Source organism: Rhipicephalus sanguineus, chromosome 4 (genome assembly GCF_013339695.2).
Source record: "Rhipicephalus sanguineus isolate Rsan-2018 chromosome 4, BIME_Rsan_1.4, whole genome shotgun sequence".
NCBI classification, from domain to species: Eukaryota; Metazoa; Arthropoda; class Arachnida; order Ixodida; family Ixodidae; genus Rhipicephalus; species Rhipicephalus sanguineus.
Genome location: NC_051179.1, coordinates 87,291,481 through 87,435,659, shown reverse-complemented (window position 1 = coordinate 87,435,659; position 144,179 = coordinate 87,291,481). Strand labels below are relative to the sequence as shown.

Genomic DNA, 144,179 nt, shown 5'->3' with positions numbered 1-144,179 from the left:
CATTATCGGTGTTTACCGCCTCCCGAATCGACTGCCGCAAAAATTTCTCGAATCTGTCAAGACCGAGCCGAGTTACGGGGGTTTGGCGCACCCTCTCAGCGCTTTCTCCCTTTTCTCGTCCCGACGAGTGCACTGGAAGCTACACAGGGAGGGATGGCACGGGGAAAAGAAGTTACGGCAGCTCGCGTCATGAAACGCGATTGCTCTGCCGCTGTTATTCGCGCGCGTGAGCATGGCTACCTGTAAAGTTAGTAAACTGAGGAGTGCGGCGCTGGCAAGTGGCAACAACCCGTGGCAAGAAGCGCATCTGATCCGAACGCCGCTCTCGAGTTATGTCGGCTATCGGCCAATGAGGATGCTATGTCTTTTTGCGACGCGGAGAAACAGATACGCGACGACGACTGACAGGCGCCCCGCCCACCGACGAGAGTGAGAACCGGCCTCTGTTTGAAAAGAGACGCCTGAAAAAACAGCAACTTCGTGCTCCGCTTGTCGCCTTTACGCGGCGCACACGACTGCAATATTTGGCTGGGCAGTTAATAGCCAGCTTTCCGCAGGATGTGTTTTTTCAACAACCCCAAAGGGTGCTTCATGACCCCTTTAAGGGCAGATTAGATAACATAAGCACCTCGGTACCTGTTGCTCTGCTCTCTGAGGCCGAGTAGGTTTCGGGCGTGCAAATTTTTGACGTCCTTGACATTAAAGATCAGTTTACGATGTTTAATTTTCAACATTTCTTGTTTGTTTCAACGTGAAAAGTTGATATCGTAATTCTGATTCTAGCGCTGTGTCCTGTGTGCTCTTCGTGCCGGTTTCTGTACTGTTCTGCCACAATGATCATGAACCAAATGGCCCACGTAAATACCCTTCTGCATTTCAAAATTACCACTTCCGAAATCTCGGGAAATGGTTCGGCTATGGTTAGCGAGAACGTTTAACGCTGGAAGGATATTTGCCTGCCTAATAGCAGATACATTTCTCGCACTTAAAAAGAGCGCCTTCGTCTTTTTCAGGGCACGTCCAGGAGGGAATGGGACACAGTTAGTGTCCGCGAGATTTGGAATGGACGGCTATATATGTCCTACAACCCACGTTAGTACTCCTTTCCTTTTCTGTATCCCGCTATATTTTTTCCTGTGTCAACATTGGTACTTCGATATTGCTTGATTTTAAATTGTGATTGCGCATATCCTTTGCTCTGTTATTGAAGTGAGAAAACAAGAGTAACTGACTAGTTATGCCCGCATTATAGGCATATAACAGAATCCATCCCTGCCATGTTGTGTACAATATTACACAAAATTTTTAAATCGGGCACAAGTGTTTCACGAGGAAGTGGGACTAGCAAAGCTGGCATTATGCAGTTTTTGTCCCAACATCCTCATTGTTTATTTGTGTTGCGTACTTGTGGTAATAGTAAGTTCAATTCAAATCATTTAAACACTACAGGAGCAGAACGACTACCCGCAATGTTCTTATCTTTCTCGAATACAGATTATGAATAGCTTTCGCAAACATACTTCTTACGAAACTTACATCAGTGCTGTTTATATATTAATACATTCCATGACTTATTATCCGGTTCACATTGTCGCAAATCGTCCTTATTAGACCTTGTACATATCCGCGCCCAATCCCTGAAACATGGGCAAGCTTTTTGCAGGCATCGGGCTGCAAAAAGTAGATGCTCGAATTCTCGATCCAGCTTGTTATTTGAGGAAAGTCAGCTAGATTCTTGGCAATTTACCGATCCACTTCTGATGACCAACTTACCGATGGCGGGTTTTACACGTTTCTTTTCAATTCGTACGAGCTTATTCGGTCCCAAAGACCGGATTCATGTGCACGTAGTTGATGTAAGCGAAGTCGCATTGCAACCAACAGTTCAGGGACACTTGTACAATGAAAACGTGATCTAAGACCACATTGACGGACCCTTCCTCGTACATTGTTGTATTGCGTAGTATAATGTCTGAAATGCCGCCAGGAACGTCTCAACTCTCAGGCTCTGCGTGGACTGCAAATGTTCTCACTCAAAGCCATACGGCATTCTACGATTACTCAGTGGTTAATACGCTCAATTCCCAAATGCCTATGGCCACACCGGCTCCGCGGTGAAGTTTCAGTGTCAACCGTTGAGAAGGCTGCGTTCCCTCATGTTCACTTCCTGTATTACCTTGGCAGGTAAAGTGTAACGCTGCAGATCCTAATAACGCTGGTTCCGCTCCGTGCCACGACAACCGCGTTTCTATGGGGGCGAAATACAAAAACATTCGAGTGCTTAAATGTGGATGCACTTTAATGAACCGCAGGAGGTCTAAATTAATGCGGAGTCTCCCACTATTGTGTGCCTAACAGTCATATTGCAGCTCTCGCGTGTAAAACTCCAGCATTCATATTTTGCTGTAGTAGTGGAGAAGGTCGGGATGAAAAGCTATAGTGGCGTTGAAAAAAATATCGTTGTGAGTCGTCATGGTCGAGTCCATGAACGGCGGAAGAGCCAACATGCAAGAAAGCCCAGTTTCGAGAACTGAACTGCTCTCACAATACACTGTGAGTGATACTGTGCATGATATTAACGTTTCCAAAAGCATGGCTATCAAGCAAGCCGTGTAAATCTAAGCTACGTTTGTTGTTTATTCATAACTGTCCGTAAACTTGTGACATATATTCAAAAAAGCAGCAGCACCTATAAACGCCTTTGCATTATGCTATAGCAAGGGCATCGGAAGGGGAATGCAAAGATGGTGTTTGCTCACCCCCCCTCCCCAAGCCACACCGCACAAGCCCCTCAAGCCGAACAAGCGGCCCCGCCGCGATGCAACACGGATTTTCACCCCCAATGACAAAATCCCGCTAACGCTCATGTGCCATAGTGGCACTCGTCCTCGTGAATATATGACAGAACTGTCACAATAATATTGAGTGTTCCTGCTACCCCAGTGCAACATTTGCAATAGCTGACTTGACTTCATCAGTTGCGTTTAAATTCCTGGGACAGATTCACTAAGAATACTGATGAAGAATGGGCTTTTAAAAGACTGTTACGTACAAACTCAATGATCAAGCTAAATTTTTTATTCCCTAACGCCTTCCAAAGTTTAACTGTAAAAATAGGTGGTGTATAGTCACCAACACACGCGTACATAACATGATGTGCACGTCTATCCATAAAGAATAAGCGGTCATCACAGTTACTGATTTAAGAAAAAAACTTTTCGACGATAAATGAATAGACGTCATAAGTCATCTAAGATATAAAGGGGTTTATTCACAAAAACAACAACCTGGCTTGAGTGGCGTCAATCACTGTCACGCGTTCTCTCGACTCTTTGTCTTAGTCTTCTTCTCCCACTCGATGCTGTCTCTCTTCCGCACTACAAGGAAATTGTGACAAACAAGTTCGTAGCGCCGGTGCTAATGTCGAGAGTAGCGAACGCCAACTCGAGGCTCTTGCGACGTTGGAAGGTTTGGGAGGGTGTAAACAAAACTGGCAACTCGGACACATCGGCACAGGATACGGGGAAAACGGCTCGATATTGGGTGGTATATCGATATCGTCGGTGACAAACAGCGTGTTCAACGCGCCTTCAGGTGACGAAGAACACAACGCAAAGAACACAGAGTCGGCATGAGCATAGGCGATAACCGTATGATTACGTGAAAGAAAACCCCACCCAAGGATCACATGATGGGAACACGCAGGTAACACAAGAAATGCAGCAGTATACAACGCACCTTCGATTAGAACGCGGGCTGTGGAGGCAGCTGGTGACCGAATACGGCGATCGCTGGTGGTACGGAAGTACAATCCGGTTGACGTCGTGGTAACCTTTCAAAGTAAGCGGCAAAGATTTATATCTCTCACCGAAACAGCAGCATAACTGTCCACAAGCGCAAGAGTACGAAAGCCATCCACAAAAACTTCGATGAGGTTTGCCGGGGAAATGCGAGGATTTGGTCCTTTCGACGACGGCATAGTTCGTACCTCGGAAACAGCGGCACTTAGGTTTCGTCCTTCCTTGTCACCTATATGACAGGAAGCGACGTCGGGGAGATGGAAATCGGCGGCTAACTGAGGGCAGGTGGTCGCGTGAAGAAGATTCTAGTTGCCGTGCCATGCCGCTGAAGCGTCGAGGGTCGTACGAAGATCGTGGCATGGTTTCTGTGTCGACGGGAAGACGGTGGCGGAAGAAACGCGCCACATGTCCTGCATAACCGCAAGAATAACTGATAGGGCGGTTTTCCGCAGTGCGCCGCGGATTAGGAAACGTAGCAACTGGTCGGCCGAACGGAACTAGTGACGACAGAACGGGCTCTGGCGAGGGAGAATAAGAAGGTCGACGAGGCGCTCTGGATGCGACGACCTGCGCGTACGTCAAAGGCGCACCCTCCAGAGGTGGTGAACGAGCGAAAGGAAAATCGTCACTTACCTCTTCTTGGATAACTTGACGTATTGCTGGGGCCAGATGATGCGACTGCTGGTTCGGGCGTACTCGATAAAATGGGAAGCTGCCGAGCGACCTCCCCACGCTCAAACTGCTTTATCTAAACCAACATGGGATTCTGTTCACTGAGTGTCAAATCCGCGATCGAGTCAGTTGTTCCAGAGAACGTCGTGTTCGGGCGCGTTGCTTGCGCACCTTGTCGCAGCTCTGGCACAAACGAACCACTTCGGCTTGAGATTGTGGGTCCTTGGCTAACAACATTTGAAATGCGTCATCAGCTATTCTCTTGAGTATCTGCTTGATCTTGTCTGGTTCGAGCATCGAAGGGTTTGCACGCATGCACAAGTCAACAACGTCATCAATGTAGCTGGTGAAGTTCTCTCCTGGCTCGTGAGCGCGCTCGCGAAGTCACTGTTCTACGAGGAGTTTTCGTGCAGCGGGGCGGTCGAAGACTTCAGAAAAGGCCGTCTTGAACTAAGCGCAGTTGGTAATATCGACTTCATGATTCCGCAACCAGAGACTGGCGATGCCGGCAAAGTAAAAGCTCACGTAAATCAGCTTAGCTGCATCCTCCTGCTTGTTCGCAGCACTCACCTTGCGGTTATTACAGCGAAAGCTGTTATGAGATCATTTCACCGGCCGTTCTTGGCGCCGTAGTTGTCCGCCGCCGCCGCCGCTGCCGCTACCGCCGCCGCCGCCGGTGTCCGTAACCAGTATCGCTCGAAATAAGAAAAAAACGAAATAAGAAAAAAATTCCAGGATGGAACGAGGTTCAAACCTGGGTCCGCTGCCTGGGAGCCCAGTGTTCAACCTCTGAGCCATGCCTTTTTTTTATTTCTGGTTCCATGTCGGTTCTTGAAACTGCTTTGCAAAAAGGTCCTATACAGGCTTTATGTCGGGAAGGAACCACATTAGCATATGCTATATAGCGTGGTAGAAGAGTAAGATAAGCACCAAGCGTCACACAACGCGAATTCTGTAACCAGGCGTCACACAATGCGAGTTGTGCAACGAGTAGGTTGTTGAATGCTTCCAACCCATTACAAAGGGATCTGCCATAATTCTTCGTCGTCATCAGGCACAGCATCAACAAAGTGCGCATAATGCGTTTAGCAGGTACCACGGCTCTCCGTAGAATGACGAAAAATGACACAGTGCCTGCTGCCCTACTTCTCAAAAATTACAATGATTTATAGCCTAGTGGGTTCCTCGCAAGCGCTTTTGTATTGTTTGCCAAGGAAGCCCATAAGCGCATGATCCATTTACTCGGGGTCTCAGTAAAATTACAATGATTTAGAGCGTAGTGGTTTCCTCGCAAGTGCACTTGTATTGGTTGCCAAGGAAGCCCATAAGCGCATGATCCATTTCCTCGGGGTCTCAGTAAAATTACAATTTATAGCTTAGTGGGTTCCTCGCAAGTGCACTTGTAATGGTTGCCAAGGAAGCCCATAAGTGCATGATACATTTCCTCGGGGTCTCAGTAATGTTCTTCGCCTCCCCCCCACCCCCGTCTCTCTCCCACGTCAACGTATGTTATACAGAATGACGGCAGAGGGAAATAGCGACCGGGCGTCACCCAATGCAAATTACATTACTGGTGGGCCGTTTAAAACTTCTAACCCATCACAAAGGGCTGAGCCATAATTCTTCATCGTTGTCAGTCGTCGCGTCAACAAAGTGCACATAATGCCTTACAGACGTGTAGCTGGTGCCTCGCTTCTCCGCAGAATGACGAATAATGGCTTAGTAGGTGCTTCCCAACTTCACAAAAATTGCGATTTATGGCTAAGTGGGTACCTTTCTAGTGTACTTGTATTGTAGCCCCAAGAGAGCTTACAATGGGATCTAGAAACGCCGCTCTTCCAGCTTTCGCTGTGACTGTGCTGCGGTTTCAGCGAAGGCCTGGCGTTTTTGTTGTTGTTGCTGTTGTCCTCTGTGCATGGCTCATACCGAATGCAGGCGATTGGCCGAGTAGAGGGTGAACTTTGCTAATATTATCTTAAGGGGGTCGTTCGTCAGTCCTCCACGTCTTCGTCGTCAGTGCTGCTGAAGATCGCTGGGTGAAGCAATGGCAACACCCTGGAAAATAAAGTGGCCGGAATCCGCGAGGTACCTCGGGTGGAGGATTCTTCCGGCATTGCTGACGCTGGAAGTCAGGTGCGGCTTTATAGATGCAGCTTCGAGAACTACTCAGCGTCTCCACCAAATTATACGGGGGTTTATTCACAAAACCAATAGCCTGGATTCAGGGATGTCAATCACTGTCACGAGCTCTCTCGGCTCTTCGTCTTAGCCTTCTTCTGCTCCTACTCGATGCTGTCTCTCTTCCCCGATAAAAAAGGAGTTGAGACGCTCTTTTTATTGCGATAGCAATTATACTGACATTCTTGGCTGGTTTTTGTCTGTCCCCGTCGCCGCCGCCGTTATTCACCGTATATGTATAAGCATATATATATATATATATATATATATATATATATATATATATATATATATATATATATATATATATATATATATTATATATATATATATATATATGTGTGTGTGTGTATGTGTGTGTGTGTGTGTGTGTGTGGTGTGTGTGTGTGTGTGTGTCTAAACGTCCCAAAGAAAAAAAACGCCAGGCCTGCGCGGAAAGCGCAGCACAGTCACAGCGACAGCTGGAAGAGCGGCATTTCTAAAGCCCGTTATAAACTCTCTTCTGGCTACTAATACAAGTACATTAACAACGTACCCACTACGCCGCAAATCATCGTTTTTGGGAAGTTGGGAAGCACCCACCACGACATTATTCATTATTCGAGAAGCGAGGTACCATCTGTAAGGCATTATGTGCATTTTGTTGTGCGACGGTTGATGACAATGAAGAATTATGGCTGAGCCCTTTGTAATGGGTTGGAAGCTTTAAACGACCCACTAGTTACGTAATTCATATTGTGTGACGCCCGGTCGTTGTTTACCTGTTGCATAACGCTTTATAACATACGTTAACAGGAGAAACGGAGAGCACGAGAGAGAAGGAATTAACTTTATTGAGAGCCTGAGGAAATGGATCATGGGAGCCTTATGGGCTTCCTTGGCAACCAATGGAAGTGCACTTGCGAGGAACTCACTACGCTATAAATCATCATAATTTTTGTGAAGTAGGGAAGCAGGAAGCAACCACTATGCAATTTTTCATAATTCTGCGGAGATCCGTGGTAACCGCTAAACTCCTATAAGGCATTATATGCACTTTGTTGATGCTGTGGCTGGTGACGATGAAGAATTATCGCAGAGGCCTTTGTAATGGGTTGGAAGCACTCAACAACCCACTCGTTGTGCAATTTGCATTGTGTGACGCCCGGTTAAAGAATTCGCGTTTGTGTGACGCCTGGTTGCTGTTTTGCTCTTCTACCACACTACATTACATATGTTAATGTGGTTCGTTCCCGACATGAAGCCTGTATAGGGTCTTTTTGCAACGCAGTTTCAAGCACCGGCATGGCCCTGAGGTAGAACACTGGGATCCCACGCAGAGGGCCCAGGTTCGAACTTCGTTCCATCCTTGAAATTTTTTCCTATTTCCTTTTTTTTAGGAGCAAAGCTTCTTATAGCATCACCTGGTCGCTTGTCGCTCCGCCCGGCGTTCCCCCGCCGTCACGTCTCCTGTATCATTCAATAGAAGGAGCTGTCCCATAGAGATGCATGCAAACTGCAGTTGGGTGACGATATACTAGACGGCGCTGTCCCATAAAGATAGACAAAAATTAAAATAAAAAAATAATGAGAAAAGATCAATGAAAAATAAAAAAGAAAGGAGACCATGATTGCTTCAGGAGCTTCGCCCAAGCTCTTCATCATTCACCCGAGGATATGCTGTAATTTTTCTTATTCTGTGCCATAGTGGTTAGGGACACCGGCGGCGGCGGCGCCAGTGGCGGCGGAGAACTACGGCGCTAAACACGGCCGGTGAAATGATCTCGTAACAGCTTCTGCTGTAATCATTCAGGAAATGCTTCCGAAGCGCGGAATCGAACCAGGGACCACTGGCGCCGCAGCCCGTGGCGCTAGCCACTACGCCACGAAACGCCGACCCTCTACTGAGCTAACGGCGAGCGTTATATACACATCCTTTACCGCTGGCCGGACTCGGAGACGGCAGGCGCTTATAAGCATTTCTTCATTGCCAGCGAGGTGGCGCGAGGAGCGCAACGAAGCCCACTTCGCTCGCTACAGCGGCTGCGTTTGCGAAAGCTCCGGAGCGCGCTGTTCAAACAGGAATAAGTAACAACTACGACATTTAGTTCGCGCTCGTCCTGTGTGTACCTGTTCGTTCGTTTCGTGCTTCCTGCTTTATGTTTCAGCAGAGCACTTCAGGTATCGAGTTGTGACGCATGATAATTTTCGCTCGTCCTGTGTGCGTTCTTTTCGTGCGTCATTTGGGCTCGAGCGACGCGCTGGCAATTTCGAGCTGCTTTCCGTTGTTCGCGTACCATTCCAATTTGTTGCTATCGCATTCATTGCTTCGCCGTTGCGGCGAAACTGTGACTTTTGTTTAATCACGCTGTTTCCAGTAAGAAAGTGAACGCGTGGTTTTAGAGGCTGTCTGGCACGCAAATCTTCTTCTTGGGATTGAACAAGTGAAGACATGCTTCTTTGTGTGCCTTAGTGCTAGCAATATAAAATTGGTCTCCGCAGTTTAAGGTGTAACTGACGTAGGCGCGCACTCCTAAGGAAGAAAGCTTTATGACTGTTATGCTGAGGGAAATACAACGACAAGCTTCGCAGTTGCTGTCAGACGAAGCATCACTTTTTAATTATGTCGTTTTAATTCGAATTTGATATTTTACTCGAATGTGGGCTAGGCCGCTATGATATGCTGGATAACGTTTGTGTGGTGGGCGTTAAAACGGCTCAGCGTACATCACTTCTCTGTGACGCTATTACTGCAAACATGTACTGAAAATTTCTGCAGCACGATAACTGCAAACTACTTCTGGAAGCGCTATATTCAATGTGTTCAAAAGTCTTTTGCAATTGCAGAAACATAATCCTAAAACTTAATGCTCGAAATATTGTTCTTTTTTCTTTCAGTGTTCTCACGAGGGCGACCCATCCTGCGGCCCATGCACTTGTGTGCAGAGAACCGACAATAACCGCTTTATGTGTGTCGACATGAGTAGTTTCGGCCGCCGCTAAGTTGAAATTCTCATGTTATATATATTACTAATAACGGCCTTCGATAAATAAAGCTTTCTATTTCCGAATCAGAAATTAAAACGCATCCAAGACACCCTTCTAAAATCTACATGCAGCAAAACACTTTCACATCTTTGTTCCTCGTCCAATGCTCCTATGCGCATAATGTAACATGTCTTCCTCGGCCTCCTGTATCCATATGCTGTACCGTGGTATGGCGTCCACGATGTCGACGATCATCTAAGTTCCTTTCAATTAAGCCTATTTACCTTAAGGGCCACCCGAAGTAGCCATTACGCAAGAGGTGGGTTTCAATATTCCACATGATTTACACTATAGTTAGTACCAAAATGATCAATTACATGTTTTTGAAACAACGACGGGCAGGCAATGGTTCCAGCCCCTGATAATTAGTGAGATGAATGAGTTGTGTCTCACCCAACTCGTCTCAGAGGTCTGCTTCGTTGCTTAGGAATTACCAAGAGTGAATTAGGATACCGTAAGCAGAAACCGGAACTAAATTAGGAGACTTTAAATGGAAAAACGAAGTGAAATAGAAATCCGGTACGTATTACGTATCCGGAACAAGCTTGGACGACTACAAGCGGCAGAAGGGAAGGTAATGAGAACTATCGGACAATAAAGCCAAGGGAAGACCATTAATTGCGTACATCTGCGCATTTAAACCTGGGAGTCAGCGCCGCTGGTAGGCATGACGGCGAATGTGAAACACTTTTTTTTGCCTGCTGGCGCCATCTAGCACGTGATCTGTTTTAAGAGATACCCTATACTATACATACCCTAAAGTTTCCATGGCTTGATTGTCTCTTAGTTCTCACTAACGTTGTGTCTAACAAAGAAAAACAAGCCCTTAAATTCCCCTTCCTTCGTTCATAACGAAAGATAAGTATGATCCATCTGTAAAATCCGAATAATTCGTTCTACAAGAAACCAGGCTTCAATGACAATACGCCTGAAGAGAACAGAGCAGCGCGCCCTAACGCTGTCGTTTCTTCCAAATATAGAACCCAAGATCCTCGTGCCACATGCCATCCTTCGTTTTTCTTTTCTTCTGGTGCGCGCAATGTTTGCTGTTCTTAACACCGTCATACCGATCACTGTACACAGTCAATACCGTGGCTGCGTGACCAATTAAATAAACCAAAGCAGCAGGCGAAGCAAACACGATAACGCAAACCAAGGCAGACTCACCAACAAAGCGCTACCTTAAAATTACTGCGCAATTATTTTACCTAGTATATACACCATATGCCCCATACAGATTCTTTTTCATTATCCACAACTGCGCTTCCTTGCGCTGCATATTGGCCCAACTAAAGACGGTATCTGTCGTGCTTCAAGTGGAGACGATGTTAGAGTTGCACTGGCTGGGATACGTCTATTATGCGTGTTTATATCAAGACAGCTTATTCGTACACTTTCCGCGTCATAGAGCAAGAAAACTGCTTTTGAAAGCGCTGTTTGCAGAAGTGACTAACTGTCATTAGTTGGTCTAACTGCTTCGCAAAAAAGCTATGTTTACAATTATGGAAAGGGTCTACAGCGTATTGTTTTCCTTAGTAAATAACGAAAATAGCAAAGCGATACCAACTTTTCTGCCTTGGACTATGCGATCAGAGCAAGCTCTCGCCGCTGATTTGAAACAAGAATATAGCACTAACAAGGATAATGTCTTATATCTTCAGATATCGGTCTTTATTTGGCAAGAAGCTTCTTACGATCTCTTTTTGGCTCTAGTCACCTTCCGCGCTGTGTAATGTGCATTACTCTCAACAGCGGTAGGTAAAATATGTCAGCAAGAAACGACCTAGCATTGTGAAAGGCGCAGTCTATGAGTTCGCGATCCCCGTATTTACTAATGCTTGGTCCGCATCAAAACAGCTTACAGCTTTATGAATCTATATTTACAAGAGATGCAATGTTCTGCATATATATACAGGAGTACTTAAAAGCACTTCAATAACATTCCTTGATTACCATCCGTGAGCAGAAACCTAATTGTTCAGGTTATGAGCGCATAATATGCAGTTTAACCCTTTCGGCCCTGGCGTCGTCAAGTGACGACACCGCACAAAAGTTCGCCTAACACCTCGGGAACGAAACCAAAACTGCTAATTCTTGGGGTAGTAATTCTTCAATGATCCCCACTGCGATCGACACCAGAAGCGTGGCATTGTTGTGGGGCTGGGAGCCACAAAGAAGAAGAAGCTTGACCGAAGTAATGAATAAATAAGAAAAAAAATCAATAAAAAAGAAGACGTTCGGTACCACAGTAATTTCAATATTCTAATTTTTAGTTAGGTTGAGAAGTCTGGGCTAAATGTAGAAATAATTATTGCACTAGTTCTTTTTATGTGTGCGTGTCTTTTGTGTTAACTTAGTAGTTTTAAATCTTCATATCTACAATTCTTGGCCAATCCCCCAGAGTGGGTGTGAGCCATGAGTAGAGGATCATCATCATCATCATCATCGTCGTGGATGACGCCGAGGCGGGTAAGCGCCATTTTCGGGTCGACGTACCGAAGCTGTTTCAATCAGTATAACTGTGAACAGTAGCGCAAAAGTTCACAAAGATGACGACAGAGCAAGACGGGACACAGCGCTAAACTAACAACTCAGTGTTTATTGCAGGTGATTGCATATATATGCACATGACCCGTTGCATGTGTTGACCGCAGTAGCAGGTAGCATGCTGAAAAAAAGCAAAGGAAGTCGACTGTAATACCGTTGAGCAGGGGACGCATGAACAAAGAAGGTTGTTGTCTTGCCCTACCTTCACAATGTTAGTCACAATCTGATGAAAATTGCGAAGCGTGTAGGTGTTGATGTTGCGCTATCTGCTCCTTTGAAGCTGTCGAGCTTATGCGCTAGAGTGAACGCGGGTGTGCGCAAGCAACGCGGATGCAATAATAAGCACCGCGAACCGTTTGTCTCCTGTGTAGAGGGAGTAGTATATTCTATTCGCCTCACATGCAACAAAGAATACGTGGTCCAGACAGGCAGATGCATGAATGATCATCTGCGGGAACGTAGGTACAATGTGGGAAATCTCGCCTTGTCAGGCCACCTCGCTGCGCATTGTGCGCGTTGTGGTTGCAAGCCACTATTCAACCGTGCGCATTCATTAGCTAGAAATTCGGACCAACTAACGCGGGAAATTATTGAAGCGGCAGAGATAAAACACAGAGATGCGGTAAGTTTCCCTTCAATCCGTCTATCAGAAAAGGAAATGCTATTTCTGTCGCGTCAGCCGCTTGTGTGATATGCTTGGTTGATTGCCTTGTGTGTTCCTTCGCCCCCCTCGCCCCCTTCTTTTTCCTTGCGCGCAGTGTCATGTGCATATATATGCAATCACCTGCAATAAACCCCGAGTTGTTAGTTCCGCGCTGTGTCCCGTCTTGCTCTGTCGTCGTCTGTGTGAATTTTTGCGCTACTGTTCACAGTTATGCATTACCAACTAGCCCGCCAGTCTGTCCTTTTAAACTTCAATCTGCATCACACTCAAAAACTAGACGTGGTTCACATATTGTGTACTCTATTGAGCAGCTGGAAAAAAAGAGGCTATTTTTCTTATTTCACAACTGCTGAGCTCTGATGACCTAATTTGATGCAAGTGTCTGTAAATCCATTAATACTTGCACCTACTGGCTCAATTTTTCGTTTTTGGTCTTCTGAGATCCTAACTATTAAGAAAACACGCACAAAAAAAGTCTCCGACGAAAATAAAAAATCCAGAGCTGAAAGGGTTAAATGGAGCAGGGCCATCCGAATAAGGCAAGAAGAGGTTGGCATATTTACGGAAATTAATTAAGCATGAACGTGTCTTACGTGGCCATCGCCACTTCATCCTGTTTTCTTTCAGCCAGTACTACGCCTTTCTTTGCTTGACTGATTTAACTAGGCTTACTTGCATTTCAGACGCATTTCAGACGCATTTACAGGGGCATCCGGCCATCTACTAAATTTTACGTGCAGTTGGACCTGCTCTCTAATTTTCCCACACCATTGTTGCTACGTATTTCCCTCAGCCACCTCACGCGCAATGTCTGCTACATAAATTCAGTACGCTCATGCCTGTTCTTTTGGTAATAGCCCGTGAGGATATCGCGGATCATTACACCCACTGTTCGCTCGAACGGTCGCTTTTAATGAAGTTTTTAGTGTTGAAATGTGGTCGCTATAGTCATTTGCAACAAATCTGGCAGCTTTGCTTTGAACACGCTGTAAGCCTAGAACGTAAGCTGCCCTGAAGAGGGTCCAAGGCTAAGCAAGGACGTCCTTGTATGTGTCCAGCGTTAGCATAACGGGGTATTTCTTGCACTTTGGGGTGCTATGCGTAAGATGTCTAATAAAGTTCAACATTCCACGTGCCTTCAAAAAAAAACCTCAATTGCTTGTTCTAGCTAAGGTTGCAAGAAAGAAAGTCAGTCATGCACTATGCATATGCTATGCTGTATACTGCGCGTATGGAAACATTCGGAAATTGAATACATGAGCAGTGCATAACCGCAGCCCAATGCACGACCTAAACACTCATCTCCCAAGCATAGGTAAGCACTACAAGAGCACTACAAGGGGAGGGGCGAAGCATGTAGGGACGGGTGTTTCAGCTCCACCAGCGTGAAACGTGTGGAGGGGCGAAGCATGCAGTCTGCGCAGCTGTTTCACACAGCAAAATCACTGCTAATGGGCAATAAGACACAAGAGAGATTAAACACAGAGACCCGCAGTCCCGTTTTACTTAACGTGCACGCTGCGAATCGTTATTTTTCAACTACGCACAAGACAAATCCCCCAGCGGCCCTACATTGCAGGTCATGATCCAGTGCCTATATATACGCGGTGGCCGGACAGCGGTTGTGCAGCGCGAGCAGTCGGTTTTTAAAGACGATAGTCTTTCTTGGGGAACTTAAACGCAGAAATTTTGGTCTGTCTTTCTGTTTGTCGGCACGTCACCCGATTCAGCCACCCGGCCAAACTTGAACCACTTGCTTACCGCCCACCCATCTTGAACTGGTACGGCTGTTCATACTTGTGAACGTTGTCGATCAAAAAATATAAATATTACGCATATCTGAGGCGCACCATCATTAGGTAAGTATTGGGTGGTGTGTTCCTTTACTAGAAAATACATAGATACGCAATTTTAAAGACCCTAGTTTCTTAAAGGGGTCATGAACCACTTTTCCAAGTAATGATCTAATGACCTCAGTATCGGAGTTTACTGCCTCCCGAATCGATTGCCGCAAAGATTTCTCGAATCTGTCAAGAATGAGCGGAGTTACGGGGGTTTGGCGCACGCTCTCAGCGCTTTCTCTCTTTTCTCGTGCCGACGAGCGCACTGGAAGCTAGACAGGGAGGGATGGCACGGGGGAAAGAAGTTACGTCAGCGCGCGTCATGAAACGCGATCGCTCTCCCGCTGTGCGCAAGTGCGGCTACCGTGTAAATTTAGCAGACTGAGGAGTGCGGCGCGGGCAAGTGGCGGCACCCCGTTGCAAGAAGTGCATCTCATCCGGCTATCGGTCAATAAGCATGCTATATCTCTTGCGACGTAAACTGGCAGATCCGTGACGTCAACGTGCAGACGCCCCGCCCACCGACGAGAGTGAGAACCGGCCTCTGTTTGAAAAGAGGGCGCCTGAAGAAACGGCAACTTCGCGCTCCGCTTGTGGCCTTTACGCGGCGCGCACGACTGTAATATTTTGCAGAGCAGTTCATAGCCGTGTCAGCTTTCCGCAGGATGTGTTTTTTCAACAAGCCCAAGAAGTGCTTCATGACCCCTTTAAGCTGCGCTGAAAATGCGACTGCGCTGAAACTTGTCTTGCTCCGTGCCCTCTGCACAAGCTCATGTTGTGTTTCGGTTTCGGTTCAGTATTGCATTATACGAATGACAGGGGGCGCCGCTCTGGCATTCCTGTTTTACCCAGGCGACGTTTAAATAAGAGAGATTGTGGAGAGTACTCGTTGAGTGCGGACGTTTCTTCTTCTTCGGCGCATCGCGCCAAACAGCGTGTTCGGGCTGGCCGGCATCCCCACCGGTCGCGTTGGTCACCGCCGGTCTTCGCCTGCCGCTGCACCGGGACTACCAGCCCGCAACACAGCACTCATGTTTCCCGACGTATTGCCAGATGGCGTCCATATCTCACGCAGCGCCTCTTCTATCGTCTTTAGACGACATTTGCAGCGAAGCACGCAGATACGCGGCCATTTTTTTTATCAAGAAACTCGCAAGCAGACGCTGCTTGTGTCGGCGTTGTTTGTCTCGGGCGAAGGCGTTTTCTCATTCTTTGCGAGGTGGTAGTTCAGCGTTCATCGCAGAAAGAGCGTTTCCATAGTCAACGCGTGCCGTTCGCTCTCTCTCTCACCACATGGTGAGCACTGAGGCGGTGGCGCCCTCTCTCACGCTGAAGCAAATGGACCGTCATGACAAGACAGGACGCCGACACGCCGAGACCCTAAGGTGCTTCGCCCCTAAAATACGCAAGAAGATTTATACGATCATGTCTCAGAATTGCATTAGAGAACTGATAAATGTCATTCAAGGAGCACATCATAAGTGTCCTGTCAAAGCTTCTGCCAAATCGTCATCTTAAAGTTAGGTTTTACTCTTTTTTGGCACCAATGTCGTTAATTAATATTGATAAAAAATGAAGCCGAGAAAACAGTGTTTGACGACCCTTGATGACACGAACATGCGATTGCTCTTACCGACACTTCAAGCAGTGATTTAGCCCGGCTATGCCATGATATACGTAGCGTTTGCTAAGGTTGAGCTGAATATTCTTAGCTTTCCTGGTTGTGAAGCTTCTCCGCTTTTCTGCGCCGCTTAGCCGCATTTTCGCTCTCCTGCTGGATGGCTATACCACACTGGCAAACACCAGCCAGACGGTCTGACAACTGGCTAACCTCCCTATCCTTCCGTTTTTCTTTTCCTCCTCCTCCTCCCCGCTATATGCCCGCGGAATGAGAGGCGCTATCATGCAGGAAGGAATAAATAAGGAGAGGCCCTGACGTCACATTCCTGAAGCCTCCACATCGCAAACACTCGCATCGCCTCCTAGCGAAGGAGCCTCGAAACATTTCGCGATTTCCGTCGTGTCGTTTGCAAGCGCATGCGCGATTCGAACCTTTTTTTTTTTTTTTCGCCGTGCCAGCGGCGCCACGGCGCAGTCGATTCACGCATGCTGCTCCTTGGGGGCGATCGGAGATCTGTTCGTTCCGCTTGTTCGTTCTCCTGGGGAAGAACGAGCGCGCTGATTGGCTGAAGCGGGAGATGCCACTCAAGGCCGGGGGGTGTCGCCATTTCTTTTTTTTAAATGCGAAGCATTTCTTAGCGAACTTCTGCGACTTTGAGCGTATCTATCTATCTATCTATCTATCTATCTATCTATCTATCTATCTATCTATCTATCTATCTATCTATCTATCTATCTATCTATCTATCTATCTATCTAGCCGCCTACGACTTTGTGCTCTCCTGGTCGCTTGGTTAATCGAATGTACACCAAAATCGGTATGACGTAACAAGACTGTATGACGAACATAAATGACAAGTCATAACATGAAAATCATGACACGCATGTCATGTACAGCATGATTTACATGGCACGCTCATGGTGCGCTGGCGGCCGTTTCGCTAGCTCTATATACACCAAAATTGGTATCTTGCGACTTGACTGTGTGACGAACATAAATGACACGAGTTAACATGAAAATCCTGACACACATGTCATGTACAGCATGACTTACGTGCCACGCTAATGGTGCGCTGGCGGCCGTTTCGCTAGTTTGATCTACCCCGAAATTGGTGTTGCGTGACGTGACCGTGAGACGAACATAAATAACACACGATTTAACATGAAAATCATGACACGCATGTCATGTACAGCATGACTTACGTGCCACGCTCATAGTGCGCTGGTGGCCGTTTCGCTAGCTTTATATACACCAAAATTGGTATCTTGCGACGTGACTGTGTGAGGAATATAAATAACAAGAGTTAACATGAAAATCATGACACGCATGTCATGTACACCATGACTTACGTGCCACGCTCATGGGGCGCTGGCGGCCTTTTCGCTAGCTTGATCAATCCCGAAATTGGTATTGTGTGACGTGACTGTGTGACAAACATAAAAACACGACTTAACATGAAAATCATGACACGCATGTCATGTACAGCATGACTTACGTGCCACGCTCATGGTGCGCTGGCGGCCGTTTCGCTAGCTTGATCTACCCCGGAATTAGTATTGCGCGACGTGACTGTGTGACGAACATAAAAACACGAGCTAACATGAAAATCATGACACGCATGTCATGTACAGCATGACATGCGTGTCATGCTCATGGTGCGCTGGCGGCCGTTTCGCTAGCTTGATATACACCAAAATTGGTATTTTCCGACGTGACTGTGTGAGGAATATAAATAACAGGAGTTAACATGAAAATCATGACACGCATGTCATGTACAGCATGACTTACGTGCCATGCTCATGGTGCGCTGGCGGCCGTTTCGCTAGCTTTATATACACCAAAATTGGTATCCTGCGATGTGACTGTGTGACGAACATAAATAACACAAGTTAACATGAAAATTACGACACGCATGTCATGTACAGCATGACTTACGTGCCACGCTCATGGGGCGCTGATGGCCGTTTCGCTAGCTTGATATACACCAAAATTGGTATCTTGCGACGTGACTGTGTGGCGAACATAAATAACACGACTTAACATGAAAATGATGACACGCATTTTCCTCAATGACAGAAAAGACGACGTATGAAGCTCTTTGCTGGCTGCTTCGCATTACATCGATTCCCACAATGCGTGGGATCTGCCGGCTTTTTCTTTTTGCTTGATCTTTCTTTTTTGGTGACGTCATATCGCGGCATAACGAGTGGGGTGATCGGAGATCTCTGTTCTGCGCCGTTCGTTCTGTACCCATTCTGGCGGCGTACGCGATTGGCCGAAGCCGGAAAAAACCACGTCTCTGAGGGGCGTAGCCATTTTTCTTTTTGCTTGATCTTTTATTTTTTGGTTACCTCATACCACGTCATAACGAGCATCTCGTCTGCTACAAACGAACGGAGCGCAAGACCGTTCGCACGCGTTCTCTCGAGCGAACAAACGGCTTCGCACGGCATGTTGCGGCGGTTGCGGCTGCCGCAACAGCTGATTTTGAGAAAATGGCGCTTGCGACGTGTGCTTCTCTTGCGGTTGGAGGTGCGACATGCATTTGAAGACATGAACGAGTGCGGCGTCGCTTTCTGTTCTCGAAACGAACAGTGCGAACAAAATGAACGAGCCTGCCACTGAGCTGTGGTCTTACGCGCAGGGACTTCCTAGTTCGAAAGCGCTACCAGCTACTGCCACGTGTCGCCCGGTCCTCACTCGTGAACGACGGCCCCAGTGGGCACGACGGCGTAGGTCTCTGTGGGTGCTCTTTTATAAAAGCCAGCAGAAGCTCCTTTTGACGATTCGACACCCGGGAGCCAAGACAGACATTCCGGTGGGACGACATATTGAAAAACTGCGCCAACCGCTACTTTTCTCTTTTTTTTCGCGTGCGTGACCTCACATAGCGAGCACGTTAGAAAAACTAACACCAATAAATATCAGCGCTCAAACCTATTGCTGTTTGAGAAACTGTTTGAGCTTGAAAAGAAAAACAATATATTTTCGTATAACAACTGTATTTATTAGAAGGCGAGAAACACTTCGTTTTGAAATATACGGTCCCCTTGCCGAGGACAAACGATGCGCGTCTACTTCCGGAAAGCTCGCCGCTCACTGCTTGACGATTGGCTGTCCTCTTCCTCTCGGCGGAAGAGAGCTGCGGACCGCCCACTTTTGTGACGTAACACCGCCAGAACGAACGCGGAACGAACAGAGATCTCCGATCCCTCCCCCCCCCCCCCCTTGTGTGTCTTCTTTAGGAAAGCTACGCAATGCCCAGCTGTTGCGTATACCCAGTGCAAATCGCGTGCACTGCGGACAGTACCGGGTGTCACTTTTCATGTGTACGCACACGTTCGCTTCATTGCTGATCACTAATGCATGGTATTTGCATGCGAAGCTCTCGGATGTGCGCTCTGTTGATTTTTACTCATTGTGTCAACTCAGAACACACGTGAACTTTTGTTTTTGGCGTCTAAAGTGCCGTACATAACATGCGCCGAAGGCATCGTACGTTTATAGACGCTGTGTCGTTCAAAGAAAGGGCAATAAACTTTTGTTGTTATCGGACTACGTGATGTATGTATTGTGCGGTGTGCGCTCGCTGCGTGCTTGTTGTTGTGTGCGTACTGGAATTACAAACTTTACGTGCACGATCGCGTATACAATACAGCGGTGTCCTCTTTTCGACGTGAAGTTACGTCAACTATAGGTTGGCGTTGCGCCGAATAGCTACTACGCTCACTCCATATACACGAACAAAGAACCGCTAATCCGGCAACAGATCGGGAAATCGGGCTACGAGAAAGGGAAAGCCTAACGCCCAGCAGAACGCGTAAGTCACTGCGAGGTGAGTACGAATACGATGATGCAGGGGCTGAACGTATTTGATCACGGCACGTACCGGTACTCTGTACTGTAAAAACGCTCCACGAAGAATTTCAGCACGCAGCGCTCGGGCCTGCCATGCACGTACAGCCTGGTAAACGTCTGCTTGCAACATTTTACTGCGTGCGAACCGCACAATACGCGCTAAGTTTACGCCGGGACTAGCGGAAGCTAACCACCACGGAGAGCACGCCGCGGGGCGTCTGCTGTTTTGTTTGCCCCATACCGGTTTGTTTGCCCCACGGAAGATCTGACGTCACTTCCGCCACACTTTTCGCAATGCATTGAAATACGATAGAGCCTCTCCTTAGTATTCCTTCCTCCGTGGGGCGCTATCAAGCCCCTCCGGCGCAGCGTCAGACGGCCACTCCACATCGGAGGCGCACAGCTGGGCGTGCGCCGGCGCCAATGCGTCTGCCGCGGCTATGACGTCACTCCTCTGGGATGCGCAGACCGGTGAGGCGCGCGCGGCGGTGGCGGCTCCGGTGCGCCAACTGTGCACCGTGTGACATCACTGCTCCTCGCGCATGTGTAGCACGGCTCTCTATTTGCCGCGCGAACCTGCTCCGCCTCGGCCAGTGTAGGTAACGCTACAAAACACGGTTTTCAATTCTCAACCACATCTCACACTTAACCTTACAGCTATATGTGAGGCAACGCTGTCATGGTCCGACTCAAGAAATCAAAAATCAACTCGAACTTGTCTACTGAGCGAGAAATGCAGTATATGTTATTGGGCTCCTCGACCGAGTGGACCACCCAGTGCAGAGTGAAGAAGCTAATCGTGCTGGATTTCCTCACGCGCTGCTATGTACAATGTTAATTTTCTCTTTCTGGCTGTGCAACTGCGTGGTAACAGAAGTAATCCCAGATCCAGAAAAAATAATTTAATCGATGAATACCTGATACGCCAATAGAGGACTACATGATAACTAGGTAGACTGTGGAGGACACCCCGAAAGCGGACCCGGACGCGTGTTTGTAATAGCCAGAGCGCCCAACGCATGGCAACGGCAGCGGCGCGCTATTGGCTGCGCGCACACAGGGCCGCCGCCGTGGTCTTCCGCCTAGCAACGGCCGCCACGACGCGACGACGCACTCTCCTTCTCGGGGTGCCTTTCGAGGGAACTTTAAACGGTTTCGTCACCGCCTGTGCTTGTGAAATGCTACTGCTCTCGCGTTGACCGAAGACGTCGCTGTCGCCGTAGGGTTCGACTGTGCTTTGTGCACTTTGTTTTGTTATAACGATGAACACGTTCGCCCATGAACGTTTGTGTTGTCGCCACTGTCTTTTGTACCTTGGCGCTGCAGCAAGACGCGGTCGGCCGTTGTGTTCTACTGTGCGTTTCTTTTTTTTTTTCTTTTTTTAACAGTGAACACGCTCGCCCTTGAATATCTGTGCTGTCTGCTGTGTCTTTTGAGCCCTCGCGTTGTCGCAAGACATAATCGTTGTTGCGTTGGACTGATTGCTTTTATTTATTTTGTAACGCTGAATACGTTTTCACTTGAATATGTGTGTATTCGCCAGTGTTTTTTGTGACTTCGCGTTGTCGCAAGACGTGATCGCCGTGGGTTCGAGTGTGCGTTGTGTTTTTTTTTTTTTTCTTTTCGTGGCTGTTCTTGCCAACGCATTTCGCAGCCCTGCAACGCCGGTGTTGTACGGCTATGACCACTGAAAACAGCGCATGTGAGACGTCGGCGCACCGCGCGATCGAATGTGTTAAAGACAATGACAGTTCATCGCCTGACGTTGACGTGCTTCGGGTGAACATCACTGATGAACAAGACGCCTGCAGCTCGGTAGAAGATTGAGGCTTGAAGACAAACACATCGTGGGTTGTAAACTTCGTAAAGTCAACAGCAAGGTGTGAAAGGTAATAGAGAAATGATGTTTCATAACTTCAAAACTACCTTGCAGCCTCTTCTGTGGTGATTTAACTTCATGCTTTGGGGATAATGTCCAATGATGAGCCGCCTCAATTAGGTCGTAAAATGTGTGCACTTGGCCCCCCTTATACGTGGCGTAAGCAGTTGGCGAAACAAAATCAAAAAAGTGCCGTAGCCACATAAGTAATTGTGTTCTAGTTATTTTCGTATGTTATGGCGTATGTACCATAGGATGGGAAAATAATGGGAGCAATCAGAGCGCAATGTGAACCAGAGCTACATTATGGTTGGATCTCACGAAAGTATTCCACAAGCCTGCACATTTGGCCATACTTACTTAGGTCACCAACTTAAACCTCGGAGAAAGATCGTACAATTATATTCGATACTTCCTAACGAATAGGAATGTTACCTTTAACATGGGGAAACTCGAGTTTGAGGTGAGGGGCATGAACAGTTTTGTTACACCTCAGGGCCCCATCATATCGATCATGCTCTTATTCTCATTATGACAGCATTGTCAGAAAAACGTGAAGAGATCGAATGAACCAATCGCTCCGTATACACGGATGATGTTGATATATGGATCTCGCAAGGCAGTGACGCGTAAATAGAACAGAAATTACAGGAAGTGGTAGATAAATGGGATGTCTACCTCACAGGCACAAGGCTGGAATTTTCACCAGAAAAATCAGAAATCCTTTACAGACCCATCCTTAACAGCACGTGGCCCAAGAGATACATCAAGGAGAGAGAGTGCGAGGAGATACGATGTTAAAAAGTAAATACATGCTCTCGTTCAGAGTTGCGCACATTTTCGCCGTACAAAATAATTCAACTATTTTTTTCAAGTCCCTTTCGTTTTTGAGTGACATTTTTATTATAAATAAAATATTTTCAAGAACAGGAAAATTTATTAAATTTCCGCTTATTTTAGGATTCTTCGCCAAAGTTGCGCCGCTTTTTGGGGGCTTCTTTTGTTGTGAATATTTGCTTGTTAGCTCGGTAGCACCTGGCAACTCTGTTCACGCCGTCTTTGAGGTACACAGGCACGGATCTGTCCGAACGTTTAAGTTCTTTATTTTGCGAATATTAATTGAATGAATGAATGTGACCTTTATTGAAATAAAAGGACGACTCTTGGCCGCTGTTGAGAATAAGGTGGGAAATAGAAAGGGGATTAAAGGCTGATGACCATCTCCATGTCACTCCTTCGCACGAGTCAGTCGGCCTCTCCTACACAACTCGAAACAGGCCACTTTGACTGCCGTATATTGCGAAAGCTTTTTGGACTTCATGGTGAGACTTTATTAAGTTACGTAGAGCTGTCATGTCGGCGCGCAGCATATGTTGAATGTGCCGTCTGCCTTTTCAGAAAGCTGCGCATGCGCAAATGAGATGTTCTAAATCTGCTCCGCACAGCGTCTGACAGTGTGTGCATCGCGTATAAGTATTTTCACTCGAAAGTCGGTTAGTTTGCTACCATTTGTCTGGTATGTGTGGTGCATTGCAGAGTTGGCCATAACTTTGTTTGTTAAAAATTCTTGTTGACGAGTAAACTCACCCTTGGTCATTTAGCATGCGCGTTGTTGTAGCTTCCAATAGTCGGTTTTTTTTTGTCTGCTTTTTATTTAAGTGCGAATCTAATCCATCAGTGCTCTGCTAGCAGAGCCTTCTGTCCAGATCTTTAGATAGGGATTTTGGTCTTCCGGGTGTGGCGAGGAAGTGGGGTGTGGGGAATTGAAAATGTGATAAAATCCACCCGCTTGAGCGGAGACCGTATGAGCGGCTGCCTTTCCCCCGTCCGTGCCAGTGTGCCCCGGTATCCAGAGAAAGTTTCAACATTTGTCCCGATGTCTTCCCTTACAAAAATAGATTCAGACAGTCTACACGCTGTCTAGCAATAGGTTTAGACAGTCTATAGACTGTACAAATCTATTTTTTTAAAGGTTGAATTCTTTTTAGCTTTCTTCTAGTGTCGTTGGCTACAGCATCTTCAGTCGTTGGCGCCGTTAGTTCACTTACCGCTTCGTACGAATCTGTGAGGATGCGATAGTGAATGTTTTTACTATTGATGCTGTAGCGACGCGTTCCCACTCAGTAATGGGTCGTCCTCTCGAGAGCCTTCCAGTGGGTCGTTCTCTTCTCTGAGAGCACGCCCTTCGTGCAGAGAGTCGGCCCCGCTTTGACTGTCGCTGCCGTGCGCCGTCGCCGAGTGCCCGTTAATAAACGTCTTGATATTTTGGTGGAGAGTGCTGTGCCCTTTAAACAACTACGGTCCGCATTCGATGCCCTTGGAGCTTCGATAACGTACCGTGCCTGCTACCATGACTCAAGACGCCGCCCAGCAAACGCCTCCTCTTGCACCGACGCCATGTCCGGGTGTCCCCCGCATCCGCGACCCTCCTATCTTCACCGGCGCGGATGGCACCGACGTCAAGGACTGGCTCGCGATCTACGAGCGTGTGAGCGTCCCCAATAAATGGGACGAGGCAGGCAAACTGAGCAACCTCCTTTTCTACCTCGCGGATGTGGCAAGTGTATGGTACAACAAGCACGCATTCGATTTCGCTACGTGGTCCGCTTTCAAGACCGCCATCATCGACGTGTTTGGCCGCCCTGCCGTTCGCAAGCTGCAAGCCGAACAGTGTTTACGTGAACGAGCCCAGCAGTCCGGCGAGTCTTTCACGAGCTACATTGAAGACGTGCTCGACTTGTGCAAGAAAGCCAACGCAACCATGTCTGAAGCCGACAAGATCCGGAACGTCATGAAAGGCATCGACGACGATGCATTCACCATGCTCGCCAAAAACCCTCGCATTCTGGCAGAGGTCATCACGTTGTGCCAAAGCTACGAGGAGCAACGCCGGCAGCGGCTGATGACGCGTCGACCTCCATCACGTGACGCCGATCTCGCTGGCTTGTCGGCCGTGTCGGACCACTCCGTCTTACTCGCCGAGATCAAGTCATTGGTGCACGAGGAAATTGCCCGCCAGTTCTCCCTACTGGCCTTTTCTCACCCGCAGGATGTTACACAGCCGTCGACCACACTGCTGCCTCCCCTAGGCCGGGCTATTGAGCAGGAAATCGCGGAGGTCATGCCGGAATACCACCAGCCCCCTCCGGCTTCTGCGCCGCTCTGTTACGCGCAAGTTGCAGCCAGGCCGGCCCCCAGCGCTCCCTGTGGTGTCCCCGCAAACATACGCCGCAGCCGTCGCCAGCCCTCAGGCCTTCGAAGCGAATGTGCCGGCTGCGTACGCCGACATCATCCATACGCCCCGACTGCAGCCCACCATGCACTCGTCATATCAGCAGCCACCCCGTCCCTCGCGTCCTACCACGTGGATGGGATCTAGCCCGGCAAACCGATGGCGCACTTCCGACAACCACCCGATCTGCTTTGCGTGCGGTTGCGCCGGTCACGTCGCCCGCTATTGCAACCGCGTGCAGCCGCCTCGAGTCGAATCAGCCGTCACCAACCAGTCCAGCCGCCCGTATTACGACCCGCTGCCGCCTATGTCACCGACGTCACACCCAGGTCCATCTACCCGTCGTTCACCGTCCCCACGACGCCGCTCACTGTCACCGATGCGGCCTCGTCCGGTCGCACGAGACCAGGGAAGCTAGTCGTCGAACTCCAAGAGGCAAGGACTGCGACGCTATCGAACAGCCAAAGCCCTCAGCAAAGCCCATCAAACGTAGTAGACGTGTTTGTAGATGGTATGCGCACATCGGCCTTTGTAGACACTGGACAATGCCTTCAAAATTGAGGGGAATAGTATTCGCAGCCCCCCATATTGCCACTAACTCGGCGTGCGGAGTTGCACCCCCGGGAAGCTCACAACTGTGATAGTCATTGTGTTGTGGTGCTGATGTGCAAACCCAGGCCATGCTGCCTTTTTCATCGCTGATTGTGGCGCCAGTGTACACGGACGACCTCCGAACACCTTTGGGAGCATTAAAACTGAAAACTAGACATTGTCAGATTGAGAGACAGTAACGGACGCTAACTTTCATCTACCTTTGTTAAGGCTCCGCCAGCAAATATTTACGGAGAAAAAACATACGCAGCAAGTCAAACGCACCGTCACGTAACACCAAATCACTTCGGAAAGACCGTTCAAGACACTCTGGCTTTGCCTTTCAAAGCTCTACACATGTACTGCTATCCCACATATGTCCACTCTTCGTGATATTGTCACCAGGCTAACTGATTGATGGGAGAAGACACAGGGCAAAGATGCAAAAAAATTGGCCGCGTATCTGCGTGCTTCGCTGCAAATGTCGTCTAAAGACGATAGAAGAGGCGCTGCGTGAGATATGGACGCCATCTGGCAATACGTCGGGAAACACGAGTGCTGTGTTGCGGGCTGGTAGTCCCGGCGCAGCGGCAGGCGAAGACCGGCGGTGACCAACGCGACCGGTGGGGACACCGGCCAGCCCGAACACGCTGTTTGGCGCGATGCGCCGAAGGCTCAACTTCGTTGTTCTCTTTCAAGGGGCTGGCCACTACGGTTGCCAGCCTACCTCGCGTCAATTCCCCCCTCTCAAGAGCGACCGTCCCGGTCGATGGGTTCAGGGTGCAAGAAGAAGGCACTAGGGAGAAAGGTGGTTCCGTGAAGAAAAAAAACCAAGGTAACCTACTACAATATTCAAACGGAATTCGCAGTGTCGGTTATCACTCGCGGGCGTGGTACGGCTTCATCCGTACGACGTGAACAACCTCAGCACGTGGACGTCGTCGGCTCAAACTCGGGTCAGAGCTTCGGGGCACCACCTCGTAATTCACATCACTGATGCAGCGCACAACTTCGTAAGGGCCAAAATAGCGTCGTAACAACTTCTCCGAGAGCCCACAATGTCGGATAGGTCTCCACACCCACACGTAGTCACCCGGTTGGTATAGAACGTTCCGTCGGCCCATGTTGTAACGGCGCGCGTCGTTGTCCTGCTGCGTGCGAATGCGGTTCCGAGCAAGCTGGCGAGCTTCCTCGGCTTTCTGAATGAAGTCGTCAACGCTGTCATTTCTGCTGGTGTCGTGTTCTATTGGGAGCATGGCGTCTAACGGTGTTGTGACGCGACGTCCGTAAACAAGCTCGAATGGTGTAAGCTCGGTGGTCTCTTGCACAGCTGTATTATAAGCAAACGTCACATACGGCAAAATTTGATCCCACGTTTTGTGCTCCACATCCACGTACATAGACAGCATGTCAGCCAGTGTTCTGTTTAATCGCTCCGTCAAACCGTTGGTTTGGGGATGATAGGCTGTGGTCTTCCGGTGGTTGGTGTGCGTTAGCTTGGCGACCTGTTGCAATAACTCCGCAGTAAATGCTGCACCGCGATCAGTGATGAGAACAGTAGGTGCACCAATATAAGCGCCGTGCGTCTCGGGCCGTCTCACCTCTGAAGAAGAAGCCGGTCAGGCTTCGAAACGTCCAGTATCTAAAATAAATTTCTGGTTGGAGTTTTCTCTTTTTCGCCGTTAGTCTATTACCCAACCAGACAGATTTCTGCCGAATGTTTACCTTTAAGCCTGCACCAACAATTGTTTGTCAGTGTGTTCATGTCCCCAAAATATGTCAAAGTTATATGTCAGTTGAAACATCTAACCTTCTATCGTCGGTATTCAGGAGTGAAATTTGGACTTCGCTCTTATGGATATGTAACACAGTAATCGGCTCACTTTTATTGAACATGGTATTTTTGCTTGCATTGGCTGCGCGAAAAATGTCTAAATGGGAGCGCATAAGGTTGCTGTATTATTTGCTACAAAGATATCGTCATTGTTCTTTCTTCGATAGCGTCCTCTTTCACATGGGAGTAATGGCGGTGACAAGATATGTATAAGGGGTGATTCGTCCTGCAAACAGGTGCGCTCTTCTGGACAATAGTTAACGTTTTCTCGTACGTGGCATCAATCGAGTGCCTCTAAAAAATGCTACTGCTAATGATGATTTCCTTTTGACGTGGCTCACACCTGTAGTGAGAGATTGGCCAAGAATTGGACATAAATTATTAAAATTCCTTTGAAATATTAATAAAAATGCTTCAGCCCATATTAGCTAATTTTATGCACTCCCTTTGGGATCCTTTCTACCAATTCGTCGGTGCCTAACATGTTCACTTCCATCGTCTACCACTTCAAGTATTGCGTCTCTTGCGAAAGAACTGTTACAAAGCAACTATGTGGCACGTGAAACAGTTTAAACGTCGTCAAGCTCGTTGGTTTAGTCATGAGGTGTTGACAAAGCACTGGTTTATTAGACATGACTCATGTTGCTTTTTTGAGTTTCTGTTAAAGTAATAAATTGACCCATATTTATTACAAACTATTAGAGCGCAGCTATTAGGCCTCCGTTTCTGCGCTGAGCGGCATCGCTGTCGCCATTTCTGTCGCCGTCGGTGGCGTAACCGATAGACATGAAAAAGTAGCTGGTAGACATGAAAAAGTACCATAACTAAAATTGCCAGAATTGAATGGCATTTGAAACCAGGCCCTCTGCCTGGCAGCCGAGAATTAAACCACACAGCCGCGCTGCTGCTTGAAACTCATTTGGAAAAATAACCTATACAGGCGTCATGCCTGGAAGGAATCGCGTTAACCTGTGTAATGAAGCGTGGTAGAAGGGTAAAATAACAACTCTTCATCACACAATGCTAATTGCGAAAGCAGTCTGTGGTTGAATGCTTCCCACCCACTGCAAAGTGCTAAGCCATAATTCTTCATCGTCATCTGCCACATGCAGCATCAACAAAGTGCACATAATACTTTACAGATGTGCATCGGGTACCTCGCTTATCTGCAGAAAGACGAATAATGGTATAGTGGGTGCTGCCCGACTTCACAAAAGTTATGATTTACGGTGTAGCCGATGCCTTGCGGAAAACCTAAACTACAAACACCATTTAACTTGCCCCAACACGAACCTGTGCTCAGAATTCACATAAGGTAGTATCGTAATCGCCAGTATTTCTTTTTTTTACAGCGATAGCTGTTATGAGATCACAAGGGCCGTTTTTGGCGCCGTAGTTGTCCGCGCCGCCGCCGGTGTCTGTAACCACCATCGCTAAAGATAAGAAAAAAAAACGAAATAAACAAATTCCAGGATGAACGAGGTTCGAACCTGGGCCTTCTGCGTGGGAGCCCAGTGTTCCACCTCAGGGCCACGCCGGTGCTTGAAACCGCTCTGCAAAAGGACCCTATACAGGCTTCATGTCGAGAAGGAGCCACATCAACATATGTAATGCAGCGTGGTAGAACAGTAAAATAACAACCAAGCGTCACGCAACGTGAATTCTGTAACCAGGCGTCACACAATGCGAACTGCGCAACGAGTGGCTTGTTGAATGCTTCCAACCCATTACATAGGCCTCTTCCATAATTCTTCATCGTCATCAACCACAGAATCAACAAATGCCCTGCAGGTGTTTAGCAGGTACCACGGTTCTCCGTAGAACCCTCTACAAAGGGCTCTACCGTTATTTTTCATCGTCAACTGCCACAACATCAACAAAGTGCACACAATGTCGTACAGGTATTTAGCGCGTACCAGGAATTCCCGCAGAATGACGAAAAATTGTATAGTGGCTGCTTCCCTACTTCACAAAAATTATGATGATTTATAGCGTAGTGGGTTGGTCGCAAGTGCACTTCTATTGGTTGCCAAGGAAGTCCGTAAGTCTCCCATGATCCATTTCCTCAAGGTCTCAATAAAGTTAATTTCCTTTCTCTCTCTTTTTCTCACGTTAACGTGTATTATAAAGCGTGGTGGGAGAGTGAAATAGCGACCGGCGTCACAAAATGCGAATTACGCAACTAGTGGGTCCTCTAAAGCTTCCAACCCATTACAAAAGGCTCAGTCATAATTCTTCATCGTCATCAGCCGTCGCATCAAGAAACTGCACATTTGGCACCTCGCTTCTCCGCAGAATGACGCGTAATGTCGTGGTGGGTGCTTCCCAACTTCACAAAAATTATGATTTGTGGCGAAGTGGGTACGTTGCTAGTGCACTTGTAGCCTATTAGTAGCCACAACAGAGATTTTAACGGGCTCTAGAAATGAGGCTCTTCGAGCTGACGCTGTGTCTGTGCTGCGCTTTCCACGCGGGCCTGGCGTTTTTTTAATAAAAAACGCCTAGGCGGGTTTTGTGTTCCCGTAAAGCTTAGCCCCCTTTTGGCTTCTGGATTCGGCTATGTAAAAAAAAACCTCACTTGCTAAGGCGGAAAGTTGGGCTACTCGGTATCGGACATAATCGTACCTTGTCGTCATTGTCTTATTTTACGCTAGTAATGAAGTCCTATTATGATCACTTGTGTTTTCAGCATGCGGACTCGCAGGTACCAGGCATCATCTTTACCAAATTCTAACTTCGATGGGAAGGCGCACCTATGGTCGTGGTTTTGGTAACCTAGACAGAACATTCGTGCATTCGGCACCTCTTGTGCTAGCACCTGCCACGGCGGTCTAGTGGTTATGGTGCTCCACTTCTGACAAGAAGGTCGCAGGATTGAATCCCGGCTGTGGCGGCAGCATTTTGTGGAGGCGGGATGCTGGAGGCCCCTGTACTTAAATTATGGTGCGCCTTAAAGAAGAGCAGATGATCACAATTTCCGGAGCCCTCCACTGCAGCGTTTTATAAACATGTCGTGGTTGTGGGACGTAAAACCCAATAAATTATTATTCTTTTATTACTCGAGCTACCCACTTTACTATGAATGCAGTCTTTACTTTACTGGCAATGTTTATTGCTATAATCAATAGGATAAATAATTTTCCCAGGTTCAAAATATTCTATCAAAATATCGAAAGAAAGTGTGTGTGTTTCCTACCAACAATTTCTCGGCACACTCGAAAGCGAGAATCTTGGTGGTAATGAAATTCGTCCTTCCCAGGCTCAAATTTGTACGTTTGCTGGCCATCGGATTCCTGGCGCACAAAGTGAGACCTACTAAAGAATTCCTAACCGTTAGCATGAAACAGTGCGTTCACTACGAGTACCACGTCAAATGGCACGCGATGATAGATAGCAGCAACGCGATCAACCAACCACGCACGCCATAGAAGACCTTTTGAAATCCAACCAGAAATGTCACGATATGTTCGCGTATGCCTAGAAAATTAGGAAACAGCCTCGTCCGCTCTGCCTTTTAAGCTGCCAATATATTTCACTCGAGCTTTCACGCTGTAAGCATGTTTTCTCGCTTCCACCTGTGTGTAACTTTTGACGTATAGATTCGCTCGCAGCCGTCGTTGGTTTTCTCAGCCGTCACAACCTTTGACGGCATAAAATCAAGAATCCCTTTACTTTCTCTTGCGGAGTCTACAGAAATGCCCGTTTCCTCGGAAATTTCATTAACATCTTGCACATTAAAATCTTGTAGCGATCACTTGGTGCTAGTTGACGTCAGACAGACCTGAATAAAGTTTTTTTTCATTCATGACCTTCCTCCTGATGTTTGCGCGCTAAACTTTACTTTACTTCTGTTTCTTTAGTGCGCGGCTTCAAGAAGTTGGGTATTCAAAGCGTAGGTTTTCACCGCGAAACAACAGTACCCTCTGAACATGTTCCCGTCTTAGAAAGCCGCTGACGTGACTGGTATTTAGCTTGGTTAGAGCCATGCAACAGGTGCCAATACCTCGAATCATTTGATTGTCATACTGCAAAAATTTGTATTTCGCTGCCATCAACTCAGTGCTCACATACGTCATAAATAGGGCCGGTTAGGATCACTCGGATAGAAAACTCGGTGTTCGTCTTTGGGCTTGTGTAATTGCGCATTGTAGTTTTACGAAGGCGATCTAAATTTTCATACATAAGTGGATTTCGCATGCAAGTCTGGAACAACTACAAGATCCCCAGTGATTAAATTTGGGAGTATTGGCGAAACATATGTAATATCTGTATGTGAAGATCAATACTTGGGAAAAAAATGTGCGCAGCTTGTATTAGTGGCGCAAGGCTAGTAGTACTAAGTTTTTTGCTAGTAGTACTAGGTATGGCTATGCTTGGCTATTATCCGGTTTCGGTCCGTTCCCCACGCTACGCACCTGTTACGTGGTTTTTGGTGGGAACGTATCACGGGAATAGCTGTTACGAGGTTCTTGGCGGGAATGTGTCACTTGACTAGTTGATACGTGATGCTAATAGGCATAGTGGGGGGGGAAGGTCAAGGGGGGCGCTAGCCCCCCACTGAGAATAGTTAGGGGGGGGCGGAGCCCCGACACTTTCGACAGAGGTGACTGTCGCCTGCGGACTACTGCGAAAAGAACCTCTGTGACGCAGTGTTCCTTCAACACCGCAATCACGCCATTATATAAAGAACTTTGTCCTACGCTTCTGCTGTGAAAATTGTCTTGCGCGTCTTACGACCACGCACTCCACATATAGGCTCTCTGTGGTGCAGGCCGCCTATGCGACGCTTTCGCGCCTTGCGCTCCAGCATTCTAAAGGAGGCTACCGCTGAGCAGGCGCACTACAAAGATAGAACACTCTGTCATTCTTTTTATTCTGCTTTACCTGAAATTTACGTTATGGACGACTCAAATACGGGGCGGGGGCCAGTAAACGCTTTATGAACAGCTGAAATTCTCTTCCTGGGGTGCTATGCAGGATGGCCCGAGCTTCTCTGGCACACGAGTTTGCTCCGCGCTTGCTATACGGCGGTCATGACAGGAGGACAGTGCGGAGCACGCGATAGCAGCGTTGATAAAAAGGCTGCAAGAACGAGCATGGCATCACGTACACATGTGCGCCATTTGCGGCGGTTTTCAAAGGAACACCGCGAGCGAACGCGTCAGCGCCGCCACTAAGTCAACATTTTGACAGTGCAGCGACGTCAGCGTGATTGTCGCGCTATCTTTTTGCCAACTGATCATCGCGCCTCCCATGGGCGTGTTCGTGGGCGTTTGTCCTCTTTCGGATAATTCTTTCGTTCCACCTGCAGCATGGAAATTTCCACTCTCGAAGTCAACGAAGGCGCACGCGCAGCACTCTGGTGCAGCTCGTTTCGCTTCTCTGGAATATTACAGATAAATAAACGGACAGGTTACTGCTATACTTACATAACACGTGCGAAGATTTTACTGTAGTAGCGAATTGGTAGAAACAATGCCTCCACAAACAAGTAAATAGTAAACAAGTAAACAGTTCTCGCCGAAAATCCCACCAGGACGCTTGCTTCATAGCTGTGAGTGGTACGTCATGAGAGCGGTGAAAGTGAATGCGAGACATCGTACCCACGCGATGATATAACCTTTAGTTCTTCGTGCCTGCGTGCATAGTCTGTGCGATTAGGCTCATAGATTAATCGTGCCGCTCGCTGGCGTTGCGTCGGGAGCACTGTTTCTCTGCAAGAGGAAACGCGGTGGGCGGACCCGCTCTTCGCCGCGGGCGTCTGTCAATCAAATTGATTAACGCGCGAACTCGGGCACAAACTCGTTGATTCTGAAAAGGCCCCAGTTCAACTCGTAACTGTCATAGTGCCGGTATGCTTGTCAAGTGTTTTATGTGGTGGACGCTACTCAGCAGCTTCTTTGCATATAAAATATTTTAGTCAGCTTGCACAACTTGTGCAAGGCTGGAGCCATCGGAGGAGCTTGTGGTCACCTAGCTTCTTCCAGGTTTTTACGTGGCTCGTCTACTCGGTATGCTTGGTCTGCTTCGGAGTAATGACCATGTCAGTTCCGTTTCAATATTGGTGCTATTGATTAGGAAGGTCTTAACTAACATGATATTGAATGTCCTTTCTTAATTGTTAATGTTTTAATTACCACGACATTAATTACCTAGGTTTAATTCCCAAGGTCCTGAATATCACAGAGGTAATTATCATAATACTAATTAGCACGATCCTAATTAACACGACTTCAGTGAGTAAGGTGTTCACTATATTGGTTTTGAGTACACGCTCCTAATTAGCGTCGTGTTATTAGCACTAATTGTTGATGTTTTAATTACAGCGGCATTAATGACTCAGCTTTATTTCGCAAGGTGCTGAATAGTACAGAGGTAATTAGCATAATTCTAATGAGCACGATCCTGATCAACACGTTCCTAATTAGCGTCGTGTTAGTTAACATTCATTTATAGTGTCTTAATTACCACGGTATTAATTACTCAGGTTTAATTCGCAAGGTCCTGAATAGTGCAGATGTAATTAGCAACATCCTAATTAGAACGACCGTAATTAACACGATCTCGGTGAGTAAGGTCTTGATTATCTTAGCTTTAATTACATGCTCCTAACTAGCAGCGTGTTAGATAGCATGATCTTAATTATCGTGTTCCTAGCTTTACACGACTTCATTAGCATGGTCTTAGTAAGACGTGGCTTAGTTAGCTCGGCCTTCCCATGATTTGGCCTAATCAGCTTCGTCATAGCACGTCCTGACTTAGCTAGGTATACCACCCAGCCAATTAGCTAGTCAGCCGGGCGCACGTGCTCTGGGAGCGAGCAGACGATGAAGAAGAGAACGACGAGGGCGCGCGCCAACCGAGCAACGCGCTAGAATGTACAGGCCGACCATGGTTTTTATACACGTGGCCTCGGCGATTAGCTCTAGACGCCGTGTTATAAGGCGCTCGGTCGGAACTTATCTCAAAGGTCACGGTGCTGATTATCCTAAAGGATACTTAGTGCAGACATTAAACGCTTGAAAATGAATTCAAACGGCCCGCGCACACATAAAAAATATAGATAGTAGAGCTTTCTGCCACTTTCCTTGCATGGGTGCACTTCCACACTCAGTGGAACGACAAACATATGAAAGAAGTTTGACGACACCACCCAAGCTATCCAATACGGCCACCCCCATCCAAATCACCCAGTGGAATTGTCGGGGCTTTAAGGCTCACACCAAGCGGGCCAACCTCCGGCTTTTCCTCGCAGCATTTCAAAACCTTCCTGCTGTGGTAGCCCTCCAGGAGCCAGGGAGTGCTGCCACACTCACAAACTATGCTACGTTTCAGCAGGACCCTTTATCCTGCATCTGCGTTCACAAAAGTTATACGGCCAATTTAGTTGATCTTGACCTTAAGCCAGATTTCTCGTACGTGATGGTGACACTCCTTCCGCTGCGTAAACAGGACCCGCCACTGCACGTGCTAAACATTTATTGTTCACCGAGAGTAACCAACATCACATTCGCAGACCTTTTTAGCCGCGCCTTAAAGGCTGCAGGCAGGGACCCTCTGGTGATCGTGGATGATTTTAATGCCCCCAGCACACTTTGGGGGTATGCGCGTGAGGAGAGACGTGGACGTAAGCTGGCGGAACTTATGTCCACGCTGGGCCTAACTCTTCACACCGACCCTGCCTACCCAACTCGCGTGGGTAACTCCGTGACCCGGGACACCTGTCCGGACCTTACCCTCACAAAAAACATCAAGTATGCGGATTGGGTCAACACCGAGGAGACCCTCGGCAGCGACCACTGCATACTCAACACCACCATTCGCACCCATCCTTTAGCAAAACCCTACGGAGAGGCAAAATTACCCGATTACACGAAGTTTCGGCAAATATACGCCAATTCGACACCCATTGAGGAGCAAGGATACCATGCTTGGTCCCAGCAACTGGTTTCCACTCTTCGCTCCACAGAAACACAGATTAAACTCTCGGAGGCGACTCCGGCGGTAGATAACCACCTCCTTCACCTCTGGGCGGCCCGGCGCAGCCTCGTCCGCCGATGGCGCCGGCAAAAACACAATCGGCAGCTCAAAATTCGCATCGCGGAGCTCACCCAGCGAGCAGCAGAGTACGCGGCCCAGCTCGCTGACTCTAACTGGGTGGAGCGTTGCAACACGGCCGCTCGACAAATGTCCAGCCGGAGTACCTGGCGCCTCTTCCGCGCCTTAATTGATCCGACCCAAACTCGAACAGAGACACAAAAGCATCTGCAACGAGCGTTTCACAGCTTCGACGGAGACACGGCAAAATTGGCATGTAAACTCCGAGACCAATATCTATGCACACAGCAAGACTCGCGAGGGCCGGCGTACTCGTATGCAGGTACCGAGAACGCGGAGCTGGATCAACTGTTCCAGTTACACGACCTGAAGGCGGCCCTAGCAAAAATGAGGCGAGGTACGGCACCGGGACGGGATAAAATTACCGTGAAATTACTTGCCAATCTTCCTGACTCGGCCTACACCATGCTCCTTGCCTATATCAACTCCATTTGGATCGGGGAAACAACCCTACCAATTGAGTGGAAGACCGCCCTGGTCACCTTCATACCCAAAGCGGGCAAAGCCATTAACACGGACAACCTCCGCCCCATCTCCCTTACTTCTTGTGTGGGAAATTAATGGAGACGATGGTGCGCGACAGGTTGTCCGCGTTCCTGGAGACCAAAAATGCATTTGCAGACACCATGTTCGGGTTCCGCCCACAAAGGTCCGCTCAGGATGTCTTGCTTCAACTCGATCATGAGATCATCGATCCAGTCGAGTATCCCCTGAATGACAAAGTTGTGCTCGCTTTGGATCTGAACGGGGCCTTTGATAACGTGACCCACGAAATTATTCTGACGCATCTCTCACAAGTGGATTGCGGCCACAACACCTTCAACTATATTAAACAATTCCTCACTGACCGACAATCATACATTCGGATTCAGGACACTGAACACGGCCCTTACCGATTAGGCACGAGAGGGACCCCGCAGGGAGCGGTCCTCTCGCCCCTCCTATTCAATCTAGCAATGATGAGACTCCCCGCTCTGCTGGCGAAAGTCGAAGGCATACAGCATGCGCTCTATGCCGACGACATCACCATATGGGCGTCACACGGCTCGGCAGGAGACATGGAGGCAAGCCTGCAGCAAGCGGCGGACATCGTGGATGACTATGCCCGTCGCTGCGGCCTTCAGTGCTCCCCGTCCAAATCGGAATTTGTGCACATACGCCCATCGCCAAAGTGCACCACAAAAATTGACCTCTCCCTTCACAGCGGACCCATACCCGAACGCGACGAGATTACAGTACTGGGGCTCTTTATACATAAAAATCGCAGAGCAGATACAGCATTGACCAAATTGCGTAAGGTGGGGGACCAGGTGGGCCGGATAGTCCGCCGGGTTTCCAACAAGCGCGGGGGGTTACGATGCAAAGACGCCTTGCGGCTGGCGCATGCATTCGTAACCAGCTGAGTCCTGTACTCGGCTCCATACCTCCACCTACGCAAATTCGACGAGAATGCACTCGAAGTCATTCTCCGCAAAATCTACAAGCGCGCCCTCGACCTTCCTGTCAGCACCTCTAACCAGCGCCTTCTGGGCCTGGGAATGGTGAACACCTTCAAGGAGCTTCGAGAGGCGCACTTGACTAACCAATATACTAGACTCTCTAAAACACCGTCGGGTCGCCGCCTCCTTGCCCGACTACACATCAATCATTCAATACATACGGAAGAGCGCGTACAGATTCCAGAAATTTGTCGATACTCCCTGCACGTGCGCTCTCTTCCGGCTAACATGACCCGAGACGACCATAGTGGCCGACGCCTCGCGCGGGCAGAAGCCTTGGCTCGACACTACGGCCACAAATTCGGAGTATTCTACGTGGACGCCTCCGGCCCGCACCACGGGGGTTGGTACACGGCTGCGGTCGTCCACCAAAACACCGCTGTAAACGGACTCACCTTCCGTGCACATAACATTACGCACGTGGAGGAGATCGCCATCACACTAGCCGCCGCAGATCAGGACTCAAGGGTCATCATCACCGACTCAAGGGGTGCCTGTCGCAATATAGAACAGGGATACATTCCGTACCTTGCCTATAAAATTTTGCAGAACAGCAGCTACCTAGGTGCCCCCGCGCACCGAACGATCATATGGGCTCCGGCTCACACGGGCCTCGATGGTAATGAGACGGCCGATGCCGCTGCCCGCGCGCTCACTCTCCGGGCACCATCCTCGTCCCCTACCGATCCGGACCTCGAACCCAATCCCGCCTACACCTTTAAGGAGGTCACACAATTTTATCAATCCGGCCATAATATCTATCCAAAACCCTGTAAAGGCCTCACGAAGGCGGAGGAGCGAATCCTCCTTCGCCTTTATACCAAAACTTTATTGTGCCCGGCAATTATAAAACACTTTGACCCCGCTTGCACGGGGAAGTGCCCGCATTGTGAGGAAAATTCCTGTGACATTTTCCACATGGTGTGGGCATGCCAAAAAACCCCAAACCTTATTCCACTACCCAACCCTTCGCGGGAGGACTGGGAGGCAGCCCTGCTCGGCTGCTCTGACCTGACGGCCCAACGGGCCTTGGTCGAGCGGGCCCGGGCCGCGGCCATCGCCAATGGGCTCCCGTAAGAGGGAGCCCACCTAGTGTTTGTACGGGGCGGCCCCTTAAGGACCGCTCCCACCCTCCCTGTAAATAACATCTGTAAATAAATGTTTTCCAGCAGCAGCACCCAAGCTTCTCGACCGCCCTTGACGTGACGCCGCGTTCCATCGTAACCAATAGAACGGAGTGCGCGCTGAGGGATGGATTTCACCTTCTCGTACTATTAGCTCGCTCAAAAGGGGGTGTCGCCAGAGCTCGGAATGATCCCGAGTTTCTCCAAACTCGGGCCATCCTGCATAGCACCCCTGATTCAGAATATTCATTTTCTTTCATCGAAAAGGAAAAGCATCACCGCTGCTTTATACGCAAGCTGCTGTGGGTCAATGAGAGGGCAGAAGTGTTAAGTGTTTTATATGGGTCGGAATGGGAGGGCTAAAAAAGGTTTACGCTTTAGTCCCAATCTGATTTGCCTTGCTCATCATATGGTAGCCTTCAGCGATCTCGGTGGCTTGCAAAAATGCGACGAATAAGGCAGTGAACTTCAGCACATTTGGAAGCGCAGCTGTCAAGATTGCCCCGCAACTTGTTCTACCGGACCAGGAACATCGTCAAGGTCCAAGCTTTTCTGGACTAAGGAGCATGAATTGACAGCCGGACTAGTTGGTCTTGATTCATCTTGAATTGACTTGTACAACGCAAAATATAACAGGGTTGGCAAAGAAGCACACACGGCCAGCGTTCTTTATTTCTCTTTCTCCCCCTCTCTTAGCAAACCTGCGTTCGCAGAATTGTATAAGCGCAGTAATAGCTCAACATCGTTATACTGCAACTGAAAAAATGTATTATACTCTTATGAATTCATCTCGCCCACTGCTATAATTCGCCTCTGCCTGGGTGAGCAGCGGGCAGCCTCCCTGATTTCTGTTCAAAATGAGACATTTTCCGGCTATTCCTATGCGATGCTTAATGTGCATACGTCATTTTAACGCCGTGATATTTCAGAATTGTGACGTCCAGTAAGAAGCACACAATTTTAAAGCTGACCAAAAAATGTTAGGCGAATGGCAAAGAACCAATGGTAAAAAATATGCTGCATTGAATATAGTGTGTTCTGTCATTTTTTTACGCAGTCGCGCATGAGTGGTCACTACGCGACTTATCATTTTCGCGTCATTTGTTGCATCGCGTTAAGAGCAAGTATTGTGTGTATGAGCCAGAAAATTTTGACCGATCATAAACTGCTAACGACCAATGCGGAAGCAACCGTTATAATCGCCCACATATTTCAAAAAAAGGTTCGCACTTGCACTGTTAGCATAGGCGCCTTTACTTGGACGGACCGGAAGGCCCTCCAAGCAACAGAAACTACTACTATTATATTACTATATTACCATTGTTGTTAACTCGTCAACCACCAGTTTACCTTAAAGTGTAAGATTTTGGCGTATAAGAAGCGTATTACCTTCTTTATACTCAACGTAATAACATTTGCGACGTTGCTTGGAGGGCCTTCCGGTCCGTCCAAGTAAAGACGCCTGTGCTAACAGTGCAAGCGCGAACCTTCTTTGAAAAAATGTGGGCGATTATAACGTTAATGATTGGTCAAAATTTTCTGGCTCATACACACAACACCTGCTCGTACGGCGGTGCAACAAATGACGCGAAAATAATAGGTCGCGTAGTGACCACTCTTGCCCTACTGCGTAAAAAATAAGAGAACACACTATATTCAATTCAGCATAATTTTTACCACTGGTTCTTTGCCATTCGTCGAACATTTTTCGGTCTGCCTTAAAGTTGCCTGGTTCTTACTGGACGTCAAAAATCTGCAATATCACGGCGTTAGAATGATGTATGCACATTAAGCATCGCATTTTTATGCTGAACTACAGCTAAGCGTTTTCGCAATCGCCGGAAAGAATCTCATTTTGAACGGCATTCATGGAGGCAGCCCGCCGCTCACAGAGGCAGAGGCGAATTATTGCAGCGGGCGAGATGAATTCCTAAGAGTATAATAATACATTTTTTCAGTTGTAGTGTAATGATGTTGAGCTATTTCTGCGCGTATACAATTCTGCGAACGCAGCTTTGCTAAGAGAGGGGGAGAAAGAGAAATAAAGAGCGCTGGTCGTGTGTGCTTCTTTGGCAATCCTGTTGGTTGTTTTTTGCGCTGTACAAGTCAATTCAAGATGAATGAAGACAAACTAGTCCGGCTGTCAATTCATGCTCTTTAGTCCAGAAAACCTTGGACCTTCACGATGTTCCTGGTCCGGTAGAACAAGTCACGGGGCAAGCTTGACAGCTGCGCCTCCAAATGTGCTGCGATCGCTGAAAGCTACCATATGATAAGCAAGGCAAATCAAATTGACACTAAACCGTAAGCCTTTTAGATGCGAAGTATCTCTTGCTCGGGCGTATGTCCCGCGGCGTTGGCGTCCGTACTCACACTACGCATGCGCAACTCTCCTCTTTCCCTCTTTCCAACAGCTGCGCAATGCTCTCTCCCCTTCTCTCCCAACACCTGCTTGTGCTTCTCCTGCGTTCTCTCTTCTGCTCTCGTGGCACATGCACTATTCTCCTCCTCTAGTCTCCCCTCCTTCAAGTGTGAATATAAAGCGGGTGGAGCGCTGCGCGCGTGCAGCCCAGCGCTTGCTTCGGTTGACTCCTCTGAAAAGCGGGCTCGACATGCCGAAATTCTCTCCTGTGCAACGCCGCGATGAGCGCCAGCCCATGCGCGTCCCCTCCTCCTGTCTCTCCCCTCCTACGCTGCCCCCCACTCGCGCGCCTGTCGACCGCGTTCCGTGCTCGTCCTGTGAGAAATAACGGCCAGGCTAGAGGGAAGACACGACGCGCGTATTGTTCCTCTTCGCGTTCCACGACGCGAGGTCGGTAGCATGCCCAACAAACGCCAACGCAACGCGAACGTGCAAGTGCTCCGGCTTCACATCGTGTCATGGTCCCCTTTAGCGGGAGAAGGTGTGATATTATTGCGATAGCAATTATATGGACAGTCCCGGCTGAATTTTGCCGTCGCCGCCGTCATGCACCGTATATATATATATATATATATATATATATATATATATATATATATATCAAAGTCTCAAAGAAAATAATTCAGAGAAATCCTTCCGAAGCGCGGAATCGAACCATCGACTTCTCGTTCCGCAGCGCGTGGCGCTAACCACTACGCCAGAAAGCGCAGATCCTTCAGGTAGCTTACGGCGAGCGTTATATACGCACCCTTTACCGCTGGCAGGACTCAGATACGGCAGGCGCTTATAATCGTTTCTTCATTACCAGCGAGATGGCGCGAGGAGCACGACGGGCGCATTTAAAAGTCGTCGGCGAGCTCGCTCGCTTCTTCTTATATTTGCGCACGGAGAACCTTGCCCTTCCGCTGTCTGCTCGCGCGGTTTTCTCGTGGTGAGGGGAAAAGGGGTGTTTCGAGCTTTCTCCGTGATGTCCGCGCTCATGTTACGGAGCGTACGAAAGTCACTCAAGCTCAAGGGACGCCGCTAAACGAACAAACAGAAGATGAGCGCAAACTATCAAGTGTCCCAGCTCGACACTTGAAGCGCGCTAGTTTCCTTCGCTGCTTCGGCCACCTTTGCAACAGGAGCGCTGTTCAAACTGAGGGTACCCATTGGCGAGCCTCACTTCGTATAGCATTAGTTTCTTGCTACCGCATTCATTGCTTCGCCCTTGCGGCGAAACTGTGACTTTTTTTTTAGCTCTCCGATTCAGGCCCATATAAAAACACTTAACACTTCTGCCCTTTTATCGACCTACAGCAGCTCGCATATAAAGCAGCGGTGATGCTTTTCCTTTTCGATGAAAGAAAATGAATATTCTGATTCAGGAAGAGCGTTTCAGCGGTTCATAAAGCGTTTACTGGTCCCCGCCCGTATTTGAGTTGACCATGATGTAAATTTGAGGTAAAGCAGAATAAAAGCATGACAGAGTGTTCTACCTTTATAGTGCCTCTGCTCAGCAGTAGCCTCCTTTAGAATGCTGGAGCGCAAGTCGCGAAAGTGTCGCATTGGCGGCCTGCACCACAGAGAACCTATATACACAGTGCGTGGTCGTAAGACACGCAAGACAATTTTCACAGCAGAAGCGTAGGACAAATTTCTTTATATAATGACGTGATTGCTGTGTTGAAGGAACACTTCGCCACAGAAGTTGTTTTCCCAGTAGTGCGCAGGCGACGTCACCACTGTCGAAAGTGTCGGGGCTCCGCCCCCCCCCCAACTTTTCTCAGTGGGGGGCTAGCGCCCCCTTGACCCCCCCCCCTCTATGCCTATGAGCATCACGTATCAACTAGTCAAATGACACGTTCCCGCCAAGAACTTCGTAACAGCTAGTCACGTGATACATTCTCATCAAAACCGCGTAAGACGTACGTAGCGTGGGGAACCGACCGAAACCGGAGAATAGCCTAGCACAGCCGTACTTAGTAGTACTAGCAAAAACTTAGTACTACTAGCCTGGCGCCACTAATACAAGCTGCGCACATTTTTTTCGCAAGTATTGATCTTGACATACAGATATTACATGTGCTTCCCCAATGCGCCCAAATTTCATCACAGGGGATCTTTTAATTGTTCCAGACTTGCATGCAAAATCCACTTATGTATAAAATTTGGATCGCCTTTGTGAAACTACAATGCGCAATTACACAAGCCCAAAGACGAACACCGAGTTTTCTATCCGAGTGATCCTAATCGGCCCTATTTATGACGTATGTGAACACTGAGTTGATGGCAGTGAAATACAAATTTTTGCAGTATGGCAATCAAAGGATTGGAGTTATTGGCGCCTGCTGCATGGCTCTAACCAAGCTAAGTACCAGTCACGTCAGCGGCTTTCCAGGACAGGGACATGTTCATAGGCTATTGTTGTTTCGCGGTGAAAACCTACGCTTTAGAAATCCAACTTGTTGAAACCGCGCACTAAATAAACAGAAGTAAAGTAAAGTATAGCGCGCAAACATCAGGAGGAAGGTCATGAATGAAAAAAAAGCTTTATTCAGGTCCGTCTGACGTCAACAAGCACGCAGCGATCGCTACAAGATTTTAATGTGCAAGATGTTAATGAAATTTCCGAGGAAACGGGCATTTCTGTAGACTCCGCAAGAGAAAGTAAGGGGATTCTTGATTTTATGCCGTCAAAGGTTGTGACGGCTGAGAAAACCAACGACGGCTGCGAGAAAATCTATACGTCAAAAGTTACACACAGGCGGAAGCGAGAAAACATGCTTACAGCGTGAAAGCTCGAGTGAAATATATTGGCAGCTTAAAAGGCAGAGCGGACGAGGCTGTTTCCTCATTTTCTAGGCATACGCAAACATATCGTGACATTTCTGGTTGGATTTCAAAAGGTCTTCGATGGCGTGCGTGGTTGGTTGATCGCGTTGCTTCTATTTATCATCGCGTGCCACTTGACGTGGTACTTGTAGTGAACGCAGTGGTTTATACTAACGGTCAGGAATTCTTTAGTAGGTCTCACTTTGTGCGCCAGGAATCCCATGGCCAGTAAAGGTACAAATTTGAGCCTGGGAAAGACGAATTTAGTTACCACCAAGATTATCTCTCTCGAGTGTGCCGAGAAATTGTTGGTAGGAAACGCACACGCACACACACACACTTTCTTTCGATATTTTGGTAGAATATTTTGAGCCTGGCAAAATTATTTATCCTATGATTATAGCAATAAACATTGCCAGTAAAGTAAAACTGCATTCATAGTAAAGTGGGTAGCTCGAGTAATAAAAGAATAATAATTTATTGGGTTTTACGTCCCAAAAGCACGACATGTTTATAAAACGCTGCAGTGGAGGGCTCCGGAAATTGTGATCATCTGGTGTTCTTTAAGGGGCACCAAAATTTAAGTACACGGGCCTCTAGCATCCCGCCTCCATCGAAATGCTGCCGCCACAGCCGGAATTCAATCCCGGGACCTTCGTGTCAGCAGTGGAGCACCATAACCACTAGACCGCCGTGGCCGGCGTTAGTGCAAGAGGTGCCGAATGCAGGCATGTTCTGTGTAGGTTACCAAACCCATGACCATGGGCGTGCCTTCCCATCGAAGTTACAATTTAGTCAAGATTATGTGGGGTGCCTGCGAGTCCCCATGCTGAAAACGCAAGTAATGATATTAGGACATCAGTGCTAGCGTAAAACTAAGCACAGGTACGACAGGGTTCGATTATGCCCGATACCAATTAGCCCATCTTTCCGCCTTAGCAAGGCGGAGGAGGAGGAATAAACTTTATTATGGGAAACCAGCAGGTTTAAGTGGCCGGGCCTAGGCCTCCCATGAGGGGACGTCAAGGGCTTGCCTCAAGCAAGTTAGGTTCCTTTTTCTTTAAATAACCGTATGCAGAAGCCGAAAGTGGGCTAAGTTTGACGGCAACACAAAACACACCTAGTTCTCTTTTCGTTTTAAAAACATTTACTGGAGTTTACGACACTGCCTAATACAAATTCTGAGCACAGCTTTGTGTTGGGGCAAGGCGAACTGTGTTTAAAGTTTTCATTATCCGCAAGGTATCGACTACTCCGTAAAGCATAAATTTTGTGAAGTCGGACGGCCCCACTACGCCATTATTCATCTGTCTGCGGAGAAACGAGGTACCCGATACACATCTGTAAGCTATTATGTGCACTTTGCTGATGCTGCATGTGGCTGATGACGATGAAGAATGATGGCTGAGCACTTTGCAGTGGGTGGGAAGCATTAAACCACAGACTGCTTGCGCAATGACCATTGTGTTATTGCCGGTTGTTATTTACTCTTCTGTCATGCTATATTACATAGGTTAACACGATTCCTTGCCTGGCATGACATCTGCATAGGGTATGTTTGCAAATTAGTTTCAACCACCAGCGTGGCTCTGTGGTTGAATACTCGGCTGGCACGTAGAGGGCCCGGTTTCAAATGACATTTATTTCTGGAATTTTTTTTTCATGTTATTGTTCCATGTCTATCGGCTTCTTTTTCATGTCCATCGGTTAAGCCACCGAGGGCGACAGCAATGGCGACGGTGATGCCGCTCAACGCACAAGCGGGCGACTAAATGCTGCGCTGTAATAGTTTGTAATAAATATGGGTCAATTTATTACTTAAACGGGAGCTAAAAACAGTGTAAAAGAAAAACTGAGCCATATGCCGCACCTCTCTGAATGAATGTGAGCTATGTCCATTAACTCCGTGCTTCTTCAACACCTCATGACCAAAACGACCAACTTGGCCACATTTAAACGGTTTCACGTACCACGTAGTTGCCTTGCTACAGTTACTTCGCTAGAGACGGCATACTTGAAGTGGAAGACGACGGAAGTGAACATGTTAGGCACCGACGCAATAGTATAAAATATCCCAAACGGAGCGCATAACGTGAGCTAAGAAGGGCCGAAGCATTTTTATTATAATTTCAAAGTAATTTTAAAAATAGATATGTCCGATTCTTGCCCAATCTCTCACTACGGGTTCGATCCATGTAAAAAGGACGTCATCATTAGCAGTAACATTTTTCAGAGGCCCTCGATAGATGCCAAAATCAAGAAAACGCTAGCTTTTGTCCAGCGCACCCGTTTGCAGGAGGAATCACCCCTTCTACATATCTTGTCACCGCCATTACGTCCATGTGAAAGGGGACGCTATCGAGGAAAGAACATTGACGATAACTTTGTAGCAAATATTACAGCATCCTTATGCGCTCCCATTTAGACATTTTTCGCGCATCCAGTGCAAGCCCAAATACCATGTTCATTAAAAATGAGCCAAATACTGTGCGACATATCCATAAGAGCAAAGTCCAAATTTCACTCCTCAATACCGACGATAGAAGGTTACACATTTCAACTAAAATATAACTTTCACATATTTTGGTGAAATGAACACACTGAGAAGCAATTGTTGGAGCAGGCTCGACGAAATTGTCAGTGGTAAACAACTGCGTTTTTGTCACTCTCACTTAGTGTGAACTGGGCTTATTAAAAAAAAAAAAACACCACAAGTGTTCCTAGTCACACCAAGAAAAGCAGGCAATCTAAAACCAACAAGGCAAAGTCTAAAGATAGAAGAGGGTCGAAGGGCGCTGAACTGCTAGCCTTCTTCACTGATGAGTCATAACGCAAAGCTCACATTTCAGCCTAAATCGTGTGAATGCCGTGCAGCACGAATTCAATGGCCAAGTGGTGGCTGAAGCCTAGGGGACGCGTTACTCACGTCGAAGTATTAAGCATTTCGTAGAGCGTCATGTCCTCTCGCAAGTGTGTTGGTGGTGCTGTGGCATATACACAATGAAGCGCCACTTACTCCAGGAGTTTAACTAGGAAGTGAATATTTCCTTTGGGCGGTAATCATCTGTGGGATACGACTAAACTAGTTCACCAGCGGCTGAAAAGGAAAAGGCTACGAGTCTAAGATTCGCACTGATAGCAGCGTGACGGCGGTACTTGTCCTTCTGCGCCTAAACCACTTGGCTGCGGGTCTCGATGGTTCAAATGTGATTAGCAACAATTTATCAAGATAGCACATTCGTTTGCACGACTCTTTCAAGACGCACCTTAGACTACCATGTTACGTCACGAGCGGTAAGTCGAGAATGGCGCCAATGGAAACTTTAGCGTGCATGCTATATACGATTCGCTGGCCATTACGTCAACTAGCCTAATTTTATCGCAGCGAATTTTTGAACTAAAAGCGCCAGGCCTGCGCCGAAAGCGCAGCACAGTCACAGTGAAAGCTGGAAGAGGGGCAAATCTAGAGCCCCTTATAAACTCCCTTGGTGCAAGTAAACTAGAAACGTACTCACTATGCCAGAAATAATTGTTGTGAAGAAGGGGAGCACCCACCACGACATGATTCGTCATTCTGAGGAGAAGCGAGATACCATCCGGTAGGCATTATGTGCACTTCGTTGATGCGACGGTTCATGACGTAGAAGAGTTAAGGCTGAGCCTTTTGTAATGGGTTGGAAGCTTTAAACGACCCCACAAGTTACGTAATTCGCATTGTGTGACGCCCGGTGGTTATTTCACTCTCCCACCACGCTTTATGACATACGTTAACGTGAGAAAGAGAGAGAGAAATAACTTCATTGAGACCCTGGGGAAATGGATCATGGGAACCTGATGTGCTTACTTGGCAACCAATAGAAGTGCACTTACGAGGAACCCACTACGCTATAACGCATTACAATTTTTCGGATGTAGGGATGCAGCCACTATGCAATTTTTCGCCATTCTGCGGGGAACCATGGTACCCGCTAAACACCTGTAAGGCATTATGTGCACTTTGTTGATGCTGTGCCTGATGACGATGAAGAATTATGGAAGAACCCTTTGTAATGGCCTGGAAGCGTTCAACAAACCACTCGTTGCGCGACTCGCATTGTGTGACGCCTGGTTACAGAATTCGCGTTTTATGACGCCTGGTTGTTATTTTACTCTTCTACCACACTACATTACATATGTTAATGTGGTTCCTTCCCGACATGAAGCCTGTATAGAGTCTTTTTGCAAAGCAGTTTCTAGCACCGGCATTGCTTTGAGGTAGAATGCCTGGCTCCCACGCAGAGGGCCCGGGTTCGAACCTTGTTCCATCTTGAATATATTTTGTTATTTCGTTGTTTTTTTTTCGCGCGATAGTGGTTACGGATACCGGCGGCGGCGGCGCCGGACAACTATGGCACCAAAAACGGCCCTTGTTGTTATCTCATAACAGCTTTCGCTGTAAAAGTGAGACACAATTATCGTCTTCTTCATAAGCTTCACTCGTCCGACTTTTAACTGCACTAGGTAAAATAGTCAAGCTTTCTGCAACTTTATCGCTGCATTCGTCTCGTGTTGCTTCTAGAAGCGCTCTGTAATCAGCTTTTTTCCACATTCACTTCGTTCATCCAGGTAGTCGCGAGAAACTCGTCAACTTAATTAAAAATACGCTATCTTCACGCCGCGGCCATATGGGGCGCTTGGTTTCGTGTGTCCAGAAAAGCTGGATATGTTTTCACCAAGTGACGAAGCAGGGACGGTTACGCCGAGCCCTACAGCTCAGCCTATCGTTCCACGCCACCCGATTTCGCCTCATACCACCTGCCCAATTTTCTCAACAGTGCCACTTTTGCTGATAATGAGAGCCCCTTCAATGGACAGTAGGAACATGTAGATATACCACAGTGAAACTTCTAAACCTTTGCCACACTAACGCACTTTAGAAGAGAGCCTCGGCAACCTCCAACCTGGAGGATCAGATAAGGCCGGTCGCGAGTGCCCATGACGCAGCCAAACCTCAAGGCGTCCTGGTCTAAGGGTGCCCCTCCGAAACTACATCTGAAAATAAAGCTCTCATCTTTCCCATCTCCCCGTTCCGTGTGGCACAAGCCCTCCTCTCCACTTCCCTCTTCGCTTCCTGTGCACCCGCTCTTTAGCAGACTACACGCGGTTCAGTAGGGAGCACACGTCCATGGCGAAATGGTTAAGTGGGAGACCTAATAGAATTTATGACTTCAGTTTTCCACGTTTAGCTAACGTGTGGGTTTTGTCTGTGTGGAGAGGCCTTTATGGGACCCCAGTCTGGCTATTTAACACAGCTGCAAAAGTTGACGGGTCCTGGAGAAAGCGCCATACTGTACTGGACTTTACTGAGCAGACCGACTAACTAGACCAAAAATTCTTAGACACGAGGTACTGACAGGTTGGAGTCAATAACGGAATCGCGCTCATTATGCGATATTATATCTACAAGGATGAAACATTCGTAAACAGGGGGTGTGTTGGAGCCGACGTTTCGACAAGCGGACTTGTCTTCCTGGAGGCTGCAACTGCAACAATTGCAACCTTGAAAAAGACAAGTCCGCTTGTCGAAACATTGGCTCCAGCACACCTTCTGTTAACAAAATTTTCATCACAAGCCTCCATTTTCCCCTGACTCCTGCCTTCTCATAGTTACACGGAGCATATTTAGTTGTGGCGTGCGGTTTTATATGTAGTCGAGGACAGAAAGAAGTCAGCAACGCGCACACCTAAAGAAGTAGTTCACATGGGGTTATGTTTATTGATTGAAGCTCCTCATTTACTCGCTTCATAGAGAACGGAACAGCTGGCGAGACCGAGCGAAACAAAGCTAGGTTAACGAAGACTTTGCGAGGCTTAACGAGCCCTGAAGAATACTCTCGAGAGTCAATGGCAACTTACACATTGATGATTGCGGGTATGATTGATCTAAATATAAAGTTCCAACAGGAGAAATGAACGTTTACTGTTTAATATACACAGTTTTCAGCCATTGCAGGCTTCTTCATCTTCTTCTTCTCTTTTCCGTCGGCTCTTCAGCCGCAGGATCCCTACAATAAACAACTGTGGTGAGAGGTCGAGCATTCTTCATAAACGACCTTAAACAGCCAAGTTGTTAGTACGTGGCTATGTGCCCGGAAACAGATGTGTGTAGTGTGTGGTTTTCGTGATCTTTAATAGACACTAACCTTATAGATTGTTGATTAATGTCTTTATTGTACGTCATATTTGCACTTTCTTTTTTTAAAGGGCCGAGATGACAATCGCCGTTCTTTCAACGAGATAGCGTTAGAGAGCTCGTTTCGCAGAAATTCCGGTGTCGGCGTTATTGACGGCGTCGTTGGCTGTGAGCGAAAAATCGTCCGTGACCGAAAAATCGAGAAAGATGAAAAATAAAAAACTTTGCTCCAATTAAGGCGCGAACCCGGGCCGTTTGCGTGGCAAGCAGGTGCCCTACCACAAAGCCACGATGTCACTTGGAACTGCTTCGGAAAAAAACACCACATAAATGCCATGGAGTGCAAGGAATCGCCTTAACGCATTTAATGTTGCATGGCAGAAGCGCACAATCGTGCTAGGCGATGATTAACTGCATCAACTGTTTCAGTGCGATTTTCGTGTGTGAAAAACTTTGAAGTACGCAGGCATGTGAAGACCAACGTCACATCTTTCACACTCCCATCGGCTCTCGAACTTCTTGACGTGTGACTTGCAAACTAAGCACAGCCTTGAGGGATTCTTCTTTTTTTTTGTTCGGCAGGTGTCACGACGAAACTTAGCTCATTCGGCGATTTGTAGGCGCATTGGCGAGGCCGTCAAACGCCATTTTTTGAGCGACGCCATGCTTCGAAAAAGCCGGTATAGTGCACCCATCGCCGCTAAAGACTTACTAACAGCTCCAAAAATGGACAACATTGTCCATCTAGCGGAAAACATATCAAGCAAAGAGCCAACATTAGATAATGTGCTACCACCTGTGAGACATTGTGAAAAACATGTCTCGACTACAGCAGATCCTCTATTGTTCCGCCGTTTTAGCACAGAGAAGTGGCCACACTGCACAGTCTTGCTCATCGATGAGTGCCGGCGGGACCTTCATGTCAAGTAGTCGCCCTCATGTCAGGGATGTCTTGGCAACGCTGACGCTTGGCCTCCGCTTCTCGAGCTCGAAGTTTTGCGTCATATTGGCGTCGTCGACGCCTCCGATGGGCTTCCCGCGTCCTAGTTGGGATCCATATCACGACGACGACGCTTCATTTCAGCTTCCCTGGCTCTGAGCAAGGCATCTTCGTGGCGTTGTTAGCGTCTGACCTCCGCTTTCCTGGCCTGACCACGTCACGCGCGCATTCACGTCACGCGCGCACAACACACAATAATAAGTATGCACTCAGTGGTTGAAGAGCACACTAAGAGTCGGATTTCGCTATCACGTTCAACTCTTAAAGGCGAAGCTTAAGGGTCCCCCAATCTTTTTATGTGAGCAAAAGAAACACTTATCCTGGCTATAACTCCTACGTGACCGGTCGTTGTCCTCTATGTTCAGGGTGACGCTATTGTTCTTGATGAGCACAGACAATTCTTGGTAGATCTGTGTTCGTATGTGTAAACAGAGCTCTTTGTTTTTAAATGCGAAGCATTGATTGCCGAACGAAACCCACTTTGACCGTATGTGTATGTATTCTGCGTATTTACATCTCATGCATTGTCTGAATGAGAAGATCGCATTTCATTAATTTCATTAGCTGGGATATCTCAATTACAACTTACGGCCTGAAATACATACCCTAAATGTTCAGTATTTATTCCCATATAGCCAGAAAAGTGTGGGCCAGCCGGCGCCTACTGTCACGCAATGATACATTCTTTCGGCTAGCAGCTACCTAGCCCTGGCTAAATTTCGCTAAGTGCTAGTTAGTGTTTATTGCTTGCTAGCTTGCTTGTTTATTGCTCGCTTGCTTGCTTGCTTTATTGCTTCTTAACCTTTTGTAGTGTAGGCTATTGTGTGGTCAGTTTGACTAGAGGCAGTTGGTTGATGGCTAATGTTGGCTAGCACGAGAAACTGTTGGCTAAATGTAAGCAAGTGTTGGTCACGGCTTGCTAATGTTGCCTAGTGGTGGCTGACTGTTTTGTAGTACGAAACTTTATAATGGCAGTCTTTCCTGGAACACGGTTATCGGCCGATATCGACACAGCGTCTTTCGCTTTATTTCTAGCGTTAATCAGTTTCTGGAATGTTCGAACGCAAGGCAGATTCCGCGATACCTAAAACGCGGGCTTGCTAATAAACTTTCGCGAAGTTTGAATTTACCTATGTGTACAATCCTCCACGTCGGGTCCACATGTTGTCGTAGAGAAAGAGTTTTTAGTCCACCATCATGAAATACTTAAACAAAGCTTCGTAGATCGTGCACCCTTTTTACACTTGTTCTGTATCACCGGTACGCTGCAGTCGAGGTGGCGCAGAAATATTGGCGTCACCTCGAGTTTTTTTCGTTGAGTCACCATATAAATGCAGACGCATTTAAAATACTGCGCATCTACTACTGCGATTATCGCTTGTAATGTACTGTTAGGCGACCCCGCAAGTATGCGCCAACCAATGCCTCTTATGACAGGCACGTTAGCTCACGGAGTGTGATGAAACTGACGGCTTCGCTCAAACGCAAGTACCGACATACGTCGTGCTATAAGTTACTCTTTGGGTGTCAGTCACAGTGTAGTCAACGTGCCTGGTAAGCACGCGTAACACGATTTAAACATGGACGTCGATCCGCTTCATAGCACTTGCCTGAGATTTTAACAGTGCTCCTTGGACATCCCATTGCACACTATTTCGCATAACTTCGTAGTATTATGGCGTGCAAATAGGCAGACTCATTCACAACTGAGGGTATGGAAACGAGTGCCTGTCCTACCCTCTGTTGTGAATTTGCGTACTACTTTGCATACAATAATGCTCCCAAGTATGCATCATACACTAGGCCATCATCGAGCTTTATTAGAATTTATTCATTCGCATAACATTGGTTGCCACATTTATGAATTATGACATACGAAAGGATGAAATCTGCTGGATTTTATGTTTCCTTATTTCTGTTACATTAATAAAGTCATGATTTTGTGCTAGCCAGCTTTGACGTATCCTGCCTTTTGATATTTCCGCATGTAAATAAAAAACATTGCGAATCTTGTACTAAGCACTAAGCCACGCAAGCCGTGAAGCAGGGAAACTGGACGATTCTGAAGACTAATCTGGTTGCTTCTAGGCCTTAGCTAGGTGATGAGGGTTGTTTCTAGGTTGCTTATTGTCGTTACTAGACCTTAGCTAGGTGGTGCTTCGTTGTTTATACGTTGATTCTCAGCACAGAGAGGTTCGAGTTAAGACACACACAGTCACAGACACGACAAGGATGTCCAACTCCAGAGACAGAAACTCGCGCTGAAACGAAGCGTTCGCACCTCTCAAACAGTCACAAACGCGACGTCTCTGTCCAATCTGAGACAAACCCGCGCTGAAACCAAGCGTTCGTACATCTCATAGATCTACAGGCACTTCGTTGTTGTCCTAGGCCTTCCATCGCTTGGGGGTCTTCTCGCAGCCGCCGTTGCCTTTCCCGATCCCTAATGTTGGGCTAACTGTTGCCTTCTTGCTGTTTAGTGGACCAGCAGTGAGCCGTGGCATTTACCCAATTTCTGTGCCACATACACATTTATCAATCGTGATACGGCACACATATTACGGTAGCTTAAGTAGCCTCGATGTTAAAAGAGGTGAAAGTTACACTGGTCGAAATAGAAAGTAACCATTTCAACTATGGTGGTGGTCATTGAATGGAAGGGAGGTGAGAATCGTTAGATATAAACGCATTAAACTACCATAAAGTTCTATCTTTCGCACGTTAAAATTCTTGGATTTGAGTTTGATAGCTAGGTAATATAGACCTCATGATAAATCTGTCGGTACAGCGAATGAAAAGTTAACCTGAGTTAATGAGAAGTTAACGTTTCCACTAAAACTAATACATCAATAAAGGAGACCTTCATTTCAGCAACATCGTTCCAGTTATTCTATCATCAAATATCATCAAAACCCAGCCGTTCTGCTGACGCGGGGACTTTCAATAACAGACCTTCGAAATAGCCAGCTCTGGTGGGAAGGACCAGACTGGCTTCGACGTCCGGCAGATAGTTGGCCAAGACAGTAACAATCGAGATTCTGGAGCTGTAGACGAACAAGTTGCGTCCGAGTTAAAAACAAGCGTCCCAATACTATTGAGCGTCACAACAAAGCCACTTATCAATGTCGACAGATTTAGTTCTTGGTTGCGGATCACAAGAGTCACCGCATGGATAAAGCGCTTCGTGTACAACTGTCGATCGCCCATGTCTCATTGGGAAGGATGACTTACAGCTACTGAACTTCAAGAAGCAGAGAACGTCTGGTTCGGGCAAACACAGACAGAAACTTATGCCAAGGAGAGAGCCCAACTTGAAGTTGGACAAGACCTCGACAAGACGTCCTCAATAAGAGACCTGAATCCCTTCATCGACGAGAAGGGCGTCATGAGGATCAAAACTCGCCTTCAAAACACCGACGTCACGTACAACGAGATGACGCCTGTGCTACTACCGTGCAACCACGCGGTCACGCGCCTCATCATTTTTCAAGCTCATAAAGCTATGCTCCATGGTGGTGTCGGTGATACCTTAACTGAGCTCCGCACCCGGTCCTAGGTGCCCAGAGCGCGACAAGCGGTGAAGCGAGTGCTACGAAAGTGTGTGATTTGTGCGCGGTTCTGAATCAAGGCTGCGAGTGCACCGGTAGCCCCACTTCCCGGTGATCATGCGTGCTATTCGCACCCTTTTGAAGTTACGGGAGTTGAATTTGCAGGGCCAGTGTTCGTGAAAGATTTCAATGACGTTAAGGTGTACATAGGTGTACATACTTGAGTATGTTGTTGGACTTACCGCAAACGCTTTCGTCATGGCATTCAAATGATTTTGTGCAAGGCGGGGAATACCGCGAATAGTGTACTCTGACAATGCTACCACATTTAAGAAAACTGCACGTGAATTACCTTACATGCACCAGTTGTTGAGGAAAGATGAAGTCAGCCAGTATTGTTCCACCCACAGCATAACGTGGAAATTTATTGCAGAGAGAGCTCCTTGGTGGGGTGGCTTTTGGGAGCGGTTAGTTCGTATTGTGAAAATGTGTCTTCGCAAGTCGTTGGGAAAGGCGTCTGCTGATTCACAGCAACTGAGCACTTTGCTGACTGAAACTGAAGCTGTTGTCAATTCCAGACCAATATCTTACATTTACTCTTCCTCTAGCGAGCTAGAAATCTTGACTTCGTCTCATTTTTTATTAGGTAGCTGTCTCTTGTCAAAACCTAAAGCTTCAGACGAACGGGGAAAAACGAATACTGAGTTGCTCAGTTTGTGGGTCCACAGGCAGCTAATAATGGAACAATTGTGGAAGCGATGTCTTCGTGAATATCTCCTCACACTCCGCAGCGCTCATTCGAGGCAGCCATCAAAGATTAACAGCATAAAGAAAGGGGGCGTGGTGATTATTCACGAGGACAATGCTCCCAGACTGTTCTGGAAAACTTGTGTAGTAAGTGAATGCGTTCAAAGTAAAGACGGCATAGTTCGTGCGTGTAAAATTGAAATACCCAATGGCTCGCAGCTGTTCAGGTCTGTGAAAAATTGTATCCTCTAGAACTCGCCACCTCAGGCCCCGGAGTGTGAAATATTAGAAGAAAAGGACGACGATGGGACTAGCGCATTTTGGAGCGAGCGGCTCGTGGCTCGCGCTGTACTGAATTTGGAATGGCCTAGAATGGACGCGTTGCAAATGTGCTCTGGGCAATAAAGTCGCCCCTTTTTCCACTTTTCTACGGCGGAGCTTCCTTTCTTCTACAACACGTGAACTTTTGTTTTTGTCGTCTGACGCGCCATACATAACATGCGCTGAAGGCATCGTACGTTTTTAGAGGCTGTGTCGTTCAACGAAAGGGCAATAAACTTATGTTGTTGTTATCGGACTACGTGATGTATGTATTGTGTAGTGTGCGCTCGCTGCGTGCTTGTTGTTGTGTGGGTACTGGAATTACAAACTTTACGTGCACGATCGCGTATACAATACAGCGGTGTCCTCTTTTCGACGTGAAGTTACGTCAACTATAGGTTGGCGTTGCGCCGAATAGCTACTACGCTCACTCCATATACACGAACAAAGAACGGCTAATCCGGCAACAGGTCGGGAAATCGGGCTACGAGAAAGGGAAAGCCTAACGCCCAGCGGAACGCGTAAGTCACTGCTAGGTGAGTTCGAATACGATGATGCAGGGCCTGAACGTATTTGATCACAGCACGTACCGGTATTCTGTACTGTTGCACAAAAACGCTCCACGAAGAATTTCAGCACGCGGCACTCGGGCCTGCCACGCACGAACAGCCTCGTAAACGTCTGCTTGCAACATTTTACTGCGTGCGAACCGCACAATACGCACTAAGTTTACGCCGGGACTAGCAGAAGCTAATCACCGCGGAGAGCACGCCGCGGGGCGTCTGCTGTTTTGTTTGCCCCATACCGGTTTGTTTGCTCTACGGAAGATCTGACGTCACTTCCGCCACACTTTTCGCAATGCATTGAAATACGATAGGGCTTCTCCTTAGTATTCCTTCCTCCGTGGGCGCTATCAAGCCCCTATAAAGCCCCTCCGTGGGCGCTATCAAGCCAGAGCGCCCAACGCATGGCAACGGCAGCGGCACGCTATTGGCTGCGCGCACACAGGGACGCCGCCGTGGTCTTCCGCCTAGCAACGGCCGCCACGACGCGACGACGCACTCTCCTTCTCGGGGTGCCTTTCGAGGGAATTTTAAACGGTTTCGTCGCCGCCTGTGCTTGTGAACTGCTACTGCTCTCCCGTTGACCGAAGACGTCGCCGTCGCTGTAGGGTTCGACTGTGCTTTGTGCATTTTGTTTTGTTATAACGATGAACACGTTCGCCCATGAACGTTTGTGTTGTCGCCACTGTCTTTTGTACCTTGGCGCTGCCGCAAGACGCGATCGGCCGTTGTGTTCTACTGTGCGTTTCTTTTTAAGTGCGAATGCACTTTATAAGCGACCCTGAATCCGCCGTCCCATAGCAACGGCGCGAGGAGCGGAGAGGAGCGTCTGTAGCAACGGCGCAGCAACGTCACGCCCCACGTGACTGCGCGCGCTCCGCCCTCCGCTCCGTGGCTGCGCGCGCCCGGCGCATTGCCTGTGGTGACGAAGGCCGGCGGCGAGACGCCGAACGAAAGCGTGCGAAGCGAGCCGAGCACCCCGAAGCCGATCTGGCGCGGGGACGCGCGATGCGTGAGCGAGCGCGGGCCCTCGAATTCGATCGGCCGGCCGCGCGCTTCAAGCTAGACTTCCTGGACCGCAGGAGGAACGCGTCGAGCGTCTATACGAGCGCTGCGTGGCTCACGTCGCGCTTCCCATTTTTCATGTGTTTTCGCTGGAAAAGTGCCTCTAACCATCGAAAAGTGACACCAAACGATCCGTGAAGTTCAGGGGAGCATTTGGACACCAAACAAGTGGACCTCGGACAAACGCACGGACCGCAGACTTCGGAAAAGAGTGACCTTCGAAAAGGACGAGCTGCACGAAACGCCATCTCGGCGCGGCAGCTCCGACGCCGCCGGCGTCTAGGGAGCCACATCGACCACTACGCAGCTGCCTGAACGAGAAATGGAGCCACAAGCCATTGCTTCCACACGACCACCAGCAGCAGGCACCTCGACTACCACCTTGGTTGAGGACATGGACCTCGCCGGACCTTCGACAAGCAAGGCCCAGGGCAACATGCCAACGGCAAGTCAACCCGAAGCCTTTGAGCGAACGACATCAGAGGACGACTGGCACACCGTTCTCACCTTACGACAGAAAAAACAGCAAGCAAGAGCAAAGAAACAGGGGCAGAAGAGACCCGAAGAAGAGAAGACAAAAGAAGCTCAACCAAGACCACGACGAAGAAAGGGGGTCAAGCTCCCGCCGCTTCCAAAGGACGACTTTAAGATTGTAATTAGGCCTCACCAGGGCCTACCACTACGCTCAATCACTACCCCGGAGATGGCAGCGGCAGTCACCGCAGCTTGCCAACACACCGTAACAGGTGAGCACTTTCTGTTACGCATAAAACCGGGATCGAACATAGCCATCATTTCCACCTCGAAGCAAGAAGTGGCGGAGCGGCTTCGTCGCATAACCGCGCTCACAATAAACGGTCGCACACATGCCGTAAACGTGTACGCGGCGACTGGTGAAGAAGCCCTCATGGGAGTGATACACGGCATACCATCCCGCACCCCAGCTGAAACGCTAATGGCCAACTTGCGAGTGCGAACGCAAGGTGTGGAAATAATACAAGCACGCATGATGGGAGAAACGAAGAGTGCAAAGATCACCTTCTGTGGCCCGACTCTCCCGCGCTTTGTGTATTACTGCGGAGGTGAACTGGCCTGCCACCCGTATAGAGCCACAGTGCAAGTGTGCAAGACCTGCTGCAGCAAGGGCCATCGTACAGATGTGTGTCCTCAACCGGACGCTCGCGTCTGCCGCATATGCGGAACGAGAGACCCGACCGACGGACATGCGTGTGTGCCAAAGTGTGCCTCGTGCGGAGGAGAACACGTCACAGGTGACCGCAGCTGTACACAGCGACTGAAGCAGCCGAGAGCGCCCGCCAGGCAACCGCGAAAGCGCCCGCCTAGCCCTAAGCGTAAGGAATTGCGCTGGTTTTCATCAGATGAAGAGGAATCGGAGCTTAGCGACGACGGAAAGCCGCGATCGGCGAGCCGACACAGTACTCCTACACGCCACGATCGAAACGCAGCCCGAGCCTGCTCCAAGTCTCCACCACCACGCAAACCAAGATCGAGGTCAAAATCCAAGAAGAGAACAACAAACAGTCCGAGACGAAAAGCAGAGGAATCGCAGACTCCCATTACAGCCACCACGGAACCTGTGGGACAGCAGAAGCAAGCTCCACCTGCAATTGTGCCGGTAAGATGGGTTGACGTCGCATCTCACACGACCACCCCAATAACACAACACGAGGAATATCAAAGAATAATCGCAGAAAACAAGCAACTTAAATCCAGTCTTGCCGCACTACAGGCAGAGGTAGCAGCACTCAAACAACTTTTGGCTAGTAGGACGATCAGCCAGAACACACAAAGCCAACAAACACAAATACAAACAGGTGCAACAGAACCAGCTCCCCCCAAAGCGCAAAATGTGGAGGGACAGCTACACAGCATAGGAACCCAACTCCAACTTTTGTTTGCGGAGCTGGGAAATCTTAAGAGATACGTCGACGACTCCATCAAAGGGGTCAAAAAATCAAGAAAACGGGGAAGCTCAAGCCCTGGAGGCCGCAGTCCTAAGGTATTGGCAACGACTGACACGGATACATTTGAGAGCCCCTATGATGGCTAGACACATCACACGTCGCCAAGAGAATCTCGAGTTATGGCAGTGGAACTGCCGTTCCCTGCGCAACAAAGAATCTGCGCTAGCACAATTCGTGCAAGCCGCCGCAATTGCGCCAGATCTCATATGTTTGCAAGAAGCAGGCACACCAAAACGCTCAGTATTGGGATACACACTTCACACAAACACCAACACGGGGACGGCTATTTTGGTTCGGAAGGATCTCGATGTAAGCGTAGAAACTGTACCAGGAATTGACATAGCACACCAAATAGCAACAGTATGGCCTGTTAAGCGAGGTCGCCCGAAGAACATCGTCGCGAATGTCTACAGTTCTCCTCGAGAACGCAAGGCGGACTTTACACCCATTATCTCACACGCTATGAACAGCGCGAGACGAGGTGACAGAGTAATACTGCTAGGGGATTTCAACGCCTGGCATACAGAGTGGGGCTACAAAAGAGATTCGGCAAAAGGAACCAGCTTACTGAAGGCAACACAGGCTCATGATCTCATTCTCGTCACGCAACCAGACTCTCCCACAAGACTGGGAAACAGCGTGGCTAGAGACACGGCTCCTGACCTATGTTTCGTAAGTGATGAACGAGGCGTCACTTGGACTAACCTAGACGAGACACTCGGGAGCGACAATTACATCCTCAGCATCTCTATACAAACGGCAAAAATAAGGCAGCCGACCGGTACAGCATGCCTCACGGATTGGAGGAAATTCAGGGAATGCCAGACTGATGTTCTGGACCTCAACACAATAAAAGACTGGACGACGTATTTACGGGAGGCGGCGGACCAAGCCACTAAACGAATTCAAACAACGCCGAAAAACCCAGCCATCGACAACCATCTTCTTCACTTATGGGAGGCAAGACGCAGCCTCACCAAAAGATGGAAGAAGCAGCGCCACAACCGAAAGCTCAGAGAGCGCATAGCGCAACTCACGGAGGCAGCCAATGCGTATTCGCAAGAGCTGTGCACTGCTAACTGGAGGAGCTTGTGCGACTCTCTTCGGGGAAATCTAAGCACGAAGAAAACTTGGGCACTCCTTCGTAATATGCTTACTCCTGCTAACACACGAAGAGAAACCACGCTCGCCCTCCGGCGTATACTTAATCACTACACAGGCTCAGACGCGGACCTTCTTCGCGAGCTCCAAGAGACGTACCTGGGAGAAAGGCCAACAAGGACAACCATGACAACCTATATGGGTCCGGCAAACCCTGCCCTTGATGAGCCGATATCACTCGCAGAAGTGTACACTGCAGCGCAATCGTTTAAGAAGAACACTGCGCCCGGACCGGATCGTATCACGAATGCCATGATTAGAAACTTAGCTAGCGAAACCCTAGAGCAGCTAACAAAGTTCTTCAATGACACGATTTGGAAGACAGGGGGATCTATACCACCTGAATGGAACGAGGCAGAAATAATCCTAATACCCAAGCCAGGAAAACCAAAATCGCTCCAGAATCTCCGACCAATATCGTTAACCTCTTGCCTGGGTAAACTTTTCGAGAAGGTCATCCATGCACGACTTGGGAGGTACCTAGAGGACAACAATCTCCTACCAAATTCCATGTTTGGCTTCCGACAGGGGATTTCTACGCAGGACGTCTTCCTACTCCTCCGGGACGAAGTTTTAAACCCACCACCTGGAAGCATGAATAGAATCCTGCTTGCATTGGACCTGCGGAAAGCCTTCGACAATATATCTCATGACACTATATTGACCGGCCTACAGCTACGTGCCTACAGCCTACAGCTACGTGCAAAGCTTTCTAAACAACAGAACGGCGTCCATAGGCCTGGGCCATCTAAGAGGCGACAGGGCTCGCATAGCGAATAAGGGCACTCCACAGGGCTCCATACTGTCCCCCCTACTATTCAACATAGGGATGCGGAAATTGGCTCTAATGTTGGAGGAAGACACAGAACTTGGATTAGCCATCTACGCCGACGACATCACCCTTTGGGCGACGAAAGGATCCTATGGAGACCGACAAGAAACTCTACAAAGAGCAGTCGACACAATTGATGAATACGCCAAGAGGGCAGGCATGACATGCGCTCCGGAAAAATCTGAATTCATACAAATCAGGCCCAAAAACACCCGCCGCACGCGCTCCCCAACTTTCGACCTGGAGCTGAACGGAAACCAGATAAAACAAGTGTCGGAGCTCAGGGTGCTGGGAATGCTGATAGAGGAGACGGGCAGCGTGTCGTCAACGATAAAAAAACTTAAACGCACAACCAGGAGCGTAGCGAGACTCATAAGGAGAGTAACCTGCAGTAATGAGAGCATGACGGAAGGAGACACCAGGCGGCTGGTACATGCCTTCATCATTAGCCGCATTACATATGCTCTCCCGTACCAACTCACACGCAGATGGGAAGCAGAGCAGGTCAACATACTCATACGCATTGCCTACAAAGCCGCATTGGGCCTCCCCGACTGCACTGACAGAGAGCGCTTGGAAAGCTTGGGAAATTATAATACATACGACGAACACGCTGCAGCCGTATTGATCGCGCAGAGAGAAAGACTCAACTCGACGATGCAAGGCAGAGCATTGCTAAAGAGGCTTCACTACCCCTTGGCACCACAGTTCTGCGGTGAGGAGACTCGTCAAATACCCAGAGAAGTTAGGGAACACATACACGTCGCCCCGATCCCGAAAAACATGCACCCGACGGTTAATGCCGGCCGCAGACAAGCAAGAGCGGTGGCGCTGGAACGGTTACGAAATAACCCAGACACCTATTATACAGATTCCAGCCCATACCCAACGAGGCAAAAAGCATTTGCAGCGATCGTCACCAATGGAAACCAAGCGATCACGTCGGCGACAATACGCACGAAGAGCATCGCCGTAGCAGAAGCGGCGGCCATAGCACTAGCCATCCGGGCAGCAGAGGGCAACGGACAATCTGCGCACGTTATCACAGATTCACAAGAGGCTTGTCGACTGTTTCTCAGAGGCGTCCTTCCCCAGAGCGTCCTACGCATACTAGGATCCAACCTCCAAGAAGACCACGGCATCACATGGTGCTCCGCTCACGAAGGTGTAGGTGGAAACGAACGGGCGGACCGCTTGGCTCGAGCATTAACTTTCCGAGCCGCGGACATGCCGACCCGGGCGGATTACTTCGTACCTACGCTGCCGCGAGATATCCTCGAGAGCCAAAGACGGGCGCGGCAGACAATGGCGCCACCCCACCCTAAACTCACAAGCTGGCAATCCAGGGACTGGAGACGCCTACAAACAAACACATATCCGAACATACAAACACTCAGTAAAATGCGGCCGTCCCAATACGCTGACCGCTGCCCTTGGTGTGGCGACACACCAACACTCATTCACATCACTTGGAATTGCCGACAAAGACCAGCAGAGGGCAACTCGCCACTCATCACACGCAACGAATTCGATAGGTCGTGGGAGGTGCGACTCACCCGGCAGGACTTGGGAAGCCAGCAGGCAACCTTGGACCAGGCCAAGCGAGCCGCTCGAGCCAGTGGGGCCCTGGAATAGGGGCTCCAACCACGGGAACCTTAGTTTGCCATTTGAATAAAATGTTTATTCCTCCTCCTCCATATTCCTCCTGGACCGCAGCTTCGGATATAGCTGCGCGGTGTGCGATCGACTGTGGTTCGACCGGTTCGACAACAACCTGAGCTCCATCTCGGGCGTGCGCAACGCCGCCAACAAGTTGAACGCGTTGCGGGTTCTTTGGAACGAGTTCGGAAGACAGATCATCATCATCAGTAAAAGTGCTTTGCACTTAAAAACGGCCAGACCTCCGTGGGTCGGCTGGCGCGTGCTCTCTCGCTGCCGTCTCCTTCGCTCGGCTCTGCAGTTTAGTCGCGCGCGCCCCCTCATAGCATCACCCCGTGCTTCGCACTTCCTCATACTGCCCTTCGGGGAAATGCGGGTTTTTCTTGTTTTAACAGTGAACACGCTCGCCCTTGAATATCTGTGCTTTCTGCTGTGTCTTTTGAGCCCTCGCGTTGTCGCAAGACATAATCGTTGTTGTGTTGGACTGATTGTTTTTATTTATTAAGTGCGAATGCACTTTATAAGCGACCCTGAATCCGCCGTCCCATAGCAACGGCGCGAGGAGCGGGGAGGAGCGTCTGTAGCAACGGCGCAGCGACGTCACGCCCCACGTGACTGCGCGCGCTCCGCCCTCCGCTCCGTAGCTGCGCGCGCCCCGCGCGTTGCCTGTGGTGATGAAGGCCGGCGGCGAGACGCCGAACGAAAGCGTGCGAAGCGAGCCGAGCACCCCGAAGCCGATCTGGCGCGGGGACGCGCGATGCGTGAGCGAGCGCGGGCCCTCGAATTCGATCGGCCGGACGCGCGCTTCAAGCGAGACTTCCTGGACCGCAGCTTCGGATATAGCTGCGCGGTGTGCGATCGACTGTGGTTCGACAACAACCTGAGCCCCATCTCGGGCGTGCGCAACGCCGCCAACAAGTTGAACGCGTTGCGGGTTCTTTGGAACGAGTTCGGAAGACAGATCATCATCATCAGTAAAAGTGCTTTGCACTTAAAAACGGCCAGACCTCCGTGGGTCGGCTGGCGCGTGCTCACTCGCTGCCGTCTCCTTCGCTCGGCTCTGCAGTTTAGTCGCGCGCGCCCCCTCATAGCATCACCCCGTGCTTCGCACTTCCTCATACTCCCCTTCGGGGAAATGCGGTTTTTTTGTAACGCTGAATACGCTTTCACTTGAATATATGTGTATTCGCCAGTGTTTTTTGTGACCTCGCGTTGTCGCAAGACGTGATCGCCGTGGGTTCGAGTGTGCGTTGGTGGTGGTGGTAACAACTTTATTCAGAACTCTGGCAAATTCGTGGCCTGGGCCTAGGCCGCCCCCGAGGAGGACCGGAGACCCTGTCTCCTCGCGGCCTCACGGGCTTGCTGGGTGGCCCACAGTTGATCTTGCAGGTTTGAGCTGCGCAGCGCGGCCGTCCACCGCGCCGCAGCTTCATCTGGGGAGACTGCATGTTCTTCGCCTATAACCGCGCATTCCCAGAGAATGTGCCTAAGAGATGCGTGAGTCCAGCCGCATAATTTGCAGTTATCGTCTGAATAGACGTGGTGTTTGTTTTTTTTTTTCGCGGCTGTTCTTGCCAACGCATTTCGCAGCCCTGCAACGCCGGTGTTGTACGGCTATGACCACGGAAAACAGCGCATGTGAGACGTCAGCGCGCCGCGCGATCGAATGTGTTAAAGACAATGACAGTTCATCGCCTGACGTTTACGTGCTTCGGGTGAACATCACTGATGAACAAGACGCCTGCAGCTGGGTAGAAGATTAAGGCTTGAAGACAAGCACATCGTAGGTTGTGGACTTCGTAAAGTTAACAGCAAGGTGTGAAAGGTAATAGAGAAATGATGTTTCATAACTTCAAAAATACCTTGCAGCATCTTCTGTGGTGAATAAACTTCATGCTTTGGGAGATAATGTCCAATGATGAGCCGCCTAAATTAGGTCGTAATATGTGTGCACTTGGCACCCCTTATACGTGGCGTAAGCAGTTGGCGAAACAAAATCGAAAAAGTGCCGTAGCCACATAACACGTACTACCATGTTTTGTGGGTCTGTAGTCAGCACAAGGTCTAGCAATGAAACACCACGAGTGGGACATGTTACCACCTGGCTTAAACTAAACAAAGAAATAACATCAAGGAACTGCCTGAATTCATGCTTTCTAGCGCCATCAATAGGTTTGCATTGCAGCCAGTCGATTCCGGGATAGTTAAAATCTCCTGCAAGTATAATTTCTGATGACGAATATTTTGTTTGATTAACGTTTAAGGAATTGTGAAAGGCTTCAACAAAATTTGTAGAATTGGGTGGCCGATAGCAAACTCCGACAACCCAAGTTACAGAAAATGATAAGTGCAGCGCGATCCACAATATTTCCGCGTCACACAAAGTGTCGACAATATGTGCGTTGAACTTCTTATCTACAGCAATTATGACACCACGACCTCGTGATGTGACTCTGTCTTTCCTAAACAAGCAAAAGGTTTTCGATAGTTATATTTCACTGTCAGCCACATCAGAACACAGCCAAGTCTCGGTACCGAGGACTACATCCGCGGAACAGCATTCAATGAACCTGTGCAGGTGATCTTGTTTAAAAGACTTCGGAAGTTTCATACTATAATTGATAAGGTGCGATTTGGATGGATTTTCTCACGTCATTTCTTGGTCTCACCAGGCCGGTGGTCTGGGAGAACTACCACCTTATTAACGCGAAAGCGTTAAAGAGCTCGTATCGCAGAAATTCCGCCGTCGGCGTCGGGGCCGTTGGTTGTGAGCGAAAAATCATCATCTTGTCCGTGACCGAAAAATCGAAAAAGCTGCAAATAAAATAAATAATAAAAATGTTGGGTCCGAGTGAGAATCGAACCCAGGCCGCCTGCTTGGCAAGCAGGTGTCCTACCACACAGCCACGCCACTGCTTGGACCTGCACTGAAAGTAACTTTCATGCTTACCGAAAATACGCGTCCTATATACAGGTGTCAAAGTACGAGATGTAATATCGGAGTAATATTGCGTGGTACAAGCGTACATTACCATCGGGCGTCACACCATGTCAATATCATAATGACTTGGTGGTTTAAAGACAGCCACCCATTACAAAAGGCACACACATTACTGCGCGTATTCCCTTAAGACCACGTAGTGGGTGCATCGCAACTTCGTAAAAGTTTCTCGCGCATAATAGCTCCTGGTTTAAAGCATGCTATTCATTACATAAGGCACACACCTTAGTGCACGCATTCTGTTAAACACTCGTATTGTTGGAACTGCGCACTAGGAACAGAATATCGCTATCGCGTTCAACTTTTAAAGGCGAAGCTTAAGCGTCCCCCAATTTTTGCTGAGGAATCGAATGCATAGTGCTTATTAGCGAGAATTAGCTTATCAAAAACTAGCTTGAATTTCTCATTCCGTTGGCGGTTAGCCCGAGCCAAATCGCGGAGTTTATTTCTGATCTGACGCAAACGTGGTGAAAAATCTTCTACCCATACCCGGGGAGATGCAGCGTCTTTAAGCTTGAAGGCGTTCTTTAAAATGCTGCTCTTATCCTTAAAGTTCAGAAATTTTACTATTATGGGGCGATTGTATCCCGGCTTTTCTTGGCCCAGTCTGTGAGCGCGTTAAATTACACTTGGCTGAACGCCGTAAGTTTTCGTTAGAAACTCTGTGATTAGTTTGCCCGTGTCAGTCTATTTTTCAGTTTTTCCTCAACAATTCCCTTGAATATAAAGTTATGCCTGCGCATACGGTTATTCAAATCATCCAAAACTATATTGCTTTGGTCAACTTATTTTGATTCAATGGTTTTGATCTGATCCCGAGTTTCCTGCAAGAGTGGGCCCATTGCGGATACGTCCCTGTGAATGCTGCCTACTGCTTCTACACGTTGTTCTATTTGTGACAAGTGTTTTTGGACATCTGTAATGTTCAACTGAATGTCATTGAGCTTAGCTGATACATCCTTTTAATACTTTTCATTAGTAGCAGAAAGTTCTTTGAGCAAATTAACAACTTGATCCACCTTATCAGGACCTGGGTTTGTTTCCACGTCCCCAGCACATATGATCAGGTGCGCTACACAGAATAAAACAACAAACAGTCGTCCACCACCGCTGCATGACCTACACACAGATGGTGGCCGCAGCAACTCGGGTGAACGTGCTATTGCTATGCTTGACAAAACCGCCGATCCTGGTGCGGTATGCACATAGATCAACGCCCATGTTTGCTCAAAAATCATACACTGTTTCACATGGGGAGTTTGCAGCCAGATTAGAATTGCAAAAATGCGCCTAAGGCACTGCAGACTCACCTACAATGAGCGAAAGAAACCACTTAGCGCCGTGCAACTGGCTGCAAATCCCGTATGCTGCTTGCTTCTGAGGCCTTTTATGGTTGACTTGTTGGCGCTGCGATCCGTCCCGGAATCATCTGCGCGAGATCGCACGTCGGTGGCTCCCACGACGCAAGGTGATATGGGACCAGGACACGAGGCAGTAAAGTCCGTGCTTGATGCGTGGCGGTCGGTCGGCTCTTCAGCAATCGGGCGAATCGTAGCAGCGAGCAACGGGCACTTCGTAGGTACACGCGCAGGCTTCCTACAATGTCATTTTCCGCCTCGCCGTATGGTTTGCGTTCCAAAACAACTGGAGCGTGACTGTCATAGAGACTTTATAAAGGTTTTGTAATTTCTAAACGTAAACAACCTGATAACGTGTTTGAGGTTCGAAATAGACCTTATGGAATGTAGTCCTTCGGAGGCTATCTCTTATTAACCCTTTGCATCCCAGCGTCCACATATCTGGACAAAATTTATCAGTGAAATGGGATCAGGCTAGCCAACGCATTTCCTTAAAAATCGATTTGAAATGTTGGCACTGCTCCAGCATTTCATAAAAACATCTATTTGTGTCACCTTCTGTGAACAAACAGCAATAAGTGCGCGCATAACAATAGCGATCTTCTCAAGTCGCCTGTAGAGGTGTATGCCTACATTTTTTTTATAAGTTCACTCTATGTTCAAGAGAGTTTTTAAATTATTTGGCTTTATTCGAAAAAAGAAAGTGTTTATCTTGTTTCTGTGTGGTTTTTGTTGCACTGTGAGCGACCACAATTTTGCGAGTAGAGTTGTCGCTGCGGCGTCCACATTTCTGGACGTCAGGCATACCAAGTTCTTGTGCGAAGCCGATACAACGCCGCATGGTAGTAGTACCCGCTAGCTTGCCATGCGGCTCTGCACTAACCACCATCTGTAATATAGCTAAAATCGCCTTTTAGAAGTTCTTTAGAATTGTATTTCGTTATATCGGGGCGCTGGATTAACTGATGAAGACATATAGGCCATCATTTTCGAGCTGACTAGCGGAAGCGAATTTGCGATTTGGAGAGCACCAATAATTACGCGTTGAAGCAGAGCCGTCAACAAGCAAAGGCCTCTTGAACAATGCTTCTGCTGATGATGAAAGCATTCAGTTTGAACGTAACCATGAACGCATTGATAATGATGATTAGCGACGATAAGATGATGACGCACACGTTGAAGTAGGGCTGTGCGCAAGCAAATGGGCCTCGAATGGTGATAATGATGCTCATGATGAAAGCGTTGAACATGGAGATTAAGGCGTTGATGATGGCGATAATGAACGAGGATGAGAAGGTGTTGAATTACAGCCGTTAGTTAATCATCCCAGAAGCATCATCAGCAGCAGCAGCAAGTGGCCAAGTGAATGTTTATGATGATGATGACGATGATATTAGTGATGAGTGAGTGAATGAAGAAACTTTATTTCCCTTTTTTAAGAAAGGGGAGAAGCCGGAGGGGAGAGAGGGAGGTCTGTGATCCAGTCCCAGTAAGCGTCCGCCATCACTTCGTGTGGCATAACGTCAGACTACCAGTCGTGGTAGGCCACCGCTATCTCCTCAGCCCACCTCAGGACTCTGTCCTGGAGGGTGGGATCGGAGCTGCGCAGGGCGGTCTGCCACAGCTCCTCATACTAATTAATGGTTTAGAGTGCGGGCGGGAGATTTCATGAATGCACTGCACTGATGAGGAAGGCGTTGATTATGGTAAGTAGTGATGATGATAATGATCAATGCGTTGAAACAGCTGTAGGCAAGCAAAGTTCCTATACGCGAACTTCTGCGACCGCCTCAATGGCACGCTGAGTACATCCAAAACATGGTCAATCCTCCGAGCATTACTCACACTAATAACACCATTCGTAATATTCTTCACCAAGAACAGATGGACGACGACAACCTCCTGCGAACGCTGCAACAGCGATACATACTACTACAGGTCCTCGGCCCGAGTACAAAGACTATCCACACAAGCAAGAAACGGACCTGGATGCAGATATCACAGAGGCAGAAGTGAGGGCAGCCCTGCTAGGCATAAGACGAAACACGACACCCGAAGCAGACGGCATCCATTATGCACTACTACGCAACCTCGATGATAAGGCCATCCATCAACTCACTGACTTCTACAATAAACATTTCAGAACACTTCCTCAGGAATGGCGGCACGCCGATATCCCATTAATTCCAAAACCTGGCAATCCTTTGTCCCTTCAATTTCTGAGACCCATATCCCTGACATCGTGTGTCGGAAAACTCTTCGAACACGTTGTTCTACTGCGCCTGCAAGATTACCTCGAGGCGACCAACTTCTTTCCTACCACCCTATTCGGTTACCGCGCTAATTTGTCGACACAGGACGTACTGCTACAACTTAAGGAAGATGTCGTGGATGCCCCAAGTGTGGCTCAAACTAGAGCAATTTTGGCCTTGGACCTTAGGGGGGCATTTGATAATGTCTCACATGACCTCATTTTAAGCAACCTTGCCTCCTCCCGATGGGGCAAACGCACCTACGATTACGTACGAGCGTTTTTACCTGACCGCGCGGCAACCATTGGCCTTGGGGAACTTCGATCAGGCACTATAAGGCTTTCCGGTAGAGGCACTCCGCAAGGTTCAGTTTTATCACCTACCCTGTTCAATGTGGCCATGGCAAAACTACCACCACTCCTAGACAAAATTCCAAATGTGCAGCATGCGCTCTACGCCGATGACGTCACATTCTGGTTAAGCAAAGGGTCAGACGGCGCCATTCAAGACGCACTTCAGGACGCTGTAAATTTGGTTCAAGGGTATGCCTTAGCCGGAGGACTGACTTGCGCAGCTGAGAAGTCGGAACTCCTGCTGGTGTTTAAACGCCGGAAAAAAACCAACATACCACCAGACGTTATCGTGCATCTGAATGGAAATCTTATTCCAAGGGTAGATAGAGTCCGCATATTAGGACTTCATATACAACACAACGGCAAGGCCACATATACCCTCCAACTACTGCGCAAACAAATCGCCCAAGTGACTCATATGATTAAGCGCATTACCAACCACCGACATGGACTTCTCGAAAAAGATACTCTCCGATTGGTGCTAGCCCTCATCATAAGCAGATTTACCTACCACTTCCCCTACCCCAACCTTACTCAAACCGAGGCAAACCGGATGGACTCCCTTCTCCGCACGGCACTAAAGGCTGCTCTGGGACTGCCCAATCACGCGTCCACGCAGCTCCTTCTACGACTTGGAGTTCACAACACCATACGTGAACTGATTGAAGCACATTGTAACAGCCAAATTGAACGCATCCAGCGGACAAGACAGGGTTGTCTCACTCTCTCGGATTGGGTTACAGCATGCTAAACAAACCGCAACAAGAGCCCAAACATCTTTCAATTGACATCAAGAAGAAAATTCAAGTAGCCCCCATACCCCGCAATATGCACCCTGATCGACATAAAGGCCGGAGACGGGCAAGAGTTCAAGCTCTAATGCGACTCGTAGGTGACGGCACATCTAACGCACCAGTCCTTTAGACTGATGTGGCCCGATATCCACAGAAACGGGCCATGTGTCTGGTCGTAGTGGACAATACCGATTCTGTAACGGTATCGGCTACGCTTACAACCCTGGACAGCGGCACGGCAGAGGAGGCTGCTATCGCCCTGGCCATTACACACGCTTCACAAGTACCAGCACCGGACTAACCAATTACCGTGGTTACCGATTCACAACTGCCTGTCGGAACATAGCGAAAGGAATGGTCACACCCTACACACACCGTATCCTGACATCAATACACCCCACTTTGTTACGCAGGGTGCGTATCGTCTGGACACCTGGACATGCCTCTCTCCATGGCAATGAACGCGCTAATGAGGTAGCTCGAGAGCTCACAAACCGGGCGCCATCGGAAGAGCTGTCCAACCCAGACGATGCACCAACAGAACCACTCAACTACACTGAAACGCTACAACATTACCGACAAAGCCGTGTGTACTTCCCACCACCACACAAATCACTCAACCGAGAGGACGCTGTTGCCTGGCGGCAGCTTCAGACTATTTCATTCCCCTGCCTTTACATCCTTCATCTCTTCCACCCCACACACTATCCCTCATACTGCCCCTATTGTGGAGCGAAGCCCACGGTGTATCACTGCACCTGGGAATGTCCACAACCACCGGGCTGCCGCCCTATTCCTTCACCCTCACAATCCTCCTGGGAGACTGCGCTGACCAGCTCAGAGCCGCGGGAGCAGCGTCGGCTGATTCAGCGGGCACGTGGTGTGGCGCAAGCCAATGGGGCCCTGAACTAAGGGCTCCACCCAACGAGGATGATGCTTGAGGCCTGCACAAATAAAAGGTTTCTCTCTCTCTCTCTCTCTCCTATGCGCGAAAAAGAAGGATAATGGACCCAGTGTAACTGCTGTTCCCAACGTTCACATATGTGGACACTTGTTTTATTCTAGAACTAAACCGAAATTTTCCAGGTTTCTGGTAGATTCCCACTTTGTGGTGTACTCTAATTGCATATACACAAAAAATATTGACTTGCGCAACTGGATTAGCCGTGCGATACAAAGGGTTAGGAGAGTGAACCAACCTACGCTCTTATATTTAGTGGTCTATGCAATTCACTCTATTCAGATAATCATGCTGTCACAGAAGGCTGCTATTTCATGCTTATACGACGTGCATGTGGAGTCACCGTAGTGACGTAGACATATCAAACACGTATAATATGGCGCTAGCATGAAGTGACATCATGTTTTTTTCAAGGAACATACTGAAATTCACCCCAAGCCAATCAGAAGTTGATCATTGACTCGAGTGAGAAGAAACCCCGCCAAAAAACTCATATAAAAAATCACAGTTTCGCAGCAAGGGCGAAGCAATGAATGCGATAGCTACAAGTTGAAATGTTATGTGAAGTAAGGCTAGTAGCTAACTCTACTGGATCCGATCTCGCATAATTCAACAAAACGCCAGTGTAAAGGCATGCGGCGACGCCAAGGACCTGTTCTCACTCTTCTAAACGCGAAGTAAGCGTTGAGAGCGCAGCACGTTTACGAGCGGTCTCCTCACGTCTGTCGAGATAGTGCGCGCCTGCATTGCTGACAACGCCCTTGTGAGCAAAGTTCGCAGTTTCTTCTCTATCCACGGCTTCTTCCTGTGTAGCCTACGCGGTCTAATTTGGCAGCCCGACAGCGCGCTTCAAGAGTCAGGGTGCAAGAAATACTTTGGCGAGCGAACGATGCGGAGGGAGCGCTTGCTGATGAGATGTGGATTAAGTTCTCGCTTTCCGCGTGCCGAGAGATGGCGCGCAGGAATGAGGACCGTGGTGGGCAGCTGGCATATTCTGCAAAGCACCTCCAGCACGTGGGCGACGGTTTCTATATCTCAAAAACCGAGTTATCGCGTGATATCGACCACGCGACACGTCGCGCGAACGGCCCGTTTCGTCGGTCGCTCATAGGCGTATTTCGTCGCTCGAAGGCGTATGAATCCCTGTGTCAATTTTGTGAACAACGGTGTTTTTTCGACCTAGCGCCACTTGGGGAAAGTCAAACGAACTTGTGAACTCGTGCAGAAGGGTAAGAAGGTGTTCCCGTTGGGCCGCAGCGAGATAGCTGCCGATGGAATGGGGAAATGCATCCGAGCGCACGCTGTCGGACCGAAGATGGGGAGTCAGCGCGTTCAGCTCCAGTTTTTGTTTGGTTTCGAAGAAATCAATGGTCACGATAACGTCTTCATCGACAGGCTGAATACGGCCGAGTGTCTTATTACAGCGCAGATTTAGAGGGCAGAAGGTGGAGTTAGAAACAAATATTCCGGTATGGTTGCAGCTACCGAAGACGTTAGATAGAGCGAACAGAACGGTAGCGTAAGAAAGTGAAACGCAGTAAGCGCAGGAACAATTACGGCGACGAAAGGAAGAAGGTCAATGTCTGTCGCTACGACAAGCTTGCCTACAGTTGATACGGGCACATCGACAGAAGGCGCATCACAAAACACAAGTAGTTCCACGTCGGCGCGAGCGCAGTCGAGAACGGCGTGATGACGGGATAAGAAATCCCATCCTAGAATTATATCGTGGGCACATGAAGCCAGCACGAGAAATTCAATGGTGTGCAACACGTCCCGTATTCAATGGTGTGCAGCACGGCCGTACATGCCGCAACGGGCTCAACTTACTGTGCACTCGCAGTACTGAGGGAAATCATGAGAGGCAGCGTCATGACTTTACGAATAGTGTGGTAGAGTGTTTCATTAATCACGAATATCGCGGCAGCAGTATCTATGAGCGCAAGTGTTCATACACCGTCAACGAGTACATCAATAAGATTGGCGGGGGACAGGTGAGCACATACGCAGGTAAACGACGACGCAGCTCGTGCCTATGGAGACGAGAAGCGAAGTTTAGGAGATCGGGAGCAGGTTGAGAGCCGCGTTCGTAAACATCAGGTGGCGTGTTAGGTGCGCGGTATGGGAGCCTGAACGAGTAATCAGGATAACTCGGTATCCCCGGGTCCACCGCGAAGCGCCGACGACGTAGGCGTGCAACGTGACCTGGAATTCCGCAAGCATAGCAAATCGGTCTGCTCGGACATGGTACGTGGGTCCCTCGCCAGCAACATTTGAAAGGCATCGTCATCTACGCCTTTCATGATGTGCTTGATCTTGTCTTGTTCGCTCATCTCAGGGTTCACGCGCTTGCAGAGATCGATGACATCTTCGATGTGGCTGGTGAAGTTCTCGCCCTGCTTCTGCGCACGTCCGCGTAGGTGCTGTTCGGCGTGGAACTTGCGTACCGCGGAGCGACCGAACAGTTCTGCGAATATGTTCTTGAAAGCGGCCCAAGTGGCGAAATCGGAGTCGCCAACCACAGGCTGGCGACGTCTTTTAGGTAAAATGGAACAAACGCGTACTCCGATTTCGAGGAGTTGTCTAACTTGTTGGCAGCGTTCATCTTTTCAAACAACGACAGCCAATCTTCTACATCTTGGTCATAGGTGCCGCTGAAGAAGGGGGTTCGCGCCCGGGGCCATGCTTTCCGGGGAGGTACCTTTCTCGGTGTTCTCATTAGGCATTTTCGGGGCGGTGAGCAGCGTCCTGCTTCGAAGTTCCAGGTTTAAGTACCCAGCGCCTCCACCACTTTCGAAGGGGGTTTATTGAACGACGTCGGCTAGTAGGAAGAAAGCCGGCACTGCGAAAAATCCGCGCATATCCAGGAAGTGAATGATGATAAGTGGGCGAAGCGCTGGGGATCGTTCGGTAACCGTTAATATCCCGTGACATTGTCCACTCGCGCATGTAAATGAGTGACAACGCGTGTGTACAGTTATATACAATGTGTTTTAAATGCGAAGCATTTCTTAGCGAACCTTGGGCACTTTGAGCGTTTCTGTCTACGTATCTATCTACCTATCTATCTATATATCCATCCATCCGCCTACGTCTCGGTGCTCTTGTGATCGCCTCTTTAACTTTGTGTAGACCAAAATTGGCATAGGAGGGTAAGAGGATTTGACGAATAGGACTGACGGGTCATGACATGAATAACGTGGAAATCCTGTTGCGTACGTCGTCGGACACTTTCCTCCAGACACGTGTGGCACATAACCGTTTACCAACGGCCGCCGTGTACGAGTATGCGCCGCAGGTGATTGACAATATTACGGTGAGAACAGGCATTAGCAGTTTAAATGTGAGAGTGTTAACAAAAAACGCCAGGCCTGCGCGGAAAGCGCAGCACAGTCACAGCGAAAGCTGGAAGAGTGGCATTTCTAGAGTCTGTAATAAACTATCTTGTGGCTACAATACAAGTACACTAGCAACGTACCCACTACGCCACAAATCATAATTTTTGTGAAGTTGGGAAGCACCCACCACGACATTATTCGTCATTCTGTGGAGAAGCGATGTACAAACTGCAAGGCATTATGTGCACTTTGGTGATGCGACGGCTGATGGCGATGAAGAATTATGGCTGAGCCTTATATAATGGGTTGAAAGCTTTAAAGGACCCACTAGTTAAGTAATTTGCATTGTGTCACGCCTGGTCGTTATTTAGCTCTCCCACCACGCATTATACCATACGTTAACGTGAGAAAGAGAGAGGGGGGGAACTTTATTGGGACCCTGAGGAACTGAATCATGAGGGCCTTTTGGGCTTCCTTGGCAACCAATACAAGTGCACTTGCGAGGAACCCACTACGCTCATAATTTTTGTGAAGTAGTAAAGCAGCCACCATGCAATTTTTAGGAGAGAAGCTCCTTATAGCATCACCTGGTCGCTTGTCGATCCGTCCGGGGTTCCCTCGCCGTCGCATTTCCCGTATCATTCAATAGATGGCGCTGTCCCATAGAGATAGAAAAAAAGTAAAATAAAAATAATAAAATAAAAATAAACAAATAAGAAATAGAAAAAAATAAAAAATGAATAAAATAAACAATAAAAAATAAATAAAAATAAATAAAAAGGAAAAATTAAAAACAAAAACAAAGAAAGGAAAGAGGCCATGATTTCTTCAGGAGCTTCGCCCAAGCTCTTCATCATTCACCCGTGGATATGCTGTAATTTTTTCGTCATTCTGCGGAAAACCATGGTACCCGCTAAACACCTGCAAGGCATTATGTGCACTTTGTAGATGCTGTGGCTGATGACGATGAAGAATTATGGCAGAGCCCTTTTTAATGGGTTGGAAGCATTCAACAACCCACTTTCTGCGCAGTTGGCATTGTGTGACGCCTGGTTACAGAATTCGCGGTGTGTGACGCTTGGTTGTTATTTTACTCTTCTACCACGCTACATTACATATGTCGATGTGGTTCCTTCCCGACATGAAGCCTGTATAGGGTCTTTTTGCAAAGCAGTTTCAAGCACCGGCATGGCTCTGAGGTCCCCACGCAGAGGGCCCATGTTCGAACCTCGTTCCATCCCGGACATTTTTTCTCATTTCATTTTTTTGTATTTCTAGCGATAGCGGTTACGGACACCGGCGGCGGTGGCGGACAACTACGGCGCCAAAAACAGCCCTTGTTTTGATCTCACAACTGCTTTCGCTGTAAACCGACATCAGGCAGCGTTGACACCGAGAATAGCAAACAATAAAACATAGGATCCCAGCAGGAATCGAACCCGCGCATTCTGCGTGGCAGTCAGCTATACTACCACAGAGCCACGCCAGCCCTAGAAACTGGTTTGGGAAAACCAAAGCCTATGCAGCCTATGCAGGTGCAATGTCTGTGCAATTTGAAGTATGGTTGTGGTGCTGGCTATCTAATCTGATAAGAAAACAACAAGCACTATATATCTACTCCTACGATACAGGTGTGATATCAGGTTAACGTCTGTGGTTCCAGTGTTGGTGCGCTTTTATAGCAGTGTAATACACATTACATTTGTATTCATATATTTCAGCAAGCTATATTGAAACATTTCTCGACCCTGGAGGAATACATTGACGAAAGTTACGCATGATATTCACATCATTGCAGCGTAATGTGCACTTCATTTTGATAATAAAGACGTATGCTCTCAAATGTGAGTGCTGGCGTTACGTAACACCATAAGCTACCCTAAAACGCCAGCGTTGTTGATGTGCCTGGTAAGCCCACGATGTGGACACAACTGCTGCACTCACAAAAACACGTCGTTTCACCTCGTAACGCTTGACTCAAAGCCATAAAATACAACGTAACAGTACATGCTGAATGCTTCGCATGAAACCGATTCCCACAAGGCATGGGATCTGGCGATTATTTTATTGCTCATAACTCGTATGTCGTGATGAGTTGTGGATTCCATTTTGCCTTCATTATTACTACTTTGTGGTCCGTGAAATGTATTGCCAATTGTTCTTCGATCGGATCTAGCCTGAAGTTGGCAAAGACGAGGACTGAGCAAGTTCCCCTTTAACCGGTTTTTCGCCATTGAGCCGCCGTTTGCCGAGCTCGCGCCTCCAGAGTAGCAGATTATTAGAGAGTTTGAGAATTGGGGACCCAAGACGCTGGGTCCCCAAGCTGCGTTGGGCAGCCTACTCTTGCGTTCAGATGGTCAGCAGAGCTTGAGATTTGGGCCGAACGCAGACTGCTTTGGGTCAAGCGCTCGGAGCGCCACACGTGACGAAATTGAAATCATGCGACACGCGGTTCATACCGCGCCGTGGCGCGCGCTGCGTCTGTGTCGTCTCGCTGGGGACCCAAGACGCCTTGGGGACCCACGCTTGTTTTCGATTTTTGCGTCTTGGGCCAACGCGAAAGCAAGAGCCCAAGAGTGGTTTGGGTTCTGCGCATGCGCCCTATCTGCTTGCAAGCTTCTTGGGTCCCCAAGCTCCTTGGGCCCCAATTCTCAAACTGTCTATTGTCGGCGTTGCCGTTTTGGCACCGCCTCCCGTGGCCTCAACTGTCGTTTTTGCCGTTTTGCCGCCGCTTCCCGCGCCCTCGCCTCCGGAGTAGTAACTTGTCGTCGGCGTTCCCGTTGAGCCGCCGCATTCCCCGCCTTGCGTTAGTTTTCATCCATCGCACAAAGACAGTGTGCGGTCTTGAACGCGCTTACATACGCATTTGCGCCGCAGCGTCCTCTCGTCTTTATTTTGTGGCAGAAATAGAATGTGTGGCCTGGAACGCATCTCCACGAAGTGAATTTATTTATTTATTTATTTATTTATTTATTTATTTATTTATTTATTTATTTATTTATTTACAGGATACTGTGAATGATGACGAGTGGGCGAAGCTAGGTCCTAAGGTCCATAATCTGTACATTGTAGTCGCCGACTAGTATAAAGGGTTTGTGCTTGTAGGAGTTTTATATTGCTCTGTCACATTTACGATTGATATCAGTGTACTGTTCAACCTTTTTGTGTCTCACATATGTTATCCGAGCACTGCCCCGTATAATATAAACTGAGTGACATCAAGTGACATAAATTGTCGACGACAAAGCTCGGTCCTAAGGTCCGTAATGTGTACGTTGAAGCCGCCGACTAGTATAAAGGGCTTGTGCTTGTAGTTGTTTTATATTGTTTTATCACAATTAGGATTGTTGTTCGTCTACTGCGAACCTTCTTTTTATTCACATACACACATATGTTTCCACTATAGCAACGGTTTTCTAACCACCATGAGAGCGGACAGTGATCGTCGACGACAAAGCTACGTCCTAAGGTCCATAATATCTACGTTGAAATCGCCGACTAGTATAAAAGGGTTTGTGCTTCTAGGTGTTATATATTGTTCTGTCACAATTATGATCCATATTATTCTATTGTTAAACCTTTTTAGGGGATTTTACACGGGGCTCTGCCGTGAGCATGGACACCATACAATGGACAAGCCTACACCCTAAGGTGCTTAGCCCCTAAAACAGTCCAACAGGCTCGGCGCCAAGAGCTCGCGATCAGTGCTCGCGATCGTTCCAAGAGAGCGTCCCACGGGCGAATGCCTTGCTCCTTCCCCATTACACATGTTTTAGGGGCGAAGCTCCTTAAGGCGGCACCCGTTCGTCCCTCGTAGTCGTCGTCATCGTAGTAGTCCGTAACAAGTCTTAAGCTTTGACCTCCAAGGTGGTGCCGGTGGGAGATTTCTCCTGTGCGTTGTTGAACAATAAAAAATTCGCAACGTGCGCGTTAACTAAAAGCCGAATTATTCTGTCTCTCATTCCCCATTAGCAGCCATTGGCATGTTCCAGTAGGAAACGTTAGTAGAAGTAGAAGTGTAAGTGTTAGCTAAAAGCCGACTTCTTCTGTCTCTCATTCCCATTAGCAGCCATTGTTTACCTCCAAGGTAGTGCCTGGTGAGATTTCTCCTGTGCGTGATTAAACAATAAAAATTTTGTTCAAAACGCCGTTGATTGATGAAATAAACCAACGAAAGACGCCAGATGTTTTGTAAAAGCAGAACGAAAGAACGCCAGATGTTTTTCTTAAAGTGTAGTAGTAGTAGTTGTATGTAGCCACCTCGCCCGATCGTCAACGGGCGAGGTGGACCGGCAACGGCGCGAGGACCCTGCCGTACGAGAGTTAAATCACACTAAAAGACATACTTTGCGGGCGATACACTCTAGTGAGCTTTCAACTTTTCTTCTTAATGTACATGATAAAGAAATTATTTCTACGAAAAACGCAAGGCACACCTTGAGCAATATATTTGGTTTTGGGACGCTAAATGGAACCATGAGGCGATGCGAAGCCGGAGCACTTGCACGATCACGTTCCGTTGGCTTTCGTTGGGCATGCTACCGACCTCGCGTCGTGGAACGCGCGTCCTGTCTTCCCTCTAGCCTTGCCTTTAATTCGCACAGGGCGAGCGGGGAATGCGGTCGCTCTTGGCGCTCTTTCGCTCGGGAGCGGACTTCTTCCTTGCATTTCACCGATCACAAGTGATAATGAAGGGACCACGTAAACCAACAGTACAATAAAAGTTTGATGTTTAATATATGTACGATGTTTCACACTCTTTATATTATGTACTGGGCGCATTTCACGGAAGAGTTTCACGGTTTACAGATGATTCCCTCCGTAGCTTCGCCCCACTCATCATCATTCACCCCGTGGATATGCTGTGATTTTTTTTTAAAGACGATAGTCTTTCTTGGGGAACTTAAACGCAGAAAGTTTCGTCTGTCTTTATGTCTGTCTTTCTGTTTGTCGGCACGTCGCTCGATTCAGCCACCCGGCCAAAGTTGAACCACTTGCCCAAGGGCCAGCCATCTTGAACGGCTGACTAGGTTCATACTTGTGCACATTGTTGATCAAAAAGCAAACATTACGCATATCTGAGGAGCAACATCACTAGGTAACTATTAGGTGGTGTGTTCCTTTAATAGAAAGTACATAGATACGTCATTCTAGAGACCCTAGTTTCTTAAGCTGCGCTGAAAATGCGACTGCGCTGAAACTTGCCTTCCTCCGTGCCCTCTGCACGAGCTCCTTGTTGTGTTTCGGTTTCGTTCAGTATTGCACTGTACGAATGTCATGGGCCGCCGCTCTGGCAATTCTGTTTTAAAAAGGCGACGTGTAAATAAAAGAGTGTGTGGAGAGCACTCGTAGAGTACGGACGTTTCTTCTGCTTCGGCGCTTCGCGCCAAACCGCGTGTTCGGGTTGGCTGGCGTCCCCGCCGGTCGCGTTGGTCACCGCCGGTCTTCGCCTGCTGCTGCGCCGGGACTACCAGCCCGCAACACAGCACTCGTGTTTCCCGACGTGTTGCCAGATGGCGTCCATATCTCACTCAGCGCCTCTTCTATCGTCTTTAGACGACATTTGCAGCGAAGCACGCAGATACGCGGCCAATTTTTTCTTTTTTTTTTGTAGCGTTAGCTACACTTGCCTAGCTGGAGTAGGTTTCGCGTGGGTCATCATGAGCCGTGCTGCGCATGCGCGAGGATGAGTGCGGAGCCGGCATCTCACGCGCTCTCCGCCATCGCCGCGCGCGGCGCGCCGCGGCTGGTGGCGGAGAGCGGGAGGAGTGGCGTCCTATCCGAACAGACAGATTTGCGCCGGCGCGCTCGACTCGCCGCTGCAGCTCTGCGCATTCGAGAGGGGTGACGTCGTAGCCATGGCGGCGCGCAGCTATTCGCCTTCGCTGTGTAGTCGCCATCTGACAATGCGCTGGCGCCGCTTGATAGCGCCTCTGACTGGCGTTTGCAGGCGGGTAACGCCATGGAGAAGGAGAGCGCAAATGCTGCTCAACGGCGCAGAAGAGCCGAGAAGCTTATGTCATCGGATCCCGAAGTAGTTGCCTGGCAATTAGTGGTTCAGCGTACGAAGAATGAACAGAGGCAGGCTAAACGTGCTGCGGAGACACTGGAGGAAAGGGACGAACGTCTAGCAAAGCGGCGTCGCCAGGATGCTGAGCGACGTGCCCGACCACCTCTGCAGCAGCAAAAACAAGACGCCGTCGACGACGTCAAGGCTCGCCGATCGACTGCCTATACTGTGAAACTTAGCGAAAACGCCAGTGCGACTCGGACCTTCGAGACGGACTTCGCAAACAATCCGTTTGGATACGTGTGCGACGTGTGTGAAAGACTATGGCACATGAAAGACTTGACGCCGCTAAGTAGTGCCATGCGTGAAACGTTGAGTTTAGTGGCGGCGCCTGAGTGGGGTGAAACCGTGGCGCGGGTTTGTACAACGTGCAAGAACTTTCTCGTTAAGCAGAACATTCGGCTCTTTAGCGTTACCAATGGGTATCATTACCCGGCCATGCCGCCAGGTCTACCGGTTCTGCACGATGTGGCCGAATGTGTGTCATTGGAGCAGCAGTAAGCATGACAATCAAGTTAATCCTAGACAATCTGAAAAGCTCAGAATAATCAGCTGAACCTTTGCTAACGCTACGTATATTCTGGCATAGCCGAGCTAAGCCACTGCAATTTTTTGTTTTGTTTTTGGTTGAACAGAATAAATTTCAAGCTAAATTATGCGTGAACTTAAAGGGGATTCCCTTACGCTGCGTGGAAAATGGTCGGTAAGGGGGAATGCTACAAAAATCAGCATGGGAGAATATAAGGAAACGCGCAATAGAGAGATAAAGTCGACTGGCAGTCGTCAGTAAAGTATGCAACCTTAAAGATATTCTCTTTCGATGGTTGAATCCAATTGATACGAGAAATAGATGCGTTACATCGACCTTGGAGTATACATACCGCTCTGTTAAATATTTTGCCTTGTGTTCCCTGATCGGAATAAGTTTTAATAATTCCTCAAGAAACACAGGAAATAAGAACTTAATATTTAGAGAACAATAAATTCATAGTACAAAGGTGACCTTTAGGAGCGTCTTTCACGTCACTCATGGTCCATTCCGGAAGCTTTTTCTGGCGTCTCCTACGTCGTAGAGCAAATGACAGAAAAGCGAACTTTAGGAGATATCTATTTTTGTGCTTTGACGTAAGAATGCCTCCTTGTTTAAGTTCAGGTGCCCCCCCGCCCTTCTGCTTCCGCATGATATATTCCCGCTAACGCATTCATGCTTACAGAATAAAAGCCTAGTGCTAGACTTCCCGAGACGTCTATATCACCGTTCGAAACGTGCCACTTTTGGAGGATGAAAGGAAATTGCTTTTTGTTGTTTGCCTTCGTGACTTGTGGCATCACTTTGTCCATGTGAGTACCTAATATAAACGACACAGCGCCAGTCTGTGTCGTTTATGCGTCTTCTGTTTTCCTTGTTTATTTGCGCTGCGCATATATCATAGCTTTCAGGCGTCGCCTAATTTGAGGACGAAATTACGACTTTCGAATGTTCAATGTAAGCAATTGCAAGCATACTAGATTAGAACCTGAATTGGTGCGGATAACAAATTAGTGGATCCCCAAACCTTTCTTCTGCTGTATTTGAATCATACAACATTCTGCCCCGGCCTTATACTGCTACATTAGCTGACATTTCTTGTGTCCCCGAACTAAACACTAACTCTTTAAACAGCTAAAAACAGACATCCTTAGAAGGATGGGCGGAATGATTGGGAAAATGGCATCGTGAAGTATTCATGGCTTTTCTTTCAGTACGCAGTTCACTATCAAGCAACAATTATATAGGTACTATTAAGTAAGCCCTCGGTGCTCAGAGTTCTTCATCAAAGTAGCAAATAAAAGTAGTAAAGCTGTCTACTAATTACAAGTAGCTATGCAATGGTTACTCATCGACAGTAGCAGCAATAGCAGCATCAACAGCAGCCTTCTATTGTCAGAGGAGTCATGTGTGCAGCTACATAGGCACGAACGTTGCGTGGCACTTTCATAATATTGCATCCGAGATCACTCAATGTGAATTCTTTCATAATATTAATATCTGGGGTTTAACGTCCCAAAACCACCATATGATTATGAGAGACGCCGTAGTGGAGGGCTCCGGAAATTTCGACCACCTGGGGTTCTTTAACGTGCATGAATTCTTTCAGAAATAGGTGTCTTGAAAGTGTCCGCCCATTGCAAAGGGTTAAGCCACGATTCATCATCATCCTTACTATCAGCTGCATCATGACCGCTGGCTTGCATTTCCATAGTATAGCTATGGCTATACGATTGCATTATGGGCGAGCGCTCTATATCTCTTCAAGTGATACAGAAGGCTGCGCCACGATTAATCATCACAGGATGGATACACATATGGGAGAGTTGGTAATCGTACATGTTCTAAAGAAACAGTACGAATGGAAAACAAGGACAATACTGGGAGGAAACACACGAGACTACTAGCCTAGAATTCAGAGGACAATTTAACTCCTTAAAAAGAACTTTAAATCGCACTTATCTATGCACTGTTGCCAGTGCCGATGTGTGCACTTTCTCAATGAGACAAGAATTCTTGATAACAAAAATTAATTTCAGAGAAAAGTAATGGAGGCTTGGAACAATAACAATTTGGGAAAAGATTGCGTGAGCCAAGCCTCAGGATCTCTCCATGGTGAAGATATTGTTTATTGACAACTCATAGAATCTAACTTAAACGACACGTATCTGTTCTGTTTTGTTCCGGACAAGTGTTTATGTGTAGCGAAAGAGAGGAGATGAGAAAGAAGTCGTGACAGCGGCCGATGTGGCCTTGCCGAGATCTCGCCACTTTATTTGGGATGCGAACGACCGTAGCGCAAGCCCTAGCCAACGATCCTAGCAATCGTAGCACGACCCTAGCAAACTCTAGCAAAACCTAGCAAACGACCCTAACAAACCGGCCCGCGGCCCTCCTTTGCCAACGACCGAACTCCTCCGGCTACGTCTCTTTCCACCTCTCGTCCGGCCACCAGCGCAGCGGTTCCCGCACCCGACGACCCACCCGACGATGTTCAGGTTCCCATGCCCGAGGTTCCCGCGCCCGACGACGTTGCTGCTGCCATCGACCAGTCCGCCACGAGGTGCGTTTCTTCGACGCCCTCGGCCGATGGTCCATCAGGCATGCCCGCCATCCGCCCATCGTCCCTGCCCTCGCCGACTCACGACACGTCTCTGACCTCAGCTTCCACGCCGGCTATCTTGCCGCACGACCTGGAATCTGACACAGACATCATCTCGTCCACCATTCGCCCTTCGCTCGCGGAGGTTTCGCCGTCAACGATATCCTAGCACGACCTTCCATCGACCTCAAAACTCTGCGTTTCTTGGCAGCAGCGCCCAGTATCGCCCTCGACTTCTTCCGCAGCAGCATTTCGTGCCCCTCACCAACTTCAACCGAGCATGCGGGACCCGGCAACGATGACGGAATCGCCTGAGGACGACGTGCCTGTTTCACCAAAGGCAGCAAAGCAAGCAAATATGACGCCTGCCACGGCGTCAGACGTGCAGCATCCCGACTTGCGCACGGGCCCTCATGTGCCGTCTACCGTAGATGCTTCACCGAGCGCAGGTGCACCGTCAGAACTTCCAGAGACTACGCCTGCTCGGTTGCACCACGGGTTTCCTCCGGAGCTCTTAACGCAGGACTTCGCCCACCCGACAACTGAGCACCATCCAGGCGCGCTGATGACAGCACCGACGATGACCAATCGCACCACAGGCGTACCGCGCACAATGCTACGACGTTTTGAGTGTCTTACGACACGACATGCCAGCACCTGTTACAGGGCCGCATGCGCGCTGGCACTTTCGATGTCCCCCAGCGCAATCCTCCGCGCAGAGCCCCCAATCCCTTCGCAAGCTGCCGCATCATGCTCACGCCCACAATACGCGACGGCGTTTCGTCTCGCGCCGAAGACAACGTGCACGGAGTGCGCGCAGTGGTTCCCTTCGCCGATATTCCCGGTGTAGCGTCTGTAATCGGGCCCACCCATTTTTCTTGGTGCGGCCCCGACGTGTACGGCCTCGGGTGCATTAGCTCCTATCTACCACGTCCATTCGTCGCAACCCCAGCCCTCTACGCAGCTCCCATAGCCGCCCTCCAGAGACTTACTGGTTCCCGAAGGCCCTTGCACGTTGACGACCTGGACTTCTCACGGATCCCCTTGTCTCGCGTTACCAACATTTTTTTATATACGTTCTCATAGCTTTCATTCCGGGTTCATCTCTGCGGGGCGAAGTAATCTGTAGTGGCATCATCATCCGTCACAATCATCATCATCATCGTTTTCTATCACTTACGCACCGGGCCTCTCGCGCAGCTCATGCTGGGTTCTCGATGCGTGAGGGTAGAGCATGAGCTGTCGCTCCTGGCGGTGTGGACGCCTGTAGCCGCCACCGCTCCGCTAGGGTCATTCGCATCCCAAATAAAGTGGCGAGATTTCGGCACTGCCACGTCGGCTTCTGTCACGCCGTCTTTCTCGCCTCCTCTCTCTCGCTACACATGTATCCATATGAGCAGTTCAAAAAAAACTTCTTTGCATGTATGTTGTTTTCCCAATAAACATTTAGTTGACAGTTAGCCCTCCTCTTGTGTGTTCCCTCCTTCCTTTGTCGTCGTTTTCCATCTGTGCTGTTTCCTGACATGTAATCATCAACGGACCCGAAATACCTTTCGCTATATGGGGGAACTTCGGCCTTCAACAAGAGAACCTCCCCAACAACCCGGGCAACCTACAAGACTTACCCCCCTCCCTTACAAATGGAAAGCCGCTCTTTCCTTGCACAGCCCTGGGAGACTGACTGACCGGGCCAGCTGGTTTGCAGGAGCCAACGTGACCCAGAACTTAGGGCTACACCCTATGGGACTTCACATCGCAAACAAAAAAAAGACTTCCAGGACGTTTAATCTTCTCATTTAAGAGTGAAACGCACTTTGCAAGCAGGCCCCCTTCACATCGTGTTCTCATTAGCTTGCCATGTTTTGCTTCTTGGAGTACACCTCAAGGAAGGCAATGTATGTGTCGGTGCCAATGACAGCTGAAACACCTTCAAGGGTATCAAGTGCAATTGCTGTTGCGAAGTGTCCACTACGCCTCCGCAATTCAAGACGCGCACCTACGCAGCTGCACACTTTGTTGACGCTGTAGTTGATAATCATCATGATTAATTATGGTTGAACCCTATATGACAGGTTCACAGCTTTCAACCGCGTACTCGGTAAACGAATAGTAGCAATAATATCTAGGCTTTTCAATGCCGAATTCCCGACCTGATTATGAGGCACGCAGTAATGTAGGGCTCTGAAAATTTCAATCACCTGGAGTTCTACATCATCCACCCCAATCTAGAGGTGCATGGGTCTCTAGTATTTCTCCTCCATCAATATGCGATCGCCGCTACCGGGATCCAACCCTCGACCTTTGGCCGCTCGTGGTAATGCCCTGGTGTGACGCTTGGTGCGATTCTACGCTTCTGCAACGCAATATCGTATCTGGTAACGAGAGTTTTCGCCCGACACGGCGCCTGTTTTTGGTTCTTTCCGGTAGCTGTTTCAAGTTCTGGTATGGCTCTGTGGTAGAACACCTAACTGCACCGCAGAATGCATGTGTTGTATTCCGACTCCAACCTTCCTGCTCGCACCGAAGTAATGCCACAGTTGGTATTATTTTATATTTATACGTATCCATATAACGTACACAATGTAAAAATTGTGCTGAAACTCAAACTCAAGACCTCCGATTTTGATTCTTTGCATACGTCGTGATTTTTCGCTCACGGACAACGCCGCCGACGTAAACGTCGGAATTTCGCAACACGGGCTCTTTATTGCTGTAGAATTATTGGCTTTTTATGCAAATACTGATTGGGTTAATGCGGGTGCATTGAAGATACCCACCCAATATAGGCTATACAATTCATCATCAGAATGCCTGGTTTGCGCGAGCGCGCTCATGACCTAGATATTAGAAAGGAACCTGCCCTGTCCGTTGTTTGCCATGTTCTTGTCATGGTCTCAGCAGTACCCGTTGCGTCAAAGTATCTTTCGCAATGCAATTTTCACATACCAAAGTGCACCCGACAGTAGGTAGCTAATGAAGTTTAGTATGTTGATAATTGTGTGCCCTTTAAAGCAACACTTTCTAGGTTTAGTCATCGCGCTTTGTGCCCTAAAGGGTTTACGACAACCTTTTATAAAACCAATTCTGCAGCATACGCTGTGGCTATGCTGTGAGTACCGAGCAGGGCCAAATAGAGAGAGACAACAACTTTATTAAAAAAAAGTCTGACGAGTTCTTCGGGGATTTGGGCAAATATCCCCGTCTAGGCGTCGGCCACGAACCCTTGAGCTCTGGCGGCTGCCTCGGCCCTCTGGACGGCCCACAGTTGGTCCTCGAGGGCGAAGCTGAGCAGTGCCGTCTCCCAGCGCGTTAGGTTCGAGGCTGCGCCTCCGTTTGAAACCCCACCTCTGTCACACTCCCATAACATGTGTTCCAGGGTTGCCCTGGCCTCGCAAAACTTGCAGCATGCCGAATAAAGCTCTGCGTAACAGAGATTCAAGATCGTAATAATCTTAGACGGATTGGCCACCAACCGCAATGTGCAATTAGATCCTAGTGGATCTAATTCTTTAGCTTATTCATATCTACATTACTGTCTTTTAATTTGGGGCACTACTTCAAAAACCAACCTTGACAGGCTATTAGTTTTACAAAAAGGGCCGTACGCTTTATAGAAAATCTGCAACCTAGGGAACACACTCCTCCTTTTTTCGGCAAGCTTCAGATACTCACTGTCTACCAATTATACAATCTTAAACTCACCTTATATATCAGTAAAGAGATAGGAAACAACATTGGCAGTTACATGGAGCATTGCTACCCAAGTGAAAGTCCCTATGATCTACGCTTCGCCCGTTTTCGATTACCTTTATTTAGGACAGTTTATGGAAATCAAACCTTGTCATATCAAATACCTCACCTAATACACAACAACAGCTATATCCGTGAACTTCTAGAACATAGTAACGCTAAAAACAGTCTGAAGAAAAAAGTTAAGGTGTACTTCCTTTCTTGTACCGTGCCCTAACTATTTTATCTATTACAAATATTTCTTTTAGTGTTTTGTGCATTTGTAATATTGTGTAAAAGTGTCTTCTTTCTTTGAAATGTGTATTTCAGTATAGCACTTTGTCTTCTGACTTAATATTCTCATGGTGTCAGTTTTTTTTAAATATATTTTTTTGTCATGCTAGGGGCAAATTGGTGTTGGCTTTCTCGTGATATTTTAAATTGTATGTCTTCAGGTATGCTTTCTAGTTTTTGAATTTGGTTTTTATGTTCCTCCGACAAAAATGAGAAATATGTATTTTTTGTTGCACTGCTTCTGAGCAAATGTATGGGTGGAGGGACCCTAGTCAGGCAGAGGTAATCTGCCTTTATTCCCTTCAACCCAGGCAAACTCTCCTTTTGTCGAAATAAACTGAATGAAAAAAAAATGAAAAAAAAATGGAAAGACCCTAATATAGTTACAGAATCAAGCATTTTTTTTGCAGTTTCAGTAGAATATCAGCTTTTTAAATTCGTCTTGAATATCAAAAAACAGGTACTACGCGCTGTCTGGCGGACAAGACTTAGTTCTGCGCGAGGGAACCGTTCGAATTTGTTTAGGCGCAGCATAACTCATGCTTAAAATTACAGCTTGTATATTATCATGCACCGCCGCTTTAATAAGGCGAAAGCCTTAAATACCTCATGAAATGCGAAAATTGGCCCTCTGTGGCGTCAACACAAGTGATACAAAAAATCATCATCACGTTATGACGTCACAGATCGCCAAAATTTGTGACGCCGTTATAACGTCACATGAAGCGACGTCACATGATGCCGTCATCACATGACATCGTCGCTTGGTCAAAGCTGGGTCGATCACGGAGGCAGGGCAAAACCAGGTCGGGTGCTGAAAACTTCCGATGCTTCCGATCCTATCGGCACTGCAAAATCACATTAGGAGTAGAAAGTTTCCGGAAGGTGGCATGCGAGGGCTGAGAAGAAAATGAAGAAGAAGATGGCTCTCGCCTTCGAGTCGTCTTAGGTGAATGCGTAAGGAGCCCTGTGAGTTTTTCTTTACTTACTACGACTTAAAAGGAGTTGACGCCGAGAAGAGGGGCCGTCCTCGCAGCAACTAGTGCTGCCGAAACCCCGTGTCGAGTCACGGCGCATGCACACTCGTATCGTAGCGTTCGAACACGAATCGAATCAACACATGCGTCATAAGCACATCGTTACTTTCTTGTACACACAGGGTTTCACTTGTTTGGCGGCGTATTCTCGCTAGAGCGAGAATCCGCCAACATACAAGTGGTAGCTCAGCGCGATGCGCCTCACCTACTCACATCTAAATGTGAGAAAATTAAAGTGGAATGAAAGACAACTTGCCGCCGGCAGGGACCGAACCGGCAACCTTCGTATAACGCATCCGATGTTCTACCAATTCAGCTACGGCGGCTGTCATCCTCCCGTCCACTTTACCGGGTATATATCTGGCAAGTTATCTTTTCGTGCACTTTAATCTCTTCCCATGTTTATCACAATTATCACGCACAAATAACATAACCTATACTTTCCTTGGCTTGATGGTATGTTAGCTCGCATTATTGCTGTGTCTAACAAAGAAAAACGAGCCCTTAAAATTCCCCTTCTTTCGTTATTTCGTTATGCTACGCAACTGCTCTTTTGCGTCGCATTTGAAAACACAAATTTCGTTATATTTCATACGGCTACGTCTTTCACTGCACTTTCTCCCTCGCCAGCGAGTGTTAGGCGAAAAATTTTAGCAGGAATGCAGACGGCGTGCACTTCGCGCGCCGTCTGCATTGAAAGCAGTTTCGCAGAAAAAGCAGTTTCGCAGAAAGGTAGTGTTGAAAGCAGTTTCGCAGAAATAACACTAATAAAAGGACACTAAAGTGAAACAATAAACCAATTTAAACGGTTACTCCATTCTTCTAAAGCTTTACAATTGTCAATTTCCGCATCATAGGTTTATGAATAAATTCAGTAATGGAGTTCCCCGACGTGCAAACCTTCGGAAACGGAAGCTGTAAGCGGGCGAGTGCATGTGATTTGCTAACTACATCCCGTGGTGCCGTAAATCCGCCACTATATTAGAAACGCGCGAGATTATATCTGGTCCTGGAAGCGTGGTTGTAAATCCCAGTAGTTCTGACTGGAGACCAGATTTTAGGCAAATGCCTGGTTTATTGCATGCGATCCTATCACCCTGCTTTGGTATATCAGTATAAATTAGAGGTTGCGTAGGGCTTTTACAGTGTTTTTATAGTGCCTATAAATGCGTATTCTGGGCGTTTGTGCCTAAATGCCTATAAGGGCCTATAAATGCCCATTTTCAAAATCGGGGCCTATATGAACAATATTTAGCCTCAAGTTTCGCTTTCGAGTGCAGTTTGACACTATTATACATGTTATCGGAAGCACTGACTGTTCGGAACCCTATGGGGTTCAACCTAGTCCTCTAGTTCGGCCAACTTCAGGAAAACAACCGCTACAGCACTGCAATGGGACGAGCCGGCCAGCATACGCCGCCGCGCTCACATGGCGCGAGCGGTTGGCGAATGCGAAACCGCAAAGAGAGCAAAGGAAGCAAAAAAAAATATGGTGTGCACGTGGCTTTTGTTTTGTTTGTAATTTACTTGTTAAGTCGTTCACCGACACGGGAGAAACCATCCCCACGCGATTCGACCCAGCCAATACGAGGTGTTTCTCCATTCTGGCCTTTCGGTGTTCTGGCTATCTGCTCCTGCTCTGCCCTTCTTAGCCATGTCGAAAAGAAGGAGGCTCATGAGTGTGTTTATTCGACAGTGGACACTTCATGACTACGATAGTAGCAGCACGTGTTGTACCCCAAGAAACGTCCGGTTCTTCATTTCAACACCGAAGCGGAAAGCGTGTTTTTAAGTTATGTCAGAGTAAGGAAAGACCCTCTTTCCGCCTTCAGGTAAAAGGAAGGCGCATAAGCTAAAGACAAACTCTTGTAATGTTGGGTATAGATTAGAAGGATCTTTATTTGAAATATTTGGCTGGGCACAGAGTGAGCAGAAGTGTTGAAAATCTGCGGGCTATACCCGGCAAGGCTTCTGTTCCCCGCCAATGCTACGTCAGTGCACGAAATAGGAAGCCGTCCAGGGTCTGTGTTTGTAAACAGCGAAACCTTTTGTACAGCAGCACAGAACAAAAAACGTGCTCTGTGAACAATGCGGGAAAAAGGACAGATTCACGGCCATGTTGAACTGCTGGAGCCTTTGTGCCTTCGTAAACAGTAGCATCTGTTGCTTTCCTGTTCTAAACAGAGGTCGCACATGTCTTTGTTTTGAAGTTCTTTGCAATTATTTATGACTTTATTGTGCCTCTATTTATGATGTTGAAGGCCTAAAACGTTCTTTTTCCTGCCTATTTTTGGTGCCTGAAACCCTCTAATTATGACACTTCTCCTCGGATCGTGAGGGCCCGATTTCGTTAACTAAATTTATTTTGTTTTATTTATTTCTTTATTAACAACCACCTCTGGTCACGTTACCTGCGTGACGCCCACTACTACAGCTACTACCGATACTACTACTACTGCTGCTGCAATATCGGCAAAGGGTAGATTAAGGCAGCTTCGCAGTAAAAGAAATGAATGTCAAAATTTATTATTTTTAAATTTCGCGCCAAAGTCTACGCACGTGAACGTCAGCTCGACGTCAGCAGGTTGGCGCGGCAACTTCAAGGTGGCGTTGCCACCTGGGTTTCCTTCTTGTGCATTTTCTCGCTTACGAGGCTTCTCGCGGCAAGAGTTGTTCTTTTGGTGTTGTGGAAGGGTAAGCTAGCAATAAGAGAAAGAACAACGCTGTTCTTTCTATAGTCGATTTAAATAGATGACTCAATTGCCGTGTAAGGGACCAATGCAGCGCTGTCGCCAAAGATAGCAATCAACAAAGAATGTTTTTCTCTGTTTCCCTTCCGTCTTACGTATGCGGGACGCTCCATGCTCATTGGCGCTGCGCATAAGGTCACGCAGCTGTTATAGCGAAAGCTTAGTCCTACACGACGCTCGTGTCAATTTATGGCGGTGCGTAAGGCAACCATTGAATGTAGTCAATAATAACAGCAACATACATAGCGCTAAAGCGCTGTTTGTGTGTGTGCGTTACAGTGTCGCCCCTATTGTCCCTTCCCCAGCGCTGGGCAAAGATACTTTGAAATTGTATCGCGATACGATGCAAGATACTCAGGCAAAATGTATTGGAGATACAGATACAAGATACTACCGCAATAATTGTATCCGATACGATACTTGCCAGTTGTATCTTAAGATACTTCGATACATTCGAAAATTTGTTATTACAGACCACCATAACGTAGTGGCGACCGCCTATGCGCGAAAAGATTTTCTTGAAAATTTCTTTAATGTGGCCAATTTTGTTTCATCTTAATGAAACGTCTGTTAGTATCTCAAAAGTTTTGTCCCTCTTACTCAAAGTGCATTAGTTTACATCCGACAGAACTTCTTAGGGTTTGTTTTGGCTGCTTAACAGGACAGCTCTTCACTGACAGCGGCTCTTGCTTGTCATTTTTCTAATTGGTGGGAATCGCTGCTCAGCTTGCCGACCAGCTAGCGGGTCGCCATATAATCACAAGAACTTCAATAAGAAGCCTTCGCACGATGGCGCAAATACCGGTGTGGAGTTTTACCTTGTCTGTTAAATGCCGTTTACGCAACACTGAATCACCGGTGTACAGCAGCAACAACGCTGCTAGCGACATTGTTCGTGACGCATTGTGTATAAGTAGAGCGCATAAAACTGCAGGTACTTTTCAGGTTCTACTTATCTGCTGGCATAAAGCGTTAGTTATCAATATACTCACTAACGAGCAATCTTTTAACAATTTTTCTTCAACAAGAGAACATGTGCCCTCCAGAAATGCCTAATACCTATCGTATTGTCACGTGGTGGTGACGATGAAGAAAGGCGGCAGTCACTCTGGTAGAGACGAAACTGCTCACTAGGCAAACTTGGACCCAGAAAACTAAGGGACTCAAAGTACAAGCAAAGCACGCTGTACACTGATAGCGGCAATAGGCTTCCAAAGCACCGTCGAGCGGCGCCACTACTCTTATCGCAACTGGGGGCATCCATGGCCACAACACTGCCGCCCCAGCTTTCGCGCACGCGCAGAGCTCTCGGACTGCATCTGTGGTGCGTCGCAATGTAACTATTGATGACTACCAGTGCTCTGGGCCGAATGAGGAGCGCATGCGCGCACGTGTCCTTGCCGCCACCGCTGGCAAATCCGGCGAACCGCCTTCGCGGGCAGTGTCTGCCCCCAGAAACGCATAGCTCAGCCGCGCGAGCGTCACGCCCAAACTTGAGCTTGGGTTTCCTATCAAAGTTGTCGGCCTTCGGTATTGTGGTCATCGGCGGAACGCGTGGTCTTTTATACATCAGCGATCGAACCTCCCAGCATTGCCGCTGGTGCACGCGTAAGCTCCCGAATGAACTACAGCGCTCGCGTCCTGCGCATATTTTTAATAATAATTGTTGCGGTTTTGCATCACAAAACCACGATATCATTATGATGGACGCCGTAACGGAGGGCTCCGGAAATTTCGACCACCTGGGGGTTCTTTAACGTGCACCTAAATCTAAGTACACCGGTCTCTAGCATTTCGCCTCGATCGAAATATGGCCGTCGCGGCTGGGATTCGCACGTAATCTTAACGGAACAATCTGAAACAATCTCGAACATTTTGAAACCTCGCGGCGCGGCTTGAGCCAAGCGCTGCTAAAATTTTTTTGAGGTTTCAATCCGATCACACCAAAATAAAGAAATAAGATCGCATGGCAGGACACCGCTGCTATTCACGCTATTGCCACCTATAGCTCCGATTACCCGGTGATTAGTAATAGCAAAAAAAAAAAAATTAGGGAGACCTCAAAAAGAAAAACAAATATAGGTAAATAAAATAGAAAAACCGTTCTGTATCGAACATTCATGGTGAATAAATATTGAAACAGGATACAGGTGGCACCCCTGATATCTATATGGCAATTAAGCATGAAGTATCGTCAACTTACCTGTTAATGTAAGACAATAAAAAGATTTAGTGCCCATGAAAAATTGACCGAAACGGCTCGTTGAGACGCTCATGAGAAAAACGGATCATTTAGTATAGCAATGTTTCTCGAATTTCCTTCCTAATGGCTTTAGGATATGGCTCCTAATTATTTCCCTTATTATAGTGCAAACTCAATTTCACTGTTTTTCTAAGCAGTAAGCAGGATGTTTGGTACTGTATACTCAGTGCGCGCCTACATAATTACATTTTTTTAGATCGCCTTGGCAGAACAGTAAACTCAAGTGAAATATAAATGTGTAAACAGTAGCAGAAATAAAGTAGACAGTTCAATTAGTAAGAATAAAGGAGAAAGAGGTTATTTTAGCAGCACGTTACAAGAGACATACTGCTGTGACCAGACCGGAAGAAAAACAGTTCAGAGCCCTAGGTAATCTACGGGATGCAAGAGAAGAACAAGTAAGAAAGCGCTTGAGCTCACAATCAAATTATGATTTGAAAAACTCTTTGAATAAAGATAGCAGGAACAGAGAGAGAGAGAGAGAGAATAAGAATAAAAGAAAGGCGGGGAGGTTAACCAGGGCTGAGCCCTGTAGGCTACCCTGCAGTTGGGAAGGAAGACAATAATAATTATTCGTACGGTTTAACGTCCCAAAACCACGATGAGATTATGAGGGACGCCGTAGTGGAGGGCTCCGAAAATTTGGAGCACCTGGAGTTCCTTAACGTGCACCTCAATCGAAGAACACGGGCCTCAAGTATTTTCGCCTCAATCGAAAATGCGACCGCCGCGGTCTGGACTCGATCGACAGCAGGAAGAAAAAGATAGGGTACACGAAGATATCTTCTGTCAGGTAAACGCGTGCTCCATCAGATCTAGCATCGGTATAGTTAGGATCTTATTCGCACGCAAGTCAATCGCAAGAAAATCGAACACACATACACAAAATCCTTCAAATCGCTGATGTGTGAAAGCCACGAGACGCAAAGCAACCCTATGCTTCAGATTTCGTAACGAAGCGCCACGCAGGAGAGCGGCGTCAGAATTTGCGCGATAATCGCCGCACGCGTTGTGGTACGCGGCGCTGGACAGTGATAAGGGCAAGCGTCGTGGCACTGACACAAGTAAAAAGAAAAAAATGGACAAAACGAAAGGCACGTGAGCTAAGCATGTGCGCTTGTTCTGTCGAGACTGCGCAAGCGCTGTCACCTTCTTCTGCTCACAAAAACGGACGCGCACACCTCATCGCCTGCCCTCACTGGTGGACTCTTCCAGAAAGATAAAAATATGTCGCTGCTCTTAGCTTTATTCAGGCGGTTTAGTGGCACCAGTACCAGCTTGAGAAGCGGAATTGAGCCAGCGATTATTGTTTCGTAGGGTGGTGTTCCTATAGGAGTATCATGTATCTTAAGATACACGATACAATATTGCATGTATCGGAAGTACAGATACAGATACTCATTTTGCGAGACGTATCGCGATACAGATACAAGATACCCAAAGAGTATCTAAGATAGTATCTAAGATACTATCACGGGACAGCGGGAAGGGCAGTGCTGGGCAGTATCTTCGATACTGCCCAGCACTGCCCTTCCCGCTGTTCCTTCCTATCAATAATAGATATGTTACCGTATTGTGGTACAGCATGAAATTGCGCCTAAAAAGGTATTAACCTCGACAAATAAACATGCCTATAAGCGGATAAACTTAATTTTATTGAATGTGATCAACAATTAACCTTTGTCATAGCGCAATCGTGCATACACCAGCACTTCATACTTCCAGTAGTTAATATCTGAATTATTAGTCTGTCAATAGGTACATTTACATTAACCTGTAAAGAAAATAAATGCTAAGGATCGGGCTCCCTTTCCAAAAAAGCAAAGGATTTTCGCCGTAAGAGAACTAGCATACGGGGTCAAAATCTACGGCGCCAGCGCAAAACGGTGCTAGAATCTTTTGGTGGCGTTGACACTCGTTTTCTTTCTTCGTGCGTTTTTTCGCTCGTTAAGACTATTAACACGTCAAGAGTGATGCTTTTGCTGTCGCAAATAGGTCACTTGCTAATCCGACAGAGCTCTATTTTCTCACTAGCGTGCCTCCAATACAGAAGTCGGCACTGAACCTTCACAGAATCATAGAAAACGAATTAATATCTTAAAAAGTACGTAATTGAACCTAACGGTATTTCTAAAGGCCTCCGTTGAAGTATGATGGCATAGCAAACTGTGGCATAGCAAACTGTCGATGTCATCTCGGGTGTCCCATACCTCACGTGCCACAATGTCTGTTCTCACAATTAATTGTAGTGCGTGCCGCGGAAAGGCCACATTCAACTAAAGCCACCAGAGAATGGAAGCTTCGGCGCGCTGAAGTCCGGATGAACATTGGAGTTTCAATTAAGGGTTCGCTTGACGTAATCTAGTATGCCTCATGTTTGGTTTGTAGCGTGCGGTCAGTGAGGCCACGTCCCAGGTGGCGAAGATACCTTGCAGCATATGTCCTAGAAAGCAGAATTTCAATGCGTTTAATGATTTGATGCGCGAGCATAGTCATCTATGACGTCATTGCCACCACTCTCGCAATTATCAAGTAGCGACTGGAAGTCAACCTCTTGGCCTATCCGTTTGACTTGATGGTAAAGTAAGGCAATTCCGTATTTCAGCTGTTCATGACATCCGCGTAGGAGAACTGACTGCATGCACAGTAACGCTTGTCTTGAGTCCGACAACAGACGACCTTGCAACGCGTTGCGACGACTGCATGATCAGCCGCTTGCAGTACAGTTGCTGCTTTTTGCGCTTCTTGAGAATGACGTGCTCGTGCGAACTTCTTTTAATAGTTTTGCCACTCGTTCCCTTTCGGGTTTTTGAAGATGAGGTCACGAAGCTGTCCGGCATGCCGCACTTAGTGCAAAGGTATCTTTGTAGCGATTTTGATGGATTTGCGCATTAGAATGTTGACTTTTTCAGCCTCTGCAATAAGAGAAAAATAATTAACCTCGTCTGTCACGTAATGCGCAAGACAAGTAACCGGCGGTCGGAAACAGCGCCAGCGTGAATACCAAAAAATAGGAAATGCGGCCGAGGACAGCGCAGAGTTAGGTGGCGGGATTAAACTAAGGAACTAGCAGCCACGAAATGAAATCAGCACGCGCAATTCTGTGTCAACTGTAGATCGTTGGGAAAGGCGTCCATCCTGCGAAGTACATAAAATTAGATTATGATTACGATGATCATGACAAAGTGATTCTTATAGCGGGCGCTCCCTGTACAACGCTGTAGATTTTTGTAGCTGGACTTACGGCTAGCGAGTTTGTTTATTCAGTAACGATGAGAAATTCGTGAACACAGGGTATCGCTGGAGCCGGCGTTTTTACAGGCGGATTTAATTAGGACAGGAGTAATTAGGTTTTTTATACCTTGATTATCATATAAATAGAGAATGTAAAATGGGTGATTTTATGTTTAACGGCCTGACGGCGCTTCTGTAGTTCACGTTTGTCTTCACTCTATTGCTTCTGCTGTTGGTGCAGTTGCTTCACCAGCTTTGACACGCTTCCACGACGCTGCTATTGCACATGACGCCTCCTCGCCGATTAGTCAAGTCACTTTATTTATTTATTTATTTATTTATTTATTTATTTATTATTTATTTATTTATTTACCTAATAACATACCCACAGGGACAATACGGCATTATTTTCTGTGGCATAACTGTGTGTTAGTTCTTATTATTATTGTGTCTAACAACGAAAAACGAGCCCTTAAAAATAATCTTCTTTCCTTCATTACGGAAGGGAGTGGTTACAAGCAAAATGGTTCGTTCAATGAACTTAAGCTATTAAAGCAAAATTGTAGCGAAGAGTAACGTTACAGTGAAGCAAAGTCTCCTGCGCTATCCCTTGGGTCTTTGTCTACCGCGCATTCCTCGTGAACGCCGCTCATGCTCGGGGCCTGTCACTTGAGCCATCCATTGGTCGACACCTACGTCAGTGTTCAATAAATGCCTTTACAAAACAAAGTATATTCAAAACCAAATGGCACCTAGATCTACAATGCTACCTAGTCTTCTTAGCTATGCAATGTTAGCTAGCAAGCCCTAAGGCGATGCTCTGAGTAAGCCATCTAAAGCAGCCTACATGCGCAATCTCAATCATGGATGAGCATCTGCCAGCGGTGGAAATCGTGTACTTTACTTCGATAGCGTAATCAATCACAAAATGCTGTCTGATAAAGCAAGTGCAGCGCTCTTAGTAGAGTTCGTGTCTTCAGTTGGAGTCATTAAAAACAAGATATGAGCCGGTTAGTAAGTGACGTGTGGACGCTACTGTCACGGCAGGAGTTAATGTGGCGGAGGTCTACATCATTTGAACATGGAGCAGGTGTCGGAAAGAAGGAACACAAAAAGGTAGAAGGCAGGGAGGTTAACCAGACAGCAGTCCGGTTGGCTACCCTACGCCGGGGGAAAGGGAAGGGGAGTGGAAAGATGGGAGAGACAAAGAGAGAGAGAGGGGGAGCGAGAAAAAAAAAGGAAATGCTCAATAAATGAGCTGACACGTATGTGGCGGTGGCACTGTACAACAGTCATAGGCGTTCACAAAGGCCCGTAGTTCTTAAGAAGCACAAAAGTGCTTTAACTGCCTTGTGGGCCGCCGAGCGATGGGGTCGGTGCTCCAGCAGCATCTGCACGGAGAGCGGTCGATCGTCCAATCGTCGCATCGCGTCAGAAAGAGTTCGTCGTTCAGAGGCAAATCGCGGGCAGCGGCATAGCAGATGATCAATGTCTTCCTCCGTACTGCAGACCTCGCATGCTGCACTGTCGGTCACTCCAATTAATGTTGTGTATGCCTTCGTGAAGGCAACTCCTAACCAAAGCCGACACAGAAGCGAAGCTTCACGTCGACGAAGTCCGGATGGAGGTCGGAGTTCCAGCGTAGGGTTTATTTGGTGGAGTCTTGTACGTCTTATACTTGGCATGTTCCACTCCGCCAAACAGAGACTACGTGCCAGGTGACGAAGCTGCCTTGCAGCGTCTGTCCTAGAAAGAGGAATCGAAACGGTGGTCTCTTCTTGATGGGATGTGCGAGCAGCATTGTCTGCGGAAACATTGCCACTGATCCCGCAATGACCAGGTAGCCACTGAATGTCAACCTCGTGGCCTTTTTCTTTGACGCGGTGATGAATCTTCAGAATTTCGTACGTAAGCTGTTCGTGGCATCCGCGTCGGAGAGCTGACTGCAGGCACTGTAACGCCGGTTTCGAGTCGGAGAAAACAGCCCATATGCTCGGTCTCTCCGAATCGATGTACTCTAGTGCACAACGCAGAGCCGTAAGTTCTGCCGCCGTAGATGTAGTCACATGGGATATTTTGAGTTTTAGGGTGATTTCTCGTGCTGGTATGACCACCGCACCACCGGAACTGGACACCGTGGTTGACCCATCGGTGTAGATGTGCACGTGGTTACTGTAGGTTTCATGGAAGAAAAGTAGGCTCAATTGTTTTAGTGCTGGGGCGGGTAAAGTCGATTTCTTCTGCAGTCCTGGAATTGTTAGGCGTACTTGTGGAAGGTACAAGCACCACGGAGGAAACACCCGTTTCTCAGCAGGCGCATACCCTGATGTAAACGATGCGCGATGGGCATGGACAGTTGCACTAAATGTCGTGCGGGGCCTTTCAGCAGCGAGGCTTGCCAGGTGGTGGGAAGGGTTCCTGGCATATTGCCTGAGGTAAGTGCGCATGGTCTCAACGGTGATGTTTGTCGTGATTGAGTAGTCCTGGGCAATGGCGATGGTTTCAGCTGTTGAAGAGCAGCGTGGTAAACCAAGGCATATCCTAAGAGCCTGAGCTTGAATGCTTTGTATCGTACGAAGGTTAGTTTTGCAGGTATTGGATATTGCAGGTAGGCTGTATCGCAGGAACCCAATAAACAATACCCGGTACAGCTGTAGCATAGAATGTATAGACACTCCCCAAGTTTTCCCTGCGAGGAACCTGAACAAGTGACAGATAGCAGTCAGCCGCTTTTTCACATAGTTTACGTGAGGGGTCCAAGACAGGTCTCTGTCGATTATGACTCCCAAGAACCTGTGACTCCTGCTGGATGATACACATTGGCCGTTGATTGATATGCCGTAAGCGGACATTGGCTTTCTGGTGAATGCCACGACTGCGCACTTTTCACTTGCGATTTCGAGTCCTTGATTACGCAGGTAGCGCGATGTCACTGTGGCTGCCTTCTGAAGTCGAGCGCGAAGTTGAAGCCGCGTCACAGCTGACGTCCATATACAGATGTCGTTAGCATAAATGGAAAGTCGTACGCTGCTTGGCTAGTTGTCGACTAGTCTAATGAGCGTCAGGTTGAACAATGTCGGGCTTAGCACTCCGCCTTGAGGGACTCCTCGGCTACCGTAATAATCGGGTGTCGGGCCATTCTCTGTCTGCACGTGAAATGATCTCTTCTGCAAGTAGCTGTGCACCCACATATACATCTTGCCACCAAGTCCTACTGCTTCTACCGCGCTTAGAATGGCTTCGTGGGTGACATTGTCATAAGCCCCTTTAACGTCTAGAAACAGAGCAGCAGATAATCGTTTGCAGGCCTTCTGATGTTGGACGTATGTCACCAAGTCAACCACATTGTCTATTGACGAGCGACCGCGTCTGAACCCGGCCATAGCATCTGGATAGATTTCGTAATATTCTAAGTACCATTCCAGACGCGTGAGGATCATCCTTTCCATTACCTTTCCCACACAGCTAGCTAGCGCAATCGGGCGGTAGGAGGAAATGTCCAAAGGCGACTTGCCAGCTTTGAGGAGTGGAATCAGGCGACTTGACTTCCATTCCTGTGGAACCATACCAGTCTCCCAGGAGGCATTGTACAGCAACAATAGCGCCTTCCGAGCTTGATCTCCTAGGTGAGAGAGGGCACGGTAGGTAATGCCGTCAGGTCCCGGCGCTGAAGAACGTCTACACAAAGCCAGCGCAGCGTTTAGTTCTTCCATAGAAAATGGACACTCCATGCGGGGATCACGTGAAGCTAGTGGGCAGTCGGGCGTTCCCATCTCCGTTTCTGCGGCATTTGCCTCACCGGCAATTCTTTTACAGAAAGATTCTGCGACGGCCATCTCCGTACATTGTAGATGTAGTGCCAAAGATTTAAACGGATGGCGTTGACCGAAGTTTGTATGCAGACCACGAACAGTTCGCCATATAAGCGACAAAGGCTTTCGTGGATCCAGGGACTCACAAAAAGATACCCATCGGCGTGAAGCCAGCTTGTTCATGTGACGCTGTATTTTATTTTGTGTGCGTCTAGCCAGTCTCAAATCGTAATTTGACTTTGTGCGTCTATATCGTCGTTCCGCACGACGGCGAATTGCTCGAAGTTTCTCGAGTTCAATGTCAAAATCGGTGCGCGCTGAACTCATCGAAAGCGAACGCGTGGTAGTCTGTAGTGCACTCTTCATTGCGTCCACCAGGTTGAAGGGTGAGCCGTCACAACAGTCCTCCAAGATTAACTTGTATTTTGGCCAGTCGGTGCACTGGATGACTCTGGTGCACTTGGAGCTAGATAAACCTTCAATCTTCAGATAAGTAGGGATGTGGTCGCTACCCCGTGTTTCCAAATCCGAAAACCACTGAACTCTTCTGGCGAACGAACGTGAAACGAAGGTAAGGTCTAGGCAACTGCTGTACGTTGGTCCACGCAGATAAGTAGGACTTCCATCATTCGAGAGGCAAAGTTCGTATTCAGAGGCAAAGGACACCAACTGTTTCCCTCTAGTGTTGACCCTGGAGCTTCCCCATAAGTAATGGTGGGCATTGAAGTCGCCAGTTATCAACCACGGCTGGGGAGTCGATGTCAAAATTCCGCGTAAGCGGTCGCAATCTAGACGAGTTGATGGAGATAAGTAGGCTCCAAGAATTGTGAACGTGATCTTGTTCTTCTTCATTGTTAGACACACGTATTGGTTGCCTTCGCCAGGTGGTACTGGGTGATGAACGTAAGTCAAGTCGCGGCGTATAAACATAACAACCTTGCTGCACTCTCCGTGGGTGGAGGACATGAAGCATTCATATCCGGATAGTCTTATGGGAGTTGACAGGTTGGGCTCGCAAATCACCACGATAGGGAACTGGTTGGTGAATACATACTGTCTGAAGTCGGACATGCGCGGCTTAAGCCCTCTTGCGTTCCACTGAAAGACAGATGAATTCTTGACCTCCTCTCGAAACGATAGCATCTCGCGGGCCATGGTTTTACCCTAGAGCTGCAAGCACTGGACTCAAAGTGTCCAGCACCTGCAACGCGCTCTGTGCAGACGGGGTCTTCATGTTGCTCAAGAGAATGCGCATTGCGCTCATAAGGGATTGCAACATGACTATGACCTGTCGATCATCAGTCGTCTTTGCATCAGCGGCTCGTGAAGACATCGAGGGTGGCGGGATCCGATGCGACTCTGAATCAGGTTGCGCTCGTGAAAGTGAGGGCCACTCTTCACGAGGTGCGAGCGTTGACCCTGCCTTTGTTTTCGTTGTATCCGTCTTTGCAACGCTTGATGATCGGTGGCCAGTTGCTTTGGCGGTAGATGGCGAATCTCTAGAGGCAGATGCGACGTTTCGTGATCTTCTGTGGCGATGCCGTCGTCGCCTGACAGTAGCAGCAGCCTCTCTGTGCGTTGAATTGTCGCGCACCATACGTTTGAGTACCGCCCGCTCGTTCCGCACTCGCGGGCAATCCTTAGATGACGCTTCATGAGCACCATGGCAATTAGGACACTTTAATACAGTTGCCTGGCAGACGTCTTCTGAATGAGGTTCAGCACACCGCGGGCACACAGCATTGTTGGTACAGACACCTTTTACGTGTCCTATCTTGAAACATTTGTAGCATTGAAGGGGCTTCGGAATGTATGGACGGACTTGGTGGCGAACGTGGCCAACTTTTACGTGTGACGGAAGGCTGTCTCCCTCAAACACAAGCTTCAAGCAACTTGAGTGGCCGAGCCTTGCGATGTGCGTGATGAGGGCGCCTTCTGTAGTTGGCTTTATAAAAATAGGAAAGTCGTCAGTTGGGATGGAAACGTCGACGTCATAAATGACGCCAACACTGCCGTTACAGCCTGTGGGGATCACTGATCTCACTTTGACATTGTCGATTTCCGTCACGTTCCGTAGGCTTTGCAGCGTGCTACGGTGCAGAACGTCTACTGCCAGGACATTCTTCCGTGAGTTTATCCTCACGTCTTTGATCTCATTTGGCACAAGCCCCTCGAGAAATGCAGAGAGGACTTGCCTGTTTAGCAGTCGTAAATTGGCCGCAGGGTCTATGGCCATGAAGAGCATAGTGTGCGGCCAGCGCTGTGGTGTAGTCTTCACGGTGGATACACTTGCCGACGATGATGTCCGCAGCAGTCTTCTTTTTGCATTTCGGCTCATGACAACCGTGAAGTCGTCGTCCGATGAGTCGAAGCTGTCCGAGTAGAACTCCGTAGCCTCGCTGTCCGTGCCGCTTGAGGCATTCCCACGTTTCCTTGACACTGCCGGACGTGACGGTTGCGCGCCAGGAAAGTCCTTGGAGGCTTCTTCGTCCTTTCTCGCATGAAGGGAGCGGCAGCTCCCAGAATCGGTAGGAAAACAAATCGAAAAAATCGAGATACAGGTAGAAGCGTTCTATGAAAGAATCACTTCCTCATCGTCAAGCAACATACTAGGTTTCCTCCGCCCAAAAGGAAGTTCCCGTGACTTAGAGTTCTAACGACTTCGATTCAATAGGTGTTTATTGCGGCATCGGCGGCCTTTCAGCTGCGTACGGTAACCTCTAGCACAGCGAGAGCTTCGCTGTGCTTACGTGAACACAACTTTTGAGGGTGCTACATCATACTTGAGAACATAGCTCCACTGAGAACATCAGTCAGCTTAGAATGAATCTGCGACCTTCACAAACAGCATAAAAATTGGTGGTCATCTCACGCGAAACAGGTGGAGAAAAGTCTGGTGTTGGGCCTGTTGGTACATAGCTTAGAAAATCGACGAACCCAGCCTTGAAATGCACGTACACAAGAAAAGTTTTAACGACCACACACGCTAGCATTGACGACCACCCAGCGTGTGTTTCATGTGACGCCTTTGATTCAAAACTCGTACACAAGAAAAGTCAAAACTTATCTTGAGTACGTGTCTGTGAAGGCTGGGTTCGTCAATTTTGCAAGGTGGAGAAAACTGGCGACAGTGTTCACGATACAAAACGCGATACGGACAAAACATATTTGTACGGTAAATCATATCAGAAGACATCGCGAAAATTATATCTTCATGCGCTACGGTGTACATCATTTCCTCTAGGAAAAGCAGACCCGAAAGAAAATCTTCAAATCACAATGACCCTGATAATATGTTACATCTATCTAAGCGCCAAATCCAACATTCAATGTCCTGAATACCAGCTATAGTAGGGTACCTACATTTTTACTTTGAGGATGTATGAGGTGTTTTGATAACTTAACTCCTGACAGAAATTATAAAAACAGGCCTGACCATACTGTCAGTAGCAAGCAACTCCCTTGTTATCGATGTCACTTAAAATGTATCTGGTCATTTAGATTGAAAAAACTTGTCTTAGGTAATTAATGTTAAAGTGCAATGTTTCATTGTACAACATTCAAAGTCCTGATGAAGCTTATCAAAACAAACAGCTACGCTGACGGACGACCTCTGAGTATGTGATGGTGCACAAATAATTTATAGGGTCTTCTTAATTCTTCATGTTGAGGCACAAAGAGATTTTCTGGAGATTTGTCGTCCATTTTTTTGAGACGGCGTTGTGCTGCCTCTGCGCACCCCATGGAATGCGTGTATCCTCGTCCATTAGCACTTGGGAGGCAAGTCCTTTCTATGCCACGATGCTCATTCGCGACTCTCTACTACCTCACCTCTCTATGAGAGACCTTTGCATATCGTAAAGCTCTCTACTTCCCCTAGTCGATACTGAGCTGAATTGAATTTCTTTTTTCCAGCAGGTTGGGGTAGACAGGGAGGAAAAGCTGCCACTGCTGCACAGGGCAGGGCAAAGATATTTTGTAATAGTATCGGCATAATGATGCAAGATACTAGCTGAATAAATTTATCTGACGCGATACCTTCTGTTTGCCTATTGAGATACCTCGACACATTACTTAATTCGTCATAGTTGTTCCATTGTTGTAGATGATGCAAATTCGTAGCTTGCTTGCCAACTTTTTCTGTGAAATTCATAGTTTATTCTCGCGTTAAAGACAAGAACGGGACAGAGAGACGACTACAACGGATTACATGCGACGTTTTCCTGTCTCTGTTCCAATTATTGCCTTTAGCAGAAGAAGAAAGTAGGAACTTCCACCAAGTAGGCTAATGTATTGCTCTCCGGAACTTCTCTTCCTTATGAAGGCCTCCTGAATTTCGAATATCCTCTAGTAACATACGAGATTATTTTCGGCATTCAAACAGCATATTGTATTGTTATTGCGCAGCACCCTATGGGGCAATGAGGATTTCATAAGATCAATGTTGATACGATGCGCAATCGGCAATTATTTCCTGCCGTGTTTACCAACGGCACAATGCACCCTTAGCGTGTATCCACACGACGGACTTATCCGCGGACATCTCGTCCGCGGACGATCGTTCCGCCGCCCGTCCGGCTGGAAAGCACATCCAGACGACGGACGAAGCGATTAGACGGACGCGCCGCAGCAAAAAAACATGGCGGCACTGTCTGAAGCGAGAGCTGCCCGCTTCGAATCTTTAAGCTCTTCGCCGCGCATTGCACGGCCTGTTAGTCCTAAACTGACGATTGTGTCGGCTTTAGGTTTGTGTCCTCAAGCTTCGCCGGCAACGTATTCATGACAATTTGGTACTGTTTCCGAGCGCCGTACTCGTTTTCTGAGAGCTGTAGGCTTAGCGAGTGCCTCTATTAACAGAACATGAGCTCGGTGATCTGCGGTAGCGCGAGTGCTACCAAATCCCAGAGGTCATAATAATGTGCGAATGCTTGCTTGTTCCTTTTTTCTCTAGATGGCGCGAGCAGTCTGAAAGTCGAAAACGCATTCATCGCTAGCAATATTATTGAAGGTTTTTATGTTTCCGTCTACGGCGCAGAGTTTCTTTTAAGTTGAAGATGGAGTTCCATACGAGAAAAATAAAAAGCAGCGCTTGTTGCCAGACCGATAATGGCACCTTCGGCTGAATCTGTTGTGTTATTCCGCGCGAATCCGAATGCGAAAAAGAGCTTGGCATTTTCCGTCCGCGACGTCCGCGGACGCGCCACGGATGGCACAAATCCGTGACGCGGGGTCACGTGATGCGCCGTCCGCCGCGGAAAAGACGGATTCGGTCCGTCGTGTGGATACACCCTTACTGGATTCCCATCATAAATCGGCTTATGTTTTGCTAGCGTTTGCTTATAGCTTCTTTTTGTGTGATCCCTAACGGGTTGAACATGTTCTATTAAATTTGAATTCTTATAAGCCGACTCTAAGGCGTTGTGGTTATATTTTTACTCATCGGCATTAGTAGACGGCACTACGCGCAGCTCATGGTATATAGTACAGCTATTAGACACAAAAAAAAATTGTGCGAGCTACTTCCCAGCAGCCTGCCTAAAAGGGAATTCTCATATTTCAAGTAGCTGTAGGTTCATTAAAACGTTAATTTCGGATAGTTCATCTTCTATAATAAGCGAAGCACAATTCAATTTCGACCACGGACGAACACAGAAGCGAGAGATAACTAGAAAACAGCACCCCAGTGTATGCTCTTTCTGTATTAGTCACTTGCCAAACGACATTGCGGCGTGGCCTAACTTCCATGGTTCAATGCTAAATTTTGCAGCAGAGTAGCACACGGTAGATTAATGCTCTTTGCATTGCATCGCCCAGAAAATTTGTTTATTTATTTACTTCCTCATACTAATTTATTTAATATACCCCCAGGCTTTACAGAGAGGAAGGCTTACGATATACAAACATGTAACAGCCGACAATGTTTTTGTCATGCAAGATGATGCTGCTATCATTGTCTAACTGTCCGCGCTCAATAGTCCCTGTCACATGTACGATAGGAACTTTCAAAAGCTACGTGCTAAGACAGTCAGGAAGATATTCCAGATGACCCGTGTTTGGCATCAAAATCTTCTTCATATGAGCATCTCGAAAAAAAATAGAAGAGCATTATCAACTTTCCAGGAAATTTGAATAAATGATGGCAAACAGCGCAAGTAAGTAGAGTGTAAATAGGTAAAAGTATAATTAGGAAAACTACCTCTAAACTGAGGCATCGTGTTGGTTATATTTTCTTCTAAACAGTCCCACGAGAAAAAACTTATACGACAAGACTTCGATTAACTCCCCAAAGTCACTAGGATGCTGACAGTGGACGATATGCGTAAATTGCCACAGACATAACAATAAACCATAATGTTCGCAGATGTGTCAGCAACGGCATACGAAAGTTTATATATTGAATATGCGGCGGAGGTATGAAAGCATATCCAAAAGCCACGATCGAGGGAACGCTAGCTGCATAAAGCGCAAAATATTTAAACCAAAATGACAAACTTTCTAATGATTCAAAGCGCCAAGCCAGACTACAGGCTCAAACGTACCCATGATCCGCATAAATTGTTAAGGTAGAAAATTCGCCAGTGATTACTGTTCATCTGTACCGGCTTCAAATCGTGTAGAAGGTAACAATTGTGCTTTCTGATCATGATGAACCACCCATGCAAGCGAAAATAAAAACTAGGTTACCCTCTCTTTGGCCCCGAGACTTGAATATAATGAAATAGTAAAAAGAAACCCGCCGGAAGAAAATATATTACAGAAGACAGCTGGACTCGTAAGGCGAATGCGTAGGCAGTTCATTGAAAGTGGCCATGATATTGTATAATAAATTGTTTTTCTTTAATCACGTGACTTGAAAACAGGCGTTAAGAGACGTCAGCAGTGACGACGAAGATCACACTGCCCACCAAATAAGTTCAACAAAACATTACGTTGTTCTTCAGCTCCTGCTTTTTTCATCTCGAATGGCAATACAGAGCGGGGAAGCCTGTATTTAGCAATAAACGGAGCAGCTTAAGCCGAGCACAATGTAGGTGCTCAAGTTTGCAGCGGTATGAATTGCTGTTCTAGAAAACAGGTGTCTGCACAGAACAGAACAAGAATATTTCAGAAAAGTCCGGCGACTTCTTCGGAAATTTTGGCGAATATCCCTGCCTGTATTGCAATTTATTTGATATGAACATGTTAGCTAAAAGAGCGATATATTTGATAAAAAGAGTTCAGCACGTACTTTTTGAGGCTTAAAGAGAGCACAAGGGTATGCTATAGGCATTGGCTCATTTGCTTTTCTGAAGTTTCAGCATTCCACATAGCAGGTACAATTCACAAATAAATTACTCAAAATTTCTTAATTACTGTCGCCGTTGCTCCAAATATGCGCATTAAGTCATTTGTGTTTGCTAATCAGAAAAAAATGATAATGTGTGACTTTCTGCACTAAAAAGGAGCCGTCTCAATTTGGTAAATGCCCCCCAATCACCTGCCAAAGCTGCATCTTGTATCGTAAAATGCAGTACACTTCGTACGATGTGCCGTAGAGATAATGACTCCACCTGTCGAAGGTATTATCACAGACATATAACATGCTCCAAAAATTTGTAAAATAGTATCTAAAGTAGATATATCTTCGACACTGTCCAGCCCTGCTATTGCACTTTGAAAAAACACCCTGCCCCTATCACCAAAAGACGTGGGAAGCGCGGAGCTGCCACGAATTTTAGACAAAAGTACACAAAAAGTACACAAGTTTACAAAAACGCACAAGAACTGGATATACTCGAAAATTAAACAGTTGTCCAGGGTGAGTGGTCGCGCATTGAGCAATCCCAAAACATTCTATACAAAAAAATGGAACATAATGTAAATGTATAAAATTAGCTATAGACTAAATTGATCCGTGCATGTGAAATAGGCAATGCTATAAAATTGCAATGCTAGTCGTGATGGTTAAGCCGAGTAGATTCAGATGACATAAAAGCACACATACCTATGCCAGGTTCATTGTGAGAATTCAAAACACTGGTGAATTGTTCTTTAACATTTTTTTGTTGTAATTCATTGTAAAATGGTGCACTTACCTCTCATGTGCAACGTAAGGCGATGCGTTCTTCTGAACAAGGTTTTTAATAAAGGATGGATTCTTTTTTTGTTCATCTAATAAAGCTTCTTTAAAAGTCGAGGGCAATCAGTTTCATGCAGTCAAATAACTTCATGCTTGTCAAATATGTGTTGGGTGTGTGTATCGTAAAGAACATATCTGAGGACTTCTACTACATATTACTGGAATAAAAAAATTGCTTTAATTTCTTATCGGTAGTCATACTAGCGACAATTGATATTACAATCGCATAACTCGTTATCCAGTAGAATGTTTGCTGCTGCGAATAACGGCTCAAATAATGGAGGCGCGCAACAGGAAGCTTCTACAGAATGACGCTTGCATTTTTACAGATACACTGACAAGTTACGTATGTGTAACTACTATCGTAGATATTTATTCTCTGCACGGAATACATCGCGAGATTGTCAGTCACTTCTGTTTGTAGATACTGACAAAAGTTAATAAATGAAGTTTTGGAGCCATTGAACTTGAGCTTAACTCTTTTGAAGACAAACAAGTTGACCCTAGCGATATTTCCGCTTTACCGAGAGTAACCCCTTCCCTTGTGGTACATTGCTGTCTCATTCATCCGATACCGGTGTCGAAAAAAGAGCAATGACCTTCTTCACAATCCTTAAAAATTTCTGCTATTATATTACTGCGACTTCTCGCGCGCATGCTTATGCTAGGCGTAGGGTCACTGCGTGAAGTATTCGGCTGCAAAAAATTGTTGATTCGCGAAGCAAGGGGACAAAATTTCGAAGATGAAAAGCTCCTGCTTAATGTTGCTAGTTTTCTTGGCCACCTGCATCTGCATATCCACGTGAGTACGCAGCGTTAAAAACATGAACCGTCATATGAACCGTCATATGAAATTTAACCATGGCAGAAAAATTTGCAGTGGCTTAGCTCGGCTATGCCAGGATATACGTAGCGTTAGCAAAGGTTCAGCTGAATATTCTTAGCTTTCCAGATTGTCTAGGATTTTTACCCTTCTTCTGTTCTTTCTTCGTACGCTGAACCGCTAATGGCCAGGCAACTACTTCGGGATCCGATGAGATAAGCTTCTCGGCTCTTCTGCGCCGTCGAGCAGCATTTGCGCTCTCCTTCTCCATGGCGTTACCCACCTGCAAACGCCAGTCAGAGGCGCTATCAAGTGGCCCCAGCGCAGTGTCAGACGGCGACTGCACAGCGAAGGCGAATAGCTCGCGCGCGCCGGCGACAGTGTGTCTATATCTACGACGTCACTCCACTCGAATGCGGTGCAGACCAGCAGCGGCGAGCCGCGCGCGGCGGTGGCGGAGTCTGCGCGCGCGCAGGCCCCAGCGTGTCTGCAGCGCCTACGACGCCACTCCTCCCGAACACGCAGACCAGCAGCGGCGAGCCGCGCGCGGCCGTGTCGGAGAGCGCGTGCGATCCCAGCTGCGGTGACGGAGCTGTGTGACATCACTAATCCTCGCGCATGCGCAGCACGGCTCATGACCATCCACGCAAAACCGCCTCCGGCTAGGCAAGTGTAGCTAACGCTACAAAACATGAACTTATTGTACACCCCATAATAGTCCTTCATTTGCCCATGTTGCGGGAAGAAAGCCTACAGTGTGCCACAGGGGCTGCCGAATGCGCTACCATCACATTTCAAGAACTCACAGGGTCCCTTATGCGTTCACTTAAGACGACTCGAAGGCGAAAGCCATCTTCTTCTCAGTCGATGTATTGATCCTGTCCCACCGCCCTCCAAAAGCTTTGCGCACCTACCGTGATGCATTGCCTCCAGCATAGAGGCACCTTCCCTGGTTTTAACAAGACTGTTTGTTGGCCGAGTTGGTACTTGCTTAGCGAAATATTGTCACGTGATCGCGACGTCGACGAAGACAGCAGTCGGCGTGTTCAAGATAAAACTGTTTACTTGGCCGAACTTGTGGCCGGGAAACAGAAAGTCAAACTACAGCAATGAACTGACAGCGAACAGAGCGTTGGCCGTCGATCAACTGCAAGCGGTGAAGCGCGTCGGCATTTGTACATGTGACGTCGAACATTCCAGCGTTATCGCTGGTTGTCGCGCAAGGCCTAGAATAAGCTCGAGTGTTCGCGTCTTGCGCGAAATCTTAACAAAACGATCTACAATAATCGCGAAGCTTCTCGAACAATGATGTGTGGTTTGCGCTGAGCGTTGCTGGTAGTCTTTGCTGGTCAAATCTGAATACATCAAAAGAAAACATGAAGCTGGCGTGGCATTGCCCCCTCTGAAAAAGCATCGTCCCGATGCTTGTGACAAAACATAGAAAAGCAAGCGCATACACAAATAAATTACAACAAGCAATAAATACAAGCAAAATTACAATAATAAAGCAAAAGGTACAGTCCTAAGGTTCGCTAACAGTCGTGCTTAAGACGCACGACATGAACGACTTCAGATCGTGCACGGCGCCTTTGAGAGCTCGTAATGCCGTTCGTGATAACCTCGAAGGTTAGAGCGCCGAGACGTCGAAGCACCTTGTATGGCCCGAAGTAACGCCGAAGAAGCTTCTCGCTAAGCCCCCGACCGCGTATCGGCGTCCAAACCCACACACCGTCACCGGGTTGGTATTCCATGTGGCGTCGTCGAAGATTATAGTGGCGGCTGTCGAGCCTCTGCTGGTTCTTGATGTGCAGGAGGGCGAGCTGTCGAGCTTCTTCGGCGCGTTGCAAACAGGCAGCGACGTCGAGATTGTCTTCGTCGGTGGCCATTGGCGGCATTGTGTCGCGCGTCGTTGCTGGGCTCCTTCCGTAGACCAACGTGTAAGGCGTCACCTGCGTCGTTTCTTACACAGTGGTGTTGTATGCGAAGGTCACGTACGGAAGGATGGCATCCCACGTCTTGCGCTCGATGTCAACGTACATGGCCAGCATGTCGGCGATGGTCTTATTTAGCCGCTCGGTGAGGCCATTGGTCTGAGGGTGGTAGGCTGTGCTCCGGCGGTGGCTTGTCTGGCTGTACCTCAAGATCGCCTGAGTTAGCTCCGCAGTATAAGCCGTACCTCTGTCGGTGATGAGGACCTCTGGGGCGCCATGGCGCATAACGATGTCTTCAACGAAGAACTTCGCTACCTCGGTGGCACTACCTCTAGGTAGGGCCTTTGTTTCGGCGTAGCGGGTCAGGTAGTCGGTAGCTACGACGATTCACTTATTACCACTAGTCGACGTTGGGAACGGCCCCAGGAGGTCCATCCCGATCTGCTCGAATGGTCGCTGAGGTGGCTCTATCGGCTGAAGAAAGCCCTCTGGTCTTGTTGGCGGTGTCTTGCGTCGCTGACAGTCTCGGCATGTCCTTACGCAACGAGTGACGTCGGCGGCAAGGCGCGGCCAGTAGTACTTTTCCTGTATTCTTGCCAGCGTTCGGGAAACACCAAGGTGTCCTGCTGTCGGGTCGTCGTGCAGGGCCTGGAGGACTTCTGGTCGCGATTCTGAAGGCACCCCGAGAAGGTACTTGGCTCGATGTGGTGAGAAGTTCTTCTTTTGGAGAACGCCGTTGCGTAAGAAAAACGACGCCAGTGCTCGGTTGAACACTTTCGGAACGGCGGCGTTCTTGCCCTCGAGGTATTCCATAAAGCCTCTGAGTTCCGGGTCGTTCAGCGAAGTCGTCGGCACTTATGGTTCCCAAGAAGTAGTCATCATCCTGGTCGTCTTGCGGCGGCGGGTCCACAGAGGCACCAGACAGGCAGTCGGCGTCAGAGTGTTTTCTTCCGGACTTGTAAACGACGGTTATGTCGAATTCTTGAAGTCTCAAGCTCCATCGTGCGAGACGACCTGAAGGGTCCTTCAAGTTGGCTAGCCAACACTGGGCGTGGTGGTCGCTCAGAACTTTGAAGGGCCTGCCGTAAAGGTAGGCGCGAAACTTTGATGTAGCCCGGATTATGGCAAGGCACTCCTTTTCTTTCGTAGAATAGTTGGCTTCGAAGAATCGGCTAGCGTAGCTGATTACCCTTTCCAATCGGTCAGTCCTCTGCAAAAGAGCAGCGCCGAGTCCTACATTGCTTGCGTCGGTGTACACTTCTGTTTGTGCGTATTCGTCGAAATGCGCGAGTAACGGAGGCGTCTGGAGGCGTCGTTTTAGTCCTTGAAATGCTTCCTCCTGCGGCGCTCCCCACAGGTACTCAACGACGGTCCTGGTAACGTTAGTAAGTGGCTCGGCGATGCAGGCAAAGTTTTTGACGAACCGCCTGTAATAGGCGCACAGGCCGAGAAATCGACGCACAGCATTCTTGTCGGCAGGTGGCGGGAATGTAGCGATGGCGACTGTCTTCTGCGGGTCAGCGCGTACTCCGGACTTGCTTATCACGTATCCCAAGCACAAGAGCTCCTCGTACGCAAAACGACACTTTTCTGGCTTCAGGGTGAGTCCGGAGCTCTTTATTGCTTGAAGTACAGCTTCAAGCCGCCGTAGGTGTTCGTCGAAGTTTGAGGGAAACACAACGACATCGTCCAAGTACACGACGCAAGTCTTCCACTTCAAGCCAGCCAGCACTGTATTCATGACACGTTGGAAAGTCGCGGGTGCCGAGCAAAGCCCAAAGGGCATGACCTTGAACTCGAACAGGCCGTCTGGTGTTATGAAGGCAGTCTTTTCTCGGTCTCTCTCGTCGACTTCGATTTGCCAGTAGCCGGTTTTGAGGTCCATCGACGAAAAGTGAAAAGTACTTGGCGTTGTGGAGTCGATCTAGGGTGTCGTCTATCCGCGGAAGGAGACACACGTCGTTCTTGGTGACTTTGTTCAGGCGACGATAATCGACGCAAAAACGTAGAGTCCTAACCCTTCTTCTTCACTAGCACCACGGGGGATGCCCAGGGACTCTTCGACGGCTGGATGATGTCGTCGCGTAGCATTTCGTCGATCTCTTCCTTAACGGTCTCGCGTTCTCGCGTCGAAACTCGGTACGGGCTCTGACGAATTAGTCGGGCACTTTCTTTTGTTATGATGCCTGAACCATCACCGTCGCCTGAGCAAAATCGGAAAAAAGGTGTACATCCGCTCCAACGGACAAACGGCGCCTTGCACCGACTCTCTAAGGCTAAATATTTTTCGCAATAGTGCTGAAGACCGGATACTGATAAATAGAAGCCCACGAGAGACCGAGAGAAGACTGCCTTTAAGTCACCAGGTAGGCTATTTGAGTGCAAGGTTATGCCATTGCGTCTTTGCTCTTCATCAGCGACGTTCCAACGCACCGTGGACCCGGTGCTGGATGGCTTAATGTGGCAAACTTACATGCATCAACGATAGGTAAAAAAGTGAAAATCCAGCTGTGTCGTGACGCGAAGAGTTGTATGCGAAGGTTACGAAAGCTTGGTTGATGTCCCAATCTCGGTGATCCTCTGAGACGTACATTGCAAGCACATCAGTCAGGGTACGGTTCAGGCGTTCGGTGAGGCCGTTCGTTTTTGGGTGGTACGCTGTAGTGAACATGTGGTGGGTCTAGCAGGATCGCAGGAGGTCGTCGACTACTTTAGATAGAAGACAGCTGCCGCAGTTTGTGAGCAACTGACGAGGAGCACCATGACGCAGAATAATGTGATGAAGAATGAAATCGGCTACATCAGTAGAGCAGCAGGTGGGAAGTGCTCGTGTGACGACATACCTTGCGTAGTCGGTAGCGGCGGCAATCCACATATTACCGGTGGCCGACGTGGGAAAAGATCCTAAAAAATCGAGGCCGACTCATAAGAATGGCTCATCTTTGATTTCAGTGGGCTGAAGACGGCCAGCGGGCAATAGCGCAGGTGTCTTGCGCCTCTGACAGAGGTCGCACGGCGGAACGTACTGTCGCACAGAACGGTAGAGGCCGGGCCAAAAGAATCGCCGGCGAATGCGGTCATACGTGCGTGACACCCCAGATGGCTGGCAGTGGGTCATCATGAAGCTGGGCCAAAAGATCCGAGCGGAGATGCGCAGGAACAACGAGCGAAAGCTCAGCACCGTCAGGGTGGGCGTTGTAGCGGTGCAGAATGTTGTTTTGAAGGACGAACATTTGTAGGGAGCGCTCAGGCAGTGGAGTCTGGAGTATGTTGACGAAGTCTGTAATGGACAGAAAGAGTGTTTCATGGTAAGCTTCCGTCGCTTTAGGGGGATCGACTAGGTGCCGAGACAAGCAGTCGACATCCTTGTGAAGTTGTCCAGATTTATAGGAGACAGAAAATGTGTACTCCTGTAACCGCAGCACCCAGCGACCGAGGCGTCCCGTGGGGTCCTTGAGATAAGAAAGCCAGCAAAGCGCATTATGGTCTGTAATAACTGCGAATTGTCTGCCATACAGGTACGGTCAAAATTTTGTGATAGCCCAGACGAGAGCTAAGCACTGGCGTTGTGTTATCGAATAATTTTGTTCCGATGGCGACAAAAGGCGGCTTGCGTACGTGACGACGCGGTGCATGCCCTGTTGCTGTTGTACAAGCACTGTGCCTATACCGTGGCCACTGGCATCGGTACGAAGCTCCGTAGTAGCAGACAGGTGAGAAGTGTGCCAGAAGCGGCGGGTTGGTGAGGATGGCAACGAGTGCTGAGAAAGCGTGCGCTTGTTGTTGGTCCCAGGTGAATGCGACATCCTTTTTCGGTAGGCAGGTCAGAGGACGGGTTACGTCGGCGAAGTTCTGGACAAAACGACGCAAGTAGGAGCACAGTCTAAGGAAACTACGTTCTTGGCTGAGCGGGGTGTGGGAAAGTCTCGAACTGCTCGGACTTTCCCAGGGTTGGGTTGTACGCCCGCAGAGTCAACAAGATGGCCGAGTACGCAGACTTGTCGTTGTCGAAAGTGACATTTCGACAAATTAAGTTCAAGGTTAGCGCGTCGGAAAACATCAAGCACGGTGGACAGGCGAGTGAGATGGTTTTAACAATAACATCGTTGAAATAGCAAAGACAGATGGCCCACTTCATCCCTCGAAGGGAGTCCATCATGCGCTCGAAAGTGACGGGAGCATTACACAAGCCAAAAGGCATCACTTTAAACTAATAAAGTCCATCTGGAGTAACGAAGGTAGTCTTCTCTCTGTCTTGGTCGTCCACAGCGATCTGCCAGCACCCTCAGCGCAGGTCGATTGACGAGAAATATCTGGCGCCGTGCAAGCAATCGAGTGCGTCGTCTATACGCGGGAGAGGATAGACATCTTTCTTGGTAATATGGTTGAGATGGCAGTAGTCAACACAGGATCTCCAGCTATTGTCCTTCTTTTTAACAAGGACAACAGAGGAAGACCAGGGACTTGAAGAGGGTTCGATTATGCCCTTGTGAAGCATTTTGTCCACCTCCCGTTGTATAATAACACGCTCCGGGGCTGACACACAGCATGGCCGTCTGTGAATGGGTCGAGCATCACCGGTACCAATGCGATGGGTGACCACGGATGTCTGGCCCAAATTACTCGCCGAAGCCAAAGATGTCCTGGTAGGAAACGAGGAGGCGGCGAAGAGCAGAGACTTGCTCTGAAGTGAGCTCTTCTGATACCATTGGCGCGAAGTGGTCGCCAGAGGAACGTGAAGAGAGTGACGGCAATGAAAAATCTGGTGGCGCATCTGTGGTCAAAGCGGAAACTGTATGGTCGGTCAGTGGTGTCAGATGGGCAAGTGGCACGCCGCGAGGAAGAACTTGCGCCGAAAAGCTAAAACTGAGGACGGGAAACGAAGTTCTATTGGCTGTAGCTGTCACCACCGTGTTGAAGAGCGCGACATAGCGTCCCATGGCGACGTCAGGAATTGGGGCAGCAACATAATCACCATCGGGTACTGGTGGGAATGGCGAGAGGTGGACTTGAACTGCGGCTTGCGGCGGAAGTCGAAGAAACTCGAGGAATCGTAGACGAGGTGGGTCGGCAGGAGCGGTATCTGAGAACGAAGGGAGTCATTCTAGCCGAAGAAGTCCTGCATAGCAGTCGATAAGCGCAGCGTACGTGGTCAGAACGTCAATGCCAAGGATGAGGTCATGAGGGCAATTTTCGTGTACAGCAAACAGAAATGACGTGTGATGATCAAAAATTGTGATTCGAGCAGTGCACATTCCTAGCACAGCAGGAGTACTCCCATCGGCTATACGGACGGTAGGAGCAATCGCGGGCGTCAGAACTTTTTGGAGGCGGCGGCGGAGGTTTGAGCTCATGCCGGATATCTGCGCACCGGTATCAATGAGAGCAGTCACAGGTAAACCATCAACGAGAATTTCAAGAAGGTGGCGTCGCTTGTCAAGAGTAATCAGCGCATTTGCAATAATATTGTCCACCTGAATATGTCTGTCTAAACGCTAAAGCAAGCTCATGTATTGTTGTGACTAGTTGGATTACTGTAGATACTCCTTCACGAAATCCACCGTGGCCGATGGTCAAAAAGATTACTGTTCTCAACAAAGCAACATATGTGCTTAAATATAACATGTTCAAGCCGTTTCACTGCAGTACATAGAATAGATATAAGCCTGTATGAACAAGGTGATGAACGGTCGTTTGATTTAGGTATCGGAGGAATTTTACCAAATGTGCAATCCTCAGGAAGTTCTGCACGAGCCAGTGATTTGCGATATAACATAATTAAATACTTTGCACAGAATTCGGCATAGCCTACTAGGAACACGTCCGCTATTTCATCAATACCAGGTGCTTTTTGATGTCTAAATTCAGAAGGAGCGTCAGGACACCCATTTCGCTGACGGATATGACGTCTATGGGCTGTATTTCTTCGAGATGCAAAATGCTTGGAGTGTTGGTATTATCCTGAGTGAACACAGAACAGAAATATGTAATAAATATTTCAGCTATTCCAAGTTTTTCATCTAGTACTACATCACCGACGGATAGACGCGGCACCGACTTCTTTTTCGGTGACAAGTATCGCCAAAGCTTATCAGGGGACAAAAGAAGAAAGTGTTTTAGTCTCAAGTTCTTAAAGGGCTATTGCGCTTTTTTGATGCCGTTTCCTTGCATAGCGCGTAGTTGGGTTGTCTTTCCTGCGTTAGCGTTTGCTGTATGACGTTTGTACCTAGTTCTCCCTTTTTTAAAATTACGCCGCTTACGAACGAGGTGTCAACCCGGGCTCCCAGCTGCGCGCAATTAATCTTTCGTTTTTTAATATGTACTGGGCAACGCATCGAAATTTCAGTTCCTTAAGGAAACGCCACATTTCTTCGACGGAGCTATGACTTTATGCTATGACTGCCAAGCACGGAGCTATGACTGCCAAGCAAATTCAGCACATCGACATCACTAGTACGTGTAAACAACGGGATTATGCTTTCTTTTATTTCGAGTTTCAAAGAAAACTGCATTTTTAAGTTTAAGAATACAGCTTTGGGATCAGATATACCATCAAAAATATCGATCCTTGAACTACTCCTTCAAAGCTCGCTAGAGACAAGAAAAAACGCCAGGCCTGCGCTGAAACCGCAGCACAGTCACAGCGAAAGCTGGAAGAGCGGCGTTTCTAGAGCCCGTTAAGCTCTCTTGGGGCTACAATACAAGTACACTAGAAAGGTACCCACTACGCCATAAATCACAATTTTTGTGAAGTTGGGAAGCACCTACTAAGCCATTATTCTTCATTCTGCGGAGAAGCGAGACAACTGCTACACGTCTGTAAGGCATTATGTGCACTTTGTTGACGCGACGACTGATGACGATGAAGAATTATGGCTCAGCTCTTTGTAATGGGTTGGAATCTTTAAACGGCCCACCAGTTACGTAATTTGCATTGGGTGACGCCCGGTCACTATTTCCCTCTCCCGTCATGCTGTATAACATACGTTGACGTGGGAGAGAGACGGGGGGGGGGAAGAATTTTACTGATACCCCGAGGAAGTGGATCATGCGCTTATGGGCTTCCTTGGCAACCAATACAAGTGCACTTGTGAGGAACCCACTACGCTATAAATCATTGTAATTTTTGAGAAGTAGGGCAACAGGCACTGTGCCATTTTTCGTCATTCTACGGAGAGCGTTGGTACCTGCTAAACGCATGTAAGGCATTATGCGCACTTTGTTGATGCTGTGCCTGATGACGATGAAGAATTATGGCAGAGTCCTTTGTAATGGGTTGGAAGCATTCAACAACCTACTCGTTGCGCAATTCGCATTGTGTGACGCCTGGTTACAGAATTCGCATTGTGCGACGCTTGGTGCTTATTTTACTCTTCTACCACGCTATATTGCATATGCTAATGTGGCCCCGCCACGGTGGTCTAGTGGTTATGGCGCTCGACTGCTGACCCGAAGGTCGCGGGATCGAATCCCGGCCGCGGCGGCTGCATTTTCGATGGAGGCGAAAATGTTTGAGGCCCGTGTACTTAGATTTAGGTGCACGTTAAAGAACCCCAGGTGGTCGAAATTTCCGGAGCCCTCCACTACGGCGTCTCTCATAATCATATCTTGGTTTTGGGACGTTAAACCCCAGATATTATTATTATATTATATGCTAATGTGGTTCCTTCCCGACATGAAGCCTGTATAGGACCATTTTGCAAAGCAGTTTCAAGCACCGGCATGGCTCAGAGGTTGAAAACTGGGCTCACACGCAGAGGGCCCAGGTTCGAACCTCGTTCCATCCTGGAATTTTTTTCTTATTCGTTTTTTTTTCTTATTTCGAGCGATACTGGTTACGGACACCGGCGGCGGCGGCGGCGGCGGCGGCAGCGGCGGCGGCGGACAACTACGGCGCCAAAAACGGCCGGTGAAATGATCTCATAACAGCTTTCGCTGTAAAAGGACCAGTTCTGCAGTTTGTTGAGAGCGTGTGGACAATCTAATTGGGTTAAGTTCTGCAAGATGACGAGGTCAACGAATGGTTGAGATGCGTCAGTAGGAGCTTCTGGAGAATCATCTGACAAGCTGAATTTCCCGTGAGTAACTGGACTTCATACGCTACATGACGGCAACACGAACGGCAAAAACCAGTCAAGAGGATCCATATAGTTTCGATCGAAATGACAATACTGCAAAATTTCGAAGGGTATCATATGGTTGTCGCAAGATATTACTCTTTCATATTTGTGCTTATGCTAGGACACCCCATTTTTTACGACAAATTTGGCGGAGAAGGTTACCTTGTCCGCGCTTACGAAGATGCCACCTTGAAATTTTAATGTTCGTAAGAAAGCAGTCCTTAACAAGCACTAACGTCAAACGTAATATCATACATCGGAATAATATTAGAATGACACTGCGTCAGTAAATATCCTTGTTTTTGCTTTACAGGTCGCTTCCGTCAGAAAGCAGAAACAAGGAAATATCTGCCAGGTTCTTTTCTGATGGCCAGAGCTGGTGTCCTAAAGGACCTGTAAGTATTACCTTATGTTAGCTTCAACCCTGAAAACCTTGCCTTGTAGCCACAAAGTAGTCTTAATGCTGCACTAGGGCACTTTGTGAATTGCCTACGGATAGAGGGCTTTGCATGTCCTTGTATATTATAGTTTAGCAAGAGCATGCGAAAGGGAAGTAAGGGTGAGTGGGACTGGTGATAGGGTGAAGAGGAGGAAAAATAGGAGAAAAGAAGGAGCTCAGAGGGTAAACCATATCATACTCATGTACAGTATAGCATAGCAACGGGTGGGAAAGAGAAGCAGCTCCTAGCATAGCATAGCCACCCATAATATATTATACCAAGAGGGTGGAAAAGGGAAGTAATTTATTTAAGGAGGGGTGATGTGAGGGAAACAACGAGGTGAGAGGGTAAAGCATAGCATGGCCTTAATAGTATACTACAGCAAGCAGGTAGGAAAGAGAAGTGAGGGTAAGGAAACGTGGTGTGGGTGAGGAGGAGGGCAAAAGTAGGAGGGGTAAAGCATGGCGTAGCCGACCATGGTATAGTACAGCAAGGGGCTGAGAGAGGGAAGTGACGAAGAGGAGGAGTGATGTAAGGTTAACATAGAGGGAAAGGGGAACAGAAGGGCCACCAGCTCTCCTGTTTCTTCAGTCTCCACAGCACTAACACATAGCTGTCCCAACTGTTTTAAATACGAAGCATTTCTTAGAAAACCCCAGGCACTTGGAGCGTTTCTATCTATCTATCTATCTATCTATCTATCTATCTATCTATCTATCTATCTATCTATCTATCTATCTATCTACTATCTATCTATCTATCTATCTATCTATCCATTTATCTATCTATCTAGCCGCCTAAGTCTGGGTGCTCTCATGATCACTTCCTTAACTTCATATAGACTTGATATGGGAATATCACACGTAACTCTCGTTAATGTATTCTTCCGTGGTCGAGCAATGCTTCAATAAAGTTTGTTGAATCATAGGAACACAAATGCAATGTTTATTAAACTGCTATAAAAATTGAGCCAACACTGAAACTGCAGACGTTATTCTTATGTGACGCCTGTACCGAAGGAGTACATATGTATTGTTTATTGCTTTCTTTTAAAATTAGATAGCCAGCACCACAACCACAATTGACGTTGCACCGACATTTTCCCTGAACAGGCTGTTTTTCCAAACCAGTTTATAGACCTAGCGTGGCTCTGTTGTAGGATACCTGACTGCCACGCAGAACGCTTGGGTTCGATTCCTCCTGCGATCCTAATTTTTATTCTGTCATTCGTCGGGTCAACGCTGCTTATGTCAGTTTTTCTTAACGCTCTCGCATTTACATTGCCATTATTTGTTCTCGCCGCTCCAGGTACGATATCACCTGTGGATAGATAGATAGATAGATAGATAGATAGATAGATAGATAGATAGATAGATAGATAGATAGATAGATAGATAGATAGATAGATAGATAGATAGAAACGCTCAAGGTGCCAAGGGTTCGCTAAGAAATGCTTCGCATTTAAAAAGAAAAACATTATGCCTGATCCCTCCGTCATGGGAATCGGTATAACACGAAAGTGAAACGTGTCGTCACAGAAGTAGCTGATTGTTCCTATTGTACTGATATATGAGAGCTGGTACAATGTCTACTGTTTAGCAGATATAGCACCGCTTGATGTGGAGGCACTCACGTTGTGGCAGATCTCCGTACCGACGACTAACGCCCATGATCATGATTTAACACTTGCGGTAGCTGAAGTTCTTAACATATACGTTGACACCGCATATGGTGAATCCCGCGCACAGACGGCTCAACAAGCATATAATAAACACTGATACTCGATATGCAGTCCTTCAAAGCATCGTGAAAGGCGAAGAGAAACGCTACGCGCGTCCTGTCTTCCCTCTAGCCTGGCCGTTACTTCTCACAGGGCGAGCGGGGAACGCGGTGCCACAGCCAGGCGAGCGCCGAAGAGCTATTTTTCGATATGGATGGAAGCTACGAGCGAGGCTTGGTCTAAAGCTGCCACCTCACGGTGTGTTAAGGCGTTGACGAAATTAAACTTGTATTGGAAACGCGCCGAATGGGATGGTTGTAGCCACGGCGCGTTTTTTGCTTTTTTTGTGTTTTTTCAAGCCTGGTGGCACAGATGTTACCGCGCCGTCATAAAGGGGGCGCTCACAGCATCCATCCATCAATCCAACAGCACTCTGAAAGTGTGAAAGATAAAAGGCGCGTTCATGTAGCCTCCGTAATGTATTTGGCGGTAGCTCAGTTTTTTTTATTGAAAAGAAACTGAGCTACCGCCAAACACATTAAAGAAAAAAAAAAGTTTGGCGGTAGCTCAATGGGCTAAACGCCCGGCAGCCATCGTCGCGGACCGAAAGGTCATGGGTTAGACTCCCGTCAACGGGCCTATTTCGTTTAGTTTTTTTGCCGTCTGATGGCGTTCATTTTTCTGACGTGCTTCCGTGACGGAAATACGTCATGAAAGTCTTGGTGGACCCCGGTATAAAACACTGTCGTGTTAAAAGTAGGCAGATGCCCCGCCTTGCGGGAATCGGTTTCATGTGAAGCAGTCAGCCAGTAGTTCTATGCTACATTTTTTTAGCATTGAGCCAAGCACTACAACGTGGATGGACGTATTTTTGTAAATGGAGGAGTTGTGTGCACATATCGGGCTTACTAGGCACGCCAACTATGCCGACGTTTAAATGGTACTTATGGTCTGACGTAGTGTCAGCACTCACGTTAGAGCGCAGAAGTCTGTATTATTGAAATAAAGTGCAGACTATAGTGCGATGATGTGAATATTATACGTAACTTTCTTTCATGTATTCCTCCGGCGTTGAGCAACGCTTGAATGCAGCTTGCTGAATCATATGAATAAAAATTTATTGTTTGTTAGACTGCTATAAAAGCGGAGCCAACACTGGAACCACAATTGATGCTAACCCGACATGACGCCTGTGTCATAGGAGCACATGCGTAGTGTTTATTGCTTTGTTAGAAGATTAGATAGCCAGCACTACCACAACTGACGTTGCACTGGCATGACGCCAGCAAAGGGTATTTTTCCTAAGCAGTTTCTAGACCTGGTGTGGCTCTGTGGTAGAATACCCGAGTGCCATGCAGAATACTTGGGTTAGATTCATGCTGGGATTTTAATGTTTAATTGCGAAGCATTTCTTAGCGAACCTTTGGCACTTTGAGCGTGTCTATCTATCTGTCAATCTATCTATCTATATATCTACCAGCCAACGTATGGGTGATCTCATGATAGTCTCCTTAACTTGGTGTACACCGAAATTGGCGTGGAAGACAACGCGTCGGATCTGCCGAAGTCAGAAATGAGCTACCCTTTACACGCCCCTACTTAGGGCACCACACGAAGACGTCGAGCCTCTTGGTAATGCATAGCTCGGAGCGAAAAAAAGAATTTCGGCAGATCCCACGTCTTGTGGGAATCGGTTTAATGCGAAGCAGTTAGCCAGTACCTTTATGCTGTATTTTATATTATTATTTGCATTCGTCGCGTCTACGCCACTGTTGTCGGTTTTTCGTAACACTTTCGCATTTAAATTACCTATGCACTCGCCGTTCGTGGGTAGATAAAACTCTCAATCACCTGTGGCGCACACTCGTACACCACGGCCCGTGGCAAACGGGTATGTGCCGTACGTGTCTGGAGGAAAATGTTTGACGACGTACGCGACAGGATCTTCACGTTATTCATGTTATGACTAGACAGTCATATCTGTCAAACCCTCTTAACCCCCATGCCGATTTTGATCTACATCATGTTAAGGAGGCGATCACGAGAGCACCCAGACGTAGATAGATAGATAGATAGATAGATAGATAGATAGATAGATAGATAGATAGATAGATAGATAGATAGATAGATAGATAGATAGATAGATAGATAGATAGATAGATAGATAGATAGATAGATAGATAGATAGATAGATAGATAGATAGATAGATAGATAGATAGATAGATAGATAGATAGATAGATAGATAGATAGATAGATAGATAGATAGATAGAAAAGCTCACTATCAGCGCGAACTATCATGCGTCACAGTTCGACACTTGAAGGGCGCTGCTCAAACACAAAACAGGACGCACGAAACGAACGAACAGGTACACACAGGACGAGCGCGAGCTGTCACAGTTGTTACATATTTCTGTTTGAACAGCGCGCTCCTTTCGCAAACGCGGCCGCTGCAGCGAGCGAAAGACCTTCGTTGCGTTGCGCACCTCGCGCCATCTCGCTGGCAATGAAGAAACGCTTATAAGCGCCTGCCGTCTCTGAGTCCGGCCAGCGGTAAAGGGTGTGTATATAAGGCTCGCCGTTAGCTCTCTAGATGATCGGCGTTTCGTGGCGTAGTGGCTAGCGCCACGGGCTGCGGAGCGAGAGGTCCTTGGTTCGATTCCGCGCTTCGGAAGCGTTTCTCTAAATTATTTTTCCTTGGGACATTCATATATATATATATATATATATATATATATATATATATATATATATATATATATATACTTATACATATAGGGTGAATGACGGCGACGGGGACGGACAGAAACCACCCGAGACTGTCCATATAGTTGCTATTGCAATAAAAGATGGCTGATGAACACGAAAACGTCATACAACGATATTTACTAAAGGGTAAATCATATGAGGTCATTTCTAGCAGGTGTACACGATGTGTAATGGACGCAAGGTTAAAGAAAAACTGTACGATTACGCGTTATCACGAAAAAGTGCCGGCATTTCTATTTGACGATTTAACCCCAGTGACATGCTATCTAAGTATGCTAGAGCCTACACACGACTGACACAAACTAACTTCGCCATGCAGCGTACGTACTATTGTCGGCTCGGTGCTGTTTTCCCTCACCCGGCGCCGACGCTCGTGCTCGTTTCATAAGTGCGGATCACTTAGGGGCCCGGGCTATCGTGTCATGTCGTCGCTTGGCGTCACACTCAAAGACTGAAAATAGGTCAAAAGAGGACTCCAGGTCAGCTAACTCCCAAAGTATGTGAGTGAATCACACTGAATCACAAACGAAAGTTTGCTTTCCCGCCATGGACCCCGAGCAGGCCGCACGCTTGGGATGCCCACGCGCGCTTGCCCGTAAACACCAGCGTCGCCGAAAAGCTATTTCTTATGTCCGAGCCAGCTAAGCGATAGAGAAATGCCAGCACCAGGAGTTAGACGCAGATCTACGGAAGAGAGAAGCGGAGGCGAAACGCCAGCGAATGCGAGACAACCCTCAGCTTCGAAAGACTCAGACGCAAGCCGAGGGCCAACACTGACAGGCGAACTCGAAGCTTCGACTCAGAAAAACATAAGTAAACGTCAACAGAAGCAGGCGAATCCTCAGCTCTGCTCCGCAGTTCTTATTTTAACGTTGTGGAATGGGTGCGAGTTTTACAGCGCCACTGTATACCACTCGTTGGTCGGAAAATTTCGCCGCGTATACACGAAACGCCACGTTAAAGCGCCCGTGTAATAAATGTCTCAACGTGTCGTTTTCTGCGCATCTATACTCTATAAATAACGTGTTCACAAACACTCACACAAAATCACAAAACGTGACAGGAAATTACATAAAATCACAAGGTAAACACAGGAGCACCACAGCTCCGCTGTTTCTGCAGATTTCACGCTGGGTTAAACCGCGAAAAATTTTGCTTGTTGCTTTTCGTGCAGCAGTTTAATTTGTCCCTTGTACGTTTTGTATATCAATCTGATTCTTTTATCTCAGTGGACGCGACGAGCTGTCAGTAAGCATGCTTAACTTTGTACCCAATGGACCACAAACAATCCCCAGTACATCCGATGGATGTTCAGTGCCGGATGTTCGTGAGTCCAGTGGACATCCGTACACATCCCAATGACGTACGGCGGATATCTGACGGACCGTCCCGCGCAAACAAAAAGGCGTTAAACTGGACGTCCTGGACACGTCTTTCACGGATATTCAGACGTCCGCCGGACTCAATAATTTGGACATGAACGTCCAAGGGACACTTGTCGGATTTCAAATGCGGACATCCGTGATAAATCCGGAATTTTTGAAGCCTTAATTAATAAAAGACTTACATGCATCATTCAGTTCCACATTAACAAGCCTAATATCTAAATTAACAGTTATGACTATTCAAGTTAATATACAGTGCCTTTATCATGCATATTTTGGCTAATCTGGTGCACGTGGAAGCAGTTCTCATACATTTATGATGACTGCACACCAATGTAACTTACATTAAATATGTTGAATGGGCTCTTGCTGAGGATGTTGTGTCTTGAGGTAATATGTTGTCACCCATGGAAACTTTACCAGTAAGAAGGTCTTTTAGTTGCTATGAGGGCACATATTTGTGAACGCAATAGCACAGTAAAGAAAGTGAAGCATGGTGCATAGGTTGTTGGCAGTACAGCTTCTGAAGCATTGAAATTGGAGAAGTATGAGTTGGTTTTTGTTAGTGTATCACTTGTCACACTTCAGCTTTTTCTATGCTTTATAAGTTGTACTCTATTCAAGAATCAGAGCACCAATTATATGCACCGTTCTTCACTTGCTTTACAGTGCTGTTGCGTTCACTAATAAGTACCCCAAGGCAAATATAGGACAGTCTCACTGGTAACAGTTGGATGAGTGACAACATATTAGCACAGGGCACAACATCCACAGCAGCAGCCCATTCAACAACACCCATAGCATCCCCAGCAAGTTCAACATCATTAATGTTGACTGCATTGGTACACAGTCATCAGAAATAATGCATATAAGCCTTTTAATAAGACTTGTGCAGCTTTTCGTGACGATTTGACTGATGCAAACCCACGTGATGCTGCTCTCAGCTGTGGCTTAACCGCATGGTTCTTTTTGCAGCTTGGAAAAAATTGTATACGTGAGACTTTCTTTATCGCAAATTATGCAATGGGGGTTTCTGAAGATGCTCTCGAACTTTGCAAGTTGCATTTCTTGCCTAAAGCCAATATTAGCAACTTAATTAAATAATCCTAATTAATAAATCAATAAATTACGTAACAGAAAATTGTCTCTGGTGCGCAAGGTGGCTGTCAGCAATTTGCAAATGATTTCACTCACCTGCCTCTAACATTGTATTCTTTAACCCTTGGCTAAAGATAGCTGGGACACCCGGTATATGTGACTAAAACACAAACACAAAAAATAAGACGTGGTGAAGGTATCTCGCACTAAATTATACGCATAACACTGTGGTCTCGCAAAAGTATGGCTATGCAATAACAGCAACGTATATTATGTAGAAGATAACAGAGTCCTTCGTGTCGTAAAATTATGTATATTAACAGGCTCTTGCAGGTTATTTTACAAGAGGGCTGAATACTGGTCTCGCAAAAGTGTGGCTTTGCAGTGACGTCAAGATAGTGCTACGTGATGCAATGCAGATGCCAGATGAAAGTTAAAAAAACCGCTTGCACTCAACACTGTGTATGAACCATACACTGGCATCTTCAATGCTAACAGTGGGTCAACAAATAGATACACATATAGGACAAACGGAAATTTAGGCAGAAAATATCTCGTATTTAATGTTGTTGTTTCCTCGCACATATTTTGTACAGAGGCACAATAAAAAGAAGGAATGCATGGCTTGCAGTGACCTCACCGTAATTGCCATGTCACGTTAATGTTATCAGTACACCGCATCAGGTTCTTTCTTATGCATGCACAGAGCCCAGAACAATCCAGCGGCATTGTGATCACATCGAAGTCGGTTAACTGTGACCTAATTATGCTACCTAGATGTCATCAAAGCGATCGTGTTGGAATACAGCATGTTAAGAACCTGAATCCATGAAACCACATGCAAGCCATCAATAGGAACGTGAAAATATCTCCAAAAATAAAAACAAAAATACCATGGGGTAGCTAACTTCAGTCTCCAGAACATGCCTTGTTGTTGCACAGTCCACAGAAGATTCCCAAAGTTGCACAAGGTTCAGTCGCACAGGCACACACAACCAAGCAGGAACTTTTCTCAGATGCACCTACAGTCCCTTGATCATGGCTCCTATCATTTGCAACCCAATGGTAATGACAGTGGCCTACACTTGTTCTGCAGAAACATAAAGGTGCACAGTGATTATAAACGTGTGAGGTACGGGAAAACAAAACAGTGCAAGCTTGCTTTGTGGATAACCATCAAGACATCGCACAATATAGCCTATTTGAATGACCACCTCAAGGGACGAGTAGTGATCTAGACAGCTAATTTTAATAGTCGAAGGACACTTCTGCAGTAAAATCGGATCCACGCATGAAGGTTGGGCGAGATGGTAAGGGTCCAATACGAAGGTATAAACAGCGCAGAGACGTTAAAAGGTCGGGATAGGCACCAGCAAATCAGCGCTCTTTGCCTCTACTTATCCTATCGCTGTTCGTTATCTCTGCCTTGTTACCACCTTGTTAATGCACCAAACTGGTATGCCTATTCTTCCTTACTCATTTTATACGCCTACCTTTGTTCTACTGGTTTATGACAATGCTGTTGCGTGGAAGTGACACCCATGTCTATGGAACAAACACCTCGGCGACTGCATGCGTTTGCACTGACTATGGGAGTTCGCTTTCGCGCTCTTCATCACTGTCACTACTGTACGCACAAACGTGAGCAGATCTCAAGTGACATCTGTACATTGTTCCCCGTCATTGGTGTCTACGGGTGCTAGGTATTCGCGGCAGTCCTCTTATTCGGAGCTCACGTATGAGATTTAAGCTTTCTGAGCTGTTCCGACCGCTTGACCATGATGCTTCGGTACGTTTAACAAGGAATCCTCGGAACAAAGACGGTTGTGTTTCCCAAAGTTCGCAAAAACTTCAATCAATTTCTTAGTCTCCTTGCTTGTCTTCTCGCAAGCACGCGCGTCAGGTGGTCGCGACGTGCGTAGGAAGCCAGAACAAAAGTTTGACTTGCAATACGCGAGTTGTGACGGTAGGCCTAACCGCAGTTTCGTTAACGGCGTCAGCACTCCCCGCGCAAAAAATGGCCCTCTAACCACATGCACAGAATAAAAATCCGCTCACCGTGTTCCGTTGATGTGGTGCGACACTTGTAGCGTCTCGAAAGGCGCGCGAAAAAGCCCAGCTGCAACGTTGTTCCGTCGATTCGACGATTGTTCCGTTTGTTCTCACTGTTGATGGCCATGACGATTGGAGGTGAACGGGCAACGCGAAACCGAAACGCCACAATAACGCACGGCGACAAGACCGACGAAAACACCGGTTCAGCGAGTAGAGGTTTTCTTTAGCCGTTTTGTTCCGGCTTTCGAAAAACAATTAAAAATAGGTGGTTAGAATATTTTATCTTTTCTTGAGCGCTACGCCAGGAGGTGATTTTGCAGTATGAGTTGCAGTGGCAGTCACTTTGCAGTGGCAGTCACTCAAACGACTTCTGCGGATGTTTTACATTATACTGAAATCATCGTGATCTTAGCATTTAGCTCCACGTACGTGCTTATAGCGCCGACAAAAGCATAAACCAATTATTGTTCGTGGGAGGACATCCGCGGGATGCTCGCTGCTGGTAAATCCGCAATCAAACATCCACTGGACTTCCGGCGTATATTAGAGTGCGGACGTTTCTTTACATCCGAAAATGTACGTACTCCGTTTGTACGACGGATGTTATTTCCCGGACGTGGACGTTCGGCTCTAAATCGGACATCCAATGGATAAGTGTGATCCATTAGGTAGTGGTGGCGCTTTAACCAACAACGACGGACGGCTCAAATGCAAAATGGAATGATACATTTTTGTCGTGCGATTTCGTCTTGTCTACAAACAGAAGCACGATAGGAGTACTAACACCTGTTAGAAGGGTATCCCTCCTTCACACTTGGTTTCCGAGGGTGGCCGCCGCGCATCGCCCATAGTTGGATTTGAGACTGTGTGACCTCTGCTCCCACTCAATTGCCCACGATTGTGCCATGTGCATTGAAACATAGGCGTCCAATTAAAGTTTTCCTATAACAAGAACCTTTAATGCTAAGCATAAACTTTGTGACCATGTTTTGCCACTTTATTAAGGCGAAAACGTTAGATGCCTCATCAAACACGAAAACTGACCGCCGTCAAAACTTATTTTTGGGCGAGTTGGTTCATTATTGAGCAACGAAGTCCCAGCACGAACACGCACCCACAAAAGAAACGTACACAACGCTTGCGTGTACGTGTCGTTTTTCTCGTGAGAGTCGGCTCGCGCAGAACTTCCTTGCTATATAACTGACCGTCGGCAGGGTAGGCATCAACACGAAGTGATGCGATAAATCATCATGCAATGACGTCGTCATATAACGTCATCATAACGTTGCATGCCGCCAAAGTCTGTGGCATTCAGAAACGTTATAGTAACGTCCCAATGACGCCGTCATTGTGACGTGCTATGACATCACAACGCATAGTCGCATGGTCAAATATGCGCCGATCTCGGAGAAAGCGCTGCAAAACCATGTGAGGTGCAGAGAGCTGCGATGCCTCCGACCCTGGAGGCAGTGCAGATCAAAGTTAAATGAAGAAATTTTTCGGGAGAGGGGTGGATGAACCACTACAGTCGACTGAGAAGAAGATGACGATGGCTTTCGCCTTCTAGTCACCTTTGTTGAATGCACAAGGAGCCATGCGACTCGCGACATCGAAGAAGATGGAATACATGCCTAAAATAATATATATAGAATTTTAGTTGGTCTGTAGACTTCTTACCTCGGTTTGTAGATTACGGCAACTCTGGTAGCGTAAGCTGATGACGCGCAGCCTCAACAGAGACAGATAGAGCTAATATTAAATGGAATTACAAGATTTACTAAACTTCGGATGTAAATCATCGACAGCGACATAATCATTAATATGCAATACGTTAATCTTTACAGTGAAGCTGTGAAGGGTGGCGGCTTGGGCTAGTTGGTAGGACATGACAATTGTTATAGCGCACAATCCGGACAAAGACAAAAGGTACACGGTCTTTGTCCGCATTTTGCGCTATAACAGTTGTCGTGTAGTGAAGCTGTGTATGGCTAGTCAAACCAAAATTCGTCCGTCCTATGTACGCAAAACTTCCTAGCACAATTGTGCCACATAACTCGGGCAAGATCCACTACTCACCACTGGTCCACGAAAAATGAAGATGGGAGTGCACGCGCGGCGAACACAACCTAAATTTCTGGAAAGACGTAACCACTAATTTGGAAAAAGTTCAATGAACCGTCGGAATTAACCCAGCGATAAACACCGGGACTGCACCTTTCAGCTTCGCAGGTTAACCATTTGTACGCCGTGCTTTGGCGGTGATTTTTAACTTGGTGGATTTAGACAGCTCGTTTCGCAGAAATTCCAGTGTCGGCGCCGTTGTTTATGTGCGAAAAGTCGAGGAATAAGCAAATGAAAAATTGGGCAGATCCCACGTACCGTGGGAGTCGATGTTATGCTAAGCATGCGGCGGAAAAGTGACTGTGGCGTAATTTTTTTTACTGATCGACATGTTACAAAATGACGCTAAAGATTCGTATAAATTTTATACGCACATATATATGTTGAAGAGCCGCATATGTGTTATATAACCAGTCGTTTACGGTTGGGTAACGCTGCCAATGGCAACGTGGATATTACCAACACCAGAAGCGGTAAGCTCATATGCAGTGCTTATACGTGTCCCGAGAACGCACGCACGTTTCACGAACCCGTGTGCATGTGTGGAAGAAGTTCTTGACAGTTCTTGAACAAGGGCACCATCACCGTGATGAGAGAGCACCAGCAACTGGTCATCACTTGTTATAAGATCCGGTCGTGATCGTGGTGACGAGGGCTCCATGTGTAGTGAAGTTTGTGGTATAGTAGACCTGTTGGAATTCGTGGATGCCTCGGTCATTTCTCGACAAATTGTCTATCGATAGAGCCGGCGACATGTCGGAACCTGAAGCCACCCTTCGCGTTGGTGAGGTATAGGCCGTCGAGGCTGGTAGGCCTGGATAGTGCTACGTAGACCAACATCAGTGGATGGTGCTTGTCGTATTTGTAGACTACCTGGGCGTATGTGGCCTACGTAGCCTAGTCTACAAATCGGCTGTCAATCAATCTGGCATCATCCTCGGTCAGCATGAGGCCATCGTCCAGCCTCGTAAGAAATGAAGAGGACACTGCGTCGTTCTGGCGGACGAAGTGCACTTTACGGTGCGGTGATGTGGATATCATAACTAACTTTCGTTGATGTATTCCTCCGGGTTCGAGCAATGCTTCAATATAGCTTGCTGAACCACAGGAATACAAACGTAATGTTTATTAGACTGCTACAAAAGCAGAGCCAACACTGGAACCAGACACGTTAATTAAATATGACGCCTGTGTCGTAGGAGTACACATCGTAGGGGTATCATGTAGTGCTTATTGTTTTCATGTAAAATTAGATAGCAAACACCACAACCACAATTGACGTTGCACCGATATTACGCCTGCGTAGGCTGTTTTTCCAAAGCAGTTTATAGACCTGGCGTGGCTCAGTGGTAGAATACCCGATTGCCACGCAGAATGGTGAGGTTCGATTCCTGCTGGGATCCTAATTTTCATTCTTTCCATTCGTTTGGTCAACGCTGCCAACGTTGGTTTTCCTTAACCCCCACGCATTTATGTTACCAATGTCTGTTCTCATTTAGTATGCGCGTCGGTGTAACTTCTAATAGTCGGTTTTTGCTGTCTGCTTTCATTTTAGTGCGAATGTAATGCATCAGTGCTCTGCTAGGAGAGCCTTCTGCCCAGATCTTAATATAGGGATTTTGGTCTTCCGGGTGTGGCGAGGAACTGGGGTGTGGGGAATTGTATATGTGATCAAGCCCACCCGCTTGAGCGGCGACCGCATGAGCGGCTGCCTCTGCATACACACCACACATACTAGACAAATGGCAGCAAGCTACCCGACCTTCGAGTGAAAATATTTCTACGCGATGCACACACTGTCGGAGGCTGTGCCGAGCAGATTTAGAACATCTTATTTGGACATGCGCAGCTTTCTCAAAAGGCAGACGCCACATTGAACACCTGCTGCACGCCGACATGACAGCTCTACGTAACTTAATAAAGTCTGACCATGAAGCCCAAAAAGCTCTCGCAACATACGGTAGTCAAAGTGGCCTGTTTCGAGTGGTGTAGGAGAGGTCGACTGATTCGTGCGAGGACGTGATATGAAGATGTTCATCACCCTTTAATCCCCTTACCCCTTTCCCACCTTATCCCCAACAGCGACCAAGAGTCGTCCTTTTATTTCAATAAAGGTCATATTCATTCATTCATTCTGTTCTCGCCATTTCTGGGTAGATATAGGCTGTCAATCACCTGTGGCGCATACCCGTACACCGCGGCCTGTGGTAAACGGGTATGTGCCACACGTGCCTAGTGGAAAGGGTTTGACGACCTACGAGACAGGATTTTCACGATCGCGATTATGAGAGCGCCCAGACGTAGGCGGCTAGATAGATAGATAGATAGATAGATAGATAGATAGATAGATAGATAGATAGATAGATAGATAGATAGATAGATAGATAGATAGATAGATAGATAGATAGATAGATAGATAGATAGATAGATAGATAGATAGATAGATAGATAGATAGATAGATAGATAGATAGATAGATAGATAGATAGATAGATAGATAGATAGATAGATAGATAGATAGATAGATAGATAGATAGATAGATAGATAGATAGATAGATAGAAACGCTCAAAGTGCCAAAGGTTCGCTAAGAAATGCTTCGCATTCAAAAAAGAAATGATCGGTTCTATCGGGAATCAAACCACGTCTTTTACGTGGCGAGCAGGTATTCGACCACGAAGTCACACCATGGCTTCCAACTCTTTCAGAAAAAACCTATACAAATGTCATGTAGTACGAGTTGTCTCCCTAACACATGTAGTATTGCGTAGCACGAGCGTGCAATCTCACGAGGCATCAAAACATGTGAATGTGCAGCGAGTAGGTCGTTAAAGGCTCACCCATTGCAAAACGCTCAGTCATAATTAATCATCACCAGCAGCAATAGCATTAACAGATTCTACAGCTGCGCAAGGGCGCGTGTTGTCTTACGGACGCGTCGTGGGAACTTCGCCAAATCGCAAAAGGAAGAATTGTGGTGTACTGAGCACTTGGTAACTGTACTTGCAGTTGGCATTCTAGGATTGCTTGAAACGACGAATGGCATGGTTGTGGTCCCAGAAAAGACACTAGGCTAGCGTTAAGAAGGCGATGTGAACGGGGCCCGGTTACGCTATCGTATTCTGCGTTTGAAGGCGAAGCTCAAGCGTCCTACAAGCTTTTTTTTTTGCTTCGACGAGAATACACTGCCGCGACTGAAAAAAAAATCAAATGCAAAAAAAAATAATAAAAGGCATAAGGCAAACTGCGACACGGCAACAATTGCTTGTCGATTTGTCAAATCTGCCTATGGGTATATAAACACTCCTGCAAGTTCCAATGTTTCTACAAGCATTGCAGGTAGCTTCGCAGTAATTTTCGGCTATCTACTAGGACGGAAAATTTAACAAGCCCAATGATAATAGTTACGCCATTTACAAAACATTGCCTTTTAGTGGTTATCTATTCGCGTTGTATCTTTGTCTTGAAAAAAAATCACAATAGCGAAGTGACTATTGTGTTCGTATTGGTATTTTTGAATATATATTAGTTTTGCCCAAACAACACATATTATTTATCACATTTACAATATGTTTAAAATACATCAATGCAGCTAGATTCATACTGATGTGCGAATATAAACTACTCTCTTGCAGTGCTCCCGCGAAGACGATCCAGTGTGTACGCCGTGTACATGTGTAGCGACGAGTGGAAGATATATGTGCTTAAACATCAACGGCTTGCCGTGAATAACAAGTGCAAAATATACTTGCTAGGAGGACTTGCGCTGTGAAAGAAATAAAAATTTCTTCGTTTAACCTTACTGAAGACCGCAAGGAATTTTTGAACTTGAAGTACGTTGTTGTTGTTGTTGTTGTTGTTGTTGTTGTTGTTGTTGTTGTTGTTGTTGTTGTTGTTGTTGTTGTTGTTGTTGTTGTTGTTGTTGTTATACCTATCCCTCTGACATAGGAATAGGTATAACATGAAAGCGAAACGTGTCTTTACCAAAGTCGTTCAATGTTCATTGTGCATTGATAAATGAGAGCTTGCACAATTTCTGTTGGTGTTTGGGGGCTATAGCACCGTTTGATGTGGACGCACCTCAGTTGACGCCTCGTGGCACATCTCCATTCCGACGACTAATGACAATGATCATGATTAAACCTTTGTGGCAGCTGAAGTAGTTAACATAATCCCTGACAGTGCGTATGATCGATCCCGCACAAAGATGGCATCAACAAGTACATATTCGCTACAGTCTAACCCATCAATAACGAAATCACTTGGGAGGCGAGTTTGGTTCGTTCTCGTGAGAATGTATTCTCACAACCAAAATTTATTTAAAACAGTCCTTTATTTTGCTCTGCTTCACTTTGCGTTGAAGGACAGCAAGAAGAGAAAGAACTTTGCTTTTCTGAAAGTCCAAGCAACCCTGCACGTCAGCAAAGCACGGGAGATCTCGGCGTGCATTAGGAGAGACGCGCGGCAGCAAGAAGTTAGCCAGTCTACAGAATGCGTGCCGGCATAACGTCACTTTCGTGGGTGGTGTCACTTGAAACGTCACGTGCCGACGTAGTTGCCAAAATAGGCGTTAGCAAAAGCTGTTCTCAGCTGAAAAAAAAAATGACGGAAGCTTCGCACTATTGATCCCAAGCCTGAAGGAAGAGCGCAGCAGGGTGGCCTTCCTTGTTTCTCTTTATTTTTTTCTTTCATCTCTTTCTTTATCTTTCTCTCTGTTTCTTGTATCTTTTGTATTTGTTTGTATCTATTTCTTTATTTCTATTTCCTTCTATTACTCTCTCTTTGTATCGTTATTGCTCTTTTTTCCTTTCTCTCTCTCTGCTTCATTCTCTCTCTTTCTTGTATCTGTTTCTATTTCTTTCTCTCTATTTTTATGTCTTTGTCCTTTTCTGTCTTTATTCCCGTTATTTCTCTCTATTTTGCTCTTTCTCTTTCTTTGGCTTTCCTTCTGTCGCTCTCTCTCTCTATTTTCTATTTATTTCTATCTTTCTCTCTCTCTCTTTCACGTGTTTCTCGTGCTCCACTTCGCCGAGCAGTTTTCGTTTAACGCCCGTACCTGCTGTACTCGGTAGTGGGGCTTCTACAATTGCTGTGGCACACACCCACCTGTGGAGTATGCAACACCAGACAAACTACGGCGAGCTACAACAGCTTCTCTGTTAATAAAAGGTCTCGTTGCTATCGTCATCATCCGACCAAATGTAAACAGCAATGGTCGCACCGACGCTTGTTGGCGGAAACACATGTGCCCGACTTGTTCGAATGTGCTCTGCCGCAATTCTCGAACTTCTGGGTTCCGAACTAGCTCATGGGTTGGAAAAAATGTCGCGGATCGCTACCTGAAACTTTCGTTATTGCTGGAGTACTTTTTTTAAAATTCCTTCGCTGTCTAGTGGGGGCAAATGCATTGAACTCCATGGACGCCCGCAGGGGACGCCAGATTTCTTCGTTGCCGCGACAGTTTCATTCTTGGGGGCTTTCGTCACTGAGGGGTTCAACTGCAGTACTTAAGATGCGCTCGTGGAAAGCGTCGTCGTTTGAGGAGAGAAATGGCAAGGTGTGCGCTCTCCAACAATTGGGTAACCTACCCTTCTTCTCATGCATACACTACAGCGCTTTAGTAACGCGAGAGGCTAAGCTCGTAGCTTGAACTGCCAACGCGCGAAGGCATCCCGCAGCCCGTTGGCGCGTCTCTCACTGCAAGAAAGCACTCACAAAGACTGTATTCAAACGAAATAGAGTGGAAATCTGGGAGCCGGCCTCCGCTGCGCTGAGACTACCGAAGCGCGTCCTGTCGGCGCTCGTTAGTGTGATGATGCAGTACTTCCCTTCACCTGTCCGAGACGGTGACACCACCCCACGCGAACCAAGGCCACTATGAAAGGGTGAACGTGTGAAAGATCGAAGGCGCATTTGTAAAGGCTCATGCATGAGCGTCAGTAGCGCCGTGGATTTGTCACGATTACAGAGTCACATCTATTTCCTTTAGTGACCATTGCATGGTTTTGTTCTGCATGGGGACACAAAAAAGGAATAACAAATCCTTTTCTTTGGAACTTTGGAAATTTATTCTAAGGATACCGAAAGACGAAGTGTTTAACAACCTCTTTTTAGAGCCTGTAGAAGGCGTGGCGATGAGCAACTTCGAACGCTGGGGACAGATGTGTGAAATATTTAAGCAGAGCATTAAACTGAAAGCGCTTCAGAGAGCCAGTATCATGAGACCTGCTCAAATAGAGCGCTAGTCTCTTCTGCGTGATAACTTGCAGCAATTAGTAGGAGCGGAATGTGCGCATGCAGGTACCTTTTCAGAGGACATAAAGAACATTAAAAAAAGATGGTTGATCCCTCCGTCATAGGAATTTGAATAACACGAAAGGAAAGCGTGCCCTTACAGAAGTAACTGAACGTTTACTGTACATTGATATAAGAAAGTTTGCACAATGTATATTGATGTCTGGCAACTATAGCCCCGTTTAACGTGGATGCACCCACTTTGATGATTCGTGGTACATCTCCATCCCGACGGCCCATGTTAAATGATTAAACAAACCCTTGTGGTAGCTGTAGTGGTTAACGGTGAAAGCGTAATCAGAGAACGAGGTGTGATAGCCAGAAGAGCGTCGCATATTGGACTCAGAACTTGGTCGCCAACCCGCGGCATGTTAAATTGTGATTGAACACCACGGCCGAACTAGAGGGAAACGCAAAGCGCGTCGCGCCGCCCTGCGGCCGCGATATTTCTCGGGGCGAGCGCGTGAGCGGGGAACGCGGCGTAACAGCCAGGTGAGGCAGGCGCGCGTCGCAGAGCTATTTTTAGATGCGAAGTATCAGGCGGAGCTCAATCCGGTGATGGTGGTGTGCGGCGTGACCACCCTTGATTGATTGTGTGATTAGGGGAACAATAAGACGCCTAATTTCTGCAGCCCTATAGAAATTAGGCGTCTTATTCTTCCTCTAATCACACAATCAATCAAGGGTGGTCACGCCGCACACCACCATCACCGGATTGAGCTCCGCCTGATACTTCGCATCTAAAAAAAAAAAAAAAAAAAGCTCTGCGACGCGCGCCTGCCTCACCTGGCTGTTACACCGCGTTCCCCGCTCACGCGCTCGCCCCGACAAATATCGCGGCCGCAGGGCGGCGCGACGCGCTTTGCGTTTCCCTCTAGTTCGGCCGTGGTGTTCAATCACAATTTAACATGCCGCGGGTTGGCGACCAAGTTCTGAGTCCAATATGCGACGCTCTTCTGGCTATCACACCTCGTTCTCTGATTACGCTTTCACCGTTAACCACTACAGCTACCACAAGGGTTTGTTTAATCATTTAACATGGGCTGCGCATGCGCATACCGTCTCCACACAACCTCCTCTCCACTTCCCCTCTCCACTCACCCTCTCCCCTTCCCCTCTCCCCTCCCCCTTTCCACTCTTCCTCTGAAACGCGGGCTAGACATGCCGAAATTCTCTCCTGCGCAACGCCGCGATGAGCTCTAGCGCATGCGCCTCGTCTCCCCTTCTCTCTCCACTCCTACGCTGCCGCCCTCTCGCCCGCCTGTCGACCGCGTTCCCCGCTCGCCCTGTGAGAATTAACGGCCAGGCTAGATGGAAGATATAACGCGCGTATCGTCCCTCTTCGCGTTCCACGACGCGAGGTCGGTAGCATGCCCAACGAACGCCAACGGAACGCGATCGTGCAAGTGCTCCGGCTTCGCATCGCCTCATGGTCCCCTTTAGCGGGAGATGGTGTAATTTTTGGTTTGAATTAGCGTGATGCTATGAGCGAGGCCAATGCTTGGACTAAGGTCGCCACCTCGTGGTGTGTTAATGCGTTGACAAAATTGAACTTCTATTGAAAACGCGCCGAATGGGACGGACGTGTAACGCGTTGCAGGTGTTAATCGCGGAGGACACAGTAATGACGAATTACTTTACTTTACCGCTCCCAGAGGGCAACTCCGCCCCGCCGACCGGGAGAGTGGTACATATAAAAGGCGCGTTTTTAAAGCCTCTATAATCTGTGACCGTGGCGCAGTGGATAGCGTGCCCGGCATCTGTTGTGGACCGAGCGGTCGTGGGTTCGATGCCCGTTCACGGAACTTTTTTATGGGCGAAGCTCCTTAAAGCGGCACCCGTTCGTCCCCGTCGTAGTGCGTAACCAGTCTTAACGCTAGTACCAGATCTTGACCTCCAAGGTGGTGCCGGTGGGAGATTTCTCCTGTGCGTTGTTGAACAATAAAAAATTCGCAGCATGCGCGTTAACTAAAAGCCGAATTCTTCTGTCTCTCATTCCTCATTAGCAGCCATTGCCATGTTCCAGCAGGAAACGTTAGTAGAAGTATAAGTGTAAGTATTAGCTAAAAGCCGACTTCTTCTGTCTCTCATTCCCATTAGCAGCCATTGTTTACCTCCAAGGTAGTGCCTGGTGAGATTTCTCCTGTGTGTGATTAAACAATAAAAATTTTGTTCAAAACGCCGTTGATTGATGAAATAAACCTACGAAAGACGCCAGATGTTTTCTAAAAGCAAAACGAAAAGACGCCAGATGTTTCTAAAGCAAAACGAAAAGACGCCAGCTGCTTAACGAAAGACGCCAGATGTTTTCTAAAGCAATGGTTTTCTAAACAATGAAAATTCACAGCGTACATGTAAAATTAAAGTGAGCTGCAAGTCGTCATAACTCATCGAACCTTTAGTATAAACGCGCCCCATCTCACGTCGGTGATGATGTACTGGGCAGAATTCACGGAAGATTCACGGTTTACCGATGAACCTCCGCAGCTTCGCCCACTCATCATCATTCACTCCGTGGATATGCTGTGATTTTTTCTTTGCCATCTGATCGTGTAAATTCTTTCGACGTCATTTCCGTGATGAAAATACGTCACTGAAGTCTTGGTGGACCCCAGCATAAAACACTTTCGTGTTAAAAAGCTTGACCAAATTGACCAAGAACGATACTGGGGAGCAGTGATTAGAGCCCGAGCTGAACACCTGTGCATAGGCAAGATCCCAAGAAATCGAGCTCTAGGAGGTGAGAAGAAATACGCTTCGAAAAATGAAATAAGGGAAATAAAATATAAAGGTGTGCTGTACACCAGGAAGCAAGCAACCGCCGGAGCCTTTTCCGAATATCACAAGCAATTATTCTTACAATGTAATGTAGAAGCTGACCGCTTGAGAGTGAGTTCATTTCACTGATGCCAAGACTGGATGATGAAAGCGAAGGCATTTTAGAAATGTCTAAAACAGAGGAAGAAGTTGAGAAGGCGATTATTAGTTTTAAAAAATTCGGCAGATCCCACGCCTTGCGGAAATCGGTTCCATGCGAAGCAGCCAGTGAGTAGTTCTATGCTGCATTTTTTTTTGGCTTTGAGCCAAGCGTTACGAGGTGGAAAGTGTTTTTGTAAGTGTAGTAGTTGTGTGCACGTCGTGGGCTTACCAGGCACGTCGACAACAGTGGCGTTAAAGGGTAACTTATGGGCGCACGTAACGTCAGCACTCAAGTTAGAGCACATACGTAACTACTATCGAAATGAAGGGCACTTTACGGTGGGATGATGTGAATATCACTAGTACCTTTCGTTGGCACATTCCTCCGGTGTCGAGCAACGCTTGAATATAGCTTGCAGCAATCATAGGAATACAAATATAATGTTTGTTACACTGCTATAAAAGCGGAGCCAACACTGGAGCCGCAGACGTTAATCTGACATGACGCCCGTATCGTAGGAGTACATGCTATGTAGTGTTTATTGCTTCGTTATAAAATTAGACAGCCAGCAATTGACGTTGCACCAACATTACGCCTGCATAGGTTGTTTTTCAAAGCATTTTCTAGACCTAGCGTAGCTCTGTGGTAGAATACCTGACTGCCACGCCGAATGTTTGGGTTCGATTCCTGACGAGCTCCTGATTTTTATTCTTTGCATTCTTCGGGTCAACGCTGCCGATGTTGCTTATAACATTCTTGCACTTAAATTGCCAATGTCTGTTCTCAACATTCTGGCAAGATATAAACTGTCAATCACCTGTGGCGCATATACCCGTACATCGCGGCTCGTGGTAGACGGGTATGTGCCACACGTGTCTGGAGGAAAGGGTTTGACGACGTGCGCGACAGGATTTTCGCGTTATGCACGTCATTACCAGACAGTCATATCCGTCAAATCCGCTTACCCTCCCATGTCAAATCTGGTCTACACCAACTTACAACTTAAGGACGTGATCACACGAGCACCCAGACGTAGGCGGCCCTATAGATAGATAGATAGATAGATAGATAGATAGATAGATAGATAGATAGATAGATAGATAGATAGATAGATAGATAGATAGAAACGCTCAAAGTGTCTTGGGTTCGCTAAGAAATGCCTCGTATTTAATAATGGCAAGTCTCTGGGACAGGATGGCTTGAGCGCTGCAGCGTACAAAGCATTCAAGGACGTTATTGCGCTCTTTTGAGGGAGGTATTCAATGCAGCTTTTAAAATAAACGTCTAACGCCATCCTTCTTGACCGCCCGCACTGTTTTAAAACGAAAAAGTGAAAATCCATTGAAATTACGAAGTGTTACTGCTGTGGGTATTGCCCTTCGCTCTGGCTTCGCTCAGCAGGCAGCGTCTCCTTGAGGCGCAGCGCAACGACGGCCTGTGTCAACGGATCCTCAGCCACTTAGCTGACCTGAACGCGCAACCAAGTGGTGAGTTGGATTCTTATGTCCTTGCTGACGACGGCCTCCTCCTACGTTACATCTCCCACACCGACGAGGATGACGGTACTTCTCCTTTTCGTGTCTTCGTCCCCAGGCGACTCAGGAGGGACTTCATTCGATACTTTCACGATTCCGCTTTAGCCGGTCACAGCTCTGCCAGCAAAACTTACGATAAGTTATGTCAGACTGCCACATGGCCATCCATGCGGAAGGACGTCATACGTTACGCGCGAAGCTGCCCAGTCTGCCAACGGGTGAAACCACGTGGCGGACTCCCACCTGGCTTGATGCAGCCAGTACTTAGCCAATGTCCCTGGCAAATCGTCGCGCGTGACGTAATGGGTCCTTTTCCCCGTACATCTAGGGGCAACCGCTACCTGTTAGTGGTTACCGACCACTTTACAAAATGGGTCGAGTTATACCCCTTGCGCGTACTAACTTCGCGCAGGATTTGGCGTCGTCTTCTTGATGTGTTCTCCCGGTTCGCTTTTCCACCACAGTTGATAACGGACAACGCCACGTACTTCACTAGTCGTACATTTGTCAAGGCATGTTCAGCGTTGGACATCAAAATCGAAAACATCGCCATATCACCCACAAGCTAATATCACCGAACGCGTTAATCGAAACCTGAAGGCGATGCTCAGGGCGAACATCACGGAACATACGCAATGGGATGTTAACCTCTCAGAAATGGCATTTTCTACGCGTACCACGGTCAATAGGTCGACGGGTTATACACCCGCATTTCTTAACTTCGGGAGGGAGCTTTCATTTCCATTAAGCCATACCCTGGTTCCATCGCATCCGTCTTACCCTGACACCCGTACTTTTACAGAAGCTCGGCGAAAGCGTCTTTCCAATGCCGTCGTTGCTGCTCGCGAGCAATTGGATAATGCAACACTCGAGCAATTGGATAATGCCACACTCGAGCAAGCGCGTCAATACAACGCCAACCGTCGTCACATTCAGTACGAGCCTGGCGATTTAGTTTTGTGCCGTGCACACTATTTGAGCAACGCATCTAAAGGTTTCTCAGCATCCTTATCACCTAAGTGGGAAGGTCCATTTAGCGTTTCACAAAAGCTTGGTAACTTATCGTACCGTTTGAAACACACCACAACCGGGAAACTCATGGGACCAATACATGTCTCCGAGCTTAAACCTTATATCGCCTAACTCCCCACTCGCTGGCACATTCAACATTGGAAGTTGCAAGATAGCAAGTTCACGTTCTCCTCGTAGCAGTGCGCGCCAGCTCTTTCAAGCAATGCTCCGCGCGCTCTCCAGATGCATTGTACCCGGCGCCGGCGGCCCTCACCGATGTCCTCCCGCCGGTCCCGTTCACGATCAGCCCCCTGGGACAGGTCTCCCGCTGTTCGTGGGCCTCGTTACCCGCCATCGAGAGGCCGTGTCCGCACAGTCGCCACATGGACCGTCCTCGACTCCACCGACCATCCCGTGGCCTGGACGTCACGCCTACCTTGGGAGATACAGCCCCGCCCTCTATTGGCGACCCACCCCTCGACGCTCCAGAGCCGTTGCGCGGACTCCTTCTGTCGGATCGGCACCCGATTGAGCCACCACAGCCCTACACGGCCGAGGAGACCAGGATCCTTTGTCCGATTTGCCGGGTCCCAGAAATTTCCCGCCGCGCCCATCAGGACTCCTCCCTCCACCGCAGCCGCCTCCTTGCGGCAACAATCCGGGACACCATCCCTCGACCGCCAGCTCCA

At 47.7% G+C, this 144,179-nt stretch overlaps 2 protein-coding genes and 1 long non-coding RNA gene across 3 annotated transcripts; all 3 read left to right on the top strand.

The window, feature by feature from the left end:
- The first annotated feature begins 35,388 nt into the window (after positions 1-35,388).
- On the top strand, positions 35,389-36,423 carry LOC125758249 (uncharacterized). Its single transcript, XM_049415265.1, has one exon. The coding sequence runs from the start codon at positions 35,389-35,391 to the stop codon at positions 36,421-36,423; it is 1,035 nt and encodes a 344-aa protein (XP_049271222.1).
- Positions 36,424-37,574: 1,151 nt separating this feature from the next.
- Positions 37,575-38,538, top strand: LOC125758076 (uncharacterized). Its single transcript, XM_049414820.1, has one exon. It carries the CDS (start codon positions 37,590-37,592, stop codon positions 38,436-38,438), a length of 849 nt encoding a protein of 282 aa, XP_049270777.1. The 5' UTR covers positions 37,575-37,589; the 3' UTR covers positions 38,439-38,538.
- Positions 38,539-82,118: 43,580 nt separating this feature from the next.
- Positions 82,119-135,555, top strand: LOC119390383 (uncharacterized). The gene is made up of 3 exons (XR_005183296.1): positions 82,119-82,242; positions 120,458-120,539; positions 135,366-135,555. It is a non-coding gene; the product is annotated as an uncharacterized LOC119390383 (long non-coding RNA).
- The last annotated feature ends 8,624 nt before the right edge of the window (positions 135,556-144,179 follow it).

Coding starts and splice junctions, on each gene's coding strand:
- LOC125758249 (XM_049415265.1), top strand. CDS start 35,389: ATGTCCACGCTGGGCCTAACTCTTCACACCGACCCTGCCTACCCAACT.
- LOC125758076 (XM_049414820.1), top strand. CDS start 37,590: ATGACCCGAGACGACCATAGTGGCCGACGCCTCGCGCGGGCAGAAGCC.